Source organism: Podarcis liolepis, assembly GCF_965112155.1.
Source record: "Podarcis liolepis genome assembly, chromosome: 5".
In the NCBI taxonomy this organism is placed as follows: Eukaryota; Metazoa; Chordata; class Lepidosauria; order Squamata; family Lacertidae; genus Podarcis; species Podarcis liolepis.
This window is the reverse complement of record NC_139556.1, coordinates 85658416-85802594: the sequence shown is the minus strand read 5'-3', so window position 1 is coordinate 85802594 and position 144179 is coordinate 85658416. Positions and strand designations below refer to the sequence as shown.

At 42.8% G+C, this 144179-nt stretch overlaps 1 protein-coding gene across 1 annotated transcript; it reads left to right on the top strand.

Moving 5' to 3' along the window:
• Positions 1–59133: 59133 nt before the first annotated feature.
• BCHE (butyrylcholinesterase) lies at positions 59134–110350 on the top strand. The gene is made up of 4 exons (XM_083504211.1): positions 59134–59278; positions 64465–65977; positions 103872–104038; positions 108403–110350. Exons 2-4 carry the CDS (start codon positions 64470–64472, stop codon positions 108525–108527), a joined length of 1800 nt encoding a protein of 599 aa, XP_083360337.1. The 5' UTR covers positions 59134–59278; positions 64465–64469; the 3' UTR covers positions 108528–110350.
• Positions 110351–144179: the final 33829 nt, after the last annotated feature.

The window sequence follows — 144179 nt, the reverse complement described above, 5'->3', positions numbered from 1 at the left end:
TATTTTACTCAAGTTGGCACTCCTGCTTGGGGAAGCAGCTCAGTGGTAGAACATCTGCTTTGTGAGGGAGGTCCAAGTTCAGTTCCCAGCATCTCTAGGTAGAACCCAGTCGGAAATCCTGGAAATCAACTGCTAGTCCATGTGGACAATATTGAGTTAGATGGAACCAATGGTATAAAGTAGCTTCCTATGTCCCTATGCCTCTCTTGGTGTCTACAGCTCTGCCTAACTGCTTCAGCATTTGAGAGGGGTAGTTAAAGGTTTATTCTTCTTCCGTTGTTTTGCAGCACAATCTGCAATACTCATTGGCGCACACTGAATATTAAAAAGGCCTGCAAAAACAACTTCTTTTCAATTGATGCTCCGTTCTGAAGGCTTACCAAATCAAATTTATTAGCAGGAGAACATGCAGCATACCGCAGCATATGAGGTTTCAATTTGTTACCTCACTAAAACGGAGATGCCTTCATTTAGAGTTTTACAACACGAAATGGAAATGTTCGCCAGCAAATGCGGCACGAGCAGCATCAGGATGTCTCGGGCATTAAGCAAATCAGACTTAAAACTTCCACCATTTTCCCAAACCAAATTCAACCGCTCAGATGATTTTGCTAATGAATCACATTATCCGGCACATTTCTAGAAGATGCATTCTGGGCCCAGCTTGAAAATCAGGAGGTGACCTTGGAGCCTGCCCATTTTGCTAATTTGCTGTTTATTTGGATGAGTGACTCTTTAAAATCCTAATTTACCAACAGGCTTAATTAAATCAATCAATGGGGTTACATGAGCGTAAAATATTTTCTAACAGGGTAGGGAATCAGTTCGTACTTATATCAAAAAAAGAAAGAAGCAGAATGGCAGGGGATTAACTTCTCCCACAGTTATCTTTTTTTCTGGCTGAACTTACTTCTCTCATCTAGGGTGTGTTCTCCCTGTGTTGTTCCATATCCATGCCCAGAAAAAACACGTATCTTTATGCACCTTTTTTCTAGAAACCAAACTAATTTAGCATTCATAGCTGACCTGGGAATTGCTTCAGAAAAATTCTAGGTCATACGGTATTTCAGATGTGAATATGTGGAGGAATGTATCTCAGGCTGGGCAGCGGTGACTTTGTTTTGAGGGTGCATTCAGTGCAGCAAGCAGATGGCACTATGTTGATGATCAGGCAAAGTCAAAATGGACGGGATCCCAGTTTTGATGGGGAACCTGCAACGTTCCAGATGTTGCTGCATTACAGATGCTATCATCTCTGACCGCTGGCTATGCTGGCTGGGCTGATGAGAGTTAAATAGTCCAGCAACATCTGGAGGGCTACTGCTTCCACATCCCTGATTTATACCAACCCTGGATGATCCAGAAGATTTATACTACCTATCTGCTGCAGGTTGATATTGACCATCTCTAGACCCTTCTGTGGGTTGCACCTAACAAAACTGCTTCATTAATAAAATGATTTTTGCTTGCACAGTGGTACTTTCCTTCCCTCTCATTTCCTGGTATTGCTGTCAAGCTGACTGGTCAGTACTTTTTCCTCTTTTTGAAGATGGGGGCAACATTTTCCCACCTCCAGTCTGCAGGGACCTCACCTGTTCTCCAAGAGTCCTCAAAAATAATAGACAGAGGCTCTGAGATTACACCCACAATTTTTTCGGCACTGTTGGATGCAGCTCATCAGGTGCTGGAGATCCAAATTCATTTAAAGTAGCTAGGTGTTCCCTTACCACCTCTTTTCCTATCTTGGGCATCAGCTGCCTTGTTATATCACTTATTCTGTTATCATCAGGTTGGGCACTGCCTTCCTTTTGGGTGAAGCCTGAGGCAATGTAGGCGTCGAGCAGTTCTGCCTTCTCTTTGTCACCCAATAACATTTCTCCATCTTCTCCATGCCGAGGACCTACTACTTGTTTGTTATTCCTCTTCTTCAAATATAGCAGAAAAAAACGTATTTTATTATTATTATTAACCGCTCTTGCAAGCCTGAGCTCATTCTGAGCTGTAGCCTGCCTGACCTTCTCCCTGCAACTGTTGTCTACTTGTGTATACTCTTCCTTCATGATTTCCCCTTTCTTCCATTTCTTTTACATGCTCTTCAGCAGTTATTTTAGAGGCCTCCCAATTTTCTTTCTTCTTGAATTGTCTGCATTTCTGCCTTCAGTATTTCACCATTAAGAAACTCCCATCCATATTGGACTCTCTTCTCCTTGAGTATTTCAAGCCATGAAATCTCACCCAGTAGTTCCTTAAGGTTTTTGAAATCAACCTTCTTAAAGTCCAGAGTTCATGTCCAACTGCACTCAGCTTTCCCTTGCCTCAATATCATGAAACCCAAGAAGACATGATCACTTCCTCCCAAGGTTCACAATACTTCAGCTTCTCCAATAGTTCCTCCGTTTTGGTGAGGAACAAGTCCAAGATTAGATGATCCCCTTGAATATCAGTATGAATACCTGCAGTTGGTAGATATTATGAATCTTCTAGATACAAGCCCATGTTTCAAGGGGACTTTGACTCGGAACATAAACAATCCAAGGCAGCTCACAGGCCTCAGGCATTCAGTTTCTAGTTCTGTAAGGCATTAGAAAGATATTTGCCTATTCCTATAGGCTCAGGCCTCCAGCACACAGCCTTACCACCTCTGCCACGAATGCACTGGTTCCTCAGCAAACCAAGTGCAATAAGCTCTATGCTTCAGTACCAGTCTGAAAACTACCAAATCTATTTATTTATTTATTTATTTATTTATTTATTTATACCCCGCCCATCTGGCTGGGTTAACCCAGCCACTCTGGGCGGCTCCCAACCGAATATTAAAAACACAATACAGCATCAAACATTAAAAACCTCCCTAAACAGGGCCGCCTTCAGATGTCTTTTAAAAGTAAGATAGTCGCATATTGCCTTGACATCTGCTGGGAGGGCGTTCCACAGGGCAGGTGCCACTACTGAGAAGGCCCTCTGCCTGGTTCCCTGTAACCTCACTTCTCGCAGTGAGGGAACCACCAGAAGGCCCTGAGCGCTGGACCTCAGTGTCCGGGCTGAACGATGGGGTGGAGACGCTCCTTCATGTTTACTGGGCCGAGGCCATTTAGGACTTTAAAGGTCAGCACCACCTGTTCTTCCTAGCCTGTCCTTTTGAATCTAACCACCAATAAACATGCTCGGGAAAAATGATTGACAAGGTCCCTGCTGACCTTCCTGCTGAAAATGCAATGTTGGTGCGGGTCTGATTTGCACATCCACCCACTCATGTGTCTTACACTCATATGTCCAGGCTGAATGCATGAAATGGACGGTGAGTGTGATCTTTCTTTTTTTCTCAGATAGATCCTGTTTGGAAAACAAGAGCCAAAGAGTAGTGCCATCCTCAAAGTTTTTAAAAACTTGGCTGGAAATGATTTCTTGATGGAGCATTGTTGTTTTAAACACCGCACATTACAACTTTGATTCCTTCCATTGTAGCCTCTTCACCGAAAAGCCATTTGTGTTCCGTTTTTTTCCTCGTGCCTACAATATGTTTTATTCTTTAACTTGTGCGTATAGTTAATGCGGCATGTAACAATAGGAGCAGCCATTTGGAATTCAAATTATAGCCCCTAGAATTGGGGCTATTTAATTTGAATGAGCTGGTAGATGAACACTTTCCTGTTCCTGAGAAAAAAAGATATTCTGCTCTTAAAGATGATGGGCATTATCGGTGCCTACCACAATCTTGCCAAAGTGAAATATACCATCTGGGCTTCCTTCCCAGCGGCATTTCCTACACTAGTAAGACAGGGAAGATGGTGTTTCTAAAAGCATTATAGTGTTAACATATCAATGAGCAGACATGGTGTGACGTCATCATTCAGATGTGCAATACAAACAAACCATTGAAGCACAGCTACCACCAAATCTTGTCTATAGAAAAACTGAAAAGTGTGGCTCGGAAGAGCAGCAAGCAGAAGGAGAAAATATATGAATGTTCTGTGAATGTATGCGTAACCACAAGATGAGGGCTTCTCAAGGTGTAAAGGTAAAGGGACCCCTGACCATTAGGTCCAGTCGCGGACAACTCTGGGGTTGCGGCACTCATCTCGCTTTATTGGCCGAGGGAGCTGGCGTACAGCTTCCGGCTCATGTGGCCAGCATGACTAAGCCGCTTCTGGCAAACCAGAACAGCGCACGGAAACACTGTTTACCTTCCTGCCGGAGTGGTACCTATTTAACTACTTGCACTTGACGTGCTTTCAAACTGCTAGGTGGGCAGGAGCTGGGACCGAGCAATGGGAGCTCACCCCGTCATGGGGATTTGAACCACCGACCTTCTGATCGGCAAGCCCTAGGCTCTGTGGTTTAGACCACAGCACCACCCTTGCCTTAATGACAAATCCATCATTGTGTTAGAAACATGGTGATGCTGGACAGGGGACATGAGGCCCTCCAGAATTTGTTGGACTACATTTCCCATCATCCCTGACTTCTGGCCTACTGCCTGGGGCTGATGAGAGTTTGAGGCCAACAACATCTGGAGGACCACAGATTCTCCGTCCCTGATGCTGGTCGCAGTACTCTACAATCACCTAGGGCATAAAAACAAAATTTACAAGTGCTGGTATAGAACAGAAGAGCTGCTGTAGATTTTGGAGGTCATGTTTCTCAAGCATTGCTACTGTAAAGCTTCAGTTTCAAAACTTACTGAGGAAGGAACCCGTTTTGGGGTTGGATTATGGAGGAATACTTTCAAAATTTTCCCCTAGGAAAATTCTCAACTTATGCTGGTTTCACACTTTTTCAGGTGATTCCTTTCCCATTTTGTGTTGTGGGGGGCAGGGCAGTACTTATGTCATTTTTTAAAATAGAGAAACTAGAAAATCCTTGAATGGAATTTAGGGACAAATGCTGCTACAGAGAACACAAACAAACAAATGAAAACACTGTTAAAAATCACCTTTTCCCCTGCTGTTTAAAAAGCTTTTGATCATTACAACAACAACCCCTCCAAAAAAATCTTCCTATCCTCTCAAAGAAGGACCATTTCAAACACTGGAAGAAGAAATCTACTCCTCCAGCATCCTCAGCAGCTTAATGATCTGGTAAAAAGACCAAACAAACCGATATAATTACCATAAAAAAGCTATTACATAGCTCGTCACATTTGACTTGTTTATAGGATAAAGAGTAAAACAGTTACACTGTTCTGAAATTTGAGGGTGTTTGGATCTCTGTCGCCATTTTACTCTTACGTGAGGGATGTTTCATTTATTTCAAACAATCATCCCTTATACCCTAAAGAGAAATGCACCAGTAAGAACATCTACATTTTTCATTTCAGGTGCAGAAGCCAAAACCATCACCGTAAAGTCCTATTTTACACAGCGCAAAAGCAATGTGGGAAGTGGATTCCCTAGCTTGACCCTTCCAATCACCATATCTTTAGAGAGTCGGCACAATGGGGTAGCTGGAGTGTTGGAATATGACTGGCAGGGTCTTCTTTAGCATATGCGCCACCAGGGGGCAAAGATTTGCCCAGCGCCCCCAAATTTAGTTTAGCCCCCAAATCAACTTTTATTATGCTTATGTCACTATTGCGTGTAAAGATCCCAAGACCTCCCCCAATAAATAAAGTCACAATTGACATTTAGTTTAAGGTTATTGGCATAATTTTGGCCACAACTTTATTGATTACAGATCGTGAGTGGTTTGCTTAGGCATTGGTTCCCGATGCTGCACCTGACCTCAGCAGGGCAGCACTGACGCCTGGAGTCCGGCAGACGTCAGTAAAGGAAAACATCCTGGGGGGAGCATTGGACCAGGTTCAGACTCAAGCTCACCCCAAATGCTCCCAGGGGCTCTGGCGTGGCCCTAACCCCTAGAAGGGGATCGGACAAAAGCAAGGAGAGGCCCTGGATTCCTTTAACGTTGGAGAGACAAGCACAGCCTATCCACATCCCCTCCACCACCACTGAACCAATGCCTAACCGCCAAACCTTACAAAGTTGTGATGATTTGCTACGCGGCAGGCAAAACCCAAGTGGCACCAGCCAAGCAGTCAAATGGGAAAATTCCTACTGGGCCCCTGTCCCAAGAACAGACAACCCACGACGGAACAGCAAGGTCATGATGAACCCTAAATATAGGGATGGTGGGCGGGTGCACAAGGCGAAAAGAGGAAGCTCAATGTAACATGCAGTGGTATATATGGGTCCCTCGGTTAATGCATGAAAGAATCCCATTGGCCAGATTTACTCCAGCAACTGAGGGACCACCAGGCGGGTTGTTGTGGCTATCCAATCATTCCCACCCACAACAGCAGCAAGGTCAGTCTTGATTATCTCACCGCAATGCATGCTCTCTGGGAGGAGGGCATGCTTTATCATTTGATAAATAGCACTCACAGCTGCGCAGCTCCAAAAAGAGGGTGTTTTGTGTTTAAGACCAGCTTTTCTAAAGACAAAGAACACATTGGGAGTTGGTTTAAAGACTCCACGCATGCACTTACAGTCATAGGGAGTTGTCTGAATGATAAGACGGCCAGGCATTGTGCGCATGCATGGGAGAGCCATCTCGGGCAGCCTTTCGTTGTGGGAGCAACCTTATTTCTAGAGGAGCTGGGAGGGCCCTTGCGCGCATATATGAGTTCTTCTTGGGAAGGTTCCAGAGCCTGTGCATGCTTCCGTAGCTAGATAGGCGCATTCACTTTCTGTCTGTCGCTCCCTCTTTCCTGTCCCTCCCCTTCCTCCCAGCTTTGGTGAGCTGTGTCAAAGGTACCACTGACCCCTCTGCCACATAGCAGCTCAATACAATATGCTTAGGCGGCTCCAGCGGCGGGCACCAGGCGCCCCTCAGAATTCAGCGCCTGGGTCCCCCGCACCCCTTGCACCCCCGGGTAAAGATGGCCCTGATGACTAGGGAATCCCATGGTCAAATCTCCATTCAACTCTAAAATTTTCTGGGTGGCCAGATGCAAATCTTAACCTAACCTTCCTCACAAGGTGTTTATTGTGAGAACAGAATGAGCGGGGCATATGTCCCAGCTCCTTGGAAGAAAAATGCAATAATGATAGACTCATGAAATTGGAGGAGGACTTGTAGGACATAAGAAGAGCCTGCTGGATCAGGGCTGTAGCTCATCTATTCCCGGATTCTGCTTTTCATAGTAGCCAAGGACTTGCTTAGGGGAAGCCCATAAACAGGACCTGAGCCCAATAGCCCTCTATGGAGAAGAGTGAATGTCAAAGCATAACTGTTTCAGTTCAGGATGGGCAAATTAGGCAACTCTGCCAATATTAAAGCTTTAACTTTGAAAGAGGCAAATGTCTTAGAAGTTTCAGTGGTGGTGGTGGTGGGGAGGCATCCAATGTCAGATCTTCCTGCCTAAGCCTTGGAATCTTATCTCACCAAGGATGCTTTCAAGCCAGGTAAAAGCACTCAAGGCATGACTGAAGTGGATGTGGGCTGGGGAGAATCTCAAGAGCTGAATAGAGAGGTACGGGGAGGACATATTTCATATTTCCCCGGAGCTGAGTTCCCTCACCCCTGTGCTATCTTTGATGTTTGAGTTCTAATCGTATTGCCATTCTTTAAGCACTATTTATCATTTTATATTATCTTTTTATGTGTGCGCTTATGTGCATCTGCGCCATTAGATTTGAGAGCTGCTCATAGAACATTTGTTATGGGACATCCTATATACAGTAAATGCAGGAAAATGAACAAATAAAATGACAGAAGAAGGGTGTTATGAAATCAATTAATGCATTCCTTGGCCTTATAGAATCTCGTCTATTATAATTCGGAACAGTAATATATAGGACAAGATTTTGCATGCCTGTTTTATTTTCCGTGTGACTTTTTTTACTTCTCCTAAGACGGATGATCTGTGGGAATTTTTCCACAGCCCATTTGACCTTCACATTTTGTCTCACAATTCTCTGTAACTCATATCAGATATTCTTCTTGTATAACCCACACTAGGAGAATGTGCGGTCCAAATGAGTCAGTTTAAGCCCCAAAATTCATAGGGAGAAACGGATGCTTCAAGAAAATGAAAGTCTAGAAACCAAATTAATTGAACCCACATTGGGCCCACCAAAGCTTCAGAATCATTGAGACTGTTGGCAATTCTTTCTTTCTTATTATGCTGGAAATGTCACAGCTACCTGATCCTTATTATTTTCTCTCTTTTCCTGATATCACTCATAAGCTAAACACAAAGAGCAGGTGTTTATTCTGTGAGGAGAATCTTCATTAGCTGAGAGTCAGAGTTGACACTGCAGAAAGTGGAAACTGAGGTTTAGCACCAGGTTTTGGTACTCAACCATTTATTCATTACCTGTGTATTTAAACCTAGAGTTTAAATGTCAGATTATTTTTTTCCTGAGAAAAAAACTGTGAACATTTTCTTTCTTGTTCCCTCTCCCTCATGCTGAAATGGGCTATTTTGCAGAAAATGATGTTAGGGTCACATCCTCACAATACATTTAAAACACTTCCCACGAAAAAATTGCAGCACTCTCAGAGAGGTTTCCTAAGGAATCTTAACACTCTTAATGATATACAATTCCTGGGATTCTCAGTGTGAATCGTAGACCAATACTGTCTATTCTGACTTGTAGTATAGAGTCATAGAATTGTAGCATTGGATGGGGCCATAATTGGCATCTATTTGTGATCTTTTTTGGTGCCAGGCAAAAAGGCAAACATTCTGAGACATATAAATAGTGTCGGGGCCCAAATGCCATTCTTTGTTCTTTAATTAAACACCAGGTGTGGGGAACAATAGTCAACAACACCAAAGTATACAGAGACGGGAAGTTTAAGCCTTCTCTCCCCATCTGCAAATCTCTGTAAAAAGTCTTCCTTTGTGTGCAGCAATTCACATGGGGGGACGGACTACTAGTGGTGTTAAGGAAGGTGTAACCTTAGGAGAGGGCCATAGCTCAGTGGCAGAGAGTCTGCTTTGTCTGTAGAAGGTCCCAGGTTCAGACTTTGGCATCTCCAGATAGCTCTGGGAAAGATCACCCTGCTTGCATTGCAGATTACAAACTTGGAAAGAGAGAGGGTGAAGATCCAGTTTACAGCAGAACAGATTTTATTATTGCTATTTAATATTGCTGATAATATTATTTTATTATCTGCAGCCCATGTTCTCTGTCCAGGTTGTATTATCAGGTCCTTGAAACATTAATACTTCCAAAGGAACGGAAGTCACTACATCATTGTAGTTGCGGCCATTTTTATCTGTGAAACATGGGGTTCGCCACTATAAGACTGGTGGTGGGTGTGGTGTATACTGAACAACATAATGTAGAGACATGGGGATGCTTTTTGCTATACGTTAGAAAGCACCCCATGTCCTGACATAACACTGTTCAATGTCCACCACACTCATCAACAACCAATAATCTGGAGCATGGGTGAGAAACCAATAACATAACAATATCAGGTAATGGGTTATAGTTGACTTCACAGTGTGGCTCACGATGAGATCAACTCATATGGCTGGCTTATAATGGGTCTGGCATTTTGGCATAGGAGAAAACTCCTAAGGGGCACAATAAAATATTTGAGGGGGCCGGGCCTCCACAAAGTTCATGGGCATTCCCATTTAAATAGTGTGTGTGTACTGTGTCATGTGATCTATTATGAGGGGCAGAGCTTACCTGGGCCCCCACAATATTTTATTCAAGTTGACACCCCTGCATTTTGGGCTATAGTTACTTTGGGGGGCAATTTAAATCATAGAAATAGCATGGGAGAAAGTGTTAAATGCCTGTCTACTAATACTGTTAATCTGATCAAAATCAGAGGCGATCTGCTCACTGATCTTCTGTGTCAACAACCCTTCCTCGTGTAGAGATCTTCAGTTGTTATATTTAAATGTCACCCAACCCGGGGAGAGAGAGATTATTCGGTATAATTAGAAAATAATTTCCAGCAAAAATCCATTTATTTGTGAGAAGGCAGCAAGAGATGGTGAGAATGCATTCTTTTCTCCTTACTCCTCAATAGCTGTGCACTTTGAGATAATGTTCTAATTAACCTAATTGCAACCACTACACTGAATGGAGGTTGAGATCCCAAATGGCACAGCAACTAGAGGCAAAGCACTGCGAGTCATTGCTTTCTCTGCCTACACTCAAAAATAGATTTTTATTACAGGAAAGAGGAGGTAAATCCTCTTAATAAGGTAAAGCTTGAACCAAGAGGGTGTTCCCCCCACCATCCATTTGATGGTAAGGCATAAATTAAGCATTTCTGCTTCAGTTTAATTAGCATAAGCCATCATTATAATGTAGCCCACAAGTGTTTGCCTTTCCTGTCTTAGAGCAGAAGCCTTCTGTACTCAGGAGATTTACTGTAAATCATTGAATATTAATTTTCTTGGATTTTATTGAAGTACATTTTACACAGTCGGCTTCAGAGAGAGAGAGAGAGGGAGAGAACAATCATTTGCTTTTCTCATGCAGGAGAGATCGTATTTAATACCACCAAATGAACTGAATGGAACTTCATGAAATGCCACTCCAGTTTTATGATAGTACAACATTCTAGAGATTATTGGCCTGTATTTCAGAAAATAAGAAGGATAATTTAAAGTAAGAGTGTGGGAACCTTCCTCCTCTACAGAGTACTCATTCCTTTGTGGTTAATGTGCGGGCTCCCACATGCCAGTGGTGAATTGGACCCTCCTTCTCTCATAGATAATAATAATAATAATAATTTATTATTTATACCCCGCCCATCTGGCTGGGTTTCCCCAGCCACTCTGGGCGGCTTCCAAAAGAATATTAAAATACTATGGTACATCAAACATTAAAAGCTTCCCTAAACAGGGCTGCCTTCAGATGTCTTCTAAAAGTCTGGTAGTTGTTGTTCTCTTTGACATCTGGTGGGAGGGCGTTCCACAGGGAGGGCGTCACTACCGAGAATCATAGAATCATAGAATCATAGAGTTGGAAGAGACCACAAGGGCCATTGAGTCCAACCCCCTGCCAAGCAGGAAACACCATCAGAGCACTCCTGACATATGGTTGTCAAGCCTCTCTCTTTCATGCACACACATTAATGGGGGGCTTTATTGTTGTACATGCAGGGGCTCAAATACAGACTGCAGCATGGTGCAAAAGGTTAAAGCCCCTCTCACTTCTGCATCCTTATCCAGATGAGGCTCCCACACGTAACTCTGCCTCTAAGCTTCCTTTTTATATATATAATTTTTTATTAGTTTTTTTTAAACGTATCATTTTCAACAGCAATTAAACATACTTTTACATCTTGTTCACATTTTTGACTTCCATCAATCCTGTCTGAAAATTTCCCAATCTAATCTCTCAGTATGCATTTCTTATCTTCCCTATTATATTTCAAACTCATAACCAATATCTCTATCTTTTTTTATAATAATATTTATTAGTTTTCCAACAAATTGAACACAACACTACAAAAAACCAAAAAAAGAAAAATACAACAATACCATACAATACTAAAAAACAACAACTGCAAAACACTAACACACAACTAACAAAACAAAACAAAAACAGTTTAAAACACAGTCCAATCTCAATATCTTATCTTTCTTTCACTAATTTCCACGACCTCCTCACACCTCCCTTTTTGTATTCCACTTCTATTAATTGTTTCAGCAATTCCTTTCCATCTTCCTTTGTTTTCTATCCTATAATTGTCTTAACACATTCTCACCTTATTTTTCCCTTTAATGCTCTAATAATCTATTTATACTTAATTCCTTATAACATTTCTACTAAAGCCATATAACTTCATTCCAACATTTTTCTAACATTCATTAATTTTACAGTATTTCTGTAAATTGTCTTTAAACTTTTTCCAGTCTTCTTCCACCGACTCTTCTCCCTGGTCTAGGATTCTGCCAATCATTTCCGCCAATTCCATGTAGTCCATCAACTTCATCTGCCATTCTTCCCTGGTGGGTAAATCTTGTGTCTTCCAATATTTCGCGATGAGTATTCTTGTTGCTGTTGTTGCATACATAAAAAAAGTTCTATCCTTCTTTAACACCAATTGGCCGACCATACTTTGTAACACTTCGTATATTTCTCCTTACAAAACTTCTTGTAGTCCTACTAGCGTAATTTGTTGATTACAGTTGCTCTTCAAATAATTCATATACTTCTTCCAATCTTCTGTAAATCTCTGGTCCCTCAGGTTTCGAATCCTTCCTGTCATTTTGTCCAATTCTGCATAGTCCATTAATTTCGTCTGCCATTCTTCTTTCATTGGAATTCTTGTTTCCATTTCTGGGCTAACTATACTCTTGCCGCAGTTGTTGCATATAAAAACAATTTAACATCTTGCCTATTAATGTCCCGACCTATAATACCAAGTAAAAATGCTTCTGGTTTTTTTTTCTGCTTATAAGCTTTCAATAAGCCTCCCCACCCCTGACTAATATTCAACGACACACTCTTTTTATGTGGTTGATGCCCAGAACTGCAGCAACGTAAAGGAACAAATGTGGGCTGGCAGTCAGAAAAATTTCTACTATCACACATTTTGCCTTGAATCAAATGACCAAGCAAATCTTACGAGCGACGGGTAGGTAACTCAGAGGCTTGCTTTTGAGCTGCGGTAACTGAAATAATGGAATGACGAGAGCTTAGCAAAGACTGGAAATGAACTCAGAAGTGAAGGGCTCAGAATCCCAGCCCTTCCTCAAACAGGGTGCCCCAAAATTCATAGAAACACCAGCTCCCTCTTTGGGGCTCATCTGCTACCTCTGCTACTCCCTGTGGAGGTAAGGAAAACCTTATTTGGGGAAAGGAAGAAACCATAGCAGGCACCAGAGAGCTTCCATCACACAGGAGACACCTCCTGGAACCTCTGCTTGTTCCAAGTGCATCTTTCGTGTGAGAGATGGAGATGGAGGTGGAGGAGCTGATGGCGGTGCAGGCCAGGCCACCCCCAGCAGGCCCAGAGACCATGCCTCCTCCACCAGAGGAGAAGAAGAAGAGAAGAAGAGTTTGGATTTGATATCCCGCTTTATCACTACCCTAAGGAGTCTCAAAGCTGCTAAAAATCTCCTTTCCCTTCCTCACCCCACAACAAACACTCTGTGAGGTGAGTGAGGCTGAGAGACTTCAGAGAAGTGTGACTAGCCCAAGGTCAGCCAGCAGCTGCATGTGGAGGAGCGGGGGCGTGAACCCGGTTCACCAGGTTATGAGTCCACTGCTCTTAACCACTACACTGCACAGGAGAAGAAGCCAGATTATCCAAGAATGGCATTTTTAATTTTAGGTTGGGAGCACTTGGTAACTCCTAGCCTTGGGAAGCTTGTAGCAAAGGTTGATAAAACCACCCAGTAAACCATTCTTATTTCCTTTCCATGTTCGTGTTGAGCTTTTGAAAATGTGTCCTTTCCTTTTTCTTTTAGAAGAGCTCCACGCTCCAGGAGAACGTTAGAAATAATGCCACTCAGTTAGAAATCTTTGAATGTCACCAAGTGGTACTTGGCTAAACCTTTGGTGTAAACACAGAATACCCTGGGAAGGGATTAGTTGTCCGTATGTCGACTGGAAATCCACTGCAGTAGACTCATGAATTGCTTCTGAGTGCTTTTCAGGAAAGAACTTCAGCAGCAAAATGAAAAGGGTAGTGTATTTCAGACTGGCCACTTCATACAGGTGGTTGCCTCAAAAGGCCTCACCATGGTGCTGAAGAAATCTATGAAGGTTCTAGAGGCACACTCATGTATTCTCATTCTTATATACACTTTGACTTCCTGCCTAAAATTAATTCCCCGCTTCCACAAAATATGGAGACAGTTTGAAGAAGCGTTCATTAAAAAGGGAACTAATAATATGTAGATAATTTTACTTACTGGAGCTGTAAAGTACTTAAGAAGTGTCCATAGTCTTATAACCCAACTAAGTAAGACACCATTCACAAAATCTGCAACTACAGGAATGACTTTTTAAAAGTAAATTACAGGCATGGGGAGGGGGAGATGAACTGGGACCCCATGGCATGGGAGAACTTAGATAGTTTGAACCCTTGGAGTTTCCCAGCAGGTCTTCTGAAGGAGCCTTTTTTGTTGTCCTCAATTTCTCTGAGGTTTGGTTGAGCTTTACCAGGCCTTTAGTGTAGCAGACCAATACACTGTGGAACTCCCTGGCAACAGAAGTCTAAGAACATAAGAACCTGTCTTCTCCCAAGTCAGAAAAAGTGGTCCATCTAGCTGAGTATTGTCAATACTGACTGGCTGCAATTCTCTGTGGATTCAGGTGAGAGTCTTTCCTAGTACTGGAGATATTTAGGAATGAGCCTGGGACATTGCAGATATTAATACTGTGCAGCTTGAAGTGATTGGGTGCATAAAAGTTGACTTCTTTTGGAATGAAAATTGTCCAGACCCATAATTATGATTCAAAGCTTTACTAAACAGAACTTCTTCAAAACAGGTATAAAAATCACCAGTGATGCATTCAGATAATTCCATAAAGCATACGCTTCTCCAAGCATAGGCTCTTCTTAAATATATACAGTGGTACCTCGGGTTACATACGCTTCAGGTTACAGACTCCGTTAACCTAGAAATAGTGCTTCAGGTTAAGAACTTTGCTTCAGGATGAGAACAGAAATTGTGCTCCGGCGGCACGGCAGCAGCAGGAGGCCCCATTAGCTAAAATGGTGCTTCAGGTTAAGAACAGTTTCAGGTTAAGTATGGACCTCCAGAACGAATTAAGTACTTAACCCGAGGTACCACTGTATAACATAATTGCAATCGCAGTAAAAATCAAATCTCTGTCTCTCCAGCCTAAGGCTATGAAGCTCCTAGAGAGTCATTATCACATCCTTTTTCCCCTCTGTGGGGTCCAGAGAAAGACTAACAAGCAACGTCCTTTAAGGTGGAGATTTGTAATTGAAAACCGCACATGATCTAAAGCTAAAACACCAAGTTTAAGTTAGCAGAGAACATCAACAGTTAATTATCAACTCAGAGGCTTAGAGAGCTTCCTTCTAGTTTAGTATACTCAAATGAAATTTTCAAATGTTCAGCCTTTCAGCAATATACATATGGGGATTCTTCATTTCAGTGTGCAATTATTCAATTATACTTAATGTGAGCTACAGCACTTCTAGTTTGCATAGGCTGCAATACTACAACCACTTACCCGGGAGTAAGCCCCACTGAACTAAGTAAGGCTTACTTTTGAGTACTCATGTAAGATACCATTGCAAGGCTCCAGAAATCTAACCTCTTTGTTTAGGCCAAGAACTTGCGTCAACTTTGTCAAATGTTCCTCCAAAAACTTATTTATAATATTTATTAAAGCAGTAAATGTGGTTTCTTTGCTCTCTTCCCCCTCAAAAAACACATGAGCATTTTCCTTTGCTTGAGCAATGGCTCCCAGTGACAAATAAGTGAAAGGCAATTGTAGGAGGCACCTGAGGAGTTGAAATATTTACAATTAGGAAGGATGTCGAAAACCCTAATTGAACAATGACATGCTGTCATGGCGAGCTTAAATGCAATCTGATAATGGCATGTGGCATAAACCAAGTCAAGATGAAAAATATGTATTAGCTGCCCTTTGAAAGCTCTGAAGTTTTTATACCAATGACAGATATTGCCCATAGCAGAAAAACAATTCAAAGAAACCAACGTTAGGGGGAAAAAACACAAGCCCGGGAACTGATTGAATGAAGTAAAAGATCAAGGCAGAAAAATGCTTTCCCATGAACGACGAGGTGAGAAATGTTTTATCACAATGGTTTTCTTTAGCTGATAGGAAAAAGAAGTAGAAAACTACTTGCCTTTCTGAGGTGACCTGACATCAGGTCTGGACTATAGACAACAGTCTCAGGTGAGTCAGGAGCCAAGAGCTATGGGGGCAAGCCAGGAGCCAAGACCCTGTTCCTTTATTGGAAGCTGCTTTCAGCATGGTTTTTTTGTGTGTAGAAAAGTGGTGTAAGGGTTCCAAGGGGTTGTTTGAGAGCAAGCAGACAAATGCCTCCCTGATCGGCTGTGAAGCCTTGCTTTTGATGGCAAAATAAACTTTATCTGTCCAGAGCACCACTCTCCCGTGGCTGGCTCATTCCTGGCAGAATCCATGAGTGGGCGGTCCTTAAACCTTCCCCAGCAGAATAGTTTCCTGACTCCCAGTCTGCACCTCCCCTCTTGGCGCGGAAGCTTACTGCGCAAGGAGGGCGTGGGTAACGGAGGACCTCTCTCCTCCTGGCTTTGCCCAGACAAGGTGTCCTGGCGCCGCCTCGCCTCCTCCGAGCCCTGAAGCTCCTCTCCACTGGAGGCGTGGTAACTCTCCTCCGCAGAGGAGGAGCTGCTTCCCATGACCTTTGGGGGCTCTCTGTAATCCATCTGGCTTTTCCCCTCTCCCCCCGAGCCGATGGCAGTTCTCTGACAAGTGGTATATAAATAAAATGAATGAATGAAGCCAGGATACAAACTAGAAGAATGGATCAAGGAACAAGAGCCGCAGCTCAGCAGTCGAGCTTCTGCATTGTATGCAAAAGGCCCTTGGTTCAATCGTCAACATTTCCAGGTAGGACTGAAAATGTCCTCTGTCTGAACCCTTGGGGAGCTGCTGTCAGTCAGTGTAGACAATATGGAGTTAGATAGACCGATGTCAGCAGACCCACTCTGCAAATGTGACATGAAGTCTGGCAACATTAACCCCACCATGAGGGAATCTCTTGCAGGTGATTGCAGTGCCTGGAGAAGGAAAGCCAGGTCGTGTACCCATAGCAGTGAGCAGAGGAGGAATAACCTCTTGAAGGAGTACAGTGGTACCTCGGGTTAAGAACTTAATCCATTCTGGAGGTCTGTTCTTAACCTGAAACTGTTCTTAACCTGAGATACCACTTTAGCTAATGGGGCCTCCCGCTGCTGCCACGCCGCCACCGCACGATTTCTGTTCTCATCCTGAAGCAAAGTTCTTAACCCAAGGTACTATTTCTGGGTTAGCGGAGTCTGTAACCTGAAGCGTCTATAACCTGAAGCTTCTGTAACCTGAGGTACCACTGTACAGAGAGAAGAGATGCAACAATGCACCTGTGCCAGGAAAACTGGGTGCCTTCATCTGCCCCACTTGCAATAAAACATGTCTCTCCCATATCAATCTCTACAGCCACAGCAGGCGCTGTAAGTCTCCAAATGTTTGACTTTAGCCCTGCAGGTGCTATCTTCCATTGTCTCACGAGACAGGCGGATGCCAACATTAAGACCAATCCCTTAACTTGCTATAAGTTCCTATAGCAATGCTTACCAGTTTAACTTCCCACAATGCCCTGGGGCAGTGCTACATCAGGGACATTGTGGGAAATGACAGTGGACGCCTACCATGGAGCTCCACAACCAGGGGCTCACCAATATAGAAGGGTGCCTCCAGAGGACATTTCACTGAGTTGCTGCGGGTTCCTTGAAATCGAAAACTGGTCCTTGTAGATAAGGCCTGGCAGCCTGTGGATCTCACAACAGAATACATGTGTGGGAGGAGAGGCTATACTGGCTTCCCCTTCATCGTCTCCTTCCTCCTTCCTCTCTCTCTTGTTTATTCTCCACACTGCAGCATGTCTCTCTTGATCAGAGGGCAGGCTTGCAGCCCCATGTCCCCTGCAGTGATGAAGAAATACAGAGAAAACCAATGATTTATTTGCCTTGTTAACTAAATGCAAAGAATGTCCCATACAGAAGCAAACCGACTGTTACCTAAGTTGAAATGAGAAGAGATTTTGACCAAGTGTGCTCTGCATTGAAGTGTACGCCAAAAGGAACCCAAGGGGCTCATTTGTCCATTGCATTCAGTATTGACACACAGGCTGCAGCTAAGAGGGGACTGCATTTGTTGAAAATTTTAGCATCACTTTCCTCAAACATGTGTTCCTCACCTCCCGCTTACTCAGTGCTGTGCTCTCAATTAATAGTTCTATTAAGCCTTCAACAGCTAATCCCAACAATAAATAGTTCACCTTGAGCTATGGGATGCAATGGACCTTTACAAATCTGGACTTTGTTCACACCTACACTTTACAATCCAGACATAAAATTCCCCCTTTTTTATGTCCTCTTACATTTCCCATTAATAGTTTAATTCCAGGGCATTGTAGCAAGTGCTCCTTTGCTGGGATTGTGGTGTCTCCCACGTACCAATCATGTTGTGTCAGGAAGCATCAGTGTAAAAAGAGCTGACCGAAAATTTAATGAGCCTGGGGTAGCTGTAACTGAGCTAGTAACTCTGGGTGATATAAACAGTTAGTCATACGAAGAGTCGAGCCTCTGAAAGCAATGTACCGAAGTGACTTCATGGTCATTGACTTCAAGTAGGGCTACTCTGAGTATGACTTAGTTGGATACCACCCTTCATTTTCAAATTGTGCTGAACATAAGCCCTTTCTTTTAAACACCGAGTATAATGACAGATGCAACCAACTCAGTAGGCAGATTAGGAAACCAGAACGATTGCCCGTTCTGCTCATTATTGACATCCCTGTGGCAGGTTTCTCAAATATCCAGATATAGCTAAACAGACACTCCAGGACAAGGTATTATCACATTCCCATGCTTCCGCTAGGCATGTGAGAGAGAAAGTCAATACAGTTTGCACTGAAAGGCAAACCAACCTAATTCACACACTCCAAAACAATATGTGAACTGAAACAGAGTCATTGTTCAAAATGTGCGCTTATCTGAAGTTTGCAATGCAGTTCTCTAATATGCTTGCAAATGCATGTGTCAGGGTAAAGCGTGCATAAGAATGCATGCATTGGTAAAGATAATGCACAGAAATGCATCATAGGAGGGGGGAATGCATTGTAAAATGTGTATATTAGCCAGAATCACATACTAAACTATTTATATTGCAAGAAAATTGGACTAAAAAGCTGGTGCATTTATGAGGACTTTTTAAATGAGAAAATTGCAAAGTGGTGTGGAAATGTGGGAAAGTGAGCTAAATATTGTAAAGTGAGAAATGGAAGCCAACAAAATCACTGTACCTTATCCCTTCATCTGTTCCTGAAATGCACAAGAAGAGACTTGCTAGTTTCTACCCAAGACCCATCTAGTAGTAGTAGTAGTAGTAGTAGTAATAATAATAATAATAATAATAATAATAATAATAATAATAAAAATTTTATTCATACCCCGCCCTCCCTAGCCAAGACTGGGCTCAGGGCGGCTAACAACCAATAATAAAAACAAGTTGATTAAAATACAATTTAAAAGATTAAGGTACAACATTAAAACATTAGGGTGCAATCTCTTCATAGGAGGAGAAAGGAAAAAGAAAGAGGGGGAGACAATCAAACTGGTTGACCACAAACTTGACATGAGCCAACAGTGTGATGTGGCAGCTAAATGCAATTCTGGGCTGCATCAATAGGAGTATAGCATCTAGATCAACGGAAGTAATAGTGCCACTATATTCTGCTCTGGTCAGACCTCACCTGGAGTACTGTGTCCAGTTCTGGGCACCACAGTTCAAGAAGGACACTGACAAACTGGAACGTGTCCAGAGGAGGGCAACCAAAATGGTCAAAGGCCTGGAAACAATGCCTTATGAGGAACAACTAAGGGAGCTGGGCATGTTTAGCCTGGAGAAGAAGAGGTTAAGGGGTGATATGATAGCCATGTTCAAATATATAAAAGGATGTCATATAGAGGAGGGAGAAAGGTTGTTTTCTGCTGCTCCAGAGAAGCGGACACGGAGCAATGGATCCAAACTACAAGAAAGAAGATTCCACCTAAACATTAGGAAGAACTTCCTGACAGTAAGAGCTGTTCGACAGTGGAATTTGCTGCCAAGGAGTGTGGTGGAGTCTCCTTCTTTGGAGGTCTTTAAGCAGAGGCTTGACAACCATATGTCAGGAGTGCTCTGATGGTGTTTCCTGCTTGGCAGGGGGTTGGACTCGATGGCCCTTGTGGTCTATTCCAGCTCTATGATTCTATGATTCTATGGTTCTAAGCCAAAGGCCAGGTGGAACAACTCTGTCTTACAGACCCTGTGGAAAGAAATCAGATCCCGCAGGGCCCTGGTCTCATGAGACAGAGCATTCCACCAGGCCGGAGTCAGTGCTGAAAAGGCCCTGGCTCTGGTTGAGCTAATTTAACTTCCTTAGGGCCTGGGACCTCTAGGGTGTTGCTATTTATGGACCTTAAGGTCCTCCGTGGGGCATACTGGGAGAGGCGGTCCCATAGGTATGAGGGTCCTAGGCCTTGAAGGGCTTTAAAGGTCAAAACCAGCACCTTAAATCTGACCCTGTACTCCACCGGAAGCCAGTGCAGCTGGAAAAGCACTGGGTGAATATGCTCCCATGGCAGAGACCATGTACAGTACAGCATCTTGTTTTCCATAACAGTCAACAAGATGTCTCCTGGAAACTTAGAAGTATGATGTGATGTTCTCCCACTGTTGTTCCCAACAACTGGTATTCAGAGTTGAATACCATGAATACTATGAACCTTGAGGTTCTATATAGCCCTCACTGCCGACAGCAGTTGCCAGTGGGCTGTATTCAACAGATCCCTACATGTGTATGACATTACATGTGTAGGGCCACTTCACATGACCACAGAACGCACAGCTTCACCAGCAGGCATGGCATTGAAGGGAGGAAAGGCTTGCCAGCGTTACCCTCTCACAAGTCCTTTCAAAAGGTCAATCCATTATAAATCCAGCAGGTTATGGTGTTCCACAGGAGAGTTGCTCCTCAAAGTCCCTAAAATGGAGTAAAGCTGCAACTTACATGGAGGTTACGTTCCGGGTATTGTGCTAAAGTTAGAATGGCATACAGTGGTACCTTGGGTTACAAACACTTTGGGTTACAAACACTTTAGGTTACAAACTCTGCTAACCCAGAAATAGTGCCTCGGGTTAAGAACATTGCTCTAAGATGAGAACAGAAATTGCGTGGCAGCAGGAGACCCCATTACCTAAAGTGGTACCTCAGGTTAAGAACAGTTTCAGGTTAAGAACGGACCTCCAGAATGAATTAAGTTCTTAACCTGAGGTACCACTGTATAGTCAACCCTTTGGGTTCAACGGCAGGTGAGATTGACAAAGTTATTTCCCCTATATTGCCACATGCATAAAGCAGAGGTCTGGGAAAAAAGTTCATTGCTCCTCTCCCCCTCTTTTCTGTACTGATAAAATTGTCCCTGGCACTAGTACTTCAAAAGATATCAGAGCAAATGTTTGCCCACAATAAGCCTAGTGTTGATGAAGATTGCTATATGACAAAATAACATGTCGTTCATAGATTTGACACATTCTGATAAAAAGGAAACAAAAAGACAAAAAGTGGATTTACAAGAAAGAAAGAAAATAAACAGTTCTGGTTGAAAACAACAACAGAAGGGTGTTCTGCCATAACAAATCTATAATTGGTTATTAGAACAAGACTGCATATCCAATATTAATATAACAGAACTGGCTTTGCAACTGCCAAAGTAGAAACTAAAGAGTAGCCATAGTTCAGAACTAGGCGCAGCCCAAGACATTTTGCCATCTGAGACAAAAGGACAAGATGGACCCTCCTCCATCCCACGTGCAGAAATCAACTAGTCTGACACTAGGTGATTGGTCTTTTTATTGCTATAATCACTACACACTCCAACTCCCATCAGTGGTCAGGTATGATGGGATTTCTTGTCCACCTTTTTTGTGAGAAAAGAAAAGAAAAGCTCAATAATGCTTAAATGGTTGGATGGGTAAGCACACATTATCTACTGCGTTCTCAAAGCTTTTACTACTACAACAACAACAAAACAAAACAAAACAAAACAACAACAACAACAACAACAACAATTTTATTATTTGTACCCCACCCATCTGACTGGGTTGCCCCAGCCACGCTGGTGGGCTAACAGTTAGTTCAATGCCAGCGTTGTCCTTCCCCGATATTAAAACTTCTCCCACATGGTCAAGGACTTCTGACCTTACCTGATGAAAATGGGAAGATGTCACATTGAATCATCTCCCATGTTGCAAAGGTAACAACAAAGAGCTTTCTTTTGTATTTTCAGAAGTTGAAAAGTATGAACCTAAATCCAACTTTCTGAGACTTGTCGAAAACATTTGACACTGGGCCACAGTGGGCCACATGGGAGCTATTCTACCAGCAGGTTCCTCAACAACATCCATCAAGTTCTTTAAATCTGGTTGATGATGAACATGCATGAGTTGATGTTTAATGCCCATTCCCCCACCTGAATTTTTGCCATATAATTAAGGAAGGCATGTAAATTGGAGGCAAGCCACCTTGCTACCATTCCTAATTTTTAGACACAATCAGCTAGCATGCTTGAGCATATAAATCACAACTGCAGTTGAATAATAAATGAGAATTAGAAACCAGCTGTGAAAAACAGGCCCCTAAATCATTTTGGAATCCCAGGAAGGTGCAGTAGATTGGTGAGAAGCCGATGGAGCTGTAGGCGTTGATCAAGATTTAAGGTTTCTTTAAACACAGAATCTAGGAAAGATCCAGGTTTTAAAAGATTGACTATGGTGCTTGAAATCTCCACTAGCAACATTCATCAGAATGAGCCAGAGAACAACTAAAAAGTTATGATTTAATTAAGAATAGTCAGCATGCACTCACAAAAGGGAGATTGTACATTGTAAATCTGATTGACAAATTTTAGGTTTTGCAAGTAAAGGTGGTTAAGAAGTCCTGCTAGACAGTAATTCATTGCAAAGAGCATGGGGTAAAAAGGTTCCCTACTGAAGAATTGATGAAGAATGATTGTGTCACACACTTGTACACAAGGAGTAGCAATTTTATGCATGTCTATTCTCTCCCCCCCCCCCCCAATTTTAGCATGTCCTTCATCAGACAAGTGATCCCAGTGTGGGCCACATCACGTATAAAATCAAACTATCAATAAAACAATTCCATTTTTTTAAAAAAAATTAAAATAAATAATAATATGTACTAAAAAAAATAGGGGGTCACCAACCTTTTTGGAGCAGTGGGCACATTTTGAATTTTAAAAGAGTGCAGTCACAAAACAGCTGGTGTGGGAGCACAACACAAAATTACACAAATTATGAGTGTGGCATAACACAGTTAGAGAGACAACCACCCGGCAATCTAATGCTTTCAAGGGGAAGTCAGCTATGTCCTGGTAGTCCTGGTTGTGAAGCTCCACAGTATTGATTTATCTGTCTGTCTGTCTCTTTCACACACATGCACAATGTTTAATAGCAGCAGGGAACATTCCTTGGTACCAGGAAAAATATACAACATAGCCACCACACACTCACGCCCATTTCACATAAATTAAAAGGTACCTGTGCATAATGTCCCATAACGTTCTTTGTGGAAGGGCTAGAAAGTCACTTAAAATAAACATAAACCTTAGAGTCTGGGGTCACAAAGGACTCTGAACAAATTCAACCAAGATAAAATACAATGCCACACACACACACGTGCACACACACACACAGTCCACAACTCATTTCATAATTGTTTTTGTTGTAATGGAATATTCCTTCTCTGATATGAGGTATTCACATGAGAAATACAACCATACCAAACCAAGTATTCTGGATCTTTCCCGTCTTTCCTCATCCAGATATAGCATGTAAACTGTTCCATAGCATGTAGGTGTCATGATTTGGCATACCAGTTTGCAATGGTGAGCCTTTCTGCCTCTTTACAATGCCAAGTAATTGTGATTCTTGGGCACATCACCATGAATTGGATTAGAGATTTTGCTGCAGTCACAGAGTTGCCTCCATCAAAGGCAGAAAGAAAGCACCATGTTGGCTCCTGGATAATATAGTTTTGTATGTTGCAATTCATTCCTCTCAGAAATAGCACCCACCAGAAATCACCTCCCACCTGCCTTTCATAACTGGAGGTGCAAGGGATTCAAAGCCTGCGCTCTGTAGTTGATCATATGGCCTCTTCCATAACCAACACTCATATGCAATGAGCTCTAGTTTGTGACAGAGAAGGAACTCTGGTCTTCTCCACTAGCACATCAATAAGCCAAATTCTAAGTTCAATGGAAGGGTGCACTGATCCTTACATATATTGACCCTTCCTTTCTCAGGGGACAAAATAACCATATGCCAATATAGGCTGCTACAATTCTAAGCACAAACATGGAGAATGAGGAACAGGACAACAGGAAGAAACACAAGTATTGGATACATAAATGAAGTTAATGAATACAGACACACAGGTACCCTTCTAGTCAGCCAGAAGTGTCAAGTGAGGGCATTTATAGAAGACTCTTCAAATTTTGGTTCATTATGTACCGTTAGCAAGGTTAAGAAAGGGCAGGCGCAAGATAGGAGGGCCAGATTCATTGTGGAAATTCACATTCAGGCATTCATGAGTAAATTTAACCTGGTGCCCTTAGTTCTCCACAAGGAAGGAGGCCAAGAGACTGCAGCACAGAGGCATGGGTAATTTGAAAAACAACAGGGAGGATAGATAATTAGCTGTGAGAGGTAGGATACACTAAAATAAACAACAAAGGTTGAAGGGCTAGAATAATGCAGTTACCCATGTGCAATTCAGGGGACAAGGAACGCAAGGCAATCAGTGTTACCTGAAAAGGGGATCGTCTTGAGTGATATTCTGGAACCTCATTCCAGCTCAGTTCAGCAAGTAACTGGTTGATTTATTGATTGTCGGCCTGGAGATCTTCACTGTCATCTAAATGAAAGTAAGCCAGACACAGGCACCTTTTCCAAGACTTAGGAAGGCCCACTGAATTCACTACTCCTTGAGTCCCAAAATGCCTGAGGCAAGTGCCAGGGGCTTCTTTCATTGCCCACCAACCACAAAGGTTTAAGGAATACCTTGATGCCTGTGAGTAAGGGACATAACATGCAGTTTCCAGGTCCAGAAGGTTCCAGGTTCAATCCCCAGTATCTCCAGGTAGGCCTGGGAATGTCCCCTATGTGAAATCCTGGAGGTCACTGCCAGCCAGTGTAAATACTTAGCACTATGTAAAAGGATACAGATTGTTCTACCTGTTGCAGCACAGATAAGTTAACTACTAGAAAGAGAAGCAATATAAATTCCAACCAACATTGTTAAAAAATAGTGTTAGCATTATACAAGATACTGACGCTGCCCTCTGCAAAACACATATGCATTCCGCCATCGGAAGAATAATAGATTTTGACAGACAGGAGAAGGATATGAAAGTCTTCCTGGGAAGAAAAGGTTGAGTAAATCACACAAAAATGGAATCAATACCTAAATGGTCCATAACGCTAGTAGTTTCAGAAGCAGGCCTGAGGGCTGTTAAAAGTATTTTTCTTCATCAAAGCTCTCTTCTAAACACCACTTAGGGCTAGCAGGCTGTTCTTCCTCACACGCCTTTGTATTGCTTTGGTTTTTATGCAGTCCAGGTGTTCCAATCATAATTTCACTATTATGGCATATGTGATTAAAATACATTGTGCTTTTATTGCCAGCCAATAATAATAGCACATAAATAAAAGGCTCCTGATGGCTGAGGGAAATAACAGATTGGCATTCAAAGTGATGGAAAAGTTCTGAGAGAATGAGAAAAGCAAATTGCTATAATTCAATAGTGTGACTTTATACTAAACATTGCTAGTTTTTTTGCAAATGGCTCTGCGAGGGTTCTCATTTCTTGGCCGCACATTGCACTCGCAAGCACAAAACGAAATCCAATGTGGCCAATGGGTTTTGGATGCATGTATCTGTGTGCATTGTGTAGTATATCCTCAGCCTCGTAAATGTGGGAGAAATCAGTTTGGGAATGGGACAATCTTCTGGAAATCACACTGAAGCTGGATATGGAGGTTGTCTGCAAATTTTTATAAAGTTGTGGAAGGGACAGACTGTTCCTTGATCTCTTCCCCCATGAAAATTTGGGCAATTAGCATACCCTTGCCCCCCCCCAAATACTGGTTTGTACTGTGAACAAGGCTTTCCCTATGACTTAAGGCCTAAAGCCCGAGTCCATTTATAATTCCAACAATAAGCCCTGTTAGTGGTGGCATAAGAAAATGATTGTCTGCAGATTCACTAGTATTCCCTCATCACTAATGTGTGCATCACATACAGTTTGGGCCCTAATGAACTGGATTCTGCAGATGTAGACCTCTAAACAAATGTGACCTCCAAACATATAAGAGCAGGGTAGGCACAGTAGGGTGGGGGCAAGGGAAAGACAAAACTGCCCTGGATCCTGACAGCAGATAGCGGTAACATGACAGCAGACAGCGGTAAGTATCGCCTAATCCAGCCTCAGGTGAGAAGGGTGGGCAAAGATGAGCCTGGCCTAGTAGCTAGGGCCAAGGGTCACACATCCAGGATCAGTGATAAGAAGTTCAAGACTACACAGGAGTTGAGAAGCTGTTCCAATAAGTTCCCATGCCCACCTACCAAGCTTTAAACCCAAGGCAATGCACTCCCCTTGCTCCCAATAATCTCTATTCCGGGGAAAATGTCTAGCTTGCAAGTGGGTTCATGTCTTTTCCCTCCCTAGAGTCAACACCCTTAACCTGAGAGAGTGCCAGGGTGAGGGGAACAAACCAACTGTTTCAGTAAGGGGTATCCCGAGAATATCCATGCATTAGCTACTGAGCTTAGTGGAAACTCCAGTTCTCACTCTTCCCCTCAGCTTGTATATTGATGTACCTGTCACAGTGGGTTTTAACTCCTTGGTCCTGGAAACAAGGCCACTGGTGTCATTCTCACACTGGCCCTTCTACCACTGTAAAATATGAAGGGAATAATCCAAATGCTTGGGGGGGGGAGCATCCGGTGACGTGCCTAAGTGAGAAGGCCTCACCCCATGCTCATCCTTCCTTCCTCTAACACAATGTGAAATTTTGAGAGAATTTTCATTTTCATATATAAGTGGAACATCTAAGGAAATGTAAGGGAAATAACAATGGTTTCAGTAAGATGAGTGATGATTCAAAGGGGTTTCATACCTCTCTGGGGTGAGAATGCTTGACTTGTAGGCATTCTTCAACACGCCATGTTTTATTAAGCACAGAACGGTCTGATTATTATTATAATTATTGACTTATTTATATGTCACATTCTCTGTAGAAGACATCTGAGAAGATCTGCACAGTACAGAACTTAGGATGACACAAGAAGAGTTCTGGTGGATCAGGACAAAGGCCATCCTCTTCTCACAGAGGCCAACCAGAAGCCCATGGGAAGCACTCGAGCAGGAACTGAGCATGACAGCACTCTCTTCTCCTGTGACTTATGACAACTAGTATTCAGAGGAATACATTGAAAGCAGAAAATGGCCATTAAGGCTAGTAGCCATTGAATTTTTTTTCTCCATGAATATGTCAAATCTCCTTTTGAAGCTCTCTCCAAGTTGGTGGCTATCTTGTGGTTGTGAATTCCACACTTTATTTAGAAGAACTGCATGAAATACTTTGTTCACTAGTACTTGGTTTTAGTATGATGATAGAGGGAGAATTTTCCCGCTCTTTACCCATTTTTTAATACCATGCACAATTTTATACCTCCCTATCATTTCCCCCCAACTCACCTTTTTTTCTAAATCAAAAAGCCCCACATGTTGCAACCTTTCCTCAGAGGGGAGTTTTTTCAACCCTTGATCATCCTGGCTGCCCTTTTCTGAACCTTTTTGAGTTCCATAATACCCTTTTCTTGAAGAGAGGCAATAACAGCAGCAATGGTCAACAATCCCAATCCCAGAGAACAACCTCAGCAGTTTGCCATCCAAGAGATCATCTACACAGCTACTGGGAAAAGCTTCTGCAAGCAGAAAAGGTTTTCTATTCCTGGCAGAACGGCAGCAGGACTGTAGTTCACATTCAAATAGGGTGTTTTAAAATATGGATCTTGTCATCTTAAGATGGAAGGTGAGTTCAGACAAGCCTCTGGAGTGGCAAGGGAAGCAGTGAAGCCACCAGCTCAGGGTGATTTTAATTTTGTCATAGTAGACATTTGTGTGAACACTCTGACCCAAGCAGCAAACAAAGCCTGCTGGTGGGGAATAGAGTCTGCCAATCAAATTGTGATCCTTTACATTATTTTTCAGTGGTAGATGTCTCACATCTGAACCAAGTCTGAATTCACCATGTAGGTGATGAAACGTCATGTCACTGTATACGTTAGACATTCAGTAGATGGGAATGTGAAACCCAGGACTTTTTGTTAGCCAGAACACAGTTCTGGCACTTCTCAGGTGGACAACATTGCCATTATAAGAGAACAATTTTCACTCTGAAGCTTTTGTTTGTGTGTGTGTGTGTTTGCGGGGGTGGTGGTGGTGGTGGTGGTGGTGGAGCTCTAGCTACTTCATGGCTGTTGACAGCTGTTTCAAGCTTGAATACCTGTTTATGTCATTCTTTCTTGAGTGATTCTAGACAGAGGCAGACCTTGGTAATATGGCACCCTGTGCGAGGCCAAATGTCCTGCTCCCAGCCCAAATCCGCCTTCCAAAGCTGCCGCCTTACCAAAGCTGGGTAAGGGAGACACTGGGCTTTGGGAATGAGGCACAAGACTCTGGCAACGTCCTAGAGTCCTCCTGTCTCCTTCCCAAAGCTTGGCAAACACTAACTAGGCTTTGGAAAGGAGGCAGAAGAACTCTAGAACCCTATCAGATCCTTAATGCCTGCTTCCTGAAGCAAGTGCTTATTGGGTTTTGGGAAAGAGACAAGGAGGTGTGCCCAGTCGCATTGCCCTAAACCCACCTGTGCAGAGCACTATTTGGAACATCAGATTTGGCTATGTGGTGATGTGACAGAAAGCAGCTTAAATGATCTAAATAGCTACAGGGGTAGGAACAGGTCTCTGTTGTTGAGGCTAGCTTCTTGTCATGCTGTCCACACTCGGACCACAATTTCATATCTCATCTTCCAGTCTGAGCTTAAAACATTGTTTCCTGGTTCAGCTGTGATGGGTTCCCCAACCTCCCAGTCTGGACACGTTTCCCTGCATTTAAAAATCAGTCCACGGAATACAAAATGGATGTGTCAAATGTTCCAAGTTAAAAGCAGAATTTTGTGGGAGGAACCATAAGCGACCAACAAATTGTAACAGCATTGCAACATTAAAGATGTATAAAATGTAGCGTTTTTATAATTACAAATAGCATAGGTCATAAAATGAAACACTTCCAGAATACACAATGGTCTCTATAAAATATTAATTTCCCAATTTTACTGAATAAATTAAAATTGACTTTGTGTTCAGGAATTTTGAATAAAACATAATAAAGACAAGGCCTGTGCAGTTTATGTAGATCACAATTTTTGGAACACATTTCACTTTATTACTTTAAACAGTGAAAGGTTATAGAACAGAAAGTCCCTGATTTGTTTCTCCCCCACCTGCCCGAATTTTATGAGGATGCCACAGAGATCTGTTCAGCATTATGTAGTAAATTTGGGCCGAAGTGGATGTGGAGTTCCAGCCCCCTTGGAAGGGGCAAATTTCACTGAATAATTTTTTTCCAGGGAGGGGGGAGAAATTAGGTGATGTGGTAGGTTTTTTCCTTTGCTTCTGCATTTTTTTTAAGCCTTGCAAAGTCAGCTGTACCAATTTCAAATCTCTCTCTGAGCTTTTCAGCCTGATTTTCCTTCTGGGACCAGAATGCAGTGGGAAGATGCTATATGGGTACCCTGTAAAGGTGGGTGAAACTTTCAGTTTGGGTGTCTCTCCATTTTGCATTAAGGGGGGAAACTCTGCATTCCACTTTGATCTGGTTTGGAGGCAGAATAGAAAAACGATAGTAAAATCTATAAAGCTGTTGCCGTATGTCAGTGGCAATATGCAGTTCAGCTCTCAGGTTCAAAGGCAAGTAGGACTGAGACAATTTGCATTCAGAAATGCAGCCATGACATTGCTTCTTTAGCTCAAAGAATTATTATTATATTATAGGTCCATCTTGCTCCATATGGCCTTCACTGATGGGCAGTGGTTCTCTTGCGCTTCAGGCAAAGTGTTTGAGGACCGGGACATTCACAGAGAAACCAAAATGCTTGTTTACAAAACTATTGTACTACCAATCTTACTGTATGCTTGTGAAACATGGACCACATATAAATGCCATCTCCAGCTCCTCGGAAGATTCCATCAACGGTGTCTCCAAAATTTTTTACAAATCACTTGGGAAGACAGGTGACCTAATACCAGTGTACTGGAAGAAGCAAAGATCACCAGTGTTGAAGCAATGATTCTTCAACATCAACTTTTTTGGACTGGTCATGTTGTGTGAATGCCTGATGACCATCTTCCAAAGCAACTACTTTATTTTGAACTTAAAAATGGAAAGCGTAATGCTGGTGGTCAACAAAAGAGGTTTAAAGACTGTCTCAAGGCAATTTTTTTTAAAAATGTAGTATAAACACCAGCAATTGGGAAACACTTGCCAGCGAGCGCTCCACTTGGAGAACAGCCTTTACCAAAGGTGTCATGGACTTTGAAGACACTCGAACTCAGGACGCAAGAGAGAAATGTGCTAAGAGGAAAGTACACTTACAATCTTACTCGGCTATGAGTGATCACAGAAGAAGAAGAAGAAGAAGAAGAAGAAGAAGAAGAAGAAGAAGAAGAAGAAGAAGAAGAAGAAGAAGAAGCAGCAGCAGCAGCTCGACGAATGCATTCCATGCATGCAGGGTATACTTGTGGATGGAGTAGAGCAGCTGCGACTCATTATTAAAAGTTCTAGGCAACTGAGGTCCCTGACTGTGTTGATACACCGATCACACAGAGCCCTACATACAAGTGCTCCATGCAATCAGGACACACAAATAAGAATGACAAAGCTGAAAACATTTATTGCTCCTTAAGTAACACAGCAGGAGGCCACCTCTAATCTACAACATGAGAGTCACTTTGAATGTTTTACTGTAAATATTACCTCTCTCTAGATTCCCCTCTTTATTGAGCATTCATCCCGATTTGCTTGAGCAAAGCTTACACAGAGGTTTAACTGTGTCTGGTCTTTATTGAACATTCACTGTGATTTGTATAACCGGGTGGTTATACAACTATGATCGTTCATCCTGATTAGTTTTGCATGGTGTTTACACATCTTCCCAATAACCATTTGCTCATCTCACACTTTTCAGTGCTTTTCCCTGCCATGTTTCTAACGGGAAAATAACAAAAGCAAAAACATTTCCTTTAAAGTAGATTTGTCGTGTTAGGGTGACAGAGTGCTTTAATCTGCTCTAATTGCATAAACCTACATTCCCAGGAGGCCTTGCCAATCTGGAGGTGACTTCTCTCTCTCTCTCTCTCTCTCTCTCTCTCTCACACACACACACACACACACAAATATAGTGTGCTACCTTTGACATCCTGCAGTTCTGCTGTCCAAACTCTAATGCACTTCTTATGCCTACTGATAAGATAAGATGGGATCAAAGGATTCATTGCAACTTTAAAAATGATGCATAGGCACTTCAGAAATTCACCGCTGGGTGATATATTGTCACATTTTTCATAGAGCTATCCCCTGGTTAGGATGCTGTTGGCTACAAGAGAAGAACATATGGTGGAGGAAAATAAGGTAAGAAACACGTCAGAGATATGGCATCGCTCATCCTAGATTGAGAAAACAATTTTGGTGAATTGACGGGATTCTCATTTGGCAAATTCAAAGGCATTGCAGTGGAGAGATGAGATAAATGAAGGGCTACTTTTTCCAATATAAACCCAGAGAGAAGCATCAGATGGGGACAATCACAATGCCAATCAAAAGGAGCTGAGCTTGGTAACGGAATTGGAAGCGAGAAATGGAAACCTATCTCTCATTCTCAAAGCTTAACTGGAAGATCCCTTCATTTCCTGCCTCTGCTCCTTCCAAAACAAATTGCTGTTATGCATACTAACGATGGTTGATTTTTTTTAAAAAAATATTGTTACCATTTATTTTCAAACCATTATATGTAAAAGGCCAATGTTTACAGGAAAGGCATGATCCAGACACTCAGTGCATTTCCCCACACCTCTTCAATGCACGGGAGTTTTCTGCTCATCTAAATCTCCAGGGAGGTGAAAGTGGGTTCACATGTGACAAAACCTACATGCGTTCAGTTGAATGACCTTGAAAAACAAGAGGTCCTGATCACATGAAGAGAGCCCTGTGCACATTTATTTATGCAAATATTTATAAACCATCATACACCACCATGGGATTTTGTATAACAATTTTATTTTTTTTACAAGAGAGATAAAAGACCATCAAAAACATGGCATGCATTGGGACACTTGCAGATGTTATATTGAGGAAAGGCTGTAGCTAAGCTTTGATGCATAAGGTCTCAGATTTAATTGCCAGAATCTTATGGTAGGGTTGGAAACGTACCATGGGGATAGCCAGGGATTTTGTTGGGGGTTGCAGGTTTTTGTCAGTGGGGCAGAACCTCAGATTTGTATTGATTTGTATTGTTTTTATTGATATGGAAGGGCAGCTGCCCACCATGGCTACACCCATGACCCAGTCTGGAATTGTTGTTGTTGTTGTTGTTTAGTCGTTTAGTTGTGTCCAACTCTTCGTGACCCCATGGACCAGAACACGCCAGGCACGCCAGTTTGGTCAGACTCATGCTGGTAGCTTCGAGAACACTATCCATCTCGTCCTCTGTCGTCCCCTTCTCCTTGTGCCCTCCATCTTTCCCAACATCAGGGTCTTTTCCAGGGAGTCTTCTCTTCTCATGAGGTGGCCAAAGTATTGGAGCCTCAGCTTCAGGATCTGTCCTTCCAGTGAGCACTCAGGGCTGATTTCCTTAAGAATGGATAGGTCTGGTCTTCTTGCAGCCCATGGGACTCTCAAGAGTCTCCTCCAGCACCATAATTCAAAAGCATCAATTCTTCGGCGATCAGCCTTCTTTATGGTCCAGCTCTCACTTCCATACATCGCTACTGGGAAAACCATAGCTTTTACTATACGGACCTTTGTTGGCAAGGTGATGTGATGATAGATATAGATAGATGATAGATAAATAACAAAAGCACCGAGGGTGTCTACCAAAGCTAAAGCAAAGCTGGGAAAACCATAGCTTTTACTATACGGACCTTTGTTGGCAAGGTGATGTCTCTACTTTTTAAGATGCTGTCTAGGTTTGTCATTGCCCAGTCTGGAATACTGGGATCCATTGGCAGTCAGGGCAAACAGCACTGAGCTAGATGGAGCCATGGTCTGATTAGGAACACAGGAAGCTGCCTTTTATATTTCTGGAGGTCAGGTGTGTGTGATGGTGGAGAATTTCAAGTTTATTCACATTTAAAAGTGAACCTGCATAATTTGCACCTTCTGGAGCAATATGAGAACTGAAACACAGCCATCCTTTGACGTTCACACTCCTCCAGATTTTACAATGCAGTTCTCCAGCCATGTAATGTGTACAAAATGACAACACTGGAGCAACATGTATTAGTGAAAATAATGCATTATATTAGGGAGGATTCAATTTTAAGATCAGTTTCAAGATCGTTTGAAAGTGACTGGGGCAACTCAAGTCAGATGGGTTGGGTACAATTATTGTATTATTATTATTATTAGGTGATATAATTGGAAATCTTTGGAGAGTTTTGTCCTTTTCAAAACCTTCCAAAGCATGGCCATTAAATATGTTGGTGGGGGAGATTATGGAGGTAGACACTAATCTCAACCTACTGAATGTCTAGTGGGCATCAGAATGGCACGACTGTGTGTGCAGAGCTCCTGATCTTTTATCTAGAGCCCTCCATACTTCATCTCTGTGCATGGAGCTCCATTTGATGAATTCATGCAGGTTGGAAGGACAGCCTGTTGTTCTTCCTCCTGTTTACATTTATTGGATGTTTGAAGAGGGCCATTATGCTGCTGATTGCCTCAAAGGTTTGGTTGTATGGGTTTTGCATCAATATGAACAGCCAACACAGATTAGGCAGATGGAGAGAGGAACTTTTCTGTAATGGTGCCCATCATGGAAACTCTCTCCCTGGACATTTTAACCTGGCACCATCATTGTTACATTTCAGATGCCAGGTCAAGTCTACCCTGCTTGAGAACACAGATGTTAGCTGTGACTGCATTTAATTAGTGTTTGAGTTTCCTGTACTATTGGCATTTGAACAGTGTTTTGTAATCTCTCTTGAAAGCTTCTGAAGTGGAAATAAAACAAATGAGATCCAGTGTGGTATAGAGGTTAGAGTGGACCAGGACATTGGGAGACCAGGGTCCTTGCGACAGTTGTTGTCTCTCCATCTAACACACGTCAGAAAGTTGTTAGGAAGAGAGTATGCACAGAGGAATAGCAGGGCAAGCCAACTTGAGCTTTATGAAAGAAAGATAGGCTATTAATTTAATAAAATTAAACAAACAAACACAGTCAATTCATCTTCACTCATCCCAAACCAGGCCATTGCGTGGACAGGCGGAGTCCCCAGATCCTGCACGGTCCCCCCGTCATGTGGAATAACGACTCAAGACAACGTGCTATGGGATTAAATTGGCCACAACTTTATTAAATTTCAAATGTGGGTAGACCTTGGCTCAGGCATTGGGTGTTCTCCCTCCCCGGTCCCCGGCCGGGGACCTAGGGAGCATCAGGGTTATCCAGTGTGTGGGGGGGGATGGGCCGGCTCTGGAGAACATATGTTCAAGCAGAGATGGCCGCCCCCGTAATGCCGCCGCCGCAAGAGAGAGCAATGACGACCTTTCGGTGTACGGCCAAAGCCTCCCTTCAGAAAACCCCTTTAATGGGGAACCCTGGTATCACCGCCGCAAGAGGAAGATGGACAAAAGGATTCCGCCCAAGGCCTGATACCGCCAAAGTTGTGACGTTTTGCTACGGGAAAGGCGAAACCTGCCAATGCAGGGAAATTCCTTTCCGGCCCTTTAACAGCGACCTTAACGTAGCAGCGCCCGCATACCTGTGAAGAAAAGTTAACCTGCAAAACCTGTGAAGAAAAGTTAACCTGCAAAATAAGGCATTAACTGAGGGTGGGTAGGGTGGGAGAAGCTCTGGAGCCAAGTGAGGATTCCTAGGTAAGATCCTCCCTCTATTGTGTGGGCAGGTAATTCCTCCCCTACCTGGCCTGGTCTCCTTGGCAACGCTTCCCCCAGGTGGGATTGGACAACTGACTGAGGAAGGCGGAGACCTCCAGGTATCCCACCTGAGGGAAGGCAAAGCCAATCCTATGCTGTTGGGGCCACTCCAGATCTAGGGGCTGCACGCGTCTACGCAAAGGGCGCCCCCCCATTTTAACCGGGGAGCGGTCATTAGCACAGCTGGAGCAGTACATCAGCTATTAAAAATAAATAAATAAATAAGCAAGCAGACATACGGTATACAGTCAACACCCCCACCCCCAAATGCTGTGATTCTGATATTTCACACGTGCACACAGTGGTTACCAATAGCATTTTGTTTAGAAAAAAATATACCATATTGGCCTGGATATAAGCCTCACTCCCCCCCCCCTCAATTCTGACTGTGAAAAGTTAAAGTGAGGCTTAAATTCATGACCTTACAAAACTAGGCTTTTACGATATCACTGCTGAAACAGACATACGGTAAAACGGAACGGTGTGAGTGCCTGCAGAATTTTAAGGGAGCGGCTTATATTCGGGTATTGTCTTTTTCTCTCCCCCCCCCCCCAGAATAAAGGTGCGGCTTATATTCGGACCAATACAGTATACGCATGTGTAGTGTGACCCTCCAAGATTGGCTCCCATTCAGCAGATCTCAACAACTGTGTATGGGAGCTCATGCTCACTCAGAATTAAATTTTCTTCCAGTAGATCTAAAATGTATTTCTGCATAGTCAAAACCTGCAACATGTTTTCAATGTCACCAGAACTTCTTCAGCGATTGATGGACATGTTTATCAGTTCTTTTTAAGGCAGGGCGGGGAAAGGAGCTATGAAGATTATTATTCTTCCTATCACAATAAATTCAGGGCTCCACATGTTTAATTGTGGAGCATAATGGAGGAACAGCTCTCCCTCTCTGTTTCCATGAGAATTATACTTCTGCCAAAGTCCTTCCTCTCAGTCAAACTTCAATCAGAACTGTTAGTTTGGAACACAAGGGGAAAGTAATGTCTTTTAATGTTAGTGTTCTGCACCTATTTCCTGCTATGAAATGACAAATTAAAGCATTCTTCAAGTTTTCCATCACTTTTCAGCTCAAAGTTAATGGGTAGGTTATATTTTTTGAAATGCAGCTATTTTTCAAAATGTCTTTACATAAAGGTATTGTTTCCCCTCATCCGTGGCAAAGCTTAATTTGTTTCCATTTTTTTTCCTGATTAGCATTTTTACAAATCTCAAAAGGCATTATTTGTCTTTTGCTCAGTGATAGATCTTGCAAGCAAAAGGGGTTTTATTGTATTCAATCCAATAATAATGCATCTCATGGCAATGGGATTACTGATGCCTATTACGGTTATTTCCAGTGCTTTACAGTCCTACAATTTCATTAACAGAACATGGACAGGATATTGGTTAATAGTAGATCTCAGGGAAAAATTAATAAGAGTATCCTATTCTGAATAAATATTAGAGACTGTCAGCAGAAAGACAAATTGAGCCAGGGCCTGAACCAAAAGATGTATTCATATTTCATTTTCCAGTGCTGCAAGAGAACCCGAGCATGCATGTTGAACCTAAACTACAGAACAACCAAGGAAAAAAAGTGCAAAACCAAGCTCAAATCAGGTCAAAATAAGAATATATGTAGTGGTGGAATATTCTCTGCTCCCCTGTCAGAATAAGAGGCAATCTATTAAAGCGGAAAACTATGTGGTGCAGCTTTTCCTAGGTAAAGGTAAAGGGACCCCTGACCATTAGGTCTAGCATGACGAAGCCGCTTCTGGCGAACCAAAGCAGTGCACGGAAACGCCGTTTACCTTCCCACCGGAGCGGTACCTATTTATCTACTTGCACTTTGACGTGCTTTCAAACTGCTAGGTTGGCAGGAGCAGGGACCGAGCAACAGGAGCTCACCCCATCACGGGGATTCGAACCGCCAACCTTCTGATCGGCAAGTCCTAGGCTCTGTGGTTTAACCCACAGCACCACCCGCGTCCCATACAGCTTTTCCTAGCTTGTCCCATACAACTTTTCCTACAGTTTGTCCCATACAGCTTTTCCTAGCTGTACCAAATTCAGTTTGAGAGTAGACTGGTGTTCAAATGATCCTGTGTGTCACAGAATATGGCTTGATATGAATTTTAATAGTGAACCTGATCCAGCAGCCTTCTTTGTGGCAGAGCTGGACAAAGCTGTTTTGCTACCTGGAACAGAGGACAAGAGGACCCCATTGCCCATTCCATGTATATTAGGATACATTTCCCCTGAAATTCTAATCAGTTTTTGTGAGGACTTAAAAAATTCACAGACAGATGTCAAAATGTGGAGAACAGAACTTAAGATTGGAAAACTGAGAAATTGAAACTGACAGAATTGCCCACCCCTGCCTCTCCTGCAACATCTTCCCCTTCCTAGAGTGCTGAGCAAAGAATGACCGCCAAGTGAGAGAACATGGGAGGCAATCCATTTGTGGCACCCATGTCTTGTGCTTCGTTGCCCTGATGTTTTCAAGCAAGGAGCTCATAGCTGGCAGCAGGGAATTCTTGCACTGATACGCAAGAGTTGTTTAGATAGCTAGCTAGCTAGCTAGCTAGATATTTGTTGTTGTTGTTGTTTAGTCCTTTAGTTGTGTCCGACTCTTTGTGACCCCATGGACCAGAGCATGCCAGGCACTCCTGTCTTCCACTGCCTCCCGCAGTTTGGTCAAACTCATGCTGGTAGCTTCGAGAACACTGTCCAACCATCTCATCCTCTGTTGTCCCCTTCTCCTTGTGCCCTCAAACTTTCCCAACAATAGGGTGTTTTCCAGGGAGTCTTCTCTTCTCATGAGGTGGCCAAAGTATTGGAGCCTCAGCTTCAGGATCTGTCCTTCCAGTGAGCACTCAGAGCTGATTTCCTTCAGAATGGAGAGGTTTGTTCTTCTTGCAGTCCATGGGACTCTCAAGAGTCTCCTCCAGCACCATAATTCAAAAGCATCAATTCTTTGGCGATCAGCCTTCTTTATGGTCCAGCTCTCACTTCCATACATCGCTACTGGGAAAACCATAGCTTTCACTATATGGAGCTTTGTTGGCAAGGTGATGTGATGATAGATATAGATAGATGATAGACAGATAAATAACAAAAGCACCGAGGGTGTCTACCAAAGCTAAAGCAAAGCTCAACATTGTTTGCAATTTGCTGAACAGCAATATATTCAGACATATCTGATAGCCTCCATGTAGCAATTTATGCGGCAGCAGAGAAAGCGCTTTTGTATCCAATTTAAAAACATGAATGTTCTTGTATTTACCCTAGAGCTTCGAGACAATTTACGGAAGTAGGGCAGTATGAAGCATTGCCACAATAAACTGTTGTTTTACTTCCTTTTTATAGTTAAAAAGAAGAAGGAGGGAGGGACACAACTCATATTGAGACTTGAAATATATTTACAATAAACATCAAAATAAATAAAAGCCACCAGGCTTATTTAATTTCAGCATTCTCCTTCATTATTCAAACCTTTTGCAGGATCCAATGTGATAGTGGGGTGTTTGGGGTTTGGGTTTTTTGGGGGGGGGGATTGAGAACCAACTTGGTCCTTTTGATGCACATATTGTCTACTGCCATGATATTTGTATCATTCTATGGGTGGTGCTGTGGTCTAAACCACTGAGTCTCTTGGGCATGCCACTCAGAAGGTCGGCAGTTTGAATCCCCATGACGGGGTGAGCTCCCATTGCTCTGTCCCAGCTCCTGGCAACCTAGCAGTTTGAAAGCACACCAGTGCAAGTAGGTAAATAGGTGACAGGAAGGTAAACGGTGTTTCTGTGTGCTCTGGTTTCTGTCACGGCGTCCCGTTGCGCCAGAAGTGGTTTATGCTGGCCACATGACCCAGAAAGCTGTCTGTGGACAAACGCTGGCTCCTTTGACTGGACTTAACTGTCCAGGGGTCCTTTACCTTAACCTTTTTACCTTTGCCATTTTGCTGTGCACCAGATTTACTAAGAACTAAGGGGACAAGTTCAACATTTCATATAGCCCTTCCCCAGTGACCACTGAGACTCTCTGCTGGGAGTTTGGGGGCATCCCTGCTCCCTCTTTCAAAGTGGATGATTTTGAGGCACACCAGTAAGAGCACACCCTTCCTCTGAACCACCTCCTGAAGTGTTTCCTGCCCTGGATTCCTTTGGGTAAAAAGTGGAATGCAAATGAAATTAATAAATAATAGATAGCTATAACCCAATACATTAAATCAATCAGATCTACAGTGGTAACTCGGGTTACAGATGCTTTGGGTTACAGAAACGCTAAATCGCACTTCGTGCATGCGCAGCAGTGCCAAATCGTGTCACACGCATGCGCAGATGCAGCGCTGCAGGTTATGAACGCTGGGGGTTGCGGATGTGCCTCCATCACAGATTACGTCCGCAACCCAAGGTTCCACTGTATTACAAAAAAATACCCTACATCAGTTAGGAAGCATGCTTTCTTTTCAGGCAGATACTATAAATCACACCACATAGCCATTCCTCCCTTTTTCTTCTCAAACCTGCATGCATGTCATGTCTCCAGCCTTTTAGCTGATAAAATTTATTTTTTTGCTCTTAAGACTTGTAGATTTTAAGGCAGATCTCAAGCACGCTTCTTTATCATCAGGTGTGCCGCTTTAGAAGAGATTAATTGCCATGGCTAGAATGGTTCCATCATATATCAGTGTTATTAGAGCACTTGAGTATCATAGACCACAGATCACTTATTCATTTCTATATATAAATATGTCCCGGCCATCTATCTGGAGAGGTCATTTTCTTCTTTTAAGTACCTTGCGAAAAATGATGCAATAACCACACAATGCCTCTAAATTATTTCATAGAGAGGGTCAATGTTTGCAAATCACATTTAATTCAGATCAAAGTTTGTTCAGGAACACAACCTAAGCAAAATAATTAAACTTTCTTGACAAAAATCAGAGGGCCCTTGCTCTAGATTCCAGGTTGGCTAAAATGTTACATTGTAAATATAAATGGGGAGTTGGGGTAGTTGGACCTAGAGAAACTGTCTGTATTGATGAAAACAGATCTTTCCAAATCCTAAACCAAACTGGGGCAATTTGTGCCATATCTAGATCAGGTCAAGGTAGCTGCAGATTGTTACAGATTGGGTTGAATGGACCTGAATTGCTCTGGGACAATGTGTACTGATCTGGAACTAAAATGATCTCTCTGAAGCCAGAAAGACTGTCTCCAAAATGTTTCAATTATTAATTAAATCACTTTGTTAGAAGAGGGGGAAAGGGAGACCTGAACTTTGCACAGTGAGAGCTCTAGTTTCCATTCCAGGCTTAGAATCTCACCCAATGCTCTCCAATCACCGTGCTTGAAGGAAGGGATGGTGAAGCCTTAAAATGCAGCAAGCTTACACTGTCTCTCAGAAAGACTTTGGTGAAGTTTGGTGGCATTTGCTCAGCTTGTGTTTTGTTTCCTTCACAGTATCCTACCCAGCCTCATACCTCTTAAGTTTCCATCATTTCCCAGTCAATCTCTTTTTTTATATATAAAGATATTTATTAGCATTTTCACAAGTTTTGTAAAACATAAAAATCACACAAAAAACACACAAAACAATAACAAAAAAGGAAATCAAAAATACATACCAAAAAATCAAAACATTTCCCAGTCAATCTCAGTCACATACAAGCAAACAACAACAGAAACTTTCTTGTCTGTGTCTTAGTCTTGGTTACTTAGACAGTATTTACATTTCTTATCTCTCCCCGCCAAAAAAAATACACCCTGTTTTGTTTTAGATAAGGATTGCATATCATTTGCAGCCATTTTCTATATAATTTGTTTTCCACATTGCTGCCCATCTTGGTTGTCCTCCTCTGCACTGATTCTAGTTTGTTTGTATCCTTCTCAAAGTGCCACATCATGTTCCCCACTGGAAAACAATATTCTAAGCAACACTTAAATAAATAAACGGGCAACTTGCATGTATTTTACAAATTTGCTGTTGACTAAAACCCACAGTATGTTTCCCATTGGGAAACTGACCTCTAGGCTCCAGTGAGATATATGGATGGATGGATGGATGGATGGATATTATGATCTGAATAAAGCCATCTTATACAGTGGATTCTCCGGATATGAATTAAATTTGTTCCGAGGGTCTGTACTTAACCTGAAAAGTCCATAACTGGAGGCGCCACTTCTGCGCACATACACGGCTTGATAGAGCGCTTCTGCGCATGTGTGCTGCCCATGGAGCATTTTTGCTCATGTGCATGCAGAGAAACCCGGAAGTATACACTTTCGGGTTTGCTGCATTCACAACCCAAAGGTTACGTATCCAGAGCGGTATGTAACTTGAGGGTCCATTAACACATCCATCTGGAGACATAGGTAACTCTGGGGTTGCAGTGCTCATCTCGATTTATTGGCCGAGGGAGCCGGCGTACAGCTTCCAGGTCATGTGGCCAGCATGACTAAGCTGCTTCTGACAAACCAGAGCAGCGCACGGAAACGCCATTTACCTTCCTGCCGGAGTGGTACCTATTTATGTACTTGCACTTTGAGCTGCTTTCGAACTGCTAGGTTGGCAGGATTTGAACCGCCAACCTTCTGATTGGCAAGTCCTAGGCTCTGTGGTTTAACCCACAGCACCACCTGCGTCCCTTATCTGGAGGAGACATAGATGCAGGTTAATACTTGAAACTGCCTGAAAGTCACCTCATGGTCCCTACTGGGAAATACATCTATTTGTAGATTAAACCCCATTGTGAGATGTACTGTGATCTTCAGAAGAGTTGGTAGGGAACCCACTTTCTAAATGAGAGAGTATGAACTTCTGCATCCAGTCCCCATTTTCACAACATTCACAACATTCTTACACCTGTTTCATATCCAGGAATCAAAATGATCTGCAGTACAGCTACTTAAATCACCAGCCACTGGTAGATGTTGTTGTTGTTGTTGATGATGATGATGATTTAGTAAACAGAGAAGTTTTATTTAAAGTTGCAGATAAGTCAGCTTATCTTTCTCGTCAGCCATTAAGTCCTCATTTGACTCACCTGTTTGCTTGCCCTGTTTTATGCTTGATTACTTTGAGCAAGGTGGAACAAAGAAGGCTGACATTACCCCCTTCCAGTCTGCTCTGTTTTCAGGGCAGGCATGGATCAGCTTAACAGAACCAAAGCCAGCTCAGAAGAACAGTGGGAGATGCTGGCATTTGTTCTACCTTTTAATGAATTAATACTGTAAAAACAGAGTTGTGGCATTTAGTCAGGAGTAGGAGGTGAGAAGATGCAAAGGACAGCAACATTTGCAATTCAGATGGATGTGTGAAATTGCACTTCTCAGGAAAGTGTGTTATTTATTTATTTTTCTAAAGCAAGTTTAACATTAAAAAGTGAGAAAAAGGTAAAACATCAGCTTACATTAATAATACAACATCCATCTCAGTTCAAACCTATCAGGCAATGTATGCCATCCAAATTTCATGGCAGATATTCAAATGAAATTGACATTTTTAAGAGGGGAAAAAAAGAGCAACTGTTGCAAAGGTGATAAGTTCCATAACAGGTAGGTGGTATTTGGATATATGCTTCTGTTGGATAATGCCTGGATCAGAACATAGACATGTTTTTTATGACTGCACAATTCAAGAGCTGTTCCTTATATTTTCAGAAAGTGTGGTGGGGAAAAGTGACCACATTTCTTATGCAATCTTTTTTAAATAATCCAGTTACTAACTTCATTTTAATTGTTCTTTTTAAAACTTCTCAGTGTCCAGATGCATTCTTTAGTCTGGGAAAACTTCCAGTCCTGTAATTAAAAGATGTGAGATATTTTAACAGGCCCTCCAAGAGAGAGTGTAAATTCACAGCAGCCGCTTTGGCATACCTGTACTTTTGTTGATGCTGAAATCCCATAATAAGCAGGGCTCTGATATGTAGAGAGCTCCACATGAACAACAGTGCCCTGCGCACTTCTATATCAGTGGTTGTTTCATTTGTACATCTCCTAAATCCTAATGGCGTGCACGTGTGAGGTGTGTGTATGGAGGGGGGGGGGAGTTTGTGACATACTTCCTAAGCCCTGCAAATGGTTGTAATGACCTTCTTTTGTTCGCTCCCACATCCTCCAATGGGAGGGAAATAAAAATTCCAGCTCTCGGATTGAGGCAGTTTCTGGCTCTCTCTTTTTTGTGGGGCAAGCGGGGGTGGGTGTCATGGAAACGAAGGCATATAGGATCCTGTGGGTACCCAAAAGACTGGTCACTATAGGCCACTGACACAGCTCCTTGCCCCATGCCCCTCCTTGCTAGCAGAGAACCACTGAGGGGGCATCCATAGTGGTGGAAAGGAAGACCTCCATCAACAAACTTCCCTTACTATACTGTAGCTAGTTACAGATAGGTAGCTGTGTTGGTCTGCCATAGTCAAAATAAAAAAGTTCCTTCCAGTAGCACCTTAAAGACCAACTAAGTTAGTTCTTGGTATGAGCTTTCGTGTGCATGCACACTTCTTCAGATACACTGAAACAGAAGTTGCCAGATCCTTCTATATAGTGAGAAGGTGGGGAGGGGTATTACTCAGAAGGGTGGGGGGAATGGGTGATTGGCAGATAGCTGAGATGAGCCTGTTGACGACTCTTAACGACTGCAATAGGTCTTGCAGGAAAAGGCAAGGGGTGAGAAGGTGAAAAATGGCTTAGTCATGTATAATGAGATAAGAATCCAATGTCTTTGTTCAGACCAGGTCTCTCCATGGTTTTAAGTTTGTTGGCAAGGTGATGTCTCTGCTTTTTAAGTTGCTGTCTAGGTTGAGCTGGTATTTAGCTCCCCACAAATGCCTGGCCATATACATCAATAGATGCGACAAATTTCCAGTTTTTGAGAGCACTCCTAACACCTCCTTAGATGTTGAAGTCTGGGGATTGGTAGGATTGTGTAGGATTGTGCATACTGGCCCTTCCTCCAGTCTCTGTTGGCACTGCCATTTGAAGGGACTCTGCCATAGTACTGGTCTGAGTTTCTCCCGGATGGCTGGAACATAAGAAGTGTTTGCTGCATCAAAGCAATGGCCTATCTACTCGAGCATCTTGTTTTCGCCATGGCCAACCAGATACCTATGGGACGTGCACAAGCAGGTCTTGAGAAAAACAGTCTCTCTTCACTTGTGATTCCCAGCGACTGGTATTTAGCAGATCTGAAAATGAGGCATTTAGGGGCAGGGAACTGGTGGGTTTGGATCGCCTGGACCCCCATCCCTGCAGATCATGGCAATCACCCAGTCCTTGGCTACACCAGCTATGAAACTGCAATAAACTTTGTCTCACCTTCCAATGTGTTGACCTGTCAAGAAGATCAGAAGATCTGCCACATCACACACATGTGTCCCTCTGACTCTGAAATGGCTAAACAAGAAGGAACAGAAGGGACTCAGGTAGTTTCATCAAAACTGAATAGTAAAAACATGCGAGCCACTAAAGCAGGTTAATATAATGTGAAATACAGAAAGATCATTTAACTAAATCAGGGCAAGCCTCCTGACCATGTCCATATGTTATACTTAGGCAGACCACGGCCATTACGGATCCTCAGGGCATTTCCCTATTAACCTCTTTCTATGCTGAGAATTAGCCATTTGTACTCATCCTCTCTTCCCTCTGTATTTTTAACCACTTTTTAAATCCATGGTACAGACATTTTACCTTTTACCCTGTGGTTCCTGAGTTCCTGTAATAACGTTTTGTGATAGATTTTTATCAGGAGCCTTTGAAACGTATAAATAATTTGCTCAAATTGCACTCTACATTTTTTTATCTTTTACAGAATGTGAACGGGTTAGGCACAGCTTTTATTTTCCTCGTGGAAATTTTGCTGGTTTTTACCAATTCTCTTGTAATCTTCTAGGAGCTATAACTCTCCCTTAATTATGTCTTTGAGCAATAAGAAATATATCTCCTAGGTTTAAACTTAAGAACCTTTTCTGGTACTGGCATCTAAATATCATGCTCAGCAACCCTTGTAGACTTTTAAAAGTTATTATGTTGGATAATGGAAAATTTGAGGACACAAGGTAAATGTGAAAATAGCTGGAGGACATTTGATGCTTCTATATTGTTACAAAGAAGCAGATCTCATTCTGGTGTATATCTGGATGAGGAAGAAAAGTACCATGAAAGTCAGTTGAGATTCCTAATTTTTAAATGGTACACACACACAGGGGGGGGGGGAGATTTTGTGACACCAACATGTAACTTTGTTAACTACTAAAAAGCTTATACCAGGCATAGGCAAACTCCGGCCCTCCAGATGTTTGGGACTACAATTCAGGGATGATGGGAATTGTAGTCCCAAACATCTGGAGGATCGGAGTTTGCCTATGCCTGGCTTATACATTTTCTCTGGAATGCATATACCAGTGAGGGCCCTCCAGCTGTTTTGGAACTACAATTCCCATCATCCCTGACCACTGGTCCTGTTAGCTAGGGATGATGGGAGTTGTAGTCCCAAAACAGCTGGAGGGCCAAGTTTGGCCATCACTGGCATATACTGTCATAGATCTGAGGTCCAGAGTCAGTTAGTGAATGGTAGAAATTAACAAATCTTGGTATTTAGATAGTATTTGGGATATGGAAGGAGAATGCAAGCTGCAGAACTCTGCCAGGCAATAAATTCCTGGGTTGCCAAAGCGATGTCATGGGAAAAAATGTGTCCTTTTTGAAATCTAAAGGTGTTCTGGGAACAAGAAGGAGGAAGTAGGCAGACCACTGTAGTGCTGGTTGGAGGAGGCTGCACCAAGGGACCGGGAATTGGCATTGGAGCCAAGTTTGCTGAAGCTCTGAGAGGGTCAATGAGAGACACACTTGGAGTATAATGTTCTGCGCCCCCTCCACTCTCCACATTTGTGACTCCCAGCAACACACATGCTCCTTCCAACAGTAGAGGGAGAATAGTTGGGCCTGGCTACTGGCCATTGATAGCTATGTCCCCCATGAATTTGTCTAAACCTTTTTTTAAAAGCCACCTAAGATGGTAGCCATCACCACCTCTTGTATTCAAAGAACATTGGTTGCAACACTAGTCTTAATGAATGAATGGTGTCCTGCAAGATGAATGGACTCCTAAGACCACATTCCTCCAGTATATAATCACCCGAGATGAATTCCCATTGAACTCAATGCAGCTTTCTTCTGACTTGACACGTTTATGTTAGCTTTGCCCATCTTTTGAGCAGCTTTGCATCATATGCTTTTCCAGGTGAGTTATTTGTTTCCTGTGGCGTACGTTCACAGTTCACGGCCAGTGAACACTGCTGGTGCTTGAATGATGGAGCCAAAGCTCTCCAAGAGAATGCTAAGCAGTTAAACGAAGGAGAAAATGAATAATTCCTTGCCTCTGTGCTCCGATGTTTAAGTTCCTTCCCAGAGACAAATGTCAACATCAGAGAAACATGGTAACATAGTTCTACCATTGTATATATTTATGGTGCATAAGTGCAACAGCACAACCTGGTGGTATCTGATTATCATGTATCAATAAGGGGAACATGTCTTTTTAATTTATTAGCCACTATTTCTTTGCAGCTGGCAGAAAAGAACTGCTTTTAATTAAATCAGTTGTAGGACACTGGGCTACCCCAGGCTTCATTGGGAGTCCAAACATCATGCAGGAGAATTGCAGGGGTGTGGGGGTGTGTTTTCTCATTTCTTTTTAAGGTAGTTTGTTGAGTTTGATTAAATAGACCTCATCCTTCTTAAATGATCCATAGACTTGTAGCTGTAGCTGTGGCCAATTGCATTCTGTGTTTGGGGGACTGGATGTGTTTGGAGCTCTGCTTTGTTCCAATCAATCTGCCAGAGGCAGCTGGCTAGCATGAAAATGCTGCAATAAGTTATAAAATACACTAAGGGGTAAAAATGTTCAAAGTGGTTGGGGGGCGGGGGAAGCACCAGTTTACCTTGCTAGATTCTATAGGTCAGAATGAAATGGAAGACGAGCAGTTTGCATAGGCTAAAAAATATTCAAACAGAACAGAAAATAAATATGTTTCCCCCCCTCCCCTTTCTTCTGCTTTTTTGGGGTATCTGCCAGGTCTTGGACTGTGCTTTTGGAATGGAACAATGGAAAGAAATGGGGCTCTGAAGGGATTTTCAAAAACAATTAACAGAATTTTCTATTTTGCTTGGTGTTAGAGGACTTGTGTGGCTGATCGAGATGCACCTGCAAGCAATGTGGTGGTAGCTGAATGAAATGTGTGCCAGCTGTTTCTTTTTTCTTCATAAAACCACTGAGCCTCCTGGGCTTGCCAATCGGAAGGCTGGCATTTCAAATCCTCATGATGGGGTGAGCTCCATTGCTCTGTCCCAGCTCCTGCCTACACAACAGTTCGAAAGCACACCAGTGCAAGTAGAGGAATAAGTACCACTGCGGCGGGAAGGTAAACGGCATATCCGTGTGCTCTGGCTTCCATCATGGGTTGCACCAGAAGCGGTTTAGTCATGCTGGCCACATGGCCTTGGAAAGCTGTCTGATAGCAAACGCCAGTTCCTTTGGCCTGAAGCAAGATGAGCACCACACCCCATAGTTGCCTTTGACTGGACTTAACCATCCTGGGGTATTTTACTTTCTCTCTTTTTAACCTTTTTCTTCATTTTTTCCCCTTAAATTTAAAGTATAGCTGCTAACTCCTAGTAATGCTACATGATCCTGAATGCAAGGTGGTGTCAGGGACTGGGTCAAGGAGGAATGGTGGAGTCTACGTCCCCAGCTTGACCCTTCCAGGGAGGAGGAAGAGAAAGACAGCTTAGATTTACAACGGGACTTGAGGAAGGTCGTAGCTCAGAGGAAGAGGAGGGGAAAGTTGAGAAATAATGGGAGAGGAAGAGGAGGAGGAAGCACCGGGGGGGGGCGACAGCTGATGAACAAAGTGTATTTAGAATAAGGTTACCAGATGTCCCCGTTTCCCGGGGACAGTCCCCGGATTTACAAATCAGTCCTTATACAAAATCCATTGAAGTTGAAAAGTGCCCCCGGATTCATTGAAAAAAATCTGGTAACCTTAATTTAGAAAGCATTCCAGATCCCACCCACTTCCAGAACCCGGCGAGCCTTGAAAGTAGGAGAGTGAAGAGCTCAAAGACAGAGGGCATGTAGCAGCACCCGTAGCAGAGATGACAAGAATCACAAATGAGGAAGAGGGAGAGATGGGGCAGGGTGGACAACAACATTATATATGGGTTCTACAGCCTCTCTCTGTAAATGCTGAATAAAAAGTGGACAGCAAGAAACATTCCCTTGTCTTTGTACGTTCCTGGGCAACCAGCCGGAAGTCGTTGGCAGTAGCCTGACAGGTGGGGTGGGAGGAGGTTTTTGGCCCCAACAGCTATGTTGGAATCAGGGCAAGGCCAGAGAAGATTGTGACAGTGATCTTTCTGAGAATGGTAGGGGGAACAGGATCAAGCAAAATTATTTGCCTGATGCAACATTTGTATGTATTTACTCAGCAATCATGATTTGGGACAATGGGGTTTTCCTCTGTGCATCTGTGTGTTCCAGGAGCTTGTTCTACATTGGGCCCCATCTCCCCTGTACATTTAAGTGGTACCATACCAATATATACCAGATATAGTTCCCCTGCACACAAACAAAATCCTGTGAAGTGTAGAAGAAGAAGAAGAAGAAGAAGAAGAAGAAGAAGAAGAAGAGGAGGAGGAGGAGGAGTTTGGATTTGATATCCCGCTTTATCACTACCTGATGGAGTCTCAAAGCAGCTAACATTCTCCTTTCCCTTCCTCCCCTACAACAAACACTCTGGGAGGTGAGTGAGGCTGAGAGACTTCAGAGAAGTGTGACTAGCCCAAGGTCACCCAGCAGCTGCATGTGGAGGAGCGGAGACGCGAACCCGGTTCACCAGATAACGAGACTATTGCTCTTAACCTCTATACCACACTGGTGTAGCTTGTTTACAGTACTGAGAGTTGCTAGGAGAGCCCTGTTCCTGCCCACAGAGCCCCATGAGAGCATCATCTGAGTGGAGATCCACTAGGACAATTCTAGTGGTGGAGGGCAATAACACACCCCAGTGCCCACCACAACCATTGGCTTGGGATACTATGCAGAACAGTGTGGGAAGTGGCTGTGAAGACAGGAGAAGTAAAAGAGGATCAACAAAAGTCACCTCTGCTCTCTGCCGGTACAACCTCTCCACTGGATCAAAAGCCTTGCATGGATGGAAGGTTTCTTTCTGTCTGTGGACAGTGATCAGTTTGTGTAATTGACTTGCCCTGTATGTCTTCCCTTGACTGCTTCAATCTATGGAGCTGACATGGTTTCAGTGCCACAATAATACTCATTTTAGATTTGTACAAAATCAATCTTTTTCTTGATAATTTTAGTATTTTTTTTGTAAACCACTTAGAGGTTTTACCTCGTTCAAGCAATATATACATTTGGTTAAATGAATGGGAATAAGTAAGTCTGGTTCCAGATGAATTGTTATGTTTGGATAAGTGTATGCATTTTCAATTTGATGTTATGCTTCTCTCTCTGAGTCTTGCTGAGATCATTCAGTATATGCTTCCTTTTTAGGTAGCCAGTGCTAACTGTATTAATTATTCTATTCTATTTCTGTTCCCTCCGAAGAACTTCTCTTGCTCTAGCATCGACAGAGACAACAATAATTACCAACCTGACAGTGTTAATGTCTGTCAGGTTTAAGCCAATGAGTCAACATGAGGTTCTGTGCTGTTAAACGTTCTTCCAGAGTTTGCAGGAGTGTGGACATCTTTATTGCAACAGACTAAATCCTATAGTCCTCACCTCCTCCGAATTTTTGACACCATTTGGTATTGTAGCATTATGCGCTATGAATTATGCAGTGACAAATTGACATACCAGCTCCAGGCATCTGCCAGTCTGGCCAGGGACTGATGTCCATGTGGGTGTACAATGCTGAAAGGCAGAAAGAAAGTGTAAAACTGGTTGTCACAGCAGTATGAAAAGTACCAGAGTTGCAAGGATTATTCAGGCATTAAGAGCTGCCTGATTTATAAGATCCCTGCCTGAATCACTGAGATTTCCTAGGGAGTTTTTTTTTATATAGTGATAACTCATGGCTCATATCCACCAGATGATGATGATGACGACGACAACAACAACAACAACAACAACAACAATTTATATGCCACCCATCTGACTAAGTTGCCCAGCCGCTCTGGGCAGCACCCAACAAAAAATTATAAAAGCACAATACAACATCACATACTAAAACCTTGCCTGAACAGAGCTGCCTTCAGATGTCTTTTAACCACCACATAGCTGTTTATCTGTTTGACATCTGCTGGGAGGACGTTCCACAGGGAGGGCACCACTACTGAAAAGCCCCTCTGCCTGGTTCCCTGTAACCTCACATCTCACAATGAGGGAAACAGCAGAAGGCTCTTGGAGCTGTATCTCAGTGTCCGGGCTGAACGATGGGGGTGGAGACACTCTTTCAAGTATATAGGGCCAAAGCCGTTTAAGGCTTTAAAGGTCAGCACCAACACTTTGACTTGTACTTGGAAATATATTGGGAGCCAATGCAGTTCTATATGGTCCCGGTGACTGCTCCCAGTCACCAGTCTAGCTTCCACATTCTCGATTGGTTGCAGTTTCTGAGTCACCTTCAAAGGTAGCCCCACATAGAGTGCATTGCTGATTCTTGGAACTTCCTCCCAGCAGAGATTAGACAAGTCCCTGTGGAACTTCAGGCTCCTGATGAAGACCTCCGTATCACATCAGGCATTTAAAGGAAGCATTGCATTTTGCAAGGCTTTTCTATCTCCATCACATTCCCGGTGGTCCTGTTGCACCATATGCTGCTGGTGAAGGTCTGAAACTGGGAGTCACCTGTAGCATGCCTAGGCTCCCCATATGACTTGACCCTTGCATGATCAAGGTGACTAAATGCATAGGGGAACCTGTATAGAAACGTAAATATCCGTGGTTCAGACATGGACCATCAGGTTGGAGCCATCAGAGTCAGGTGAGCATAGCCAGTAGGATCAAGTGATCCAGAGTGAAATAGCAGCAGCCGGGGGAGGGGGGCATATTTAACCCTTTCCCTGAATCATTTCCCCTGAACTATACTCCTGTCCCCTCCTTAAGGAGTGAAGAAAAGTAACGGGTCATCTTTTGAGGAAAGAAAAAGAATAAGAAGTTCCCTTTACCACCTATTCATATATAAATGATTTGTCTCATCTTGTTCTGGATACAACAGGATGAGAGTTAAGAAGACCTTAGTCTGCCGTCTGCCCCCTCTTTGTGATTTGATCTTTTCTTATTTCCTCATCTTTGATTTGGTCATTCCCCACTTTTATCATTATTTCACAGTTATTGAGACTGCAGCACCTGTTGTGTCAGGGATTCATTAATGAGAGGTTACCTCATGGCAGTCACTGTCCTTGCACCCCTGCATTGCTTCAAAGATCCATTTCGCCATTTTGTAGAATGGATTGACACATGTATTATATCAGGTGACTTGTGAAGATGTTGTTAAAAGGTCCCCTGTCAAAAGCAGATGTGTTAATAGCACCATAGCTCACACTGGCGCAGGGCTTCATGACAAACAGTCCCACTTGTTAACGGCTCCATAGCTATTACTAACTTGATATGTAATGTCAGGAACCCACCTGTTAACAGCTCCAACCTATAAAGTGACAAAATAAAAAGAAGTGTATGTAATGTCAAACGCCTGAGGCAGATGAGCTGAGGTGTCCAACAATTCATTTCACATATTATTCTGACAAGAGGGATTTTCATGGCAATATCTTATTGTTAATTTACATCAGGATGCAAGTTTCTTACAAAGCTAAGCCTACATTTTCTGCAACATATTCCCTGGCCACTGAAATCTGAAACCACTATAATGCAAGGCAAATATGGCTATTTTGTCATATTCCTATTTTCTCCTTAAATTTTTGTGGTAGTTTGGGAATCTGCTTTGATTTTGATGAACCCCCTACTCATTCATTGTGTACTAGGATGGTTTTACCATTGTCACATAGCAATGCACACTATGTAGTCTTGTGGTATCTGTGATCACAGATCGCGTGATCTTGTGAACTGGGCTCTTGTGGTGAAGGGTAGTATAAAAATCAAATAAATAAGGAAAGGAAATGCTAACATTTTTGTGTACTGTAATATCCTGTGATGATGATGACACTTTTAGACTGTAATAGCCACAATGCAATGCACAAATAGAGAAATTTAAAGCCCTATACGACCTAGGATCCTCGTACCTAAGGGACCGCCTCTCCTGGTATGGCCCACGGAGGACCTTACGGTCTTCAAACAAAAACATATTGGAGGTCCCGGGCCACAGGAAGGTTAGGCTGGCCTCAACCAGAGCCAGGGCTTTTTCAGCTGTGGCCCCGATCTGGTGCAACGCTCTGTCACAAGAGACTAGCACCCTGCGGGACTTGACATCTTTCCGCAGGGCCTGCAGGACAGAGCTGTTCCACCAGGCCTTTGGCCAAGGCATAGTCTGACCCCCTCCCTTGGTAATCCTCACAGAACACTAGCACAATGGTTGTCATTAATTTGATTTTGAATTGATTTTAAAATGAATTGATTTTAGAATGTTGTGTTACTTTTTGTTAGCCGCTCTGAGCTCGGCTTCGGCTGGGGAGGGCAGGATATAAATAAATTATTGTTATTGTTATTGTTATTACTATTAAATAATTATTATCATTATTAAATGACTGTTATAAGTACAGTGGTACCTCGGGTTACATATGTTTCAGGTTACAGATGCTTCAGGTTACCGATTCCGCTAACCCAGAAATAGTACCTCGGGTTGAGAACTTTACCTCAGGATGAGAACAGAAATCACACAACAGCGGCGGGAGGTCCCATTAGTTAAAGTGGTACCTCAGGTTAAGAACAGTTTCAGGTTAAGAATGGGCCTCCAGAACAAATTAAGTTCTTAACCCGAGGTACCACTATAATAAGCTCTAAGCTCTAAGCTTATTACTGCTATAAGCTCTAAGCAAAACTGAGGGGGGGCATGTCTTGTCTGGACAGCACAGGACATCCATACACACTGCCCGGAGTTGTGCCCCAAGTGGGTCACTTCAGTGCTGCCACCACAGCAGTTTGACTTCACCCCTGGAGGCACACTCCATTGTCTCTCAAGACAGATGGATGCCAACAACAGTGTGTATAGCAGCGCAGGTCACAGTATTAGTACATACATGGGACTAAGACCCAGGGCTTTTTTGCAACCAGAACTCACCTCTTTGGTGCATTCTGGCCTTGCAGAATGGGGTGGCACGTCCACCCATCCCCGCCCAAAAAAACCTGCACAACTTTGGTTGGGTCAAAGGTCAACAAGCAACTATTTTTCTAGAAAAAAAAAGCCCTGCTAAGACCCATTAAACTAATTTGGACTTACTTCTGAGTAGGCAAGACTCAGATTGCACAGGCAGTCACTACGTGACCCCAGACCACCATCACTGAAGGGAGATTTTCAAAGTTCTCACCATATTGTGCTATTTATGTCCTTATGTTTTGCTCTCCGCTAAAACCAACCTGTTTTGAAGTCATTTTCAGTGGCATGCTTTATGTATCCAATATATCTGCATACGTGAACACATTTACTATATTTTCCCACTAACACACCCTTCTGACAAGCCATGTCTTCTAAGCAGATGGTACCGTGATATACTTACACAGTATGCAGAAATCGTGACATATTCCTGGAAATTTTTCACAGATGTTTATAATGAGATCTTCATGATCACACACCAATTGCATTTTCACAGACTGACAGAGCCTTCTGTTCCGAAAGGAGTTTGTACTCTGAAGTTGCTTCTATTTTGCTTTGTTCATTTTTAGTACATTTTAAGACTATGCAGGCTAACCAGGAAGCTTTTTAGAAGTGCCCAGCAAACAGCAAAATAATACATTTATTTATGTGCAATAAATATACCAGAAAAATATATTCATAAGAAATACCAAGCTATGACAAGAACTATACCAAGAACCATTTTTTTCATTTACAGTCTTTTCCTGATTTTTTTTTCTGTAAACTAGCAACTTATAATTTTACTAATGAATAATTTTTTTACAACCAGCTATAATTAGAGCAATAAAGAGAAAATTATAGCTCTGCATGATATACTGACATATATATATAAAAGAAGTCTTTCACTGGTTGTAATATAGTTAAAGATATTCCCATTTGCTGAAATGAGCAGGTAAGTAGCGTGAACTTTCCTAATATTGGAAAGTTATTCTACAGAAACATATATCTATTTCACCTTTTCATTGTGAGAGAATTATTGGTGAATTTTCATGTAGTACAAAAAAAAAGTCTAAAGCTCTGCCTAAGTATTTTAGACCATATTAACTTTGCCTTATTTATTGTAGTGGTGGGGGACATCTGGCCACAGGTTCCTGGCACAGGTCTCAATTTGACCTGCGAGGCCATTTTCCACACCACCCACCTGTCCTACATGAGGTGTGGGACAAGTAAAGACATGGCTACAGAGGGACAAAGGAAGGCCCCAAATCTTCCTTTGCAAGTGGGACTTGTTGTTGCAGGGCCGTCTTACCCATAGGTTCTAGGGGTGTGGGGCACCCAGGTGCCGGGTTTTCAGGGGTGGCAGGCCAAGAGTCCTGGGCCGAGATTTGGAGTCCAGCGATTGGGAAGAGCCAACAGCCAACAAGAGCCAAGTGGATCAGAGCCCATCAGAGTGCCACAGCTCTTGCTCTTCTGTTGTGGGCGAGCAAGCTGCTGAGGCAGCCAACCAGCTCCACCCTCCTGCGCACCTGGGATTGGTGGGCCATCGAGAGTCAGCTCACATCAGGTGCCTGGCTTCGCTCATTCGCTGCTGCTGCCTCAAGCTTGACTGATGTTGCGCTGGGCTCTGCTTGCCCCCCCCCCAGCACCCAGCCCCGGCCTTACTCTGCTGTCACCACCTCCTTAGGCTCCTCTGTTGTTGCTGAGGTGGCTGGCCAGGCCAGCTCTGCCATGCATGCCTCGCCGGCCCACCCTTAAATAAGGTTGACAACTTTGGGGTTGCTCCCACTAAAAAAAGGTCAAGAACTCTGGGCAACCTGGGGGTGGGGGTGGGCGCCGGGTGGATCTTTGCACCCCGGTGTCACATATGCTTAAGACGCCCTGTGTGGATGGCACCAATCAGCTGATTGATGTCAATGAGCTCCAATAGGATTGGCTGTACAATGCTGTTCCCCACCCCTTTCACGGGCTGTGAGCTCCTTTTTATTGTTTTGTAATGTTTGCTTTTCTTTCATTTTATAATGTATATATATAACAGAGAGAGCAATTATAACTTATGAAAATTAAAAGATGGAAAACAAAGCTATAAAATTGGCACGTAGAATGAGTATATTTGCATACTGGTTAAAATAACAGCATTCAAGTGAAGACTATCACTATCCTCAGATTACCAAGGCTGTGCTGGAAAGGAGCCACAGTCCCTACCAGGGAAGAATGGCAGATTAAACTCATGGGTCATGCAGAAATGGCAAAACTGACTGGAAGAATTAGGAATCAGGATGATCAAAATTTCAATAAGGAATGGGGAAAATATATAATTTACCTAAAAAAATCATTGTAAACAATTAAAATTATTTGTAGGATTGGAATGACATTTGTAGTTAAACATTGGACTATGGTTTTTTCGGAGATTTAATGGAACTGAACTAACAGAGAAGATGCAGGAGAAAAAATTAAGATAAGGGCCCACAAAAGGGAGGGGGAAAGTCCAAGGGAACTTATGGAAATCGTTTTACTTGTTTGCTTGATGATTGTTTGCAAATCTGAAAATATAAATAAATTTATTTAAAGAAGACTGTGAGCCCCTTTGAAGATCCCTTTGGACTCTGAGGTTTGCAGACATTTTTCCTCTTCGGATGGGTAGCTCAGTTGGTTCGAGCATGGTGCTGATAACGCCAAGGTCACAAGTTCAACCCCCATGTGGGACTGCTGCATTGAAGGGGTTGGACTAGATAATCCTCAGGGTCCCTTCCCGTTCTACAATTCTGATTGGTGGTTACAGCGAACCCCTTTGAACTTTAACAGATATGCATCCTTCGCCACCTGTCAAAGTTGGCCCACAGGGCTGGCGGCCCACCCAGGTCCAGACTCCCATCCCTGCTTCATAGGTTTAATAAAAACTGAGCCTGCAAGCCTATACATATGTACCTGGGAGAGCATACAATTGAACTCAATGGGGCTCACTTCCAAATACACTCGCCAATCCTGTGTGCCTTGCTTCTTTTGAAGTATATCATGTGGTTTCTTCTTCCCAGTTTCTGTAAGCTTAAGTTCCACCATTCTCAGCACTACTGGGCTCAAAGGAATAAGTAATAATCACAACAATAATTGCAACTTAGTCCCCACTGTGGGTTCCAATCTCCCTTCCCAAGCATTTACATTTACTACTTTATTCAGGTAAAACGTTATCTGCAACATCATTTGCATTCATGGGAGCATGGAAGTGTTAAACTACTCATTGGAGAGTTTTTAAATGCACTAAAGATGCACTCAGAGCAGCAAACAAAATCTAAAGACTCAGCTAGAGGCTAAAAAAGTGTTTTAAGTGCAAACTTTTCACTTCTCCACAGCACTGGCATAATTTTGTACAAACTAGGAGCTAAAGAGAGAGAAAAAGGACAGATCTAAAAAGAAAACCTTGTCAACAGCTTTGAGTAAACCCAATTAAGCTGTCCTCACCTTGACCAATTAAAGTGACAGAAGCAGGAGCACAGGCTGTTTTAACAAGAAAGGAAAAAGAAATGCTTTTTAAAAATCTATGCTGCGTTCACACAATGATGTCACTCCAACAATGTCAGATTTATGCAAATTAAAAAGGTCCAGAATGTTGACACATTTGTTCCAAGATGGCACAGTATTTTTTGGACTGTACCATTCTTCCTCCTTGACATTCATTCTCCTGACTTGAATTCACAAATTTAAATTCAGATTGAGAGTAGTCCTCCCGCACACAGTGTGTGAAGAGAAACAGACACTCGTTTAAGCCAGAAGACTGTTTTATAGGGTGCAACTTGAACAGCCGCTGAAAGCTGCATCCAATCAAATGCTTTCCTGTCTTTCTGCCTCCATCTCCTCCAATCTGCAAACCCCCCCCCCCACACACACAGATGATGTCTGAAATATACTCAGAGTCAAGAGTGGATTTCATGCTCTTTATTCAGCTCATAGTGGTGAGGAGGAATGGAAGTTCCCCCACAATATCTGCTTTATATACATTATTTACACAATGGGCTGCACGTGATTGGCTAATTCCGGAATTCTCCTGTAGGCCAATCAGGTTGTGGATTCACTTCCATCTGGAGCCGGATTGGATGGCTCCTGCAGACCAATCATACTGCTGCATTGTTCTAGGACCAATCAGACTGCTGCATTCTGAATCATATTGTTCTAGGACCAGTCAGACTGCTGCATTTTGGATCCTATTGTTCTAGGGCCAATCAGACTGCTGCATTTTGGATCCTATTCAACTCAGTACATAACAATGTCACAGGTGACAACACCAGCCAAGCCAGCATCTTTCTTTGTTTTAAAGAAGAGGTTGGGTGGCCATCGCTCTTGGATGCTTTAGCTGAGATTCCTGCATTGCAGGGGTTAGACAAGGTGACCTTGGTTGTCTGTTCCAGCTCTACAATTCTATGATTCTATGAGTTTAAGGATCAACTCCATGTGTGCACATATACAAAGATGGCACACTCAATGACTGTAACACGTGAACACGCTTTGTAGTAGAATTGTATTTTATGCTGTTTTAATGTTTTATGATGTCTTGTATGCCTTTCATGCTTTTGTATGCTGCCTTACACTTTTTACACATACAAAAAAGGCACATATAAGTGGCTTAATAATAAAATAAATAAATAAATAAATTTATGTATTTATACCCAGCCCTCCCCAGCCAGAGCCGGTCTCAGGGCGGTAACGCCAGTAAAATTACAGTAAAAACATAATGGGAGGGGGAAAAACAATTTAAAATACAGGTTAAAATACAATTTTAAATGCAGCCTCATTTTAAAAGTAGCCCATAGATCAAAACCACAAGGGGAGGGAAACATAAGGGTCAGACTGAGTCCAAACCAAAGGCCAGGCAGAACAGATCTGTCTTGCAGGCCCTGTGGGAAAATGTCAAGTGCCACAGGGCTCCAGTCTCTTGTGATAGAGTGTTCCACCAAGTCGGGGCCAGTACTGAAAAGGCCCTTACCCTAGTTGAGACCAATCTAACCATTCCTGAAAAGTGCATTCCTGAAAAGCATTTGGATAGGGTCTGCTCCACGAACGAGCAAAGTGCCTTTGGTGGGTCGCAGGAAATTTCAGTGGTATTAGTAGCGGTGACGAACAACAGCAGTACCAAAATTGGCACTAGGTAGCTTGCAGCTCCCTTTTTAATTCGTCACAATTCCCCCTATATAATGTTGCTTCTGGGCATTGTGGGGGATTTTAATGATAGCCTTCATACCCGAGAGATGGAAAATAACACCATTGCAGGGGGGGATCTAAATAAGTCTCTGCTAGGTAGTCCAGATATCAGGTTGTACACCTGGGATTTTATGTATTATCTTTAGCTTGTTTGACTTTGTTGTAAACCATCCTGGGGCTTCTATGAAGGGCGTTTTAAAAATCATCTAACACAAAACAAAACTGGCGTGTGTTTTATTTTGAATTTAATTTAAATTTATTTCTTTTCTGCATTATTATTGTCTCTCTCTTCCTCCCACCCACCCACCCCATACTGGTGATGGTGCCAAACAAAGTCTGAAGTCCCACCAACCACTCATATGATAACAATGATTCCTCTAGACCTGCATGTGAATGTTACTAAACATGGAAAGATGCATGGAAAAAGCTGCATTGCTTTTATACTTTGTACTTCCAATGGACTGGCTTTTCTAAATATGCGTGCACTTCCTTCATTTCCCCGTCCCTGACGAAATCCTGAAAATTGGAATGCTCCGATTCCCTACTTGACTTAACTGCAAAGCCTTTCAACAATGATGGCATTCTCCTTTGAGCAGATGTCAGATATTAAGACCGCCTGCTTTCAGATCAAATTGCTGTTGCCAAGTCTCGCGAGCTTTCTCTTAAACAGTTCATTATAATGTCAGCACAGTCCAATTTGCAAGCATTAAAGAAGCAGCTGAACACTGCCTTTTGCTGAAGTATTAAAGATCTTGGATCTTAAAAAACACACACACTTTGGCATCTCTGTAATACGAAACGGGGTAAGAGATTCTCTATTTACGTTGATCTCTATCAGCATAAGTTATAGTTAAGCTCGATTTGTATGGGAATTGCAGTCTACTAAAACGTTATGCTCTGTCCATTTGTTGCTCTGCTGGGAATACAAAGTCTATTCTGCAAATGGAACTGATGGAACAAATAAGCAGGCATGTGTATCGAACCATAGTATTATTCAATGGATTCTGGGCTAAGTAAATTAAACTGAACTAAAAAAAAATCATTTATTAATTCAACTATCTGCTGAATTTAAATAGAGATTACACAGCCTTGTGTATAGATTTCTTGGTTGGCTAAAGATTTGCAAGGAGAGGAAACAATCATTGAAATAAATTGTATTGCTTCACTGAATGAGAATACCGAAGTCTGTTCTGTTGAACTTTCATGGATAAAGACTAATGGAAAAAAAACTTTAAAAAGAAAAGAAAAGTAGATGCATCTACCAATGTATCTCCATTTGGATGACAGCCTAAAAGAATCTTCTGAGTTCTTTTGTTCTGGAAGTAATAAAGTGAGTTTTATTTTCTTCAGTCTGTTTCACGTTAACCTAAGCACAGGATCAAATATTTCATACCAAACAATGGCAGTTTAACTTTTAGTTGAGAGTTGGCTTTTGGAAAATATTTGAAAGGGAACTTTGTACCTGCTCTTGAGTGCTTTGCTCCATCATGCAGGAAAAAATAAGTCAGCACAAGCTGTTATAGGGATAATTGTGACATGCACAATATTATGTGTGGTTCCAGTGTGCGTATTTAATAGCTGGCACTTGGCTGCAAGCCAGAACATTGTTTTATGTACTTGCATCATGTGGAAATTAATTGGACTAAAGTATATTTAACTGTGTCCTAGAATACCATTAGGACGCAGCTTCCTTCGCCTTTACTTGGAAATAAGGATGGACAAATCTTTTAGTTTTGATTTCTTTCAATTTCTTATTTTTCCAATCTTAAACTCAGCTCTTCACATTTCCACATCATGAAAACTCTTCAGCATTTTCTGCATGCTATATACAAGTTTGCAAGCAATTTCCCCTAATATAATGCATTTTTATGTTATTTTCATTGACACACACGTTTTATGCCCATTTCACTAGTATATAGCCTTTTGTATCCAATGCTTGCTTGGTGAATTGCGTTGCAAAATTCGGAAAAGTGCAAATTTTGAATGACGCCTGTGGTTTGAGGAAGTGCAAATTCGGCAGAATTTGAACTGAATTGTGTTGCTTCTTTGTGCCTACTTGAGAAGAAACCCATTGATCTCAATGGTGCTTCCTTGTTGGCATGGGATTTGTAATCACTGACTAATGCAAAAAGTTTAAGGAAAAAGAATTACAGTTTGTTATGGCCTATTCGATTTGATGACAAAATTGTTAGTAAAAACTTGTCTGTTTGATCAGTTCTCACCATTTGCAGAAATCATTGCCTTCGATTCTTCAAAGAACTATTTGGAAGTTGTGTAGCTGTTAGGCTGTTAATTGCTCATTATCACCATCCATTTGCATTCCCACAGGGACATTGAAATGTGTATTGAGGTGTGTGCAATGTGAAGTCATCACAACACACTGCTTTAGTTAGTTTTAACAGGATCATGTCCACTTTGTGAAAAGAAGTATGTGTGAAGGGATGAGTTGCCCGGATATATTGTTGCTTTCTTTTTTTAATCATGTATATATTATTTGCCACAGGAAGACTGGAAGAAGTCAAGGTAAAACAGCCTGAAAATCATAGGCATGCTTTGCTAGGAAATAAATAGGATTGATCTGGATAGGTTTGAGAGTAAATGTGCATTGGATACAGTGAAAAGTTCTCCATACCCACCTCTCACAATCTCCTTTCCTCCTTTCCTGATTCTTCACTTTTTTATCTCCTTATCTTGCTCAGAAGATAGCCTCCACAGTGCTCACTTGTATGTGTACTGTTGATAATTAACTTGCAAATCAATTCTTGAATCAAATTGCCTGTTGTACCTTCTGCAGTTTGAAACCAAAGCCCAACCTTTAAGCCTGGTAATCTTACTCATTTTACACCTATCTCCCCCTCCTGAACTGAAACCCACGCTCTCTCTCTAGGCATACATACACACACACACACACACACACACAGAGAGAGAGAGAGAGAGAGAGAGAGAGAGAGAGAGAGAGAGAGAGAGAGAGAGAGAGATCTCAAAACCAGGGCAGGCAACATTCTTCATAGATTTTTGGTGATTCCTCCAAATTAATTCAACACTCTGGAAGTAAAGGAAGTCCTGTTGAATTCCATGGAGCTTACTCCCAAATAAACTGGGTTAGGACTGCAGCCTCACTGAAGAAGCTGGTAGGGTGTAGGCAGGCAAGCTGAAATCTGATACGCTTAGGAATCAGCTTGCTTTCTTCTCAAGTCATAAAAAGCCCCATCAGTCACTCAGTCTTTTGCCAACTATGTTGAAAAGGCTGAGAGCCACCTACTTCTCTCCCTCATATGCATATTATAATTTCTTAAAAGCACCCATTTATAAACAGAAAAGCAAGAAACAGAATTTCACCAACATAGCCACTTTACTACTGTGTGTGTGTCTTCCTACCTTTGCTTCCTCCTCTCAGGCATTTGCAGTACAACAAAATAATATATTTCACCATTATTTCCCCCACTTAGGAATGGAAAGTATTTGTGTTTCCTGCCCTGATGCTAAACACATTTACTTGGGAATGAGCTCCAATCTGTTGTAGAAAGGGACAGTGTATTTATTTATTTAATTAATTAATTAAATGAGTGCCTCTAAACAAGCACATGCCTGGCCACCTGTGCTCTGATCATAACGTTCCTATGGGTATGTCATGCCATGCCCATTGACTTCTGTGCTCCTGTGTGTATGTAATACTGTACCCATTGACTTCTATGTCACTGCTTTTTTCTTTTTAAAATAATTTTTATTGATTTTAAAACAACTGTGAATACAATAACCATTAAACACTTAGCCAGCAGTGCAGCCAATGGTGTTTGTTTTATCCATCGCCTCTAGACATACAGTTACATATTCAACAATCAAACATATTACTTAACGTAACATCTCCAAGAAGATTTTGGTCACTTCTGTCAACACATCATCCATTTAAATCACCATGTGGATGTGCTCTAAGTCATGTCTCGTGTCCAGTCATTAGAAGGACTTGTAAATGACAACTGGCACTTGAGTTTTCTTATCTCCTTCTCTGCCCCAATCCATTTCCCTTTTGTGTCAGGTATCTTCAAATGTAAGCCTGAGAATAGAGACGGTCATATTTTCATTGATATGTAAAAACTGCTCTGTGAGCCTTTGTTTGGTGGAATGTTGTGATGGCATGTTGAAGTCAATGGGCATAGCAGGACACTTTCAGGAACACTGAAGGCAAGGGGAATGGCATGACCCACCCAGGGGAACAAAGAATTGAATGAACATCTTCCCCAGCCAAGTGATATGTACAAAAAATGCATATATTTGTGAAAATATCATGCCCACGGGGCTGTGGATCTCCATGTAAAACCTTGTGCAAGCATTCTGCATGCAAGCCCAGTGTCATCGCCAAACACCTGGCAAGCACAAAGTTCACAGGTGTGCAGTTTCCGGTAAGATCTTAGGTGAGCAAAGTTTAAGGATAGATTAATGCTCCTTTATCATGCTCTACAGTTCTTTATGAACCGCCCCAAGAGGCTTTACATAAAGTCTACTATTACTTTAAATCCTTTCCTTCAGTATTCGGCCTGTACGCCATGGCTTTTTATTTGCTCTCACATTCGACTGAATCTGTGAAATATTGTCTCTGATAATCCCCCTCTCCTTCTGTTCCTTTGATGCTCTCGCATACTTAGGAAGCACTTCAAGCAAAAATGTTCCTATTTTCCACTCTCAGCTTTCAACTGTAAGCAGACAGCCAGCAAAATGGCCCTCAATGAGCCACACAGCTGTATTTTGCACAGAAATTAACTCTGCTCCTTTTAAGGATAGAAGTACTACTCAATAACCTAGAACAGACTGTTTACAATGACAGTAATGAGGACACAGAATTCTTTCCTTTCCCCCATATCTTTTCACCCTCCTCAAGGAGAAATTACTCACAACGCCCAAGTTACTGCAATATCATTTTGGAGGTGTTTTTTTTACTAAGGTCAATATCATGGCCTGAATCTCAAACATAACTCCTGAAAGAAAACTCGATATGAAAGAAAGCGCAATCATTAGTGGCGTGATGAATAAACACACACAAAGTTTCCAGGTATGAGTTTGGTGTAAAAATATGACTTGGCATAAAATATTGATATTTTGCTCTCCATGAAATGCCTCAAAATGGTGCCAACCTAATTCTTTTAGATCCTCTGAAGTAACCAAATAGTTCAGTCTGCAGGTCCCTCTGCATTCTTTTGTCTGGATCAAGCTGGGCAGAAACAAGAAAGTACTTCCTCATACAGCACACAGCTAAACTATGGAACTCATTTCTACAGGAAGCAGTGATGAACATGTAACCTTGCTCTTCCATAGTCTCTGTATTGTCCTTGTAGACCTCATCAGGGTGGGCAAAACTAGAATTAGGTTGCTCTGCCTGTCTGTCTGAAGCTCCAACTAGTGTTGGTCTGCCTTACCAGTCTCAAAGGGCGCTAGACACCCTTGAGGAAAGCACTCCTGGTGAATTTGACTAGAAATGGGAGAAGCTGACTATAAGTGAAAATGGTTGGTTCATTAAGCTGGAAGGGATCTCAAGCGTTACATGCCCTACCAATGGAGGAAATCCACTATGACAGAACCCCCGATATGTGGTCATTCAGGGAGGATGAGGATAGCTGTAGCAGAACATCTACCTTGCATGCACAGGGTTCCAAATTCAATCACCACCACCATCTCTAGGTAGGATTGTGCTAGATAGACCAATATCCTGCCTCTACTGTGTACAACAACTTCCTGTGGTCTTATGATGAGGACAATGCTTTTCATTTTTCTCCACTCCTGTTTGGCTACATTTGTAATTCAAAGCACTAGGAGAGCTTGGTCTTAGGTCCTCAAGTTAGCTACTGTGTAAGGCTCATTTCTTGGTCTCCCCAGGGTATGCCTACTATTTTGTGATTTTTAATGCTTTAAGGCTATAGCACATTTTCCCCCCTGAATGCAGTCACCTCTTGCATTGCTGCACTGAAAACATATCCCCCCTCCAATTTCATTTCAGGAAACATGATATACCCTAATGGAGCATGCACTCTCATGTGGCTTCTTGTGCTGTACATGTTTGTCAAGAAGGTGGTCCCTCAAGACGACACCGTCGTTGCTACTAAGAGTGGAAGAGTCAAAGGGTTGACGTTGCCTGTGCTTGGTGGAACAGTTTCAGCCTTCCTCGGGATTCCTTATGGAGCTCCACCTGTTGGGCGACTTCGCTTCAAAAAGCCGCAGCCTCGGGAAGAATGGGGAGGGGTCTGGAATGCCACCAAGTATGCAAACTCTTGCTATCAGAACATAGACAATACTTTCCCTGGGTTTTCAGGATCCGAGATGTGGAACCCCAACACAAACCTCAGTGAAGATTGCCTCTACCTCAATGTGTGGGTTCCTTCACCCAAGCCTAAAAATGCAACTGTCATGGTATGGATCTATGGTGGCGGCTTCCAGACTGGGACCTCCTCATTGAATGTCTATGATGGCAGATTTCTAGCCCGTGTTGAGAGAGTCATCGTTGTTTCAATGAATTATAGGTTAGGAGCATTGGGATTCTTGGCTTTGCCAGGGAATGAAGATGCTCCAGGAAATGCAGGGTTGTTTGATCAACGACTGGCACTTCAGTGGGTCCAAGACAACATAGCAGCTTTTGGTGGCAATCCTAAAAGTGTGACATTGTTTGGAGAGAGTGCTGGAGCAGGAGGTGTCAGCTACCATCTCCTTTCTCCACAAAGCCATCCTCTCTTCACCAGGGCAATCATGCAAAGCGGTGCTGGGAATGCCCCTTGGGGTGCTCTTCTACCCTCTGAAGCAACACGGAGAACTCTAGCTCTAGCTAAACTCCTCCACTGTACGAGTAGCAATGAAACAGAGATCATTATTTGTCTTCAGAGCAAAGATCCCCAGGATATACTTGCCAATGAAGTGTCTGTTTTACCATACAGGGCTCTTTTAGAGCTGTACTTCACTCCAGTAGTTGATGGTGATTTTCTTGCTGATCTCCCTGGAACCTTGTTGAAGAATGGGAATTTTAAACAAACACAGATCTTGTTGGGGGTGAACAAAGATGAAGGTACGGCTTTCCTTGTGTATGGAGCACCTGGCTTCAGCAAAGATAACAACAGCCTTATCAATGAAACAGAATTCCGGGCAGGCTTGGCACTATCCTTCCCAGAAACAAGTGAAGTGGGATTGGAATCTATTGCTTTTCACTATACAGACTGGGAGGAAGAGCAGATCCCTTTCAATTACCGTGATGCTATGGATGATATCGTTGGAGATTACAATTTCATATGTCCTACCGTGGAGTTTGTAAAACATTTTGCCGAGGCACAGAACAACGCTTTCTTATACTTCTTTGAGCACCGATCTTCAAAACTACCTTGGCCAGAGTGGATGGGAGTACCACATGGCTATGAAATAGAATTTGTATTTGGACTACCTCTAGAGAGAAGAGCTAATTACACCAAAGCGGAGGAAACACTGAGTAGGTCTATTCTGAAGTACTGGGCAAGTTTTGCAAAAACTGGGTAAGTTGTGGGTGTGGAGGTGTGGGTGTTTGGGGAAAAATATTTTTATGTTTACAGCTTAGTCTCTTTCCTAGTTATTCATCCTACAAAAATTCAGAATAATTCCTCCATGCTATTGAGTATTTTTTCGGTGCTCGCTTGCAGAAGTGGGGGGGGGGGGCGCTAATCTCTGAATCCTATTATTCCTTCTCCATTCCCACTATTAATATGATGGCAGTGGTGGTTTAACAAAAACTCTAGCAAAAAATAAAGTGCCAGTAGAGAGTATGTAATGAAAAAAGATGATGCTAAAAAGAACTTGAGGAGCACGTCCCTAAGAACATTAAGAGCAACAACAAGAAGTTATTTAAATGCATTAGCAACAAGAGACCATCTAGGGAGGTGATTAGGCCCTCAGATGACAAGGGATCCAAAGGTGTGCCAAAAGAGGATAAGGAGATTACAGAGAAGTTGAATGAATTATTTGTATCTGTCTTCATAGCAGATTCCAGTGCAAGAACTAACTTTTGCAGTAAAGCAACCTGAGGAACAGAGGCAGATAGTGGTGATGAGAGATGAAGTTTTAGGCCTAACAGAGAAAATAAAAACTGATCAACCTCCAGGCCCAGATGACATCCACCCAAAGGTTCTCAAATAATTCAAATGTGACATTGTTGTTCTTCTAACAAAAAAAATATGTAACTTGTCCCTCAAGACAGCCTCCATAGCTGAGGACTGGAAAGTAGCCAATGCAACAACAATTTTTAAAGGGCGATTCAGTGGGGAATCTGTGGGAATACTGGACATTACAGATTGGTTAGCTTAACAACTGTCTCAGGAAAACTGGTGGGAAGTGTTGTTAAAGGTAAAATAACCAAGTATGCAGAAGAAGACTTGCTAAAGCAGAGCCATCAGGGCTTCTGCAAGGGGAAGTCTCAGGAACCCATCAGAGTTTCTAAAAAACAATCATACAAACAGTGGTCATCCAGCTGACATAGTGTACTTAGACTTTCAAAAAGCTTTTGACAAGGTACCTCATCAAAGACTCCTGGCTAAGGAATAAGAGGAGTGGTCCTCTTTAGATCAGGATTTGGTTCAGTAGGAGGAATCAAAGAGATGGGGGAAATGGACAGTTCTCTGAATGCAGTCCTCCAAGGATTGGTATTGGGATCCATGATTTTTAACTTATTCATAAAGGATCTAGAGTTAGAGGTGAACAATGAAGTGGCCAGGTGTACTGATCATACTGAATTGTTCAGGGTCATTTAGTAGTGGAGCAGGAGAAGGAGGATACAGGTTGTGGCAGAAGTAGTAGAGAATACTGGTAGTAGGAGCAGCATTTAATAACAATATGATTGGTTATGCACTTTCACAAAGGCTGCAAGGAAGTGTTCATTGCCTCTCAAGGCAAGATGTCTCCTATTATTCCAGAAGCTGGCAGTATCAGATGTGTTTATAACAAGACAGGATATGGTTTCAGTGTTCTTGATCATTTGTTGCTTTACCTTACAAATGAGCGGAACCTTATTTCATCACAGTAACAGCTGTTGCAAATGAACGCCACAGTTTTGAGTTGCAAAAAAAGTATTCTATTTACAGCCCCGTGACCCCTGGCACTGTCACCCTCTTTGGCTCTCTCAACCAGAGAAATTAACTCCACTCTTCCCAAAGGCAGATATAATGACTGGGTTATATGACCTTGCATTCTTGCAAGTGCTCAGGAAGTGTCCATAAAGCATGACATGAGAAAGAAAACATTGGATAAGAAATCCCCCATGTATTTTCTCAGACTTAGCTGTTGATATTGCTATTCTCACATTATATTGGCGTGTGTGTGTGTGTATATATATATATATATATATATATATATATATATATTTGTTTTCGTATATATCTATATTGTTTTCGTATATATATATATATGATGGGGTGAAGCCATGTCTATAACACGTAACATAAGATGCACCCAATAATCTAAGCTTTAATTCCCAAATTCGTTACTGTACATCTATTCTGGTGGTGGCATCATGAAGGGCACCTTTCGTATTCCTCTTCTTAATTGTGGAGGTTACCATTTTGGAAAAAAAGAAGGGTTACAACTATGCATTAATAAATGATTACAATTTAAATAAACAACCCCACTTTTAACTATCTAGGTCTCAAAGTGGCTTGTAGTAAAAAATTAAACATAATACACAAAATTGAAAACCTCAGAAATTGAAAATCTTTTTAAAAATAAAATCGCAGAATTTTGAAACAACAGAGAAACATTCATGATGAAAAAGCCTTCTGAAATAGAGCAGTTTTAATTCGGTATCTGAAACCTATCAGGAACGGTGCCTGTCTGACTTCTATTGGGAGGAAACTCAGGAGAGCTGGACCCACAACAATGAAGCCACGACATCTTGTTGATATGAGCTGTGGTTCTGCTCCATGGGGGGGGGGGGCAGTAATAGCACTTTCCCAGATGACCTAACTGACTAAGCCTATTTGTAATATGTGCCTAATGTTTTAGTAGGGACCTGCAACTTCCTCTTGGAAAGAAAATATATTTATTGCTTGTCAAATTGATACTCTTTTTGCTTGGCAGAAAATTCCTCAATATTACAACCAAGCAGAAGTATCCACATTTATGTTGAATTTTTACTTTAGGCAGAACTCAGTAGCAGCTCAATTCTCTCTCTCTCTCTCTCTCTCTCTCTCTCTCTCACACACACACACACACACACACACACAACAGAGAGAAAAATTCTTTGGAGGTTTCCCCTAAGCAGGAACCTCCACATTTGACTCAAAATGTTGCTTTAGGCCCAATTCAGCGGCAACTCAAATAACAGTGTTTATCTGTCTTCCTGGGATGCAAAAGGAGTGAGTGTCTGACATTTGCAATGCCCTGCTAGTTAATGCTAGACTTTCAGCGCAGATAACTGCAGCCTATTTGCAAGACAGCCATTCAAACAGGGGGGAAGAGTTTGCTACTTTAAAATGAGCAAAAGAAAAACAATTCTCACCACCACCGCCCCTCATCTGCCTTCAGAAACAGCAGTGGTGGTGCAAAATGGGATTTCTTAGCCCTACAGTCAATTTGCAGGCAAGACTTGGCTTCAAGTCAAGAAGATGTAAATGACAGGGTTGTTGTCCCTCTTTACACAATGAAGACAGTTCTCTTTTTGTTCCACGCTGCCGCTTCCAAAGTAAAAAGAAATGGTGTGTTCATTGTTGCTGTGTGTTTTTCTGAAAGCAAAATTATTCTGGTTACCTGGATTTTTCAAGAGGTTTCCATTCTTTCAGGAGTTCTATGTTTCCCTTGCAAACACAACTTCTGCTTCCTTGCAGAGTCTAGCATTTGTGTAGGCAGCCAGTTGAGATGATAGGCTGTCAAAGTTTGGATCAACAACCTTGGAAAGTAGTGGCATGTTTCATGGTTCTGTAATTGTCAGCCACCTCCCCAGCCCCTGCCGCAAAGTTCTGATTTTATAATTTATTCTGCATTTGTTTCAACAATTGTCAGGAGCTGTTGCGGTTGCTCGAGAGTAACCAGGCAAGACTCCGACCTGTCTTTTACAGGCTTTATTTTGGTGCAAAGTATTTACAGTGAAAAGCGTCCTAAGTTCATGTCTGGTTCAATCCCTAGCAGAATGCGGGAGTGGTCTGTTTTTGTACCTCCCCCAGCATAAAAGTCTCGTCACCCCCAGCCTTTTCCACCCCTCCCTGCACCTCAAACTACTGCGCAGGATGGGCGATGGCAAGGGCGTGCTCCCCGCCTCTCTGGCTAGCTCAGGCTCGGTGTTAAGGCTCTTCCTAGCATCCTCTGGTCCTTGCACCTCTTCTCCACTTTCCTCCTCTCCGGAAGAGGAACTGCTTCACAAGATTTTTGGAGGCTCCCTGTAACACAACTGCCCTTCTATCTCTTGACTTTGAGCCGATGGCAGTTCCCTCACAACAATACATATACTGCTTAATTTACAATCATCTCTACAGTCACTGGCAGAAGACCCAATGCAAAAGAACTATTTAAAAACCCCCACACACTTTAAAGAATCAGAATTGTTGGGGCTGATGGGACTTGGAGTGCTATAGCATCTGGGGGGCACCATGCTAGCTACACTTCTCACATTTTAGTGACGTCTCACTTCAGTCTTCATTTAAATAGAGATTTCTGTGCTCTAGAGTTAGAGCAGATTTCTCCAAATTGCTGGACTCCAGCTCCTTTCAGTTCCAGCCAGCATAGCCAATGGCAAAGGTGGTTTTAGGGTGGCACAGTGCGGGCACCAAAACAATGCTGTAGATTGAAGTGCGAGAGGTGGGGGCACCAAGTTTTGTTGTTGTTGTTTGTTGTTTAGTCATTTAGTCGTGTCCGACTCTTCGTGACTCCATGGACCAGAGCACGCCAGACCCTCCTGTCTTCCACTGCCTCCTGCAGTTTGGTCAAACTCATGCTGGTAGCTTCGAGAACACGGTCCAACCATCTCGTCCTCTGTCGTCCCCTTCTCCTTGTGCCCTCCATCTTTCCCAACATCAGGGTCTTTTCCAGGGAGTCTTCTCTTCTCATGAGGTGGCCAAAGTACTGGAACCTCAGCTTCAGGATCTGTCCTTCCAGTGAGCACTCAGGGCTGATTTCCTTAAGAATGGATAGGTTTGATCTTCTTGCAGTCCATGGGACTTTCAAGAGTCTCCTCCAGCACCATAATTCAAAAGCATCAATTCTTTGGTGATCAGCCTTCTTTATGGTCCAGCTGTCACTTCCATACATCACTACTGGGAAAACCATAGCTTTAACTATACGGACCTTTGTCGGCAAGGTGATGTCTCTGCTTTTTAAGATGCTGTCTAGGTTTGTCATTTCTTTTCTCCCAAGAAGCAGGAATCTTTTAATTTCGTGACTGCTTTCACCATCTGCAGTGATCATGGAACACAAGAAAATAAAATCTCCCATTGCCTCCATTTCTTCCCCTTCTATTTGCCAGGAGGTGATGGGACCAGTGGCCATGATCTTCATTTTTTTGATGTTGAGCTGCGGACCATATTTTGCACTCTCCTCTTTCATCCTCATTAAGAGGTTCTTTAATTCCTCCTCACTTTCTGCCATCAAGGTTGTGTCATCAGAATATTTGAGGTTGTTGATGTTTCTTTAGGCAGTCTTAATTCTGGCTTGGGATTCATCCAGCCCAGCCTTTCGCATGATGAATTCTGCTTATAAGTTAAATAAGCAGTGAAACAATATACAGCCTTGCCGTACTCCTTTCCCAATTTTGAACCAATCAGTTGTTCCATATTCAGTTCTAACTGTAGCTTCTTTTCCCACATAGAGATTTCTCAGGAGACAGATGAGGTGATCAGGCACTCCCACTTCTTTAAGAACTTGCCATAGTTTGCTGTGGTTGATGTAGTCAATAAAGCAGAAGTAGATGTTTTTCTGGAACTCCCTAGCTTTCTCCATAATCCAGCACATGTTTGCAATTTGGTCTCTAGTTCTTCTGCCCCTTCAAAATCCAGCTTGCACTTCTGGGAGTTCTCGGTCCACATACTGCTTAAGCCTGCCTTATTTTTTAGCACGTTTTAGCATCATACCAATGCCAATGGTCAGGGATGATGGGAGATGGGGTCCATCAACATCCACAGGGTACAAGATTTGGGAAAGCTAAGTTAATAGTGTAGGAATCAACTTCTCACCAGCTGTTCCAGGTATGAATATCTGTTATTGGGCTAATTCTAAATCACTTGGATGTGAATTGTAATATTAAGTTACATGTTGGACTTCTTAATGTTTTAAATTAGGGATGAGTGAATCGATCTATTTCTTCCCCAGATTCCTTTAAATGCAGATATCTTTAAATGTTTGTGGGGGGGAGGCTCGGTTAATTTCATTGTACACAGGTTGTACATTGACAATAAAGGTATTATTATTATTATTATTATTATCATCATCATCATCCTGTTTCTGCATTGATCTAGTATTTATTCATTTACACATCTATTTACATTGAAATATATATGGGAACATCCTTTCCTTCAAATACATTTCTAAAAAAAATTTCTATTCAAATATGATTTTTGTAAGTATGTTGAGAAAGACAAAGTAGCGTACGTCACACAGCACATAGTTAAATGGTGGAATTTGCTCTCATAAGATGTCATTATGGCCACTAACTTGAATGGCTTTAAAAGGATATTAGACAAATTCATGGAGGATAGTGGCTACTAGCCATGATGACTATATTCTCTTCCATTATCAGAGACAATAAGCCTTTGAATACCAGTTGCTGAGAACCAGAAGTGTTAAGAGTGATGTTTCACTCAGGTTCTGCTTGCAAGCTTCTCAAAGACATTTGGCTGGCCATTGTAAGAACGGGACGTTGGACTAGATAGGCCATTGGCCCAAACCAGCACAAACCTATTCCTCTATATTTTTTGAGTCAAAAACCGAGTTAGTATCATGAAAGCTGATGGATAATTTTGTTCTGCTTCACACAGTTCAGGAAGTATGGATCAGACCAGTCTTACCTGATATCCACAAATTTGTCAAGCATCCTAGATTACTTTAGAATCCTAATAATATGGTTTGTTGCTTGTGTTTAGGGGAAAAAAATCTTGCCATTCTTACAACTGAAAGGAATATGTACATTTTGTGCGAATTACATTAAATACATTAAAAACTCTTCTGCAGAGTTGTGACATCATCAGAGCCCGAGTATTTCCCAGGAAAAATAAAGCTTCTTTCTCGCTACGGCATTTTTAGAACTGGTCCATCTTAATAGCAGGAAATGCTGTAAGGGGAATCCTTATTTTTCATTATGCGTTATTTGAAATGCTTTTGTATTGTTTCAAAATGTGGTTGCCTGCTTTGAGACTAATGAAGAAGATATTTCATGTTGACATGTAGGCTGCAATTTGGGATGCTCAGAGTTCAAAGGAGAAAAAAAGAGTAAATAAATTCTTTAGGATGTCCACTTAAGTGTTGGACTTATATTATTAACAAATGGACCAAAAAAGCCATCATGGAAAAGACAAATTGCTCCATCAAAACATTACTCTAGTGCTGTTCATAGAATCAATTACTCTTTTGTGTCTGGCAATAGAATGAAGCTGTCATTTGGCCTGGAGAGATCCAGTGCAATGAAGGCCACAAATCCTTTACACAAGAACACAGATAATAACACCATGTTTATAACTATGTGTGTTGTGCTGTAGAAAGTTATTTTTCTCACAAAGTCACACTATAGAATTTGCAACCACAATATGTGGTGATGGCCACAAATTTAGAAGAGTTTAAAAAGAGAACAGACAAATTCATGGAGGAAAAGGCAGTCAATGTTACTAGTGATGAGTAAAGATGGACAAATCTGTCAGTTTCAATTTCTCTCAGTTTTGTATTTTTCCAATCTTAAGTTTAGTCTTCCACATTACCTCAGCAATTTGTGAATTTTTTTTTTTTTGGGGGGGGGAGTCCTCATGAAAATCACCAGCGTTTTAGTGCAAATTTCTCCTCATATACACATTTTGTATGCAATTTTGCCTGATATACACTTTTTTTTGCAAAGCAATTTCCCCAAATGTAATGCATATCAGTTTAATGAATATATGCATAGTTATGCTACCTTTGCCCTACTATACACCACAGAGCCTAGGGCTTGCCGATCAGAAGGTTGGCGGTTCGAATCCCCATGTCAGGGTGAGCTCCCGTTGCTCGGTCCCTGCTTCTGCCAACCTAGCAGTTCGAAAGCACATCAAAGTGCAAGTAGATAAATAGGTACCATTCTGGCGGGAAGGTAAATGGCATTTCTGTGCACTGCTCTGGTTTCGCCAGAAGCGGCTTAGTCGTGCTGGCCACATGACCCGGAAGCTGTCTGTGGACAAACGCCAGCTCCCTTGGCCTATAGAGCGAGATGAGCGCCGCAACCCCAGAGACATCCGCTACTGGACCTAACGGTCAGGGGTACCTTTACCTTTTTATGCTCCCTTTGCCCTACTATAATCTTTCTCTTTTTTCTCTTTTTTCCTTTGGTACACATTGCTTAGCTGGAAAATAGCATTGCAAAATATGAAGTGAAAATTTCAAAGGCCGTGTTTTAGTTCTTACGAAGTAGGTAGTTTTGCAAACCAATGTGAATTGAATCAAATGTCTCCCCCATGCCTAGTCATGAAGGCTGTGTACAACTTCCAAGACCAGAGACAACATGTCTCTGAATACCTGTCACTGAAGAACCACAAGGGGAGAAGGCTACTATGCTTATGCCCTGGCTGTGTGGGCTCCTCCTATACGTACATCTGGTTGGCTATGGTGGGAAAACACGAAGCTGAATCTAATAGACATTTGTTCTGGTCCAGGCAGGGCTCTTCTTATATTCATTCTGTTAAAATGCCTGACCATTGGCCTCAGTTGCTGGGGCAGATGGGATCTGCAGTCAGAAAACATCTAGAGAGCACCAGGTAGTGGAAAGTTAGATTATGGTGTTGGACTAGGAATGGGCAGACCCAAGTTCAAATCAAAGTCATAAAGTTCACTCTGTGTACCTTGACCACCACAAAAAGTTCTTATGAGTTTGTAGATGAGAGAGGGGTGAATTCCTTGAAAAAAGTTTGGGATATAAACAAATACAAGTTTGGGATATAAACAAGTTTGGGATATAAATTCTGACATTTTGCATCACCTTTCTGTATAAAAATATAAGCAAAGTAATTACCTGATAAATTCAGAGGTTCTATGCATTGATAACTGGTCCCTCCCCACTTAATATGTGCAATCCTATACGCCTTTTTTGGAAGACCCATAAGGTTGAACATAAGACGTCAGCCTCATTGATGAATTTATTTTATTACAGAGAAAAAATGCTGCCTGGAAAGTGGTTATGAATGAAGAGATGATAGGAAGCGATATCATGTGACACCTTCTTGATCTGCAGCTGTCTCAGTGTTTCTCATGCTTTGGAGGGTGTAATTTTTTAAATTTTATTTTGTGGCCTTCAGGATATGCTTCAGGGGTCTTGATTTTTCAATAATTACATGATTTCCTGCAGCTCAGACATTACATTCCCTAAAGGGCAGAAGAAAGCAAATACCTCTAAGCTGTAAATAAGATTCCAAAGAGTGGGCGTCAAAGCCTTGCCAATAGCCAGTTTCTGTTGCTCCATTAGTCACTTTAGCCTTTAGTCAATGGAACTGGAATTCATTAGATGGAAATGTATTTGGATGGAGGGTTTCAAGTTCCACAGATTCTGACTGTCCCAGAATCTGCATGGCTGAGAAATTGCTATCCTACAGAGTAGTTTGAGGAAGATCAGTTTCCTATTTCCCCCTCCCCACCCTTACATGAGAACGTAAGAGCTCTGCTGGATCAGGTCAAAGGCCTGTCTGCTAGGATCCTGTTCTCACAGTGGTCAACCAGATGCCCGTGAGAAGCTTGCAGGTGCAGGATTTGAGTGCAATAACATTCTCTTCATTTGCAATTCCCAGCAACTGGTATTCAAAAGCATTTCACTGTTGATGGTAGAGACAGGACAAAGAAATTGTGGATAGTAGCCAAGAAAAGTAGTGTATTGCATTTTAAGGTTGCCCCGGGCGCAAAGTTGCTGGGGACTCAAAATTTCAACACCTGGTGGTACCTCAATACAGCTGTGTGCTTCTGTCATGGGGCTCCATTGAAAATGACTTCTCCATGCAAACCAGGAAATGTCCTCTCCAGACTCTTTTTATCTCTGTGGCTGCGTTTTCCTGGGTGACCTGGACGCAGTTAGGCAGTTGAGTGTGCATGTATACTCCGTCTGTTCCCCTTTTTCCCAGCCCCATCCTCTGTGCATCCCCAGGCACTGGCAACCCAAGCTACACTACTGGCTAAGGATAGCTGGCCATTCCTACCTTTCTTTCCAAATTTGAGAGATGCTAAGGTTCTGTTTCTGATGTTGGAGGAGAAAGAAAACCTGAGTCCCTCGTTCTTCTTGTTCCCACTGCAACATTAAGAGGTTCAGACAACCCCACTCTGCAGATGGAAAGCACATGTGAGAGGTTAGTTGAGTAAAGTCAGGCTAGCTCACCCTATCCTCAAGATGTGCTACCTCATTAGCTGCACAGTCTCCAACCAGAATCTAGGACAATGATACATATTTGTAAGCAGCCAAGTGTCTCCTGTTTGGAACAGAATTTAAGCTAATGTGTTCAACTTGGGCCATGTTAAAGACAAGGAAATGCTTTTCAGTGTCACCAGACACTTCCTCTACCCAAACATTACGAAATCAGCATAGGTGAATCACAACTCGACATTTCCTAGATGAGATAGGTGAGCAACACACTCATTTTCAACTCAAGGAACACTGACCAAGCTCCATCACCAGCATTCTCATATTCTATATTGGTCAGAGATTTAACTTTTAGTGAGTCTTGGGAGACAGCTGAGCCCTGAAGTGTAGCAATGAGGACTTATTCTTGGTTGGCTGAAAACATAAGGCCTGTCAGAAGAATTCCACAGGGTCAGAGTATCCACGAGACAATATTGACTTATTAACTAATGTATTTTTATTGTAATTATATCCCCACAGAGAGTAGCCTGTGGCGCTTTTCTGTCTCAGATGGCAAAATAACATTCCTAGTCTCAGTTACTGTGCCATCTTGATTTAGGATGTGTGTGTGTGGGGGGGTGACATTTGTTGTTCTGTCTCAGGCAGCAACTATGTTGGATTAGCCCTGTATGCAATCATAGTGGTGGGCTGATTTTGGACTGATAAAGCTATTTTGTCCATGTAAAAGTTTCTCAGTATCTCAATACAACTTTTGATTCTTGGCCAATTTACTTCTCTGCAGTTACTTATATGAATATTAATCAAGGCATGTTTTCTTGGAACGAGGCTATTTCTGTCTGTGGTTTCCTCATGTGACTTATTTTAAGTTTAACTCCACGATGACAACTTAGTTACTTTTTTATTTATTTTAAAATACATTTTTATCCTCATTTTTCTTCTTGACTTTTGGTGTTCTTCAGAAAGCCTTTGGAAGTAAATGAGTGACACTAACCGGTACGATCAATCACAGTCAGCGGTATGCTCCGCTAAACCCTTGCAAGGCAAAGCTTTATTTATCATGGAAGAAAATGCTTGTCAACCAACACTAGAAGTTGCTAGGTTATGCCTTTTCCATTACTTTATTCATTATCTTTATTCAGTACCGTTTTCCAGACATGAGTGAAGTTAAAAAAAAAAAAAACTGACAAAAAGACAGACAAATCAGATGAAATGAAAGCTGCAAAGAAGTAAGTGAAGGGAACTCACAAAAATACCATTGCTAGGCCTTTTGGGGAATGCTTCATTTAGACGAACTGACAGAATACCACCTTTCTTTTTTCCATTCTAGGAAACAAATGCTTTGCAGGCTCTAATTGGGATCTGAGTATTTGAAATATTCCTCCTTTTATATTTTAAGACATCTTCACATTGCTTTCTGTTGTGAAGGCATCCAAAAGGTTTTCATTGAGTTATTAAAGACCATCATGAATAGACCTACTTTTAGCCTATCTAAGCTTTAGATTACTTAGTCACTGGAGTTTAAAATTTTAAAAATCTGAATGACAGCCCCCTAACCAAATAGCACCTGTCAAGGCCCACACTTCAACAGGGGCCCACTGTCATTTGCATGTTCAGACCCAGAAACCTCCCCCCTAAATAAATTCACACAACTCAAATTTTAGTTTGGTTTTTGGCAGAATTTAGGCCACAACTTTATTGATTACAGAAAGTCACTGGTTGCATAGGCTCTGGTTTGACTAGCTCCCTGCCATGCAGGTAGCATTGACCCAGGGTTCCAGCATAGGTCAGCCAAGGGTGAACACCCGGATAAGCGGAAAGCCAGGAATGGGCCATCTCCACCACCCAAATGTCCCCCTGGACTCAGGCACAGGCACAACCCCCTCTCAGGGGTTGACCAAACCATCAAGTAACGGAATACCCTTCACATAGGGATGGTGAGAGCGTTCTCCCATCCCTATCACCTGAACCAGAGCGTATCCGCAATGTTACAAGTTGTGACAATTTGCTACACGGCAGGCGAAACCCAAATGGCAACAGCCAATCAGCCAAATGAGGAACACCCCTGCCGTGCCCCTGTCCCAACGACAGACAACACACGACGGCATAGCAAGGTCAAGCATAAAAGTCCTAAATATAGGGAGAGGTTGGCGGGTGTTCCAAATGCACGCACCAAAAGAGGAAGCTCTGGGTCACGTGCATGGGCATAAATAGGTCCCTCGAACCATTTGGACTGTGTCCCATTGGCCAGATTGTACCCAGCTTCGAGGGACCTACCAATCGGGTGATGTGGCTGTCCAGTTGTACTCACCCACAAGACAGGGTGTTGGTTTTCCAGGTCTCACCACAATACATGCCCTCTTTAAGGGAGGACCCGATATCCCAAAGCCCACTGACATCACTGCCTGCTGTGCGTTGTTTCTACTTGTCCTCTCCAAGCAAGGGAGCAGGACAAGTAGAAATAGACTCTATTTATCTTGCTTTCACTCTCTGGGTGTGTTGTTGATGGGGCCCAGAAGAAGCTGACTTTTGAAATTCCCTTAGAATTTTATTATTTTATAATAAAATAACAGAGACTCAAGGCAGCTTACAGATAAAAAGAACAGTTTAGAACATAAAAAATAAAAAATAAACATTGGTAGAGTTAAAAGAACACACACACACACACACAGAGAGAGAGAGAGAGAGAGCATACAGATAATTACAATAAAAACAGCACAGCATATCTTGCCACTACCACTAAAAATAATAGTATGGTCAGTACTGTTCAGACCGGTTACAATGGTGAGTATTTATAGGGGGAGGGACACTAGAAAATGAGAGGTGTTGAATTTTGCTATAAATAATATTTTCTTCACTTTACTTGGAATTTGCTGGCTTTCTTATCATAACAGGATGGCTGTCCACACCTATTTAATATTGTGGAATGGTAACAAAAACCACTTAGCTGTTTCAATAAATTTGTGTTTTGGACTTGAGGCAAAAAACCCATAACTGGAGATGAATGTTTGACAATTTTATAAAGTTCTGGCTTGCGCACTGACAAGCTGTCAGAGACTCTCATAATTAAGCATATTTGAACCTGCTGTTGTTTGACAAAATAAGTTTGGGAACCAGACTGTTGATACTGGGAGGAGGGCGGGCATCTGCAAATTGTTCAGCTCCTTTAAATGACCTTCCTCTCTTGGTTCGTGAAAGTTCTAGGCTGCTGCAGTGAGGCAGTTATCAAAGGAGATGTTGGTGGGTGAAAAGCTTGCTTGCAGAACCAGTGTTTTCAGCTCCCATTGCCCCTGACCACTAGCCATGCTGGCTGGTGTTGATAGAAATGGGAGTCCAACAATATTGGAGCGCTACACTACCCCCACCCTGGTAGAGCTGGTGGTTTTAATGGGAACCACAGCATACAGGGATGAGGTATTAATTGTTTCCCTAATGAAAATACCCTCTGTTCCTAAGCTGGTCTTTGCAACCATAGGCAAGATTGTTGTTGTTTAGTCGTTTAGTCGTGTCTGACTCTTCGTGACCCCATGGACCAGAGCACGCCAGGCACTCCTATCTTCCACTACCTCCCGCAGTTTGGTCAGACTCATGTTTGTAGCTTCGAGAACACTGTCCAACCATCTCGTCCTCTGTCGTCCCCTTCTCCTTGTGCCCTCCATCTTTCCCAGCATCAGGGTCTTTTCCAGGGAGTCTTCTCTTCTTATGAGGTGGCCAAAGTATTGGAGCCTCAGCTTCACGATCTGTCCTTCCAGTGAGCACTCAGGGCTGATTTCCTTAAGAATGGATAGGTCTGATCTTCTTGCAGTCCATGGGACTCTCAAGAGTCTCCTCCAGCACCATAATTCAAAAGCATCAATTCTTCGTAATATTTTCCTACTGGTTCTCATTCATGCAGGGAGAAGGGGATAAGTCCCATCTCCTCGGACCACTATCCCCCTTTGCCAAGGTGCCAATCCACATCACCCCCACAGCACACTTATCTACATAGGCACCCAGTGGCTGTGAATTGCAAGTCAGGAGACCACTCTCCACCCCCATCATTCAGCCCAGACACTGAGATCCAGCACTGAGGGCCTTCTGGCGGTTCCCTCATTGCGAGAAGTGAGGTTACAGGGAACCAGACAGAGGGACTTCTCAGTAGTGGCCTGTGGAACGCCCTCCCTTCAGATATGAAGGAAATAAGCAGCTATCTTATCTTTAAAAGACATCTGAAGGCAGCCCTGTTTAGGGATGTTTTTAATATTTAATGCTGTATTGTTTTTAACACTCGATTGGAAGCCACCCAGAGTGGCTGGTGAAACTCAGCCAGATGGGCGGGGTATAAGTAATAAATTATTATTATTATTATTATTATTATTATTATTATTATTATTATTATTATTACTACTACTACTACTACTCCTCTTCCCTTCAGGTTCTGCTTGTGAGATTCCCATATGCTCGACTTCTTATGGTCTTATCTGCAGCATATCACCTAGTTTGGCCCAGAAACATTTTATTTTATTTCAAGAAAAAAGTTGGAAAAAAATATCCCAGAGGTTTCCTTGGTAAAAAGAGTATAAGTTAGAAACTTTCAAATCCCATTGGCTTCCATAGGAGATTTACAGCAGCAGCATAAACACATTTTTATCCAAAAGCAGGTCTTTCTGTGCTCTGTGGGACTTACTCCCTAGAAAGCGTGTTTAGCGTGGTAGCCTTAAGCACAGACTTAAATCTCTCCTCACTGAGGAACCTCAAGTGCTTATAGTGTTTTATTAATACGCACCACCCTACTCCTTTCTTTCCCATCACAGTAATTTCAGGTAACCTCAAAGAATCGCCACAGTTTGATGCAGAGTGCTTCTTGCTGTTCACCTATGCACTGACCTTTCTTGTCAAACTGGCTTAGTTGACTGACCACCTACAGGTTTGAAGTCCTGACTGCAGCCCTCATTGCTGGAACTGCATCTTCTCATGTCAACCCTTTCTTACCCTTTGTCATGACTCCTCTCTCCCCCTTTCTCTCTTTTATTGGCTCTTTCTATATTTTCTTCCTCTGCCCTGCCTTCATTGTCTCCCCTTTTTTCCCAACTGTAAGCTACTCCAGCAAAGGACTTATGCCTTTCCCTCATGTTATTCTATATTATCATCTTTTTTATTGTTGATTTAATTTGTATTCTACCCTGTCAGGGAACTGACATCGGAGCTAGAGGCGGAGGGAAGGCTCTCAAATGATGCTGGAGAAGGGCCCAGCAGGGAGAGAGGCAGCTCCGCAGATGGGGAAGCAAATCAGCGCAACACCAGGGATATAGAGGGGCTGATGGGGGAATAGGCGAGAGGGCTCCAGGACTCTTCACCGGACACCAGCGGGGAGAGCACGGGTCCTCCACTATCCACGCCCACCCTGCGCAGAAGACTTCTGCGCAGAGAGAGTAGGAGGAGACTGGGTGTCAAACAACTTTTATGTTGGAAAAGATTTAAGAAACACCCACTGACGGATTCTGCTAGCGACTGAGGCAGCCACGAAGTGAAGGGCTGCCCAGACTGAAAGGTTTAGCAAGGCAACAAAGCCTGGAGAGGTGGCAACGAGCAACCCATACACATTACATACCCTTCCACCCAAGGCTTGAAGGTAAGGGCTATTGGTGTTTTGCAACTTTAACCTGTTGCAGGATCTTAGCCAGACCCAGTTGAATACAGCAGAGCATACATAGACTTCCAGAAGCAATCAGTTGCAGGCAGGAAGGAGATGCTGCTACTAGTAACTTGGTTACTTAGAGGTGTTTATTATTTACAGTAGACTCACAAGGTACTATATACATGAACAGATACGGATCTTAACTAGCTCTCTTAACAAACTCCAAACGACTCTCAGAACACTACACTGACCAACACACTATCCAGTAAGGAAGGTCATGAGTCATCATGCCTGTGTGGAGACCTCAACCAATAGTAGAGCTGTATCCAAGGTCCCATATCTCTAGGCAGAATAACTCCCTCTGCTCAGTCTTCTTGGCCTTTGGCCAACTCTTAATTGCTGTTTGAAGCTGCACGTAGGCAAAATCCCAACAAGGGCATCATGGCTCAGTGATAGAGCATCTGCTTTGCATGCAGAAGGTCCTAGGTTCAATCAATGGCATCTCCAAGTCAGGGTGGAAGAGACCTGAAATTCTGGAAAGCTGCTGCCAGACAATACTGAGTTAGATGAGCCAATAGTTTGATGTGGCATATGACAGCTTCCTGTTTAAAATTCCTTGAGAGGTACATAGCAACATAGGAAACTGCCTAACACCAAATCAGGCCAAAAGTCCATCCAGCACAATATTGTCCACATAGACTGGCAATGACTCTTCAGGATTCCAGGGAAGGGAAATCCAGGCGCTTCCTGGATAAGCCAAGGATTGATCCTGGGACCTTTTGCATATGAAATGTAAAATACAGCCGCACCTTGGAAGTCAAACAGAATCAGTTCCGGAAGTCTGTTCGACTTCGAAAACGTTCAAAAAAACAAAGCTGTGGAAGCCCTGTCGGACGTTCAGCTTCCAAAAAGTAGTTCGCAAACCGAAACAGTCACTTCTGGGTTTGCAACGTTCAGGGGCCAAAACTTTCTGGAACTAAGCTGTTCAACTTCCAAGGTACAACTGAATGTATAAAAACCATATAACAATATAGAACATCAAGATAGTGAGAGAGGCGGACATAATTAAATTAAGAATGAGAAATTGCAAAGAGTTCAACAGCTTTTGCAAAAACTCTCCACCAATACCATTGGCCTGACACTAAGCAGTAACGCAGAGGACAGTCAAATTCCTGTGGGGATTTCTACACGCAGGGTGCCATAGTAGAGAAAGTTTTGCTCTATGTCTCTGTACTAGGGGTACCAAATTGAATAAAATATTGGGGGCTGGGGGGAGGTAAGCCCTTGGTATAACATTGGCGCAGGTCATTGTGTGAAATTTTACACTGAAACTCATACTACTCTTGCCAGTCATTGCCACTGCTAGTTAAGCCCATTACTAAAATGGTAAAGGTAAAGGACCCCTGACAGTTAAGTCCAGTCACAGACGACTGTGGGGTTGCGGCGCTCATCTCGCTTTACAGGCTGAGGGAGCGATGTTTGTCTGCAGACAATTTTTCCAGGTCATGTGGCCAGCATAACTAAGCTGCTTCTGGCGCAACGGAACACTGAAACCAGAGCAGCACATGGAAATAATGTTTACCTTCCCGCCAGAGTGGTACCTATTTATCTACTTGCACTTTTTGGCATGCTTTCAAACTGCTAGGTTGGCTGGAGCAAGGACTGTGCAACGGGAGCTCACCCCGTCGCGGGGATTCAAGCCGCCAACCTTCTGATCGGCAAGCCCAAGAGGCTCAGTGGTTTAGACCACAGCGCCACCTGCGCCCCATGACTAGGGGTCTATTAATATAGGAGAACACACACTAGAGAGCACTTTGCTATGGGCATTCTCAAACCATGACCTGGTCTTCACTGTTCCAGGTGGTAGTCATGTCCCTGCTATTTATATATATATTATTTTATCAGGACATACAAACAGGTGTCTTCTCTGCTGGTTGTTGTACATTCTTCCATCATCAACCATAACAAACAATTTACAGCCTTTGGCAATAGCCTAAAACTGCTCTGCGTAATTCCTAGACCTGTTAATTTCTGTCTTAGGCAGTGTAGCTGCTCATAAAACTACCCTTCTTCCTTATCTTGGCTAACCATGACTAATGAATTGGCCTGAAATAAATGCGGTTGCAGAATGACTCATTTGGCCTTGGGAGTTATTGCAAATTGTTTGTTTTTAATGAGGCCAGTCATTACAGAGGGCATGAGAACAATGCATTCTTTAATTTCTGAGTATAATGGAGCATTGTTTAAAAAGAGGGCTTGGGTTCTCAGGTCAATGCAACAGTGTACAACTTCTGCCATCAGTGGTGGACTTTGGGTTCTCATATTTCAGTGGTACCCTGTGTGATGCTAAAATTTGGCACCACCTTCTTGTGCTCTGTTCTACAGTATTGTTTTGGTGCCCACTTCACCATGGCACCCAGTGCGACCAAACCAGCCACATTAGCCTAAAACTGCCTCTGCTGTCATTGATATATTATACATATTTGAAGTGTAGGGGGAAATACACTGATCTCGGCCCTGCCTCTTTACACAGATGTGCCCTACCCTTATACCATGGAGGGGCCTTCAGTCAGAAATGGGTGCCCCACATCAATGCACCTATTGCATTGGAGCACCTATTGTCAACTTAGGTTGATACACCAACTATGCCCTTCTCTGTTCTGGGATAGTTTGGTCACTGTGATGTTATAGGTATAAGTTTTATATCCATGAAATGCAATGTTCGTATGCATTCAACTTTGAAAAACTTATATAAAGATTTACATTTGGAAAGTCGAGAAGTTTGCATTGGGCAGGAGGTTTCACTCTAGCAAATGTGGCAGAAAAAGTTGGATGTTTCCAGTCTTTACGCTAACTGGTGACTCATGCTGGAAAGTCAAGCAGAGGGAAGATGAAAACTGAGAACTCAGTATCTTTGTCTGTCGGTGGAGCCAACAGCATTAGCAGTAATGACTAAGTTCAGTGGTGATGATAGGTTGCATTGGCAATCTCTCTCCCCAAAGAAGAGGGGTGTACATTTCTTGCTGTTTAAGAGCAATGTGTTACTTTGCATTTTGTAACATTTCTTTGTAACTATTTTAAGACTATTCACTAAAGCGTTTCTACTCTGCACGCAGTCCAGATCAGGGATTCAGCTTGCATCAGCTCTCACATGTGATTCATGCACTGGTAACTTCACAGTTGGACTGACCTACAAGAGGGCAGACTAGAGCTAAATCATACCTGGGCAACTACACTCAATGTGCAACTTGATGCCACTTCATTTCCTGCTCTAAATGTCATTTTGAATTGAGTGTCCCAAGGAATTTACAGCTAAGATTGCTGTCACCTAGTAGGAATGTCAATGGAGAGGTCCGAACTTTATTTAGCATGTCTAGGCATCAGAAAATTGAGATGCTCAAGAGCTTCTCAAGTTTCTGGATGCCAGGATGAGAGCCAACTGGATCACAGACATTTCTCAAGGGATCAGAGGAAGGCATAATGTTTGCTTTTAATATCCTTTATCGGGATTGCAGTTTGTTTGTTCTTCTACAAAATGTATGATTCAAAATGATATTCTAGGAATCAATTAGAAATATTTTCAGAGCTAGAAGAAAATGTAGTTTCTTCTGACCTTTGCCAGTCAGCTGGCCAAGAGTTTTAGGGGGGCAATGGGCTTGAATGCCAATGGTTACCTAGAGTTTGGTTCTTCTGTCATTTGTATGCTTATTCAGCAGGTTCAGCATACTGGGTTTGAACTTGCTGAGACATTTCTCCACCAGTTGTTTGCAAATTCCTCCTGGCAGACAACTATATTTGCCAGTGGTTAAAGCAGTCTTCTCCAACCTAGTGCCATCCAGATATTTTGGACTACAACTCCCATCAGCCCTGGACATTATTGCCAGTCATCAGGGGCAATGGGAAATATAGATTTAAACATCTGGATAGCACCAAGCTGGAAAAGGCTGGGTTAAAAGTGAATGACCTGAACTGATAACATTAAGTTTGAGGAGGAGACTCTTGAGAGTCCCTTAGACTGCAAGAAGATCAAACTTAGAAGTGAGAGCTGGACCATAAAGAAGGCTGATTGCCAAAGAATTAATGCTTTTGAATTATGGTGCTGGAGGAGACTCTTGAGAGTCCCATGGACTGCAAGAAGATCAAACCTATCCATTTTTAAGGAAATCAGCCCTGAGTGCTTATTGGAAGGACAGATTGTGAAGCTGAGGCTCCAATACTTTGGCCACCTCATGAGAAGAGAAGACTCCCTGGAAAAGACCCTGATGTTGGGAAAGATTGAGGGCACAAGGAGAAGGGGACGACAGAGGATGAAATGGTTGGACCGTGTTCTCGAAGCTACCAGCATGAGTTTGAGCAAACTGCGGGAGGCAGTGGAAGACAGGAGTGCCTGGTATGCTCTGGTCCATGGGGTCATGAAGTCAGACACGACTAAACAACAACAACAGGTTTAACTCACTTCAGGGCTACTCATACAATAACAGCAAATCAAGAGTAACGGGTCAGGGCAATGTACAGACAGAGAAAAAGTTCTACTAGGGTAACTCTAATTCTTTGCCAAAAAGCCCACCTGGTCTCAGACTGTATGAATCACACACATTAAAAACATTTACATAAATGTGTTTATTTGGCCCTGTTTTATTGTGCTAGTCATAGGAAACAAAAAGCAGACTTGGAAAACTCCCCCAGGATGTATTAACATCTGGTACTTCTTTGAGAAATCTTGTTCCTCAAATGCGTTGTTTGTACAAAGTGATCTTTTGAAAAGAGCTCTAGGTGAAACCCTTCAAGACGTGTTGAACTAGGTCACAAAGTTTGCTAATGTTATTGAAAAACTTGTTGTTCCTCTTCAACATTATCTGACTGGTTGGTCAACAGAGCAAATTCATCTCAAAATGTCACTTTGGGTAAAACTCAGTGCTGCGATAACCCTACTATCAATGAATATGGGAAGTGACGTGTGAACTTAACCCATCAGAAACTGTACTTAGCTCATCAAATCCCACATTAAAAACTTGGATGAGAGTTCTTTGTTTTTTCCAGATTTTGTAACCATATACAATTTGGGGGGTTCTTTTGGGAGGAAAGGTAGAGTATAATAATAAGCAACCAAATAAGTTAGTTCATCCTGGCAATGTGTGATTTATAGTGCAGTAGACTCACAGCATACATTGCGATCTCATGCATCACAAAGCTTCCTTCTCTGAGAAATTGTTTTCCTGTCTTACAGCGAGTTTGACTGTTGCTTCAAAAGTGATCAACTGCAGATGGAGTTCAGATCCAAACTTTAAACCTAATTGATTTGGCAAAGAGTAGCTAAAAGGGTTAAAATAACACCACCTCATGAGAAGCACCTGAGTACGCAGAATTTAGATGATTAGTTACCGTATTTTTCGCCCTATAGGACGCACTTTTTCCACTCCAAAAATGAAGGGGAAATGTGTGTGCGTCCTATGGGGCGAATGCAGGCTTTTGCTGAAGCCTGGAGAGCGAGAGGCGTCGGTGCGCACCCACGGGAGTTCCCGCGGGCTCGCAAGGCTTGCGGGCGGCAGCCTGCATCCCGGAGCATGGGGCGCCCTCCGGAGGACGCACCGTGCTTCGGGCAAGTGTCCGCAAGCCTCACGCGCCCGCGGGAACTCCCCCCGGGCGCGCAAGGCTTGCCGGCGGCAGGCTGCAGCCTGGAGCACGGGGCGCACTGCGGAGCATGCCCCGTGCTTCGGGCAGATGTCCGCAAGCCTCGCACGCCCGCGGGAGGTCCCGCTGGGCTCGCAAGGCTTGCAGGCAGCAGCCTGTTCTGGGGGCTGGGGTCAGGGGAAGCTCGGACTTCCCCTGCACCAGCCCCATGCCTGGGGGGAAAATATTTTTTTTTCTTTATTCCCCCCCCCCCCAAAAAATCTAGGTGCGTCCTATGGGGCGTTGCGTACTATAGGACGAAAAATACAGTATGTAGAAAGTGCATGTACAAAAAAAATCTGGAAATGAACTCAGAATTAATTTAATTTTGAATTATGGTAATTTTAAGATGTTAGACAGATATCTGGACTTGGTGCACATTCAGCCATTTATGAACCTGATAGTTCTAGCATATGAGCCACCTAATTTTGAGTTTTGATGGCATCTCAGGATAGGGGGCATAGCTTCTTAAGGTTTAAGTTTTACCAGGCAACAGTTTTGCATCAGTCTACCTTAGATTACCAGTTGCTAGGGGAAATAAGTGGGAGAAAGCTCTCATCCTCCTGTCTTGCATGAGGACTTCTTCTAGGCATGTGGTTGGCCTCTATGGGACCAGAATGCTGGACTAGATGGTATCAAGTCCTTATTTCCCATTCAGCATAGTCTTTGTATATCTCCCTGAATTCTCTGAGGTTATTGGACTTTCCCTGTGAAAGGAACTGAAATCAAACATTTCTTTAGTTGAAGCATTGCATTGTAGTGGTGCAGCCTTTTATTCACAGAACTTACATTAAATGGACAAGACAGATGGGTGGAAATGGGCTAGGCGAGAATGAGATGGCAGCAGAGAAGTCGGTGAGCTCAATCTTCTACTTTCCCCACAAATCATAAATCCTGGAGTCTCATCGATGCAAACTAGCATCATGAATAAAATCTGAAATTGCAAAATGAAATATTTCTATCATTTGCCTTTTATTTTAGGCTTATAGGTATGAAAACCCTGAATAGACTTTTTTTGTGAATTAGGCATAAGGCATGATGAAATTGCACAGGGAATCCTTCACATCATTTGATGAGATGATAAATGACTAGCTGAAGTGGAGAAATGCTCTGAATTTAAAAAGAAATCTAGAGAGAGAGCTCATTATATCAAATCGCACATCAATGGGCCCCAATGACAGCAAAAGTGACTTCAAATGAAACTGAGCATTCATAAAGAGTGAGGGTGTCAGATTCCCATTTTATTCATTCTGGAGTGAAGCTTCTTCTAATTCTGTTATTTCAAGTGACATCATTTGGTAACCTGAGGAAATCAGATGGGAACATTCACGTAGCACCTATAGCACATTCTTACCCCCCCCCCCCTAAAGTCAGTGTGTATCCGAAAGGGAACTTTTCTGCACAATAAACCTATCATTTCAAATATATTGGATTGTGACAATCTGACAACTGATGTTAGAGACCTTTGGAGAGGGAGTTCACTTTATAAGTCATCATATAGGTGGTTCCAGTTTGTGGTTGCACCACTATTGTATATTACCTTGCATCATTCTTCTGTTGTGCTTGTATACTGATTGACTGAGCTGGTGTGATGGCATGGAATGTTCAGCTGCTCAGGCAACTAAACAGCAGCAGTGGCACTTCTAAGAGTGAAGGGAATGTTGTCAGTTTGGCTGGGATTAAAGCCTCCTGGTAAATCTGAGGATTGAGAAGAGGTTTCAGAATGCATGGAACCTGTTGGGTAGCAGGGGGACGGGTACCCTACAGAAGACTCTGGCATACTGGAACACAATTCCCATCATCCCCTGCCAGTTTAGCCAATAGTCAGAGTTGATGAGGGCTGTATTCCTAATATCATTTGGAGACCCAGCTTTGAAGAAGGCTGCTCTAGAAGCAAAGAGGCCCAAGTCATAACATCATAGAATCTTAGAGTTGTAAGGTACCCACAAGGGTCATCTAGTCCAACCCCTTCAATGCAGGAATCTCAGCTAAAGCATCCATGACAGATGGCCATCCAACCTCTGTTTAGAAACAGAGAGTCCACCACTTCTTATGGGAGTCTGTTCCACTGCTGAACAGCTCTTACTGTCAGAAAGTTTTTCCAAATATTTAGTCAGAATCTCCTTTCCTGAAACTTGAAGACATTGGTTCGAGTCCTACCTTCCAGAGCAGGAGAAAACAAATAAGTTCCCTCCTCCATGTGACAGCTCTTAAGATATTTGAAGATGGCTATCCTATCTCCTCTTACTCTCCTCTTTTCCAAGCTAAACATACCCAGCTCCTTCAAGCGCTCCTCATAAGGCTTAATTCCCAGACCCTTGATCATCTTGGTTGCCCTCCTCTGCACACATTCCAGCTTCTCAACATCCTTCTTAAATTGTGGTGCCCAGAATTAGACACAGTATTCCAAATGTGGTCTGACTAAGGCAGAATAGAGTGGTACCATTACTTCCCTTAATCTGGACACTATACTCCTGTTGATGCAGCCTAGGATAGCATTTATTTTATTTTTTGCTGCTGCATCACACTGTTGAGTCATGTGAAGCTTGTGGTCCACCAAGACCTCCAGATCCTTTTCAAATGTACTGCTAGTAAGTCAAGGCAATGGAGTATGAAAAGCAAGATGGAGAATGCCATAGAGGATGGTTTAGAGAAAAGGTAATAATAATATTATAATAATAATTTATTATTTATACCCCGCCCATCTGGCTGGGTTTCCCCAGCCACTCTGGGCGGATTCCAACAAAACACTAAGTACAATAACCCATTAAACATTAAAAGCTTCCCTAAACAGGGAAGATAGCTAAAGTAAATGGCCAGGTATATATTGTAGTTGTAATAGGAAAGTAAGTTATATTTCTCCAACATTGTGATCAATGTGAGTGTAGGGTGGTTTGGGTGAAGCAAAACTCTCTCTCTCTCTCTCTCTCTCTCTGTGTGTGTGTGTGTGTATTGAACTTTGCATATCAATTTGTAGAAACTGTGGCTCCAGGCTTCTAGATCTCCATATGGTAAACCAAACGTATATGAACGATATGAACACATGTGCTAATGTAGCATCACAGAGAAACCTAAGATTATAGAGAAAAAGGGAAGTCACTAAGTGGTGGAAGCTTGTAGTGTACCCTTATTGTAAGAAACCCAAGATGCATTGCTGTGAAGAAGTCCACTTTCCATGTTGGTAGGAGCTGCAACACTGAATTGGAACTGCTGCAATATGCTTACCAGCAAAGGGTCCGGGGACACCTGTGCTTCCCACCCCACCCCTTGCCACTCTCATTAAATAAGAAATCACTAGCAGCGCTTGAATTCTTTTCAATGAAGAGGTTGATTGCTTGCTTTTAGTCTGAATTGCAACTAGATCTCTGACAGCTGATCTACTGTTGAGTTGAGTGCATGAAGCATGCATTTGTGCAACTCTTCAGCAAAGTCTCCTATGCTGCAATTAGTTGAAATCACTAATATGTGAGTGCATCATGCCTTGGGGAAATCACTTGCTAAGGGGGGAGGTTTGTGAGCTGGTAGCTGGGATCTTGCCTATACTTCTGATTGGCTGAATCTCTTTACTGCCATCTGCTGGTTGGAATATAAATTTGCTACAGCCACCAGTTGGCTGAAGTACGTATTTGCAATGCACCCATATTCCTGGCTGTCATCTTCTGGAGAGCTGTCTCATGTAGCACTCTTAAGGTTTGCTTCTTTGTAGTAAAGACAAGGGACCGCACATCACTGGCTGAATGAGCCATGAGTTAGGTTCAAACAACAAAGATTCCATTGGCACATCTAGGTCTTTAGGAGGAGGACAGCTTTGAAATGGATGAGTGCTGCCAGGTAAGAGAAAATGGGGGGGGGGAGGTGATCAGTTATGATAATACCAAAATCCAGGTCAGGATCCTAATTGATAGCCCAGGAATTGCCCCAAAGGGAGAGGTTCTTCCTCCAGTATGCTCCTGAGACCCACACTCCCAGAGCCAACCACCACAGCCAATTGCTATGGTCAGCAACCCAGTCAAACTTTTAAAGATGTATTGTGGTGGCAAATTCCACAGTGTGGGCTGTGCACAGAGGTTCTTTGTACTTCATCTCCCCAATGCACTTAGTTTTTCTCATTCTTTTGCGTCTCCTCACCACCACTGTACTGCCAATGTTCAGAAAACAGTACCAAACAATTTTGATATGACCGTAGATGCGCTTGCACCAATATTTGGTTTGTGTAGTGTGTTAATGGCCACATGTCTGCTCCCTTATGCAGTGATAAAACACCATACCCACAGAATCATGATACCACCCAAGAGAAAGATTGCAGCAGGAGAAAGATTGCTTTTATTTTATATTCATTTTTTGAAACACACAGGCAAACTCATGGGTAATGTTGACGAGGAGAAGACACAGACCAAGTCATGGAACTTTGGAAAGCTTGCATTATATACTGTGGAATTGTTTGTGGGCAGAGACTCCAAACAATGCAGATTTCCTACTGCATCCATTCTAGTTTGGAAGCAAAGACCAGGTGCCTTAGAAATAGAAGATCTGGAGTGAAGCAAGAGATGGGGGAAATATCTGAAACATCCCCAATTAGAATAGATGGGTGTTTGATTTGACCCAGAATAGTTCAGCTCATGTTTTTAATCAGATGTGGCTTAAATTCTTACTCCTCTACTGTGAGAGGTTTGGATGATGGCAACATAAGAGTAGATTTTTCCTGTGGTGGCCCCCCTTGTGGCACTCTCTCCCCAAGGAGGCCCACGTGGCATCTTTGTTGCATATCTTCAGACACCAGGCAAAAACACCTCTCTGCTCCTAGGCCATTGGCTCATTAAACAATCAATGGCCTTTTAACCTGGGGGCGGTGGTATTTTTTTGTGTTTGTATGTTGTGAAGTGTCCTGTGTTTGTCAGATGAAAGGAGGTGTAGAAATTTAATGAACAATAAATAACAGTAACAATCAGGTGTGTTCTTTAAATGTAGATTGCAGGCACATTTTATGATGGTACACTTTGCAAAATAATCAGTGTTTTCTGTGGAATATAAAAGGAGTCCTGCTAGATCACACCAAAGGCCCACCCAGTTGAGCATTGAGCAACCAAATGCCTCTGAAAAGCCAACAAAGAAGACACAAGCACAACAGCAGCCTCCCACTCTGATCTCCTGCTCCTGGCATTCAAAGGTCCGCTGCTTCTAATACTAGATCCCTTTTGCATTCCTTTTAAAGCCATCCTAATTGCAGCCACCACTATATCCTGTGGGATTGAATTCCATAGTTTAACAATGCGCTGTATGAAAAAGTACTGTTTTTCGTCAAGTGGGGCCTGTTAATTTTCAGTGTCTCACGAACCTGTCAAGCAGCACAGTTTCTAAACACACACACACACACACACAAACACATTGGTTGGCTTGCTGGAATTCTATTTCCCGAACAAGTGCTATTTTAAGAGTAGTTCAGCCTCCTAATGTCAGCCTCCTCAGAATTGAGTCTGGTTCTGTCAATAGGCAGAACGAAACTTAGGAAGCAGTTTCTGGGGGCTAGAACAGCCCCTACCATTGGCCCAGAGTCTCCTAAGATGGCCTGCTCGGCAAGGTGGAGGAAGTTGTCGCAGCCTCACTGTTGAAGTAAGAATCAAATGGCAGTCTGTTCAAGTTCTGCAGGTGGAATTGAGGAGAGGAATTTCTTCTTGATCTTCATTTGAGGCAGGCAGATGTGTTGAGCTGGCCCATTACTTGCCATGAAGCTAAGATGGAAAGAAAGAATGTCGTATCATCCAGCATTTCCTAATGCAAAACCAGGACACACGTTTTCTGGGATGCACGCCTTCTAGGATGTGTTCCCCGGTGAGTCATGTGACCCATACCTTGTTCTTGCCCCCCCCCCAAGTGCTGGTGGGGGAGGGGGAGAGTGCAGTGCAAAAGCGCAGGAGAATGTGGCATCCAAAATGGCTGCCGAGGTCCTGCAAGAAAAAACTTGGAAGCTATGGTTTCTCTCTGTGATATATAAAACACTGGTTCCTAAGGCTTAAAGTCCTAGGAGCCTTTATCCTTTCCCTGAGTGCAAAATCCCGCCCCTGTCCTTTAGTTGGTTGAAGGGCGGCACAGAGGTTACAGCCTACCAGACCGCCTGCTTATACTCATTTCCCAGAACCCTAACGCCCATTCCTTACTGCCCTTATCTGGTCAAAGCCTCCCTAGCATTTACCTATTGACGTAAGCAGCATAGCCTTATCCAACCGCAAATTGTTCTAGTTACACGTGTTAACCGCCATTTGTTCCAAATGCAAGCATTTTTACCACCAGTTGTTCCAGTACCACAGGTACAAGGAGGCTTCGTGTCTGGGTCCCAACCACAACCTATATGACTTACGAGCATTTTAACCACGAGTTTTGCCGAATATGTGTATCCATCATCCTGGAGCTGTTTGTGGTTATCTTATCAGTTACAGCATTCTCAGCAACTACAACCCTTGTCAAAAATCTACACACGCTATTATTCTGAAAGACAGCTGCTTTGGAGGCCTTTTGACCTTTATAAAAAAGCAATTAATAAAAGCATCATTTATTCTGAAAAAGCAATGAAAAAGTAGCAGATATATTCCTCACAAATCCTACACTTTCCAAGTATTTGTAACCTCTGCATGCATGAATACAGATCTGCTGATGGATTGGGATGTGCGGGAGGCCCTCTCCTCAAAAGCGTTGTGGTGCGTTGGGTATATAAGGTGTGAGGTGCTATTTATTGATGTATTTATTTATAAATACAGTGGTACCTCTGGTTAAGAACTTAATTTGATCTGGAGGTCCGTTCTTAACCTGAAACTGTTCTTAACCTGAGGTACTACTTTAGCTAGTGGGGCCTCCCGCTGCCATCGTGATGCCGCCACGCGATTTCTGTTCTCATCCTAAGGTAAAGTTCTTAACCCAAGGTGCTACTTCCGGGTCAGCAGAGTCTGCAACCTGAAGCATTTGTAACCCAAAGCGTTTGTAACCCGAGGTACCACTGTATCAATGGCACTTTCATATAAAATATCACAAGGTGGTATATACCGTATTTTTCGCTCTATAGAACACACCGGACCATAGGACGCACCTTGTTTTAAAGGGGGAGAACAAGAAAAAAAATTCTCCCCCTCTCTGCTCAGCGCCCCTTCAGCGAAGCAGCAGGAGAAACAGAGCCCCTTCCATTTCTCCTCCCACTTCGCTGAAGGGGCGCTGCACAGCTCTCCCTCTCTGCTAAAGCCGGGAGAGTCTTGCTCTCCTGGCTTCAGCAAAAGGAACCCGAAGCCTTTGGAGCACAGCGCAAGTTCCCGCTGTGCTACGGAGGCTTCAGGCGGCTATCCCTGAAGCCTGGAGAGAGAGAGGGGTCGGTGCACATCGACCCCTTCTCACTCTCCAGGTTTCAGCGAAATCAACCTGAAACCTCCGAAGCGCGGAGGGAGCACTCCCTCTGCGCTTCGGAGGCTTCGCGTTGCTATCGCTGAAGCCAAGGAGCCTGCATTCACTCCATAGGACAAACACACATTTCCCCATAATTTTTGAAGGGGAAAAGGTGCGTCCTATAGAGCGAAAAATACGGTAACTACATAAACATTGAAACACATCAGTAAGAACTGCCTGGCTGGTAAAGATACCCTGGTTCCAAGCTCCACAAGGTTTTGCATGCTCGTACCTGCACCTTGGATTTAGCCTGGCAGCTTATTGGCAGCTACTGCAGTTCTTTTAGCAGCAGTGTAACATGATGAATAGTCTGCCTCAATGAGCTGTCGAGCTGTTGCATTTTGCACTAGCTGCCATTTCTGGGCCAATCTCAGAAGCTGCAACCACATAACAATGATGCCAGCTATGCAACAGCTGATTTCCCTTGCTAATTAAACATGCATATGCACAACTTCAATTTACCTTCATATAAGGTGATAACAGCCTGGGAATATGATTCATCTCTCCAAACGAACAAGCTTTCCTTTCTCTCCTACTAGCTCAGGGCTAAAATAAGCCATTTGTGGGGGTTAGAAAGAGACTGCTCAGTAGTAAATCTTCAGCACCTCTCATTCCTGTCTGCATCTCAGAGCAGGGAAATTGCAGGAAGCGTTGTGCATTCTGTCACTGGAATTCTACTTCTTAACTCTCCCAGGAATTGCACAAAGGCTCATGATGGTTACTTGCCCTGCAGTTGTTACACTGTGAGTACAGAAGAGGAGAAGGTCTACATTGAAGATCGTGTGTCCTCCTGGCCTTTAGAAATTATGTGAGACATCTGGATATGTTATGTCTCTGTAATGCCGCAAATACTTCTTGCCATTCTCTGATTGATTGATGACTTTGCACACACAGCTAGCTGTGACTTGATTGTCTGGGAGCAGAGTAATCATACGTGGTTTGCTCTTCCAGCTTTCAAACTAATTAGGAGCATCCTTCTGTCATGGACAAAAAAGGAGGAGGACTCTACTTCCAGTCATAAACAGCACAATTTATCGATCTTCTCCAATAGACTAGCAAAGGTGGTGCTCAGTTCAACAAAGATGCATGGTTATATCTAAGAGTTAACCTTCCTCTCAAGTAAGTTCACTATCCCAGAGAACTGACAAAGGTTTATTGCAAAATCCAGCTAAAATGGATAAGGGGATCTGATGTGCTTGCTGTGCTTGGAGATGGGAGATGCTGAGCTTTCAAAGTGTCTTTGCTGATGGCTGGATTTCCTCCCCCACTCGCTGCATCAGTCCCCTTCCCTAAGAAGAAGAAGAAGAAGAGTTTGGATTTGATATCCCGCCTTTCACTCCCCTTCAGGAGTCTCAAAGCGGCTAACATTCTCCTTTCCCTTCCTCCCCCACAACAAACACTCTGTGGGGTGAGTGGGGCTGAGAGACTTCAGAGAAGTGTGACTGGCCCAAGGTCACCCAGCAGCTGCATGTGGAGGAGCGGAGACACGAACCCGGTTTCCCAGATTACGTGACTACCGCTCTTAACCACTACACCACACTGGCTCTGCACAAAGGACTGCTTATTGAGGAAGGCTTTCCACACAGCAGGCAACAGAAAATACCCCAAAGATGTGTCACAGTGGCACAACAGACTCTTCTCCCTCCCATGAGCCCTATGTTAGCAAAACACAACATGGCAGCATCATTTTATGCTGTGGGATCATGGCAATTATAGCTCATCTTCCACGGTTCCCAAATATTGTTCCCCTGAACTTATTATAGTGGTTTGCTGGCACCTCTGAATTGATTTACTGCATTCACTAGGTTGTCTGGATTGCCTCAGTATTGCAAGATAGCATAGGGAGAGCATTATTGCTCTGATGTCTCATTTGTCGGTTCCCCATAAGCATCTAGTTGGCCAGTGGATGCTGAACAAAATGGGCCTTAGGCCTGATCTAGCAGGGCTCTTTTTAGTGGTTTGTATGACAATGAAAGGGACGTGGGTGGTGCTGTGGGTTAAACCACAGAGCCTAGGACTTGCTGATCAGAAGGTCGGCAGTTCGAATCCCCGCAACAGGGTGAGCTCCCATTGCTCGGTCCCTGCTCCTACCATCCTAGCAGTTCGAAAGCACGCCAAAGTGCAAGTAGATAAATAGGTACCGCTGAGGTGGGAAGGTAACGGCATTTCCGTGTGCTGCTCTGCTTTACCAGAAGCAGCTTAGTCATGCTGGCCACATGTCCCGGAAGCTGTACGCCGGCTCCCTCAGCCAATAAATCGAGATGAGCACCGCAACCCCAGAGTCGGTCAGGGGTCCCTTTACCTTACCTTTATGACAATGAAATAAAAGGAACAGCATGCAGCGGGACGCCTCTCTAAGTGAGAGCGATTGTTATTAACTCTAATTGTCTTCATTGAAGCTAAGGCAGCACTCTGGTTGGTTAATTCCAGGACAGCTCACCTATTCTGTTGGTGTCCTGGAGTGCTCAGGAAAGGTTGATAGTTTGCTGGTATCTGAAGGTGACAAGCACTGGTAATCTTCCTTTTCTTAAGGTGTCAAGAAGATGCAGCCACTACAGTTCATTAATAACTCTCTGTTGTGGGCAGGTTTTGTTTGGATGGAGCCTTATGGGGAAAAAATGCTTTTAGTGAAGCTTTGTGGACACAAGTGTTGCACTACAATGTACAGTGGACGCTTGGGTTGCGAACGTGATCCGTGCCGGATGCATGTTCAGAACCTGCAGCGTTCGCAACCTGCAGTGGCGCATCTGCGCATGCACGGCTTGCAATTTGGCACTTCTGCGCATGTGCGACCGCCGAAACCCGGAAGTAACCTGTTCCAGTACTTCCGGGTTTTGGCGGGTCCGTAACCTGAAAAAATGCAACCTGAAGCATCTGTAATCCAATATATGACTGTACTTGAACAATGTTATTATTGAATAAAAGTAGTTAACTCAAAGGTAGGCAATATGGTACCCTCAGTATGGTATGGGACTCCAACTCTTATCAGCGCCAGACAACATGGCCAATGTTCAGGGATGTTGAGAGATGTGATTAGCATATGAATGGCCACAACATTGGCTCCCCCTGGTTTAAATGTTACACTGACTTACGTTAACATCAGTTTCCTTGGTGAAATGGGTTCTCAGTGAATTGTAACAAAAAAGAGGACTTAACAAACTTGTGAAAGTTGTTTGTAGAGATTAAAAATTAAGCTGACTGCCTTTTTGCCTGTGAATGATAAGTTATCTATAACAATGTGGCTTTTAATAAAAAAAAGTTAATGTCTGCTTACATCGTGCTTTCAGTTTGCATTAATCATATTAGTGCAAAAACGATAATGGTAAAAAAAATTCATTTTAATTATGGAAGTTTTCCTTCCCAAGTAAAGATTTCCACTAAGGTTACTTTGTTGGACCAAAAAGTATTTATCTGTCAGCAGCGAATCTACGAAAGTCAGCTGCCAATAAACAGTTTCTTATGGAATTAGTGGCTAATAAGCAATTGCCTACAAATGTAATGTTTATTAAAAAGCAACCTTTAAAGGCAGTTTTACTGCTTCTGCAGAGTTTTCAGTGTCCCAAAGGTCTCATATTGATCCTCCACTAGCATAATGCCAGCCTAATGCTATTAACTGAGATTTTTCTAACTTGTAAATTTGGAGAGAGAGAGCCTTGTCCTTTGATGGAATATGACCCTGCATGAATGGAGCACAGCAAATATGGAGAGATTACTAAATATGAAATATATTTAATAGCTCCACATCTAAAAATATTTAATCTCTGTAAACATGGCACCCAGATGAGATTTGAGATTATTTCTATCTGAGATCTGAGGGTAAAAAAATTGACATGCAAATCAAAGAACAGATGGAAGATAAATATTGGTGGGAATTCAGACAAAATCTTGGACAATGTGTTGCATTTAGAGCTGCAAAATCTACATTTAAATTCATCGAGGCAGATGTCAGCCTGCTTCATCTCATAGCTTCCTTCTTTCCTTTGCTTCTTCCTTTTGTTGCAAAGTTAAAAGAAGACAATAACATTAAAACTTTAGCTGTATCCAGGTATTCTAGACGGAGAAGGACTGGACATCAGTAAGACGACAGACAGGTGTAGGGTGGATGAGGGGAGATTGCTGTCCCATTAGAACAGACCAGCCTGCAGTGAACATGCATAAAAACTCTGTTGTAAGTTCTGCAATGTTTTTGGTGAATCTGATAAGTGGGAATTTCTGTGTATCTCCTGTTAAAGTACTAAGTATTCTCTAGCAATGCAAGGAATATACATATATCTCAGTCTCGTGCGACGGGGCATGATATTAAACACATGATGTTTTCAATCACTTCCTACAAACTGATACCTGCATCCTCAAGCATAGCCCCCTTCCCACCTGTAAAGTACAATTTGGAATGTCATGACTTGCTTCATAGCGCAGGAGTGCTTAAATGAATTCTGACAGTGCTATTAGTGTCCTGATCTTGAACTGAAGTACTAGTCAGCTCTGCTTAAGTCACTATTCTCAGGAGCCACAAATAAACATGCAATTAAATGGGTGCCATAAGTTAATCAGAGCAGAATTAGCGAAGAAGTGGGCAACTGAGGAACCTAGGAATTGCCATGCCAGATCAGATTAAGGGATATTTTAGACTAAAAGCTTGAATTCACTAGTGTCTGTCCAGTGGGCTTTCAGGAAGAGTTAAATGCCCGGAATGTAGTAACTAAAAGCAGAGCTTATGAAACGACCCATGAGTTATAGTTGATGCTAGTTTGCTATAGTTACTACTCCCTTCTCTCCATACATGTCTCTCTCTGTGTGTATCTGTATGTAGGTGAGGAGGATTCTAGTAATTATCCGGACTAGAAAAAATGAATTAGGACTATCCATTACATTTATCAGTCACTTTATGCAAAAAAAAGTCTCAAGGTGATTAGACAAGGTAAAATGCAGCACATAAAAACAGCTTGAAACCATAGCAGTTTTAAAACACCGAACAATGCAAAATGCATAAAATGCTCCTCCAGCAATATGTTAAGACAGACAAGTCCTACCCAACCCATTAAAATATGTCCAATCATGAAAACTATGTGGCTGTGCTGCTCAAAATCGCTAACGGAGGCCCCGTTGTCAGTCATGCTTGTCATGGTGGCTTTCACAATCAGGCAGAGTTTTGCTTAGCAAAGGGAATGTGTGCAGAGAAGGGCTACCAAGATGGTCAAGGGTCTGGAAACCAAGCCTTATGAGGAATAGTTGAAGGAGCTGGGTATTAGCCTGGACAAGAGGAGAGTGAGAGGAGATGTGATAGCCATCTTCAAATATCTTAATGGCTGTCACATGGAGGAGGGAACATACTTGTTTTCTCCTGCTCCGGAAGGTAGGACTCAAACCAATGGCTTCAAGTTGTAGGAAAGGAGATTCTGACTAAATATTTGGAAAAACTTTCTGACAGTAAGAGCTGTTCAGCAGTGGAACAGACTCTCAAAAGAAGTGGTGGACTCTCTGTTTTTAAACAGAGGTTGGATGGCCATCTGTTATGGATGCTTTACCTGAGATTCCTGCATTGCAGGGGGTTGGAGTAGATGACCCTTGGGATCCTTTCCAACTCCATGATTCTGTGATTTGATGAATGGGTAGCACTGGCAACAGTCCATGCCAGTTTCGATTGGGACCCAAACTTTGGATGGTGTGCGTGTGTGTGTGTGGACATGGGATTGGTCTTAGAGTGGGCAAAATATGCACATACTTATTCTTGAGCCTGCCCTCCCTCCACAGCCTGACATTCACCAGCTTCACTGATCGCAACAGCAAGGAAAGTTGCTTCCCATTGCTACATCTGGGTACTCACTTCACAGAGTTGAGATATTCCAGGCATCCAGCCAGTGGCCTGTAGCAAGAACAGCTGGTGTTCTTTTCATTTTTGCATTGGCTGGTTGTTTACCTGTTTAACACATTTAGCTGTAGCATCCTTTGTTGTTTTAAAACAGCGATATGACTACCCAGCCCGTGTACAAATCGAGCGATCTGTTTCCAACAGCCTCCTGCAAAAGTGATTTTTCCTTAGATGAACATGAACCTTAAACCCAGTTCTCTTTCCTCGAGGCCCTCCAGCTGCTAACTGTAGCATACATTAACAACCATGCCACTTAGGAGATTTTTTTTCTAAAGCACACCCTGAAGTAAACATTTGCAGTCCAGCACTCTTTCCTAAAATGGCCACTCTTGACCTCTACTTCAGCGGTGGTAAACAAACTGAAACTCCCACTGTCTTCAGAAAGAGTTAGCTTTCTCTCGCTGGTTTTCCTGGCTGGAGACCATGGGAAAGGAGACCCAATTACTCTTCTCAGCCCTTGTACTTTTCAGTTCTTTTATTGCCTTCTTCCTCTCTGAGTGTTGTTTAAATAATCATTCACGGCATTTTGTAAACCTCTTTTAAGAGAAGCTTTTGTAGCTTTTCCCTTGCTTTGGAGAATTTGCTTTGCAATTTCTTTGCTGTGCACAAGCTTGGACAGAGCCCTCTCTGGAGAGATGGCTGATAAACATGAATAGAAGTCAACAGAAGAGAACTCTGCTCCTTCTTCCTATTGATTCATGCTGATACCGAGCTTCTTAATTGGTGATGGGATGGGAAGCTGCCTCATAGAGAGAGTAGATGTGGTGGTTAATGTGCTAGACTAGGATCTGGGAGACAGGGGTTCAAATTCCCACTCAGCCATAAAGCTTAACAAGTGACTTTGGGCCATCTTTCAGCCTAATCTATGGAGAAGGGGAGTAGTGTGTAAATCACCAAGAGCTCCTTTCAGAAAAGGTGGAAAGGAATAATAGTAGTAGTAGTAGTAGTAGTAGTAGTAGTAGTAGTAGTTTATTTATACCCCACCCATCTGGCTGGGTTTCCCCAGCCACTCTGGGTGGCTTCCAACAAAATATTAAAATACAGTAATCCATCAAACATTAAAAGCTTCCCTAAAGCTTTTTCTCTTTGACATCTGGTGGGAGGGCATTCCAGAGGGCGGGTGCCACTACCGAGAAGGCCCTCTGCCTGGCTCCCTGTAACTTCGCTTCTCGTAATAACGCAATAACAAACAAACGTAATAACAAACAAACAGATCGGGCTATTGGTCCCTCTACCCTACCACTGGGAGCAACTCTCCAAGATGTTGGGTAGGGACCTTTCCTGGATAAGGGGGTAATGTAATTCATCTAAAGGCAAAACTATCTAAGTTGCACTTTCTGAAATGATATGCAAACTGAAACGCAATTATCCTTCAAAATTCACAGTTCTCAGAATTTTGCCGTGCAGTTCTCCAGCCTAGTAATGTGTACCAAAATCCACCTGCAGTCCTAGGGTAAAGGATACATAGAAATGCATACACTGGTGAAAGTAGTATACAAAGATACATTGTATTGGGGGAAATTGTTTTGCAAAAATATGTACTTTAGGGAAAATTGCATACAAATGTGTTTGGAGAAGTTCACTGTTGCAGAAATGTTGAGAACTGAACTTCAGTTTGGGGAAATGAGAAATTGTGAGAAAGCCAAACGATCAGAGCTTCCCATCCCTACTTGTACCTAATCTCATTTTAGCTGCAGATGGAACCTGGGGCCAACAGCATGCGATATGTGTGTTCTACAACTGAGCTACATAGACCAAACATGCAGCAGGATCACACCAGTAATTCCTGTTCCCACTTGTGCCTGTTCACTTGACTGTTTCAACACATGTATGGAACCTATATGTGTCCCTTTTTACATACCTCAGCACTACACAGCCCAGCCTTCCCCAACATGGTGTCCTCCATTTGTTTTGGACACACCCATCAAGCTTCAGCCAGCTTGGAAAATAATAAAAGATGGCAGGAGTTGTAAGACAACAGCATGTGGAAGATAGCAGGTTGAAGAAGGCTGGTACAAACAATCCAGAGCAGAGGTGGAGAATTTGGCCACAGAGCCTAGGACTTGCCGATCAGAAGGTCGGCAGTTTAAATCCCCGTGATGGGGTGAGCTCCCGTTGCTCGGTCCCTGCTCCTGCCAACCTAGCAGTTCAAAAGCACGTCAAAGTGCAAGTAGATAAATAGGTACCGCTCCAGCGGGAAGGTAAACGGCATTTCCGTGCGCTGCTCTGGTTTGCCAGAAGTGGCTTAGTCATGCTGGCCACATGACCCAGAAGCTGTACGCCGGCTCCCTCAGCCAATAAAGCGAGATGAGCACCACAACCCCAGAGTCGGTCACGACTGGACCTAATGGTCAGGGGTCCCTTTACCTTTAGATACTGTTGGTCAGTCCCCCTCCATCAGCTGTAATCAGCATGGCCAATGGTCAAGGATGACGGCAGATGCAGTCCTGCAACATCTGGATGCTTCACTGGTTTTCTAGTCCTGGTCTACAGAGCATGCATAATTAAGGGCTGTGATCCTACATGCCCTATATAGATTCACCTTTTGCTCTTATATTGTCACTCAAGTGCTAAGTGATCCTTTAATGTGTGTGCCTGTGGATGGAAGGATTTCTTTAGCTAGGAACTTTCCTTTCTTTAGCTAGGAACAGGAAGAGGGAACCTGTGCCCCCCCCCCCAATGCAACGATCCTGCAAGTCCCAACATCACCCACCCCTACATTACTGCATCATGTCTAAGATAATCAATTCCAATATATGACAGCACTTCTGCACATCGTCTTACATTAATTATTTTGAACAGTGGAAATATGCCTTTTCCCCCATTAGGAAACTCATTCTTTCTCCAGCATACTTTAATCAGGATACAATTTTCGTTCATTTCACCCATATAGGTGCATATCTTTGCAAAATGTCGACCTTAAAAAAAATCAATATAGTATTCTTGCATATTGGAATAAGGCATTAGCATTCTTATTAAGAACTTTGGGCAATCCAGGCTAGTGAATTTATTGTCCTTAATGTTATCCATGAGATTGCATTTTCTCACTGACCTCTTGGGCTCATCTATGGAACTGATGAACAGTGATTTTATTACTGTATGCATATTTCTCTATTCTTAATTAAACTTTTTTTTTCCAAATTCCCATTTAAAGTTTCGGGATGTTGATATTTATTCCTCTCTAGTTTCAAAAGTACTGGGGTAATTCCATGCAACCCTACCAAACTTTGAAATAAAATAACTTTTCAGCAGTATAATTTTAAACTACTGATGTGCACAGGTAATTTCCCATGAGAGATCTAATGCTTCTCTTTAATCCTTTAGAACACCCAATGGGACTCAGATTAATGGGACAAGATGGCCAGTCTTCACCACCGCTGAACAAAAATACTTAACATTAAGCACAGACGCTTCAAAGATTCGTACAAAATTACGTGCCCAGCAGTGCCGATTCTGGAATATATTTTTTCCCAAACTCCTGGAGATGACAGGTAATTTTGGTGGCAAATGTATGTATGTACAGTAAATTGGTTAATGCAAGGTCACTTTGCTGCTACTAAATTTTAATTTCAATTTCAATTTCAAGGCTTTTATGAGCAAGAACTATCTGTGTAAAATTAAATCCAGAGGTCCTTCAAAAAAAGACAACCTCTTTCACTTAACTAACACTCCTCCCCCCCACACACAATCAATTTGTGTAATATATAGTTTTGTGCAAGTTTCACATGCTCTCTTCAGCTTCATTCACATAAGATTTGTTGTCCATTGCATGAACACAGTCTGCTGAGAACATCTGCTGCATGAGCCCCGTTGAAATGAAAGGGTGAAAGAACAGCTGCATTCCTACACAGATTCCATTCATTTCAAAAGCAAAATATGGAAGTGTGATAGTCCCTTGGAATCAAACCCTACCAAGATCAGCAGGACTTTCATCTTAGTAAGGGTGCTTAAGGTTGCAGCCAGGGATAGGTGGAATCTGCCATTTCTTTTTCAGCAATTAAGCCAAAACTTGGATTAGTTGCAGACTTTACTTTGTAATAAATTTAGGCCGAAGTGCAATCTTAGAAGCAGCAATGATGAGCCTTCTAAAATGGGCTGAACAGACTTCTGGCTTGTCAGGACTACTTCAGGGTTTTTTTCCTACTAGAAATCCAAGATCCACCCACCAATGGTAGGTGTAAAAACCTTTAGAATAAAGAACAGGGTGTCATTGCATCCAATGAAGCCATTATGCTCACATAACACCTTCTGTTCACACAATGGAAATTCCTGTCCCTCTCGCCTCCTAACTCCTCCAGTTCCACAGATCTGCCCCAGAAGATTCCATTGCACAAACAGAAGTTGTAGTAATGGGTAATGATAGAGTTATGAACTGTCTCCAGTTGTAAGGGGTTGAAGCTAAGGCCCCATCTGCACTGTATATTTGAAGCACTATAATACCACTTTAACCAGCCATGGCTCCCCCCAAATAGTCCTGAGAACTCTAGTTTGTTAAGAGTGTGGAGAGTTATTTGGAGATCCCTATTCTCTGCACATAAGGGATGTGGGTGGTGCTGTGGGCTAAACCACAGAGCTAGGGCTTGCCGATCAGAAGGTCGGTGGTTCAAATCCCCGTGATGGGGTGAGCTCCCGTTGCTCGGTCCCTGCTCCTGCCAACCTAGCAGTTCGAAAGCACGAAGTGCAAGTGGATAAATAGGGACTGCTCCAGCGGGAAGGTAAACGGCATTTCCATGCGCTGCTCTGGTTCACCAGAAGCAGCTTAGTCATGCTGGCCACATGACCCGGAAGCTGTCTGTGGACAAACACCGTTTGTCTCCCTCAGCCAGTAAAGTGAGATGAGCACCGCAACTCCAGAGTGGTCCGTGACTGGACTTCATGGTCAGGGGTCCCTTTACCTATTCTCTGCACAGAGCTACAATTCCAAGAGTTCTCTGGGCCTACAAAAAGTGACTAAGCTGTAAGAAGTTAACAGTGACAATGGCCACAAATTTAGGTTTCGTTTTCGGTTTTTTTAAAAAAAGAATTACACCGATTTGTGGGATATAGATCTGTTACTAGACATTATCCAGGAGAGGCCAGTTAGGATGTTCTTAAGTAGAGGCAGTGCTCAATATTGCATATCTGTTTGGGAGGTACCTATACCTGGGCCCAGATCTTTATACAAAGTGTGAACGAGCTGCTGCAACATCTTCATCTTATTTCTCTTTGGTATGCTTGAATTCTCTTGTGTACTTATACTCAGCCAAGTGGCGCATGTCATATCTTTATATTGTGTTTGGGATTGTCTGTATCTCTGACAGCGAAAGCTAACAAATAAGCTGGCTTTGGTTGGTTGGTTTTTCAAATAGCTGTTATGCGTAAGGCTTCCTAGTGGGGAAAGAACATAGCCATCTTCATCTGACACATTGTTTTCCATTTGACATCTGAGAGATTTTATCATCTCTTGCATCATGACATCCCATCATATGTAGGATGTGGGAGACATTCAAAAACAAGCATCCTGTGTGTGTGTGTGTTATGTGTGAACCTGGACCAGTTTCAAGCAAGATGTGGGTATATCGTGAATCTGACGAAATGTTCCTTGTGATCATCTGACATTACTCACGGAAATCATAACTGTAGACGCCATCTGTTTGGAAGATGATACTGATGAGCAACTGTGCTGCATGTAACCAAATGTTCTGTGAAATAACCAATATCAGTAAGATATGCTTCTGTGTTACATAATAGGCCAGTGAAATAATCTCCAGTAATGGGGACGTAAAATGAAATGTGGTCTAACTCAATGGGGTCAATCCTAAAACAAGATCTGCTGAGATGAACAGCATAGACTGCAGTAGATCTCCAACTCAACTGGCTGATTCCCATCCGAGCTCACATGGCATTATGTCCCCAACCCCAGATGAGCTGAAGGTACTTGGCATAACTTGCTCATTCAGGCAGGTGTTAGTTCCCCAAAGGGGTGGCGGTTCTGGGGATGGGTTGGGCAAGTGGGACTGAGGGGGCCTTAGGCTGGACCCTGAGCACATTCGGCTCAGTGACATGACCTGGCAACCTGGCATAGGACACTACTTTAAAGACTTGTTTTCCATCTGCCAGGCTTAGGTGGCACAGTAGCTGCAGTCCTTGGATTGCAAGTTCTTGGATCTTTATAGCAGCTCAACCTACATTGGCTTGCTTTATGCCAGATTCTTGTGCATAGGATTGCTCCCTAAATGTTGCAGATATCAATATTGCGCAACTTGAAGTGACTGGTTGCAAAAAAAAACCCCTGACCCATTAGATTGTTCAAAACTTTACTTGTCAAACTTTCTTCAAAGCAGAACAAAAGCATCAAAGATACATCCAAATGATGTCATACAATATCTTGTGCAGTCTAGCACAGGCTCATCAGCTTAGAAATAAAATATGAAATACTCCAAACAGATCTAAAATCAGAAGTTTGTCTCTCCTTACAGTTTCTATTTTGCCTAGAGCTGTATTCACTCACTGGAGAAGGTCATTTACATGTCCTTACTTCCACAGAGCATGAGAACCAAGATGAACTTGCAATTCAATACCTCTCATGTGATCTAAGGTTAAAACACCACGTCAGAGCTACCAGAGAACAATAACAATAGATAATTATCAACCTGTTTAGGCAGCTCAGAGAGCTATTCTTGACTGGATAATATTATGGATGCTTACCCTATTCCTATTCCATATCCTACAACTAAGGCTGAGTACGTAGCATACATTTAAAGCTCATTCCCTCCAAAGTAATCCAGAAAGCTGTAGTTTGTTAAGGGTGCTGTGTGAGGGGTAAATTACAGGTCCCAGGATTCTCGCAGGTGTGGTGAGTGCTTTAACTGATTTGCTATTGTTTGTGATAACAGGGCTGTTTCTCAGTGCTTGTTACTGCATATTCTTAGTGACTCTGTACAGCTGCTTTGTTGCTGGCATCTGTCTGTCCCGGGAGACAATGGAGGAGTGAGCCTTTGAGGGTTAAGTCAAACTGTTGGAGAATTACAGCGCCTGCTGTGGCTGTAGAGACCGATATGGGAGAGACATGTTTTGTTGCACCTGAGGCAGATGAAGGTTTTCCGGTTTTGCTGCCACAGGTGCACCATGGAGTTTCTTCTCCCTATACTCCTCACAGCGGTTATTCATCCTCTGGTCACTGCTTTGGATACATGGACCTGATTGTCTGTTTCCACCTGTTTTAATTATCAAACATACTGAACAAATAAGACTTTCCTTTTTCAGGTCCATTTTGACTTCCGTTTTGTTTGTTTTTAACACATTGTTGCTATATTTAGGACACTGTTCTGCAACTGGGAATAGGTGATGTATTTATTTGTTTTGTTTCCAGAAGGAAATCCACTCCGTCTCCCTTGTTCAAAGATGGGGGAACTGTGACCTTCCAGGTATTGTTGGACTACAGTGCCTGTCATCCCTGACCACTGACCGTGCTGTCTGCAGCTTATGGGAGTTGGAGTCCAACACCATTTGGAAGGCCATAATGTCCCCATCCTAATTAGAAGCCAATATCTGGATCCAAGTTACTAGGTGCCTATTCGTTATGAACTATACACTGCTTGGAAAATGTCAAAGGGGTGTAAATATGGAAAACGACATTCCATATGATACTCTACATTGATCTGTAAGAATAATTATTCACTTCAACCAATTATCTCAAGATCTAGAGATAAAATGTTGCCCTTTCGAATTTGCAATAAATCAGGTGACAAAGGGGAGGGTGTAGTGCTGTGTAGTGTATTTAGAGGGAAATGGCATTGGTAATCAGAATTATTTTTCAATTAATGTACAAAGAGATTTAAATTTAGATTAATGCCACCCATTTCATGTTTTACAGGCAATATTGATGAAGCAGAACGAGAGTGGAAAGCAGGATTCCTTCGCTGGAACAATTACATGATGGACTGGAAAAATCAATTTAATGATTACACTAGTAAGAAGGAAAGCTGTGCAGGTCTCTAATTAAAAGTTCCAGCCTTTCTGGAATGCCTTCATTGTCAAAGATCAAGGCAAACAGAGATAGCTAATGTAGCATATCCAACAATAAGGCACGTTATGCAGGCTCAGTGACACGTCACAAATATACTTGTCTCCCAGGTCCATTTCTATTTATATCAATAAGCGTTATAAAGTGCTTCTCCTCTTTGAAGCTTTGAGAAATGAAAATCAGACCAAGTGTGATTAAAACCTGAGGATTATCGTTAGATGTCTAATGGCCCCGATCCAACTCTAGCCGCATGGCTAGTTGCACAAGCACGAGGATGGAGATTTGATTGCACATCAGGAATTGCAACCCATTCCAAGTGATGCAGTACTCTATCTGTCCTTCTGAATACACAGCCCATTTATGGCTGTTGTTCCCAATCCAGGAAGTGGCACACATGCGTAAGCCTATTTGTATACATGTGTCTCCTGAGCTGGATTGCGGCAAGTAAGTTTCAGCGGAAATAAATATTTGTGGTATGTTGACAGATAAATGCAACATTTCTTTCACCGTAAAGGACACAGCAGAAATATCAGTATTCCAGAACACTGCCATCAAAAGCTCCATTGGCTCAGATCTCCAACTGCAATGTCACAACATTTTAATCCTGCTTCAGCTGTAATTTACTTGTTAGGGGTATATCAAGAGTTGCCAATGTTACGGGAAATAAAAAAAGATGCAATTTTCTTGTTAAGTCAAAAGAGGCTTTTAAAACTGACTGTCTCGCTCCTTGAAAGCTAAACATTCTGGAGACCCAAATGCTCATTGTCAAATTATACCAATTTTCCCTACAGAGAACAGAATTATTTCTTGACACTGTCAATGAATCAAAGGAGAGCTATTCAGGCAAACCTTTCTTCACCCCTTCGCCCTCTTCCACTGGAGCATATCATCTGCTGAGAAAGAGCACTCTTTCTATTATCAAATGCTTATCTGGCACTTTTAATTTGTAAAGTGCTTTGAAATCATCAGTTTATCTGGTCTCCCAACATCCTTCTGCAGTAGGTAGGAATGGGTGGATAAGGGGGAAATCCTATGGTGAGATCCCCCAGAATGAGCAGCTTAGGATACAATGGAACTGTGGATCAGACAGCTGGTTCTTGGCTCAGCTGGTGTTATGCCTCCAACCATGGCTCAGCCCAAGATATGCTGGTGTGACTTGCTCAGCTGACTGAAGCAAGCAGTGTAAGTTTCCCAAAAGGGATCTGGCTTTTTCACGATGGAATCAGGACCAGAGGGTGGACTTAGGCTGGTTCCTAAACCCATTCATCTCAGTCCTGTGACCTGGCAACCTGGGCATAGAAGACTCTTTTAAAAGCTTGTTTTCCTTCTGCCAGGCTTATGCAGAGCAGGAGGAGCAGCCCCACTTTTGAACAGGATTTGGATCTGGTGTAACTTTCCATCAACTTAATTTACAGCAGCTTCCTTTATGCCGGCTTCTTGTGTGTAAAAGATTGCTCCCTTAATGCCACTTAAATCTCACAGTCTGTTCGCTGAAATCTCACAGTCTGTTTATCCCATCGGGTCTCTCTTCTCCATCCAGGATAATCTTAATGGAGTTCGGTACCAACTTTGAATCCCCAGGCACCTTACCAAGGTTTTGGACCGGCAAATTGCAGATTGCTGCTTAAGAATGTTGCACACTTTTCATTTCACCTTTCCCTTGAAATGAGGAGTATATTCTGAGAGTAAGACTCTCCAAATTTTATAGGCAATCACATGTTTTAAAAAATAATAATAAAAGGAGATGTTGTGGACGAAAGCAAACCAAATAACCATAATAAAATTCACTGTAAAACCATTCAGCTGAGATGTTGGTGTGTCAGTGTTGATGATCTCTGTCTATGATGTAGTATTATTGGTTGGAGTTTTTTAGATACGTACATCAGGGGATGCTTAGAAACGAATCATAACAAATATTGCACCATCCATTCAATACAATAATTCTACTTGGTTGCATTCTGCACTAAAGAGGCAATCCTATGGAGAAGATCTGCCAGGTGGGGCAGCTTATGATGCTTTGGATCTTTGGCTCAGCTGGCTGATTCCTGGCTCAGCTGGCCTCGGACAGCATTAAGTTCCCAACTCCAGCTCAACTTAAGATACATGGCTCAGCTGGGGATCAGTTGACCGAGCCACAGCTGGCTTTGCTGAGACCAGTGTAAGTTCTCAAAAAGGGGTGTGATGCAGGTAGGGCTGTGGGAGATGTAGGCTGGTTCCTAAGTAGGTTCAGCTCAGACATGTGACCTGGAAATTCAGTGCAGAACACTATTTCAAGGCTTGTTTTCCCATTGACAGGCTTAGGAAGAGCAGCAGCAGTCCCAAGGTTGAATCGGACTTCTTGTACACAGGACAAGAATATATCCAACATCCATTTACTTTTTTAGCTCAAGGACCACCTTCCTTTCTGAACAACCTGCTGAGGGCAGTATGTCAGGGGTGGGCATGGCGAGAGGCATGAGCAGAGCAATGCATGTTCATTTTGCCATTGTACAGTAGCCTACTTTCTCTACGGACTCCCCCACTCCTCGCAATCCTCCATCTAGTCATTATCAGAGTTCAAGAACACAATCCAGCCAAGGCAAAAACAGTCAAGGAGGGTGCAAAGAACAACTGGTGACAGGTGTAGCACAGGAGGGTGGTTGGCCTAGGAAGACTCCTGAAGCAAGATATAGTAGCCTGGAGGGCTGCATTTGACCCTGGAGTCTGAGATTTCCCCACCCTGTTATACAGTAGGTGGGGATGAACACCAAGGTTGGTCAAACACATTTTTATATTTTCCTACATTTTCTTTCTCTCTCTCTCATGCTCTCTCTCTCCCTCTCCCTCTCTCTCACACACGCACACACACAATTCAATTTTATAATGGACTGAGCTTTTGTGTATGTAACAGGCATATGGAAAGCTGGAAGTCCTTTTTTTTCTTTATTGTTTCTATTCCCTTTCCCCCTTTTTCTTCCTGCTTCTTTCTTTTACTTTTTCTTTTCTTCTCTTTCTTCTTTGGTGTCTTCTGCTCAGGGCATTGATTGGGGCCCAGGGATTGTACACCCATGGCTGCGGTAGATGGCTGATGGAGGGACCCTGGGTGCGAGGCAGGGAAATATCAGTCCCCCAGGGTGAGCGGCTGGGAGGAGAAAGGAAATATCCTATGTGAAAGCTGGGATGGGCTACTACTTTCTGGGGCGGTAAGTGAGGACTCTGTATTCTATTTGTAATTTTTGTAGATGTCTTTGTTGTTTTTTTTTTGTTTTTTTTATTTACATTAGTTTTCTATATCTTACTGTTTTGTGAAAACCTTTAACAAAAATCTTGACATCCAAAGCCATACAAGTCAGGGCCTTTTTTTCAGCCGGAACTTAGTTCCTGCACCTCTCAGGTGGGCACCGTTGCCATTATGAGAGAGGTGTTCATGGTGAGTTCCTGCACCTTTCTTTCCTCGAAAAATAGCACTGATTATTTCTGGCACATGAGAAAAAACATACAAACTTCTCTCCCCCTTCTTGCCAGTGAAAATACAGTAATAATGAACTAAATAACTAATAATTTGTTGACTTTCCTTGACACTCCAAATCTGTTGCTGGAGGCAGTCAACTCTCTCTGACTAATTGTAGGGCCGATCTAAGCATTCACTGCTTTATAAGAATCAAGTTTGTGATAGACATGTATAGTGTTTCAGAGGTGTCTTTCAGTAATGTGAAACAGCAGTCTGGAGATGATAGCAAGACCAGGGGGCAGAAAACCTTGACTTCAAGTTCGGAATGGTAGACGTTGAACATTCAACATCAACTTTCATCTTCCCCAGTGATCTACTATTTCTGCAGGCCATCTTCCCACAGACTTGTAATGAACTGCCCCTTCATGTTATTTCCTGTGAGTTTTCTGCTAAACGTTTCCCGAATATTCTCTGACAGCTGATCTGCAGTAGCAATTAGTTTCTGACACAAACTGGCAAGCAGCTATCAGCTTTGGCAGTATTTAATTGATAGATTGCAGTAAGGTTTGCAATAGATTTCAGTACTTTTTTTGTATTATTAACTTCTGTTGTTCATTTGCAGTACAATTTTATGCTCCTTTATTCAGCTCCGAGATGACTGGGACTTCTTTGGTAGCCTGCAGCCTCAATCAGTCAAAATGGTCAAAGTTTGAATTTGGAGGTCAAATTTCAGCTCCGGGATGACTAAGGTCAAAACTTTGAAATCCAAATCCAAATGATGACAATTAAAAGTTCACTAAATTTTGAAATTCAAAATGGAAAACCACACATTTGGGGCTCCTTAGCTGTAAATCCCTGATTTGCTTTCTTTCCATAATAATGATGGATCTTCCATTTGTCGATTCCGTATTTCAATTTAAGGTCCTTCAACCATGCTGTGTGTGGGAGGGGGTCTTGAATCCCTACACTGAGAAGACTTTAACCGTTAGCACTGCTTTTGGTTTTCTCCAAATCCTTCCATGGCAATCATGTATGTAATAAAACCATATGACAACAACAGGGTCATATGTTTAGCAAGGGAAAAGCTGTTCTCACTTCAGCATAAGATACTTAGAAGAGCCTTGCACATGATTGCACTGCTAAATATAACAATTACAATATCAATAACAGTTTGTATCAACATCAGTCTTAGAACATGCCCTTTGAAATTAATGGACATGACTAACTTAGGTCCATTAATTTCAGTGGGTTTACTTAGAACTTATTTGCAGACAACCCATCAATAACAATAGATGATGTCTAACTAACTCACTGAAAGCTATGGACTTAATTCCATTGAATTGAATTCAGTGTTGAGATTAATGGACATTATTACCTTGGGTGTATTAATTTCACTGGGTCTTCTCCCAGTAGAACTTAGTGGAGTGCAACTCATTGATTTCAATGGGTCTACTCTAATATTAAATTTATTTTATTTTATTGCATATTGACTGTGAAATATTTTGTGGATCATTAACTGGTGGGAAAGTAGGATATAAATGCAGCAGAAACAATGCATAAAGTGATTCTGAATTTGATTCTGAATTCTGTATGTCTGTGATAGCTTTTCAGTTGATAGTTGCACTTTCTGTGGGTTAAAAATGGCTGAGTTGACTACGTTTGCTCATGTACTGACAGTGGCTGCCTTTGTCTATGTGCAACACTTCCCACCATCCACGGAGACGCACGTGCCAAGCAGGATATCATGTCTATTTTTACCAACATGCTTCCGCTTCCAGTGCCAGTGAAAAGCAGCCCCGAGGCCAATAAATCTGTCTGCTTTTGGCCAGCTCAGAGTTACAAAAAACCAAGCACCTGTGGTACAGACATTTGCAGCTGGATATGTTTATCAAGCCAGATCCATCTGCATTAAAGGCTTGCATGCCAATGGATTTGCAGTGGGTGGACTGGGAACTTGAATCCGTAAGATAAAATCCCTGGCATAATTTAGAAGAATCTCCCTCTCCCTCTCCCTCTCTCTCTCTCTCTCTCGTGCATGCTCTATTTTTTATCTCTAACCAATCATTTAAATATGTGGGTGTTGCTGCTTTTGTTTGGGGCGGGATAATGCTATGCAATTGTTCCTAGAAAGTTGCTGATAAAGGGGTAATTTAACTGGTGGCAGACACTGTGTCTTTTGTTTTGTTGTTGGTAGGTACCATGCCAACTCTGAAGTGTGCACCATCTACAACACCTTAAATTAGCTCAACAGTATTTTTCTATTTCTTTCTCTCCATGGGGAACCTTGCAGGTCATAATTCTGTGGTGTGGGGTTGCCAAATAACTAGGGAGGAGAAACACCTGACCCTCAAAAAAGTGGCCAGGTGTTTGTCTGCCTGTCAGCTGAACAAAGAATCCCACACTGGATCCCAAGGGGATCTAGTTAGTCACTGTACTACTTTCAGTAGCAGCCCTGTGCCATTTGTCACGTCTAGTTCTGCCCTCAGTTTGGAACAATACATTCTTTCTCAGACCATGTGGTGTAGGAGTTAGAGTGCTGGACTAAGACTTGATGGCATCCCTGTTCCATGAAGTTCTCATTGAACCTTGGGACAGTCACTGCCTCTCGGCCCAACTTACCTCACAGGGTTTTTGAGAGGATAAAATGGGGAAGGTGACAACCATGTACATTGCCTGGAGCTGCTTGGAGGAAAGATGGAAAGTAAAAAAATTGAATAGATAATCCCTTGTGGGAGTAATGTCAAAGGCAGGGCATAAAGGAGTTTTCTTGTCATAGGGGTCACTTCAATCATCCACATCCATAGGCAGTGTGAACGAGATTTCAGTGGTTTGGGGGAGGGGGCTATTTCATAGTAGTAGTAGCTGCTGCTTTCCCCCACTTTACTTTCTAAAAGCCACCTCAAGTTGGAGGTGATATGCCTCTGAATGTTGACTGCTTGGAATCACAGGTGGGGAGGGGGTCGTTGCACCTTAGACCTGCTTGCAGGCTTCCCCTGGGCATCTGGCTGGCTGCTGTGGCCACAGGATGCTGGGCTGGATGGACCACTTCTTATGTTCTTATTTCCCCCACCTCCGGAGTCATTTTCACTTCCCTGAATTTCACCCACCCAAAATCTTCAAGGCACTGCAGAAGGAAGGCAAAAAAACCCAAAACCAGGCTTCATGAAAAGTATTACTCTTCTCTGCTCTTGGCCACTTGCTCCCGGTCTTTAATGTTGAACTTTTGTAAGTGCAAAAACGATCTCAGATCTTTTGGTTGAAATATCCCCAGTTTGCAGTGACATGCTTCAGTTGCAAAGATATACCTCTTTATGAGCTTGTTCTCTATTTCTACTTTTTAATTTATATTCAGCCTCCAGCTTTCCAATGATGGATTCCATCACATGCTTCTCTGTTCCCTTCCACGTCTAAAGCTTCCCACACTCATCTGTTCTTTGTCCAAGATAAATGTTCGGAATCTTTCCATTCAATCAACTATTCTCTCTCCATATTTCAGCTTCACCCAATTCCTTTTCAGCTGGCATTAAATTCAGCTTTGTTTACATAAGTAAGCTCCATCATATTTTATCCCTCACCCCTCCCAATTCATTTTATCTCTTAGACGCTTTCCATTTTTGGTCAAGCACATTTTCTTTTGGCTTTTTTTTAATTCCATTTTTCTTTTCCATTTAAGCCAGACACTATTTCTTTAAAAAATAAATAAAATAAATGGATCATTTGGTTCAGTTTACTCTTCCCCCCCCCCCTTAGGTGTGCATTCATACAGCACAGCTGTAAATTACATCCATGCTGAAAACTGTAGCACCAGAAAGGCTTCGTTCTCGTGCTCTTTTGGGGGTTTATGCACAGAATCAGACACCTGAGAACAATTAAGCACAAACTATATAGTTTTGAACAGTGCACATTTCTTTAATCTGATACTGCCCCCTCCTCTCCCTCTAAATGATGTCTCATGGTGCTCAACAACATCCTCTGCTTCCTGATTTTCTCAAGCCACATGACCCCAGAGGAACCTGCTTTTGCTGAGTCAAACCATTGGTCTATATAGCTCAGTATTGTCTACACTGACTGGTACTATGCTCCTGTTCAGGATGCCACCAGCCAGCCATGTCATCTTCAAGGAAACACCATCCCATTCTTTTTCTTCCATTTCCCCTCACCCCACTCCAACAATCAGCTAGCATTCCATGGCAATGGAAAACACCCAGTCCTCATTGAGCTATTTTTGGTCCTTTCACATTAGATTCCCTCCCTCTAAAGATTACTTCTGCAAGGTTGCCAATACTTGACCATAGATGGTGCCATTTTGACTACATACAATCCTTCACATGTCTTCTCAGAAGTAAGCCCTACTGAGTATAACAGGGCTTCCTGTGTATAGGATTGCACACTTGGACAACTGAATTGAAAGGTAGTGGAGAACTTGTGGCATTCCAGATATTGCGGAACTATAGCTTCCAGTGTGGTGTAGTGGTTGAGAGCAGTAGACTTGTAACCTGGGGAACCGAGTTCGCGTCTCCGCTCCTCCTCATGCAGCTGCTGGGTGACTTTGGGCTAGTCACACTTCCTTGAAGTCTCGCAGCCCCACTCACCTCACAGAGTGTTTGTTGTGGGGGAGGAACGGAAAGGAGAATGTTAGCCACTTTGAGACTCCTTTGGGTAGTGATAAAGCGGGATATCAAATCCAAACTCTTCTTCTTCTTCCATCTTTCCTCACCATTGTCCAGGGTGTCTGGGGATAATGGGGGATGAGGCTGGTCATAGATTCCCCACCTCTGGACCACACTATCTTGAGTCAGTTTCCACTTTGCAGGGCCGTAAGACAGTGTCCTCCTAACTCTTTCTCTTTAGCAATCTTTCACTGGAGGGGGTACTGCTGAACCAAACTAGCTTCTCAATTGCCTGGGCACATTGCTGAGATCTAGAAAAAGTGTCCCATCCTCTCACTGGTCCTTCCCCATTAGCATATATAAATGCAGAAGCAGAAGACAAGTGCTCATCCCTTTGCGTTTTTATCTAATTTATTCTTGAGTTTCACCAGCTAATGTGTGAGACACTAATAATAGAATAAATGCACAAATGATGTAGGTGGTTCTTTCAGTTCAGGACTGTGGTGGTTAATTCTTTCAATTTATAAAGTATTTAAAGTCTCGGTTATACAGAGCACTGGTAGAAGTGTGTAGGCAGAAAGCAGTTATCTCTGCACCTCTCAATCTCCCAAATTAAATCTATTCTTGCTGCATGGCTAATCACTTTCAGGGTATCTCATCACCCATCTCTTTATTACCAACTGCATTTTGGGTTCAGAAATAGATATGTATATTTCAATGGAGTTCTAGATTGATCTGATTTTATTATCTCAACTCACATGAGTATCAGGGGTTAACCTGGTATAACTCCAAGGGATGTGATGGATCATCTATCAGAGATTGTTTAGAAAGTAATTCACATGGATTTTTATCTAGGGCTGCAGGAAGCTAGTTGAATTAAACATCCAAAGTGATATTTCTGAAATATTAAACCTTCTCCCACTCACTAATTATAGAGCAGTGCACTATATAGACGCTATCAGCTGGAGATCTAGGAGTGATTCAGTAATACTGATAGGTGCATGACCATTAAGATATTTGTTTCAAATCAGGAGAAATACTAATAAGTAATCAGTGGTGACAAAGGAGGAATAATGTCATTTCCTTTTCTGTTTGCTGTTATGATGGCTTGTCATCCTTTATTTCATGTTGGTGCATGGAAATATTGAAAACACATTGCAGAAAATGTGTCTTGACTATTACTGACAATTGATTGCATCCAACTTAGAGTAGAACCATTGGAATCAAGACGTTTAAGTTAGTCAAGCCCATTGATTTTAGTGCACATACTCTATGATTTAATTGGATGTAAACCCAAATAAACTGATATTTTTGACAGTGTATCTTTCTACATATTTAATTGTAATATAGCAATAATGATCAGCAGCTATGCATTATCTCTACAAATCTCCTCAAACTATTTCAATAGGGTTTCTTTTTGTAAGGATATTTGTACCATTTAAATGAATGAAAGGTTTGCTATTTGATTTCAATAGAAAGTATAAGCTCTTCATGTTTGTAAAAACCTATAATGAACCCTCAACACCAATATATTAAAATGAACTGAGAGATCATTTTTCATCACACGTTAAAGAAAAATCTGTACCCTCCTGTTCCCCTGGAACATTTCCCTTTTCTTTGAGACACAAGGTGCTTATATGGAAGTAAGATCAATTAGAAAGGTGAGATTGTGGAAAAGAAAGTACTTTGGAAGGGACAAAGTGACGGAGCTTTAGTTGCTGTTTTGGATGGACTATTTAACCTTGGGTAGCTAGTGGGGCACTCTCTTAGATGTGGTCCAAGTACAACTCCCATCCACCCAAGACAATGCAATGTGGCCACTGGTCAGGAATTATGGGGGTAACAGTCCAACAGTGTTGGAGAGTCAGAGGTTAGTCATCTCAAGCCCACCAAGCCTAATCTCCACCTCCTCTCAGAAAGTGAGGGCTAGCTGAGAGGAAACTACAGCTGCTTCACCTCACTCATGTCATTGCTTTCACCTTCAGAAACAGCAGGTGAACAGGCAGCAACAGTGAGGATGAGGAAGCCTAGGAAGCTTCAAGTATTGCCCATGGGCCCCCTGCCCAACAATGCTGAATCCAGGTGCTGCTCCTGAAACCAAGTGTGTGTGTGTGTGGGGGGGGGAATAATCTTGTGATGGTAGCTCAGCTCTTTGTCAGAGCTGCTTTGCTGTGACAATTGTTTGTGTTCTCTGGCGTGGGTGATGTGACTCATCTACACATTGGCCAGGCTACCAGTTCGAACTGGTCCACAATCAACTATGTGTTGACTGCAGCACAGAATAGCTAGCCTGCAGAATTGCATCTGTGCAGCCTCCTTTTTTCCCTGCAACCAACCCCCTCTCCCATTCCCAACTTCCAATTTACAAAAGTAGATGATAATGAATGGATCTAACATGGCAAAAGTTGCCTAAAGCAGTACAGTATCTCCTCCTTCACAGTCTGTATTACTACTATTTTATTTCCAGCTCCTGGCTTTTCACCCTTTGATATTTTAATAATCGTTATACCCTTTGATCTTTCTGTCTTTCTTTGCAGTGTCTTGAAATGCCAGCTAATTATTCATTATAGGGTCACATAATTCATCTGTAGAATATACCTTTTGGTCTTGTCTGTACTTTAAAGTAAAGTTACCTGTATTGGGCATCACCTTAAGTTACGGCCATGTTCATTTCTGCAAAGTGATGCAATCTGTACAGACATGCCAATTCTCTGTGGCAAAAATGGAGTGCTCTCCTGTCCATAGAAGAGAATGGGGGGGGGGAGAGCTCCTGCACTTATAGAACTCCTTTTGCACATCTGATTTCATAGAATCTTAGAGTTGGAAGGGATGCATGAGTCATCTAGTCCAACTCTCTGCAATCTCAGCTAAAGCATCCAAGACAGATGGCCATCCAACCTCTGCTTAAAAACCTCCAAGGAAGGAGAGTCCACCACCTCTCATGGGAGACTGTTCTACTGCTGAACAGCTCTTACTGTCTAAGTTTTTTTGAATGTTTAGTCAGAATCTATTTTTTTGTAACTTGAAGTCATTGGTCCGAGTCCTACCCTCCAGAGCAGGAGGAAACAAGTATGTTCCCTCCTCCATGTGACAGCCCTTAAGATATTTGAAGATGGCTATCATATCTCCTCTCAGGCTCCTCTTTTCCAGGCTAAACATACCCAGCTCCTTCAAGTGCTCGTCTTAAGGCTTAGTTTCCAGATGATGGTCAGTATTTTAATAAATACCTAGATATTTGGCACAATCTGTACACTGATGTGAGTTGATAGAAGAAATTCTAGTGTAAAAAAATAATACACAAGGCAATCAAGTCATTCCAGGTTTAGAAAATATATCTGTGCTGTAAATAACTTTTTTTAAAAAAATCCACATTTTACAGCTGTGTAACAAAACCAAAGAAATACAACTCCCACCTTGGCGATATCTTCACCCTTGCAAAAATAACAATTCCCACACAATATTGGCAGGAATGTTATTATGAAATCCATGCATTAGTATAAATTCTAAAGACTGGTCTTCTGCTTTCTGGCATATTTGTAAAGACAATAAAGTTCTACCACATACTAGCAGAAGTGCCTTTATGTTTTATTCCTCTTGCCCATCATAATGTTTGTGTTAGCTTTTCCGTACAGTCTTCTATACCAATATTTTAAAGTTTCCCCTTTAAGGATGTTCCAGAAGTTGGAAATGACCATATGCACTGCCACCGAAGAAAAAAATATCCAATTAAAGGTTTGTCAGTGCTGTAAATAATTCTGAGAACCTAATCTTGCAAATGGGAGTGTAAACCCGAAACATTAAATGATGTATTAAAACTCAGTCACTTCCCATCTATCAAAACCCAGGTATTGAATCTCAGCTTTAAATTTTGAAATGATGGATTTATTTGCAAATCCCAGTGACAGCACAACATCCTCCGTTGCGCATGAGGGCAGCAGGCTAGCATAGAGGGTGAAGGCCTGGCCACATGGTGCATTCAGCTCTTCCTTCCGAAACTTCATTGCTCCCCAACATCTGCTGCCAGAGGCAGCTGCTTAATTCTCCCTGATGGCATGGCAAGCCCATTTAGGCAGAGAGTTGACACCCCTTTGTCCCAAAATGCATCACAAGTAAGATATTTAGCATGTAAATGCCCAAAAGGAGTTTCAGCCTTAGCAGCATCCATGAGCACCCATTTACTACAACCGCTCACTGAGATTGGCATGAGCTGGCATGCCACTATACCCAGATGTAATTGAGCAATTGTAAAGCAATAGTGAGGACTAAAAGTCAGTACAACACCGGTCTTGAAAGACCGACATTGGCTCCCAGTACGTTTCCGAGCACAATTCAAAGTGTTGGTGCTGACCTTTAAAGCCCTAAACAGCCTCAGTGTGGTATATCTGAAGGAGCGTCTCCACCCCCATCATTCTACCCGGACACTGAGGTCCAATGCCGAGGGCCTTCTGACGGTTCCCTCACTGTGAGAAGCCAAGTTACAGGGAACCAGGTAGAGGGCCTTCTTGATAGTGGCATCCACCCTGTGGAACGCCCTCCCACCAGATGTCAAAGAGAAACAACAACTACCAGACTTTTAGAAGACATCTGAAGGCATTACTGTATTTTAATATTTTTTTGGAAGCCACCCAGAGTGGCTGGGGAAACCCAACTAGAGGGACAAGGTATAAATAATAAATCATTATTATTATTATTACAAGATGACTATTTTATCTGCCACATGCAGGAACGAAGGTTATGTGGTTCAGCTTTTGACAACCTCAGGCAGCTGGTGGGATCTCAGCGCCATGCAGGCGCCACCAGCTCTGATGCTGGACCTCATGCTAGGCTTTGAGAAGGCATGAAACTTCATTTTAAGTCGCCTACAGTGACCCAGACTGCTAATTTCGCATCACTCCAGAGTATTGTCAGGCACCCTGGCCTTATTGGAGGAGATGTAAAATGGAGGTTCAGCTTTCCATAGCTCTGCAATGTGCAGAAAACGTCTCCTCAATTCGAGGTCCCATTATTGAGGCTGCAAATTCTTTTGGGGAGTGCATTTTGGTGGGTTGAGATAAAGTCTATGAACTTTTGGGGAGGGGAGGGCTTACTGGGAAAGCATTTGGCAGACCTGACTTTTGAAATAAGTGCAGCTAGTTCCATTTAGCACTGCAGAAGAATGGATCTTTTTAATGAGAAATGGCATCCTTTCATCCCATGCACAGCAGAACATCAAATACAGTGGTACCCACCTGAAACTTTGGAATAACATTTTCCCATAGGATTTGGAAATAAGGGGTGTGTGGAGGGAAAATGTTTTATTGTTGTTTAGTCGTTTAGTTGTGTCCGGCTCTTCATGACCCCATGGACCAGAGCACACCAGGCACTCCTGTCTTCCACTGCCTCCCGCAGTTTGGTTAAACTCATGCTGGTAGCTTCAAGAACACCATCCAACCATCTTATCCTCTGTCGTCCCCTTCTCCTTGTGCCCTCAATCTTTCCCAGCATCAGGGTCTTTTCCAGGGAGTCTTCTCTTCTCATGAGGTGGCCAAAGTATTGGAGCCTCAGCTTCATGATCTGTCCTTCCAGTGAGCACTCAGGGCTGATTTCCTTAAGAATGGAGAGGTTTGATCTTCTTGCAGTCCATGGGACTCTCAAGAGTCTCCTCCAGCACCATAATTCAAAAGCAAATGTTTTATAAGATGGCTATAGTCTCATGTTCCTTTTGAAAAACCAATGAAAACCATTTATTTATTTATTTATTGATTGATTGATTGATTTAAATGAAGATGAACAATAAAGCAAGCAAAGCATTTCCATCTCACTCCTCAATCCACTTATCCCTAGTGGCCACCACTAAGTATGGAAGGATCCGTCCATTTTGGTTCTCTGCTTCTCATTTCTCCAATCTTAAATTCAGTTCTTCAAATTCATGCAGCAATTCACAGTTTTTTAAAAAATCTTCATAAAAAATCATTTGAGTTTTAGTACAAATTTCTCATAATAAACACTTTTTGAGTAATGTACCCATTTTTGTAAGATTGTATTCTATCCCCCCCCCCAATATATTCATTTTATGCACACTTCCCTGGTATATGCAAATTTCAAAACATTGTTTGGTGGGCAAACCGCATAACAAAATTTAGATAAGTACAAATTTCAAAGGACTGTGGCATTTCAGTTCTCAAATTCTTTCAAGAAGTGCTACTTTGATAGAGTCACCTTTAAATGCAAACTGAATCAAATTACTCACCTGTCTCTTGCAACCACTATAGGAAAGGTTTCACTAAATGCCCTTTACTGATGGCGTGTGCAAACCTTTTCAGCCTTTAAACTTTCTAAAAACGCAACAAAATTGAGAACACACACATGCATCAAATTTGGAGAAACTGCTGGGGAAAAAATGTTCCAATTAGGCAGAATTGCATACAAAAATCTATATGCATAGTAGACAAAACAGGCACTAAAATGCTGATGAGCTGTTATGAGGACTTTCAAAAACTGCAAACTGATGCAGAAATGTGGTGAAGTGAACTTAAGACTGGGGAAAATGAGAATCTGAGAGAAACCAGAATTGACAGATTTGCCCATCCCCAGTGGATGCACAAAAGGCTTTGTGAAGAGCTGAAAATCAAAGAGAGCATGTATAAGAAATTGAAGTAAGGACAGGTAACAAAGGATGGCTGCAGACTAGTATCCCAGGCATGTTGAGATGTGTCAGGAAAGCTAAAGCTCAGAATGAACTGAGCTTGGCAAGGGATGTTAAGAACACAAAGAGAGATAGATAAAGCACTTTTTCAGGTATGCTCAAAGGAAGAGGAAGGTACAAGTGCTAAGTAATGGGTGACAAAGGGAAGGTGGAACTGCTCAACTTCTCCATATTCTAAAGAGAGAGCTGTGTGCAACCTTGGACATGTAATTTAACTAGAGAGGACTCAGGATTGCAGTTCAAAACTGATGCCTAGCTACCTTAAATGAGCTCAGAACTGCCAGGGCAGATGAACGGGCACCCAGGGCACGAAAGGTGCTTGCTGAGTTGCTCACAAAATGTGCTGTCATTTTTGATAAATCATGGAGAATGGGTGGGCTGTCCCAGGCCTGGAGGCATGCAAATGCTAACTATGGATTGTATTCAGCTCAGTCCTACTCAGAGTAGACCCATTGAAATCAATAGACATGGTCTACTCTGAGCAGGACTGAGTTGAATACTGATATTAATGAACTGTGTCTATTAACTTCAATGGGTCTATTCTGAATAGGACTAGCACGGAATATTTGCAATCTTCAAAACATGAGAAGATCCAGGAAACTACAGAAATGTCAATCTGATAGCACAGAAGATAGGAGAACAGATTATAAAGGAATCAGTTGCTAAACACCTGCTTAACAGTGCAATGATTAGTAGAAGTCACCATGGATTCGTTAAAAATGAATTATTCCAGTCCAATTATTCCACTCTCGCTCTCTTTTTAATTGGGGTTACTAGTTTAGTAGATTGTGAGAATGCCAGTGAATAGAATTCATTTTTATTTCAGCAAGGCATTTAACAAGATACTTTATGATATTTTGGTTATCAACCTGGTTACATTTTTTTATTAAAGAACCAGACTTATTGAAGGTATTTAGAAGGCGGAATACAACATCATGTTAATCTGGTTATTCCATCAACTCAGACATTTCTGCTTGCATGATCTCCCCAACCCCCCCCCCATCCCCCAAAAAACAATGTCAGGAAATGGGAGAGGTGTGTGAATTGCTTGGGGGATTCCCCATTTACTGTTTTGGGGGTTCTACTTACTCCCAGAGCATCTTTGTGGGCCATGTAGGGGGACAAGAGTGGGAAAGCTGTTCTGCTGGCTCACACTGCTGCAACTATTTAGTTAAATCTGGCCCAGATTTATACCAAATTTATACAGACTTCCTGGCAATGAATATGACCTTATGCAGTTGAATCAGCTGCATAGTGTTTCATTACCAACTTCTACAGAATCATTAAGGGGCACTGGTTGCGACAGCACTTCCTTATAGAGCAAAGAAACGAATCCACTGGTTGGGGTGACAGCAAAAACACATTAGAGGAACACCATACTTTTTCAGTGTGTAGCACATGTCTGGAATAGCTCAGCTGGTAGAGGATGAGATTCTGGATCTCAGGGCCATAGGTTTGAGCCTCACATTGGGCAAGGGATCCCTGCACAGCAGGGTGTTGTACTAGATGACCCTTCCAACTCTACAATTCTGTGATTCATGCTTGCACTCTTGTCATCATGATTCAGACCACCATTGGTGAATTTGGACACTGATTTGGAGGAAGACTGCCCAGCTGCACCAGCAGCACCAGATCCATGACTAAGGACAAAAGCTGAGACCACTGAGCCATGACCCCACCCCACCCAGGGGCTACTGCTGGATTGCACCTAAGAGCCAATATGAAAGGACAAACACATATAAATATAACCTCGGAGGGATGGTCAGGACAGGGAGAAAGATAATAATAACCAGATGCAGATAAATTAATAATCTCAGTACTTAAAACAGCGAATGCCAACAGTATAGAAGAGAGGGGTGACCAGTTACACAATCAAATAGATCAGATACGCACAGACCTCTACAATATAAACCACTGGGTCCTCGCACAGGGACAGACCGCCTGAGGCACCTGCTGACTATTATAAACAACATTCTACCTGGGGCAGTTAAAGCAACCGACATAGACAGTATAGACTACCTATATCAAGATGGACATTCAGTCCGTGCCCTGATCACTTTCACAGATCATAATCTGGTCAACTTCATCTTTAGAACAAGAAATCTATTTTTAAAGAAAGGAATAGATTTATTAGGAATCTTTGAAAACAGAGCCCCGCTAACCTCCCTACTGGCGGCCAAGGGGGAAGGGAGACCAGGAACAGAGGAACAAAACGATAGAGTGCACATGCAACAAAACCAGCAAAACCAGAGCCTAGTGCACCAGCAGGAAAACAAAGCCCCTATTGAGACTCAACTTCATTTGAACGACAGAGAGGACTCTTTCTACACAGAAGAACATGCCCTAATAAATCGGTTCTGGTCACTGCAGATGCCAGCCCAAAAGGAAATCTTGGTTAGACTGGACACCCTGAGAAGCAGATTGACCAAAAAGGAGGCCCATGTTGAGACTACGGAAGGCTCACACGCACGGCCTATATCTCCCAAGTGCCTAGTGGACAAGAGGATGGTGGGAGGCGCCTTTAAATGTGTAGATTCGGAAGACCAATTGCAGCCCCCACTGGTGTATGGTAAGGCAAAACTAAAACAGATTGTCACATCTCCGAGTACCTGGCTTAACTATCTAAAACTCTCCCCAAATGAAATAGCTACTCCCCCAAGTCCAAACCACCCCCTTAAGTCCCCAAGAGCTATGGATAATCACTCCCTTATGCAGCAGATGCCTATTGACAAACTTAATGGGAGTGTTCTTTTAGATGTAAAGGGGTCACTGGACACCGTGGACCCAACAAATCTACACCATGGAGGGACAGAGAATTAAAGCTGCTGTCCTGGAACATTGCAGGATGGCGCGCTAAGAAAAACAATCAACAACTTGCAATGTTTCTTAAGCGATTCGATATCATCCTCCTGCAGGAGACCTGGCACAGCGACCCCATTCTGTTCAATGGGTATTCTTGTCACTCCCTATTTGCTACTCCATCTGTGAGGGGAGGTAGGCTAGTGGAGGTTTAGCTAGCCTTATCTCCACAGAGCTTGAACATTCCTTAAAAGCCCTCCCAAACTGCAACTCACTAGCCACGGCAGTCCTACTCAAATTTAAGAGAGATGCACTGGTAGTGGTCAATGTCTATCTGCCCCCCTGCCAAAAAAAATCTATAGTGAAAGCTAACTGGGCAGAGTTAGAGGCATTCCTAGAGTCCATAGAATCTTACCACCCTTCTACATCAATTATAATTGGGGGGGATTTCAACGCCCGTAGGGGAATTGATGATAACAATCTTTACAGCGAATATAATCAGATTCAGGACCCTGAAAGTCCAACCAAAGCAGGCGTTTCACAACTTTCTAAAGATAATAAATGCAACTACTCGGGGCTATGTCTAGCCCAGGTCGCAAAAAGAAGGGAGCTGATGATATTAAACGGTAGTAAGGAGGAGGATCGCCCAGGGGAGTATACCCATTTTTCAAAGATGGGAGGAAGTGTGATAGACTATATTCTGATATCAAGATTTGCCTATAACTCTGTGTCGAAGTTTCAAGTGGGACATAACACCAAAAGCGACCACCTCCCACTAATTTTAGCGCTCAATGGCCCATCGTTTAACAAACCCACAGCTCACCTTTACTACACTCCCATCGTTAATCTGGGATCACTGGCCCCCAGAAGAATTAAATGGACCCCCATGCTCAATACAGAGCTAACTCATCTCCTCCATTCGGAAGACGTGAAGACCATCTACTCAGCCATTGTATCAGCTAATACCGGGGAAAAGGCCATGGACTCGTTCAACAAGTTATTAGCAAGACTAAAGACCTTCCTAACACCTGAGATACTTAATTCTGTTACAAAGCGGGCAAAGGATCAAGAGAGATGGTTTGATTTGGAGTGTAGACAAGCAAGGAAACGTCTGAGATCAACCTATCGGAATTACAGAAACACCTAAGAGCCGATATTCTTGCATCCATGGCCTTACATATCAGCACTGCTCACCCCACAAGCAGCATGTCTGGCAAAAGATGTCTGAGTGTCCTTTGAAGGTTCTCCAATCTCTAGAAGATGATACGACTTGGGAGAGGTGGATAAACAAAAGAAATTCATAAGGCTGTGATAGCCAATGTTCGCCCTCCAGATGTTAGATTCCAACTATCATCAGCTCCAACAAGTGTGGCTCAGTGATCAGGGATGGTGCAAGTTGTAGTCCAACAACATCTGGAGGGCACCATGTTGGCAACCCCTGACATAAAGACACTATTAGCACCCACGCCTTCTCTGAACACATTGCTTTTAAAATGGTATCTGTCCAGGGTCCTGAATGACCTTCTGTGAGTACTAATGCCTTCTGCTTCTCAGGTTCCAGGTAGCAACATGCCCCTTGCTGGATCTGTTTCCACCATTTTCCATTGTTGGCTCATCCTTTTCCATTGTTGGACTCTCACATTAGACTTTTAGACAGCACAAGGATCTGCTGTGGTGATCTCCAAGATGGCACTCCACTGAAAATTCCTAGATTGTGGAGTACAAGGGTAAAATATCACAGACCTCTTGCACAACGTAAGGCATGTGGGAGAGTTTTTATATTGATCCCGCCTACCCCCTGCATCCTACAATGGTGCAATCTAGCAATGGAGCACCTCTCACATATATGTAGCTTTTGACAGTATGATAAGTCCTATTTGTAGTTTAGTAAATAAAACAGTAAGTGCAGCAAGTGTTTGTTCTTTAAATTGGAGTGTGGTTGCGATTCCAGCTCTGAAAGACCCATAAGAGCATTTTGAGATGAGCTGCCTTTTAGCTTCTCTCCCCCTCAAATATTTCAACGGGTGTGCTTTTCTCTGCCCTCCAGGCCAGGCACTGTATCTTTTGGCAAGAGTTAAAAAAGCTTGCTTTTTTGTCCTAGCAGAGACAGTTTTTTATTAATTTAGTCCCTTGTTCATGTTCATGGGGGAACCAGGGCAACTCACTTATTCTGATAACATTCCCACCCCACAAAGCCCCAAACCTTCATGGAAGAGTCATTATTATGTATGCCCCCAGCACTAGCATACACGTTATTTCATTCCTCAGTCTCTCTCCCCCCCCCCCCCCGGCTGCTGCTGCCAATATCCCTGTCTTTCCCTTTGGTGGGCTTGTTTTCTTGCCTCTCTCCCCCCCCCCCCACTGTTAATCAGTGGTTACATTACCTTAAGATATTGGCAGCACTCCTCAGAGTCCCTTTGCTCCATTTATACTTATCAAACAGAAAAGAAAAGAAAAAGCCGGCAAGGCAATTTTCCATAGCCGTTGCCAATACGTGGGTTTCGAACAACAGGATTTCAGCTGCATTCTATCTCATTTCAAAGAGGGTTTTCTCCCCTCTCTTTCTTTCTCTTCAGCATTCCCTGTTGTTCAAGCCTTTAGGCTGAGCAGCACTGCTCAGTTGCTCTTTGATTTCCAAGACCTTATTCCTGACCTCGCTGGCGCCACCAGCAATTCCTGTAACAGGATTCACAGTTGTATTGGAAATGCTACGGCCATTTCCCTCTCAAGTGTCTCTAACTTCCCCTTTGTGTTACCCTTCCCCTCCCCTTCTTCCCTAAACAGCCTCAATTCCAATACTGTGTCCTAAGAACCTGATTCAAGGGAGTGGAAAAAGCCTCGCAATTGACTCCGCTCCAAACTTCACTTGTCAGCAAAACCATCTTTTGACCTTCAGCGCTGCTTCAACGGCTGTGCAGATGGGGCCCCATTTTGACCGGCAAGCAGCAATTATGAAATGTATTTATGACAAGGAGAAACAGGCAGGATATGTCATCAAGCGGGACATGTCACACATGCCTAAGAACAGCTTTGCCTGATGACCTACTCTCTGTGCACACGCTGCAAGAGCTTTACACTGCAATGGCATTTCTGGTTTGATTTCAAGCATACGAGGCATAAAATGGCTACCTCTGCCAGTGGGAAAAATATATATATTTATTTAGGCTCTTTGCATAGATACCTTCAGCAAAATGCCTTGTACCCACTGTTTTCCGTATAATGATAAAAGGATAAGCTGCAAAAAGGTCTTTTGTGTATTTCTTGTTTTGTTTTGTCTCCTGCCCAAGGACAAGCAAATCAAAAGAACTAAGAAGGATTTTCATGCCCACGAAAGTGCTCATTAAATTGGAAGGTCCCAGAGAGATGAATCCCAGCAAATCAAAAAGCTTGTGAAAAAATAGACAGTTGGCACTCTGCCCGCTAGCGTGGAGAATCAGCTGCCACGGTGCATGGGGCGATGGAGCAGGGAGTCTGGTGTTATTTCTGCAGCGCCATCCGTGGGCATGGAAGTAAATGAAAGAAGAAAAAAGGAAGAGAGAGAGAGATCCCTGCCCTGAGGAGCTTACAATGTTGACAGCAGAGGAAACAGCAGAGACCAAAGTTGGAGGTGGGGGGGGGGATGTTAACAAATAGAAAGAGAAGGGACACTGCGAGAGAGAATCAGGCAGACTATTTGAAATCATAGCAGTTCTGTCCTAGGTGTGGACTGAAATGGCTCCCTTTTTACACTGTTCCATTTGAAGGTGGCAAGTTGGTGGCAGCTCTTTCAATACCTTCTGGAGGCTGTGATTCAAACCCCCAAAGCATTGCGGAGTGAGGGACGTGTCAGTGTCTTGTTGGTAGCAGCAGCAGAGCTTTGAATGTTGCCTCCATCCTTTATTTCCAGAGGTCCATCCTCCCCCTTTTTGTATCATGCCTGTTAAACTGTATGCTATTGTGTTTTGCCACAGCAAAAGTGCACTTCTCCATTGTCTCTCGAGACAGATGAATGCCAGTGACAACAACTGCCACCCTGAGTGCAAAATGGTGCAAAATGGTGATATAGAAATGCTGGAAGTAAACAAAATAAGACCAATCCTGTGGTTTTCAAACTCTGGGCTGTTGCTTTTTAAATGCAAGTTTAAGCTTCTCAAATTCTACAATGGTGATATATGAACATGCCCTATTGGGAGTAGCTATATTTATGAGTGGTAAACCCAGTATAATGTTTATAGCTTCAATTGAGCTAAAATCTCCCAGAAGACATTTTTTTTACAAGCAAATTTCTAAGATATTTCTTTTGCTCCTTCCCTGGGGCAGATAAAGAAGGCAATTTTGCACAATTTTCTCTGAATATTCTCTGCAATTTTTTTGTGGTGCCCAACACACACACACACACAGAGAGAGAGAGAGAGAGAGAGAGAGAGAGAGAGAGAGAGAGAGAGAGAGAGATGCTAGGCCTGGGACATGGAGAAAGGACGCCAAGATGCCAACAGAGCTTTTAGGGGAAGATAAATTTGTTGTACTACTGCCACTGCTAACAACATGTGCCAGTCCTGGAAAAAAAAACCTTTTGGGGAAATTTGCTGAACACCCACTCTCTCAGGTTCTCTGCGTACAAATAGATGGAGAATTTTAAGAAGCTGCTAGTCCACAGCTTTGGCTGTAACCAGACTCCCCTACCATTAAAAACAAATCATGAGAAACTAGATGCCATAAGCCAACATTGGTCATAGTCAGAGTAGACCCATCCATGACTCAGCTGGCTGTTACCCTAGCTTTCTGCAGAAAGAAAGTTGTCTAATCTAATGCTCTTCTTGAGTGTTTTTCTCCATGAAACTTTGTGGAAATATTTGTCTTGCCTAACTTAGGGAGAATTATGTGTTTGCCATTAGTTGCCTTAAGGACACGGTTCATATGTATAATAGATTGTCCTTGTTCGACATTACTTCAGAGTACTCTTTTAACTGCTAATTGGTTCCATTTATTTTTCAGGCAGATTCTTATAATCAGAGATGATGGATCCCCCCCATTAGGGCTATATCATTAATATACTCTCCAAGAAAAGATTAATGGTTACATGCAGGTGTCATAAACACAACACTGACAAGACACTTCTTGATGCCATCAGCTTTCCACAATGAGGATATGATAAAGCCATTGAACTGTGAAGCAATAGGTTCTGGAGATCAATCCTCCTGGTTATGCTAGGGCTGCTTATAAAAGGGCTGCCTTCCTTTAAAAAATAAATATAAAATAAAATCTATTTTTATGTAGACCATGAAACCAAAGAGTTCTCTGTTTTCTTTTCTTTTTAAAAAAAGAAATCATTTTAATGCAGAGTTCAGAGCATTTTCTTCATTAAAGTTTGGGGATAAAATAAGGTGGCCAGTTCTCAAAGGTTTTTGTTTGAACTAAAACAATCTTCGGATTTAGAATGTGTGATATAGAAGCTTATTTCGTTACTGGATGTAGTTTTTTTAAAGAACCACAGCAATCTCCCAGGGCGTTTCCAGGTGCTTTGTGTGGACTTTAAGATGGTGCTGGGAAAAAGCCAATCCTCTCTGGCTGCAACCAAGTCCCAAAGGACTCAGTAGGACCTATCTTTCTCTCTTCCTTCAAATCTCCTTCAAAGCCATTATTTTAACTGCAGTCTGCTGGAGACTTTCTCCTGCAAGTTCCAAAGATCTCGGAAGCCTGTTCTGTGGAATAGCATAGCTATTGAGATAGGAAAGTGCACTGTATGCACTTTCCAGAAACAGTTGAAGAGATTTCTTTTCTGACAGGCTATCCCAGTTGTGTAACTGGGACTTTATCAAGTGTCTATTTGTTAGGGTTTTCATCTTGTTTTAAATGCATTTGCTGCTGTTTTCTAACTGTTTTTAAATATCTTATGTGTAGATCACCTTGAGATGGTGGTTTAGAAGGCAAATAATAAATTAACTGTAATTATTCTTACTATTATATCCTTATTAATAACCATCCTAATATGCTAGTAGTGGTAGGAGCAGCAGCAGCAGTAAAACAATAGCTCTTCCAAAATTAAGCACGGCTTCAAATAAAGTCCTTTAAAAACACCAAGTAACATAACACTGGAACTGAAAATGTTCTGTTAGAGACTAGCAGTCCTGCTCAGATGTCTGCAATTTCCAGGGTTCACCAAGGGTTATTTAGTAAACCAGCTGCATTAGTTTGGAGTAAATACATGCAGGAGTCCACTGTTAGTCTGTAAATCTCTAGTGCACATGTGCTCTGAATCATTTCCTTTAAACCTTTGGCACCAAAGAAACGTTGATTTCTTTGTTTGCTCATCAGGTTCAGTTCCCAGCATCTCCAACTTAAGAGTCTCAGCAGAGCTCTGCCTAGATCATGGGCTTGAGACCACAAACTGCCACTGTCATCCAGAGGAGGCAATAACGGAAAGGTGGACTTGTGACTTCATGCAGTGTAAAGCAGTTTTGTATGTACATACAAAGTACAATTTGGCTCCAAGATACTCTTCACTTGAGATGGTAAGTCTGAAGAGGTTCTGCATGGAAAACATGGAGTCTACCACAGGGCTGTGCCCCACCTTTGGCCTTGCCCATTAAAGCAGAGCTGAAATGCCTTCCCTCAGAATTTTCTACATCACTCATGGCTGTCCAAATTGGTGGCATCTGAGCAATTAGCAGAAGAGTGTAAAAAGTGGATGCATTGATGACATTCTTCCCCTCCAATAATGCCCCATTTTGAACAATATAGCACCATTGTGAAAACAGATGGGTTCTGCAGACTGGTGGAAGGAGAATGAACCAACACTGCAAAACCACCACCAGCAGCAAGCAAACTGTATGCCAGCAGGGGCAGTTTCAGCCCCTTTTCTCCCCATGCCCTCCCAACTAACACGAGCTGAAAGCCCTAGTATCGACTAATCTGTTGCATTCTAGTTTTTTGCATTACTATGTACCGGCTACTAAGGTTGGCAGTGGCTCTCCAGCATCTCACATGCACATCTTTCCCAGCCCCGATGCCCAATAGCTTTTGAACTAGAGATGCTGGTGGCCAAATGAGAGTCTTTCTGCATGCAAAACAGGTGCTCTATCACTGAGTATTGGTGTGCCTCAGCTTTCCCCAACCTAGTGCCTTACAGACGCTGTCTCCCATCATCCCTCACCATTGATTATGCTGGGTAGGGTTGATGGGTGTTTTAGTTCAAAATGTATGGGGAAGGCACCAGGTTGGTCTGTCCTCATTAAATAGCTTTTTTTTTTTAAAAAAAGACTCCCATTTGGGGCTTAATCTGCACAAAATATTACTATGATGTCTAGTGGTCTGTTGACATATAACAATGTTTGCTCTTATTCCTCCATGTCCTGTTTCCCTTCCCCTTCCCTTTCACACAGCGTTCCTCACTCATCTTCCCCCTCTACCATGCTTTAGACTGGTGGTTCCCAAGCCTTTTCAGCCCACTTTCCACCATTCCCACTGCCCCCTATTGTACCATGCAAAAACATTGTTTGGGATAGTGGTTTGCACAACTCATGGAGGAAGATAATAACACAGTAATACTCAAAACCAAGTAACAGTTAATTGCACCTTTATTCAAAATTCAATTACACTATTAAATTAAATTAAATTAAATTAATTCAACAAAATGGATTAAGCTGACCCAAGGGCACCAGCTTTTCAGAATCTGATAGGCATTAGCATCTCCAGTGTTTCCTGCTGCTCCTTCACCTCTTAGCACCCTACTAGGTAATTTTATTGCAGGTTGCACTTGTTTCCAGTTTGCATCCAATCCCTTCCCCTTATCCTCATCAGGACCATTGACCTGCTTCTTGAGCATTCTGCCAGCTATTCAGCCTCACTTGCATTCAATCTTGCTGATACTTCTCCCCTTGTTTCCAGACATAATCCTGCCACCTTTTTCTTAGGCAGCAGCAGAGAGAGAAGCACTACCTCTGCTTATGCTCCATTTTCTCTAACACGAAGAATTGGGTTAGGGCAGCAGTTGCCTTGTGCCAAGCTCTGATTGCCACCTCCATTGATGCTGATTGACAGATCACACATTGTTCATAAGAGGTTGTCTATAGCAGGATGGAAAGAGTAACACATTTGGAAAGATGTGTCAGTTTGGATTCATACACCCTAATATTACTGAGACACCCAAAACAGATGCTGGAAAGTTTGCTAGCTCCCTTTTCTTTTCAGGCTTATTTTATGTGTTGGCATGTCAAGATCCATTAGGGATACTTTTCTTCTCTTCAGCAGACAGATGGTAAGTGGAGAGAGATGGGATTTGTGGATTGTTCTTTGGTTGTTCCCCAAGGGGTAGCAGTACTTAAGTATTCGTGACTTGGTGCAGCCCCTAAGGCTAAGCGACTGAGATGCTCCACTGTGCCTGGGAGGTGATCACATTCAGATTTGGGAAGCTGGAGGCAACAAAGCCACTTCCGGGCCTGCCCCAGGAGGTGGGGTTGCGGGCATCACGCCCTTCCCCACGTGAGCGGGGGCTGGTCTCAGCCCCCGCGAGAGCAGGGGAATCCCGCCCGGCCACGCCTCCCGGCCAGCCAATCGGCTGGCTGGAGGGGGCGTGGCTTGCCCTATTTAGGGCCGGAGCGGAGGGGGCTCGCCCTCTCTTCTCCGGCTGGCCCCACGTTTTGGTGACCCGGGGGAGCGGTGACCCGGGGGAGCTCCTAGCCGACGTGCCTCGGCGGGAGACTCCCCCGATCAGTGTTAACCCTTCACCGTGTCTCCAGCAAATGGGCTGGAGCCGGATAGTCGTTAGGACCAATGCCTAAGCCAATGCCTCTCATTCCTGAATTCAATAAAGTTGTGGCCTAATTCGCCCAATTAACCTTAATTATGGTGTCTCGTGTGTTTATTTATCTTGGTGGGGGGCGGGAACTCGCCACGCAATGGTTTCCTCCTTAGCTCTCTCGGTTCCTGGTTATGGCTGGGTCTATCCAGCTTTCTTAACCTTTACTTATAGTTTAAGAGAGAACTTGTGGCCCTTCAGATGTTGTTGGGCACCAGTCCCCATCAGCCCCAGATAACATGGTCAATGGCCAGAAATGATGAAGGCTGTTGTCCAGCAACAGCTGGAGGTCCACAGATTCCCTCCTCTTGATTTATAGGTGTAATTCAAGTTCCCCACAAGTTGGTGCCCTCCAGATGTTTTAGACTGCACCCCCACTGTCCCTGATCACTAGACATGCTGCCTGGGGCTGCTAGACCCTGCACTACAGCAACATTTTGAAGGAACCAGCTTGGGGAAGGCTGATCTAAGGCAAAGGGTCCTTGCTAAAGGCAACACCCACTACACTGAGGCTGTTTCCCCACTGCTTGCTTGTCCAACCACCTTGCCTTAAATTTTGCATTTTTATTTCCAATGGATGTGTGCATGAAAGTTATAGGGAGTTGGGCTTGTGAGATCCTGCATATAAAACACTGAACTATGACTCCTCTTATGGAGTGTGCATACACATTACTATGTGCATGAGAAGATGCTCATCCACCACCCTCCCCCCTTGGTTGCTGATAATGGGGAAGACCAGCAGAAGAGAGTTCTGTGTGTGTGCAAATCCCTTTGCCCACAAGCAATTACGATACAGATGGGCAGCCTGTGGCCCTCCAGATGTTTTGGGGAAAGTGCTATAGCTCAGCAGTAGAGCATACACCTTGCGTGCAGAAGGTCCCAGGTTCAATCCCCAGAAACTCCAAGTAGGTTTGGGAGGCACTCCCAGTCTGAAACTCTGGAGAGTAATTGTCAGATAGATGGACCACTGGCTCTAACTCTACAAGCATCACAACTCCACTGACCACGCTTGGCTGAGGTAGATGAGTTCAACAGCATCTGGAAGACCACATGTTCGCCATCCCTGGATTTACAGTATCAAGGCGAATAGCACATCTCACACTGCAATACATTATTTTATAACCAGGGGCAGAAGCCACCCTAGTTAAGCACTTGTAAGTCCCATCGATTTCAAAGGGAGAGTTAAGCAGGCTCTTAAATCTCTCTCATAGAAATCAATGGGACTTAAAAGCAGTTAAGTCTGCCCCTGTGTTCATGACCTAAATCAATAAGCAATAGTAATTGCAGAGGAAAGCGAACCAAACAGAAGAAATCTGGCTTCAAATCTGGCTTTTGAATGTTACATATATTTCAAGAGCTGGAGGAGAAAGAAGGAAGCAAGAGCATGTTTTTTTAGTTGCGGCCATCAGCAAACTGCAGCTTTTCAGATTTCATAGCTCAGCACGTCCTGATGAATATGTGCCAGATCTGTGCAGCAAACAGAACCTAATGTGCTGCTCATGCAGTGGAGTGTGACAGTGACAAACTACCTGAAGCACTGGAAGACATGTACATGCCTGAGATAGAAATTCCTGTATATAGCAAGCAAATCACACCCCTAAGACATGGCCTGTGTAACTCACAGAAAACACTGCTGAGCAGTGTATCTGTATAATATCAGCTACAGACGGTATAATAATAAAGAAATAGAGGAGTTGCATGTACATCTGGGGTTGCCTGACACAGTCTTTTGACCCATCGAGTCAAGCAGAAATGCAGCTATCTTCTTCCCAATGCTGCTGACCTGAGATCCTGCTTTTGTGTTGTTCTGTTAAGTATTTTTCAAAGACAGAGCTACAAGGGGTTGGATCTGAAACTTTAAGCAGGCAAAAAGAATAAGCTCTGCCACCAAGATGCTGGCAATGGATGTACTCTTTGCTACGTAATTGCAATTCTCAACTAAGGATGGTATTCAACTCAGTTTTCAACACCACTCTAAAGGTAAAGGTACCCCTGCCCATACAGGCCAGTCGTGTCCGACTCTGGGGTTGCGTGCTCATCTCGCTCTAGAGGCCGTGAGCCAGCGCCGTCCGAAGACACTTCTGGGTCACATGGCCAGCGTGACGCCGTTTACCTTCCCGCTATAAAGCGGTCCCTATTTATCTACTTGCACTTAAGGGTGCTTTCGAACTGCTAGGTGGGCAGGAGCTGGGACCGAACAACGGGAGCTCACCCCGCCGCAGGGATTCGAACCACCAACCATACAATCGGCAAGTCCTAGGCACTGAGGTTTTACCCACAGCGCCACCTGCGTCCCATGCAACAACCCTCTAGTAACAATAAAAACCGTCATGTGGTGAGTTAATTCTGTGCAGAGCGAAGCAGTAGTTCTATTGAGTCCCAAACCAATTGCCAACCAGTTTCATTGGGTGAAGTTCTAGTGTCATGACAGAAGGGAAAAAATTGATTTAAACCTCAAAAACCCACAATCCAGCATGTCAATACGCATTGCGTATGGGATAGTTCAGTGTGATCCCACATCTCTGCACGAAGAGGGACTGCCCCATGCATTTCAGGGCTCCATTGATGCACTGAAAGGTGTGCAGCCCTCTCCATCATTGAAGAGAAACCCTTTGTGAGATTATGTAATGCTTTTCCTTTGATATAAATGTTTCATTTTAGGTTTGGTATGCTTTCAGAACCCCCGAACTGCCTTCATTGAGGTGTTTGAATGAGTCCTTTATTGTTAGTATCTCAGCTCGCAGTCAGAGGTAACTGGCCCCCCCGGGCAACCGAATGAGATACTTGTTGACCTTCCGATCTGCGTCTCCCGGCAGGATACAAGGCAAGGTCATAAATCGGCGATCCTCCTCAGACGTGAGAAGAACACACCCTCTCCTCCCTCCTCCCTGCATTCCCCCAGGGAGGGGAAAAGAGACAGACAGGAGACTATTTACATGTCTTTATTCCTGTCATTCAGCAGTACAGAGAAACGTGACTGCACTCTCCAGACTCCGGCAGTAGAGTCACGACTCCACCCCTGTACTTCCAGTACAGGTCAGATGACACTCTGAGCTAACATCCAGTGCTCAGTACAGAGAATAGACTGCCCCCTTTTTCCCAACAGTACAGTTCCAGACATCAACATCCTGTTTTGCATTCCAGCCACCTGCAGCTGCCTTTTGCATTGCTGCTTTTCCTTCAAGGAAAAGTCCAGGGCTCTTCCTATCACCCATATTTATCATGTATCATGGCTGTCTGCCCCTTTTTAGGAAAGAACCCCTCACAATTCTGCTCTTCTATCCAGGGAATTGACTCCACACTCCTAATTATCAGGTTTGCAATTCCGCCCCACTTGTAGTCAGTTCTTTCTTGAGTATTGGTTAGTGGAGCCAGTATGCTACAGAGTCCAACTCTGTTTAATGTTCAAAGTCAGTTGCTCTCAGATGCATGTTGAGCCTTGCTCTGCTTTCCCTCGCTGCTGTCTCCTCTTCTGTGTTAGAGGGAGAGGACAGGCCATGTGCCTGCCTTAGCCGGTGCCTTTTCACACCCTTGCTCTGTACCTGCATCAAAACCTTTGCTTCAGGGTCTGTGCCTGCCTGAGACCCCAAAACCAAAGGATTCTGGGCATCTTATGTATCCCTAACAAAGAATTTTAATTAGCTGATGGATACAATCAAAGGTAATGTTACTGTTTAAATTTCATTGCACTTGGCAGTCTTCCCTGTTGCAAAATACAATAATATGTCATTCCATGACATTCTGAAAAGCACTGGATGGAAAGTGGTCCCTATGCTTTGCCAGGATTTATTTTATGTCGGGTGACTTCTGATTCTGCTGACTATATATTAAGGGGTGTTGACAGATAAATACTGATGTTTTTACTTTCCTGGAGATTACAGAGTGGTGTGCTATGAGGTCTCCTCTGCCTGGCGAGGCAGATTAGGCAAACCACTATTCCTTTTTTAGTGGATTTTTATGTGGGTTTTCCAGCACTATCATCTTACTTGTGCTATCCTTCAATTACTGTCAGCTCTGGTTAAAAATACAGAGACACAGAATATAATATTGAGCTTCTCCTATCAGGAACTACAATTTCAGTTGAACTTGATATTGAAGGTTGGTGTGCAGGAAACAGTGACTGCACAGATACCACTTTAAAGGGCTACTGCTGGCAGTTATTGCTAAGTCATTGTCCTGGCTCCCACGCAGTGAAGAACTTGCTCAGATTCTGGTTTCTACTAAAATACGTTTGGTGAAAAACATGGGCAAAATGCAGTCCAAAGGCACAGCAGGTACTGCACATGGCTACACAAACAGAGATGTTGATCCAACAATGAACAATGCCCTGCAATCCTGTTATAAGGGAAAGGGGTGGACACAGCAACTCCAGAGATGGAGTTTTGGGGGCAACAGGCAAAATAGATGAGCCAGAACCAGAACAGCTCTGGAGGAAGAGACAGAAGTGTAGTCCTGTAGGGATGTATGGGGAGATAGGACCTTCCACAGGATCCCCTTCCTCAGGCTCTCCTGACCCAGGTAGAAACCTTTCCAGCCCATTGGATCTCTCATTGGGGTCATCTGTTGACCATTCCTCTTCTCTGACTTGGCCAGCCAGCCTTGTGGGGACCATGGCTGTCATGTAGAACAAGGACAGGTAACATGCTGCCCTCCAGATATTGTTGGAATGGGGGCTGGTGCTTCCATGAGGCAAAAAGAATCATATGGCACACTTTGTGTTATGTAGTTGCAGGGCTTTTTTCAGCTGGTTCTCACCGGAACTCAGTTCTGACACCTCTCAGGTGGGCACCATTGCCATTATAAGAGAACAGGGAAACAAGGGAGAACAAGGGGGCCATTCTTGGTGATTTTTGGCACCTCTTTTTCTAGGAGAACAGTACTGTGTCCCACCTTCTATATATAATTTCAAGGCAGCCCAAAATATTACATTCACACTAGCTGAGAGCCAGTGTGGTGTAGTGTTTAAGAGCGGTAGACTCGTAATCTGGTGAACCGGGTTCACTTCCCCACTCCTCCACATGCAGCTGTTGGGTGACCTTGGGCCAGTCACACTTCTCTGAAGTCTCTCAGCCTCACTCACCTCACAGAGTGTTTGTTGTGGGGAAGGAAGGGAAAGGAGGTTGTTAGCCGCTTTGAGACTCCTTTGGGTACTGATAAATCGGGATATCAAATCCAAACTGCTCCTCTTCTTCTGAGAACTTCAACTCTTTTGTTCCATTCAAAACAATGGGGCACAAGTGATTTATTCCATTTTATTCCAGTGCAACTTAGGGGCCAAGTCACACAATTTTTACAGTGCATGGTAGCTACGAGTGATCGCTGTGTGCTCCCATGACCATGAGTCAAGATTCAGCTTTTGACACAAGACAGCAAATGCTCCAAAAACAAGCCCCCATGGCACTGTGCAAAGGATATTAATTCTGCAGAAGGTGGCATTTGCATACAATTGCTGGGCAAAGTGCAGGAAATGGTCCTCCACTGGCATTTCAAGAGATTTGCCTGTAGTTTCCCCCAGTAGCTGTTTCTCTAGGCCCTTAAGCACACTCAATTTTCTCCTTGGGACAATGCCTGATGTGCACCTGAGACTCCAGAGTTCTGTGATGAATTCCCAGCATCTGAGCAATTAAAACCCCAAACTCCAAATGGAAATGGAGCATCCAAAGAATGGGAATAGGATATTACCACAGCTTGGTACAGATCATGCTGCTTAGTGAGACTCCTTCCCAACAGAAGCCTCAGGTTGGCTATTTTTATGATGTTGCCAAAGGGATTTATGAGTGTTTTGTTACCAGGCAGGAGACACAAGGATATATCATGTAATGGCATTTGAATGTGAAACCTTCCATTTCACATTGTGCTATCTGGGACAGACAATCTGGACTAGAACTGGAACAAATATTTTGTCAGTGGTGGAGCCAGCTGACGAAAATAGCCTGTAAAACCCGGAATGGAATGCAAAATTTGTGTGGAATTTTCACAAGGAAATGGAGGAGAGTAAACGTTTAAAATGAACACACAGAAACATACTGATTTTCAAATTCTGCTGGGCTGATGATGCTAACTTGAGGTCAGCTTGTGAACTATTGAAACAGAGTTTGCCCAGCAAAGTACACTGCCTCTCCCTCTCTTGTTACTCGCTGAGATACTTCAGAATCTGCTGTGATATAATTAAACAAAGGAGAGCAGGTGCAACACTCATACCAAACAACCATCTTTATTTTGGCCCCTACAAAACCGCACCCCCCCAAAAAAAATGTCGTTAGATGTCATGAAATGCCCCACACTCCATGTCGTTAGATGTCATGAAATGCCCCACACTCCATGCTTGGTCTGAGGAGGAAGAGGACATTGGGGAAGGTTCCAGCAGGAGCTGGGGAATGAGGCCTGAGAAAGGAGAGAACCTACCAGCAGAATCTGATCAGGGTGGAGGAGAACCCCCAGTCCCACTTTTCCTGCTGCCACTGATACCACGATTGTACCAGAGGGCAAGAAGGGAGGAGCAACGGCAGTTGCCTCAGCGATGCAATGGGCGCCTGGCGGCACATTAGCATCAATACAAAGTCACTGACAGCTGAGTGCAGGTGGGGAAAGTCTACTACGGCTGTGCACCAATGAGCAGGCAAGCGGCAGACAAGCGGCGTGTGACTCCCACACCTGTAGCAGGTGTAGTGGTTAAGAGCGGTGGACTCGTAATCTGGTGAACCGGGTTTGCTTCCCCGCTCCTCCACATGCAGCTGCTGGGTGACCTTGGGCCAGTCACACTTCCTTGAAGTCTCTCAGCCTCACTCACCTCACAGAGTGTTTATTGTGGGGGAGGAAGGGAAAGGAGATTGTTAGCCGCTTTGAGACTCCTTAGGATAGTGATAAAGCAGGATATCAAATCCAAACTCCTCCTCTTCCTCCCCCTCCTCTACTTATGGTGTGAGGAGGCACCCTTATCGACACAATGCCTTTGGGTGGACATTTGGCAGAGGAGTTGCATGAGGACCGAGGATTGATGGTGGGCAACAGAGCCTTGCTGGAGGAAGGCAGCACAGTTGTGTCAGAGGGGGATGTGAGGCTGTGTCGGAGAGAGGTGTGGCAGCACCAAGAAGAGGGTAGACAATGGCTGTAAGCTGCCAAGTTGGACCAGAGGGTGTGACTTTGAACTCTGAATAGTGGACTGCTATTTGTGGGGGCACTCTCCCCGGACCCTGGTGCCAAACGCTGACCCATGACATTATTGATATATTTTTAAAACTGAAGTTGCTTTTTTTAAAAAAATTGACAGCTCCTGTGGGCCTAGAGTAGCTGTAAGAGTGCTAGGCCCTCACAGTCTCGTGGTTTACAGTCTTGGGATATTGTTTTTGCAAAGTGCACATCTGTGTGACTATTCTGGAAATATTACTTTGCGCATAAACCAGCCAAGCATTTGGGAGAGTCCTTGATTTCAGAGCTTACACCTCTCTTGATGAAATCAATATGACTCTGGGCACACTGTAGCTGAGCATTGTAAAGATTCCTTGGAGTGTAAAGAAATGCATGTATTAGCTGGGAGATTAGCTGGGAGACTTGCTTTAAAATGTATCTCTTCATGGAAATAACATACAAAAATGTATTACATATGGGGAATTTTTTTTAAATGTTATATTAGACGAAATTGTTTTTAAAAATGTGGATATTAAGAGAAAAGTGTACTAAAATGCTGGTGAATTTTTCTTCTGTTTTTTTAAAAAGGAAACTGATGCAGAAATCTGCTGAACTGAACTTAGTATTGGAAAATCAGTAACCTAGAGAAACCAACAGTTGACGGCATTGTCCATCCTTCTCTAAACATGCACACAAATGAAAGCCATTTAATGAAGCAGATCTGTTTTTGTTTTGTTTTGTTTTGTTTTCAACAATACTAGCAACCTCAGACTTGGCACCCACAATTTTCAGTTTTAAAATCTAAAACTTGGAATCTGAGAGGCAAATATTAGCATGCAAATTCAAACAGTCAGAATCCGAGACCTTTTCTCCACAAATTCATTTAAGCTGTAATTGGAAAGCCTCTTGGACATCATCCAGTAACTCTAAACTCTAATAGATGTGGGATCAGACCTTGAAAACATTCTTCATAAAACCACTAGCTCCTAGCATTTAGTATTTAAAAACCCACAAGTTTTCTACCCTCCAAGACCTCATTACTTTAACCCAGTATTTTAAACTTGTAATGCTAATTGCCTAGTTTGTTAAGAGTTCTTAACTATGTGGAACAGTACTGGATTTATTAAATCATTGTCCTGCAGTTAATCCCTTCTTCATGAAAGTGTAATACAATTGCTTTATCCATACACACCAAGCAATTAGGATATATATTTTTTAATTTAAAAAACCAAGGTTCATTGGCAATGTCATTGCAGGTTCAGGTGAAACACAAAAAAGCATTTATTCGATAAATATTAAATCCCGAAAGCCTTTTGTCTCGTCCTGATTTATATTCAACGGCTTTGTATTGTGAAAGGAAATTTACATCAAGGCACATGTGATCCTCATAGTTTGCAAAGCCAGAGCATTTTGATTTCCTATAATCTTCAGTGGAGGCCAATACAATGGGATTCCTAGTCATACATATACTAATTATCACTCCGTAACACTCTAGGTGAATTTTGACATACGCTTTCTAATAATGTAATTAAAAATGTATAAAGGGATTAAAAATGAATTAAACAGAGATCAGGAAAAAGCTCAGAAAACTGGAATAAATTATATAGCTTGATTGAAGTCCAAGCTCTTCAAATCAGTACATTAATAAGCAGAATTTTTGAGGTTACTTACACTTTAGTGTCCAATAGCCTATCAAAGGGTGCAGAGGGAGGGATAAATCTTTCCAGGTCATAAAAAGCAGAGAAGGGCAAATTCCCCTCAGATTGATTTGGATTCAACTTAATTTTTACGAGCTTTCTTGGGCTAAGTTCCTCTCCTTTCCACAACTTCCCTCCTGGCTTGTAATCTTGGTATAATCTTGGTGCACGTGTACTGATAGTTACATGACAGCTATTGGATTCATTCTTAACTGCAGTTCTTCACATTTCTACATCAGTTAATATTTTTTTTAAGGTCTTCATGACGATTCATCAGCATTTTAGCACAAATTGCTCCCTTTTTGCATTCAATTTTGTCTAATATATGTATTTTTGCTGACTCTACACACCTTTTAAATTTATTTTTCTACTGTAGTAATGGCAAGAGGTTGCTTCTTTTGAGTGTTTGAATGAGTAGAAAATGTCTTTGTAATTTACTTATTTTTAAATCACTGTATGAGGCTAAACACACCCCTTTTTATAACTGAGGTGCAGTTAGTTT

What these genes read in the sequence shown, in the direction of transcription:
- BCHE (XM_083504211.1), top strand. Translation starts at nt 64,470, where the DNA reads ATGATATACCCTAATGGAGCATGCACTCTCATGTGGCTTCTTGTGCTG. An exon ending in GCAAGTTTTGCAAAAACTGG is followed by an intron (nt 65,978 to 103,871) that starts GTAAGTTGTGGG and finishes TTAATCCTTTAG; the next exon opens with AACACCCAATGGGACTCAGA. An exon ending in CAAACTCCTGGAGATGACAG is followed by an intron (nt 104,039 to 108,402) that starts GTAATTTTGGTG and finishes CATGTTTTACAG; the next exon opens with GCAATATTGATGAAGCAGAA.